Source organism: Bos mutus, chromosome 7 (genome assembly GCF_027580195.1).
Source record: "Bos mutus isolate GX-2022 chromosome 7, NWIPB_WYAK_1.1, whole genome shotgun sequence".
Lineage (NCBI taxonomy): Eukaryota > Metazoa > Chordata > Mammalia > Artiodactyla > Bovidae > Bos > Bos mutus.
The window spans coordinates 60278053-60417896 of NC_091623.1; the positions used below are offsets into that span (position 1 = coordinate 60278053).

Sequence of the window (139844 nt, forward strand, 5' to 3'; positions counted from 1 at the left end):
AAAGCTATGATTTTTCCAGTAGTCATGTATAGATGTGAGAGTTGGATCATAAAGAAAGCTGAGTGCTAAAGAACTGATGCTTTTGAACTGTGGTGTTGGAGAAGACTCTTGAGAGTCCCTTGGACTGCAAGGAGATCCAACCAGTCCATCCTAAAGGAAATCAGTCCTGAATATTCATTGGAAGGACTGATGCTGAAGCTGAAGCTCCAATTCTTTGGCCAGCTGATGCAAAGAACTGATTCATTGGAAAAGATCTTGATGCTGGGAAAGATTGAAGGCAGGAGAAGGGGAGAACAGAGAATGAGATGGTTGATGGCATCACTAAACGGATGGACATGAGTTTTAGCAAGCTCTGGGAGCTGGTGATGGACAGGTAAGCCTGGCATGCTGCAGTCCATGGGATCACAGAGTCCCAAACGACTGAGTGACTGAACTGAAGTGGATGGTTCATGGTGGCTCCATTCACTTTAGGTGTCAAAACCTTGTGCTTATCCTGATCGGAACTCTTCCAAATGCCATATGCAATCCAGCTGCAAATCCTGTTTGTTCCACCTTCAAAATTAACTCAGAATCTGAATACTTCTCTCTGCCTCCACCATCCCTTCTGTCTGTTTTCTTTTTTGGTGGGGAGGAGCGCCATACAGCATGTGGGATCTTAGTTCCCTAACCAGGAAGCAGACCTGTGCCCCCTGCACTGGGAGTGTGTCTTAATCATGGGACCATCAGGGAAGTCCCATAAAGTGTTTGTTAAATGAATAAATAAGTGAATGAATAAATGACTAGGTCAAGTCCTTTTTTTTCATTCCTTCCTATCTTGAGAAACCTATATGCAGGTCAGGAAGCAACAGTTAGAACTGGACATGGAACAACAGACTGGTTCCAAATAGGAAAAGGAGTACGTCAAGGCTGTATATTGTCACCCTGCTTACTTAACTTCTATGCAGAGTACATCATGAGAAACACTGGGCTGGAAGAAGCACAAGCTGGAATCAAGATTCTCGGGAGAAATATCAATAACCTCAGATATGCAGATGACACCACCCTTATGGCAGAAAGTGAAGAGGGACTAAAAAGCCACTTGATGAAAGTGAAAAAGTTGGCTTAAAGCTCAACATTCAGAAAACGAAGATCATGGCATCTAGTCCCATCACTTCATGGGAAATAGATGGGGAAACAGTGGAAACAGTGTCAGACTTTATTTTTTGGGCTCCAAAATCACTGCAGATGGTGACTGCAGCCATGAAATTAAAAGACGCTTACTCCTTGGAAGAAAAGTTATGACCAACCTAGATAGCATATTCAAAAGCAGAGACATTATTTTGCCAACAAAGGTCCGTCTAGTCAAGGCTATGGTTTTTCCAGTGGTCATGTATGGATGTGAGAGTTGGACTGTGAAGAAAGCTGAGCGCCGAAGAATTGATGCTTTTGAACTGTGGTGTTGGAGAAGACTCCTGAGAGTCCCTTGGACTGCAAGGAGATCCAACCAGTCCATTCTAAAGGAGATCAGCTCTGGGTGTTCTTTGGAAGGACTGATGCTAAAGCTGAAACTCCAATACTTTGGCCACCTCATGCGAAGAGTTGACCCATTGGAAAAGACTCTGATGCTGGGAGGGATTGGGGGCAGGAGGAGAAGGGGACGACAGAGGATGAGATGGCTGGATGGCATCACCGACTCGATGGACGTGAGTTTGAGTGAACTCCGGGAGATGGTGATGGACAGGGAGGCCTGGCGTGCTGCAATTCATAGGGTTGCAAAAAGTCGGACACGACTGAGCGACTGAACTGAATTCCCATCTAATTGGCCACGCCCCTGAGACTTGACCACGCCCCAGGAACAAGCTGCGTCGCTTGCCGGCCTCACCTCTCGGCTGAATCGGGACAAACCATTTCCATTCGTCGTATCGGGTGGGGAGGCCGGAGAGAAAATCTCTTACGTGGAAACGATGGAAGCTGCCCTTTTATTTCCCTGAGAAGTGCCCGTAGATTCCTCCTGATGTGTGAGTGAGCTATGGCACCGTTGCTAACTCGCGCTTGCGGGGCCACTCACGCTGCGGAGCCTTAGATTGGATCCTCCCTCAGTGCTGCGTTGGTGCCGTCTGGCCTGGTCACGTGGGCGGCAAGATGGCGGCCCCCAGAGCGCTGTAGCAGTGTCGCGGTTGGTGAAGTGTTGGTGGCAGCGGCCGCGGAGCGGGTGGGTCCTGTAGATCCTCCGATCTGGTAGCTCACTGGGGTGTTCTGGGGGCGAGGGGGACGGGGAGGACGCCTCACTGGGGTCCCGGCGCTGGGATTCTTTCGCTGGGGAGTAGAAAGGCCTCCCTTCTGAGAGGTCCCGGCGAAGTATTTCGCTCCAGTTCTGCAGACCCTGTCTCCGGGGATGCGCGTAGTGAAGAATCAGCGCGCGGGGGAAGGTCCCATGTTGGGTGACCTCTTTCTCGGGGTTCTGGGAGAACCAAACTGTGAAGGATCAGGTACTGGGGGACACCCGTAAACGTGTCTTGTTGTTCAGTCGCTCATTTGTGTCTGACACTTTGCTGCCCCATGGATTGCAGCATGTCAGACTTTCCTTCACCATCTCCCGGAGTTCGCTCAAGCTCATGTCCATTGAGTCAATGATGCCATGAGACATCAGTTCCTGGGAGTCTCTTCCATGGAGCTTTGGGGACCCGGTCGTCGCTGGGGGATCCTGGGAGCAGCCCCGAGGGATGCCGTGTTGGGGCGACTTGCCTCTTAGCGGCAGCGGGGGCGGGGGTTTAGTTTATCGAAGGTCTTTTTGTTGGGAATTCTTGGTTTAGAGGGGGCGGATTTCGGGAATTCCGAACTTCCCTTCTTCCATCCCTTACTCACTCTTCATTGAAGTCTGTCTTAGTTGTGGCGTAAGGGATCTAGCTCCCTGACCAGGGTTCAAAGCCAGGCCCTGCATTGGGTGCTCACAAAGTTAGCCACCGGGCCACCAGGGAAGTCCCTGATGATCCCTGTTTTGAGTGCCACCTCCTTTGATGGTCACCTGTGCTCACACAACTGCACCTCCCTTATTATACCAGGTTGGCCCTAATGACTCCGCTGGGAGCCATACCCTGCTCGTAAGCTTCACGAAGTGTCCTCACTGGTCTGGAGGATGAAGACCAGCCTCAGCTGCATCCTTTCATTTTAATCCTTCCTTTCAACCCGGAGTTTGTGGTTTAGACCTTGACTCTGGAGCCCAGCTGCCGGGATCTCTAACTCTTCACTGGGTTCCTAGGCAAGTGCTTCACCTCTCTGTGCTTGGCGGCCCCTCCTGTAAAACACTGACGACCGCGGTGCTTGTCTCAAAGGGTTATGGAAAGGATGGAGCGAGTTTAGGAATGTAGGGGCTTAGAATAGATGACTGTCAAAGTAGCACATCCTGTGTAAATGTCAGTTGCTATTATTGTTATGGTCATTGTTCTTTAAAAATTTTTTTTGGATGTAGATCATTTTTAAAGTCTTTGTTGAATTTGTTAAAATATTGCTTCTGTTCTGTGTCTTGGCATTTTGGCCACAAGGCATGTGGGATCTCAACTTTCCAACTAGGGATGGAACCTGCACCCCGTGCGTTGGAAGGTGAATTTTTAACCACGGGACAGCCAGGGAAGTCCCTTACGTTTCTTTTTTTTTTTTTAAGTTATTATTTATTTTTTGGCTGTGCTGGGTCTTCGTTGCTGCGTGCAGGCTCTCTCTAGTTGCGGTGTGTGGGCTTCTCATTGCGGCAGCTTCTCTTGTTGTGGAGCGCAGGCTCTAGGGCACTCGTGGGCTTCAGTGTGGCAGCACTCTGGCTCAACAGTTGTGGCTCGCAGGCTTAGTTGCCCCACAGCATATGAAATCTTACCGGGCCATGGATCACATCAGTGTCCCTTGCATTGGCAGGCAGATTCTTAACCACTGGACCGCCAGGGAAGTCCATGGCCATTGTTCTTATTAATGAATTGTGTGCTGGGAGTACAGGGGGGACTAGCACTCAGTCCCTGCCTTCAGAGTTTTAGCAACTGAACAACAATAACATAGGATCTTAGCTCCCCGACCAGGGATGGAACCTGCGTATCCTGCACTGGAAGGCGGATTCTTAACCACTAGACCACCAGGGATGTCCTCAGCAGCTCTATAAACAGTAGTAACACTATTTTTCAGTTTCTGTGGGTCAGGGGTCCGGGCCTGGTTTAGCTGGGTGGCTGTGCCTCTGATCACGCGTGAGGTTGCGTGCAGACCCTGGCTGGGCTCCGCCATCTGAGGGCTGGACTGGGGCTGGGGGAGCTGCTCTCAAGCTGCCGCTCTCACCTGGCTGTTGGTGGAAGGCTTCAGTTTCTCCACCATGTGGGCCCCTGGAGCCACAAGGAGGAAGCCACAGGGTCCCTTATGACGCTCCCAAGTCACAGTGCCATTTCTCCCATATCCCATTATTCACCCGGGTCAGCCCTATACGCTGTGGGGTCGGGGGTAAGGTCCACACGGTCCACAAACACCAGGAGGTGAGAGTCCCTGAAGGCCATGTTGGGAACCAGTCTCCACAGCCCCTCTGGCTGCTGTGTGGCGAACAGACCAGCAGAAGTCATTGGTGAGGTAGATAGAGGCCACAGGCCCAGAGAGGAAAGTGCCTTAGGGAAGGCCACACAGCAGGTAGGCAGGGCCGGACCCAGGCACCCAGGCTGTTCAGCAGTTTGGAAACCACCCCGCTGAGGTCCTAACTCTGAGATGAACAAGTCAGCTAGCAGCAAACGGCACCTTGACCTGGCATCTCGGTTTCCCCTCCCATCAGGTTCTCAAGCTTGAGAGTCCCCTGGTTTAGCCCAAGGAGGAGGAAGGCGGCATCGCCATGGTGACGGAGCAGGAAGTGGAGGCAGTGGGGCAGACACTGGTTGACCCCGGGCAGCCCCTGCAGGCCCGCTTCCGGGCACTGTTCACACTGCGTGGGCTGGGGGGTCCAGTGGCCATCTCCTGGATCAGCCGGGCCTTCGATGATGACTCAGCCCTGCTCAAGCATGAGCTGGCCTACTGCCTGGGCCAAATGCAGGACCGACGGGCCATCCCCGTGCTGCTGGACGTGCTTCGGGACACCCGCCAGGAGCCCATGGTGCGCCATGAGGCAGGTGAGCAGACGGGGTGCGGGCTGTACCTGGCGAGCGCTGGAAGGGGTGGGTGGTGAATGCCTTCGACCATCTCTGCCCCATGTCTCAGCTCTACTGCCGAAGCACGAGAGCCAGGTAAATCCCAGGTAATGGATGGGTGTTGCCTCGAGCCAGTCTGGCTTTATGGGCCCTGAGATGTGAATTTCACGAGTCATAAATTGTGATCCCTTTTTGTTTTAATTTTTTTGGTCGCTCCATATGGCGTGTAGTATCTTAGGTGGTTCACCAGGGATTGAACCCGCACCCCTTGCATTGGAAGCTCAGAGTCTTTACCATTGGACTACCGGAAGTCCCTGATCTCTTTGATTAAAAGAAAATACACAGACAATGCGGGAGACCTGGGTTTGATCCCTGGGTCGGGAAGATCCCCTGGGGAAGGAAATGACAACCCACTCCAGTATTCTTGCCTGGAGAGTCCCATGAACAGGGGAGCCTGGCGGGCTACAGTCCATCGGGTTGCCAAGAGTCGGACATGACTGAGTGACTAAAAAAAAAAAAGTTAAAACTGGAAATACCATTCTTTGCTCATACAAAGACAGGCAGTGGTCATAGCCAGCCAACCCAAGGTTACTCAGTCACTTCACTTACTGGACAATTTTTTATGGCCACTCCAGATGGCCTGTGGGATCTTAGTTCCTCAACCGGGGATCAAACCTGTGCCCTCTGCAGTGAAAGCATGGAGTCCTAACCGCTGGACTGCCAGGGAATTCCCTGGACAAATGTTCATGGACCATCTACTGTAGGCCAGGTGCTATTCTCACAAGAGGCTCAGATAGCCAGTGAGGGGCTATGGTTCCATTTATGATTGTTCTTGGTCCTTTTGAATATTCCCTGAGATAATCTCCAGCTTTGCCAGGCTGCCTTGGACTCCTCTCAGGATCCCAACCATTGACTCCTCTGGGAGCTCTCCGTATAGAGAAACATTTGAGCCCAAATCTCAATTTCGTGTGTGTGATTTTCTGGAACACCCAGTCATGTTATGGTGCAAACGCTTACCTAAGTGTTACGGAAGAAAATAAAGCCTGGGAGAGGGTGCCAGAGGTGTTGCCTTTTTTTTTTTTTTGGCCTTTCCATGGGATGTGTGGGATCCTAGTTCCCTGACCAGGGATTGAACCTGCGCCCCGTGCGTTTGAAACTTGGAGTCTCAACCACTGAACCACCAGGGAAGTCCAGCATTGCTGTTTTTAATTGCTGGAAAGAGATCCAAGTGGAGTAAGGGAGTTGTCTGGGGAAAGGGGTTCTGGGCAGTGCAAAGGCCCTGAGGCAGGATGGTGCCTGTCTGCTGACCCTCCTTGCCCACATCACAGCTTAGAAACCTCCCCCGTGTTTTCAGGGCTCTCCATGATGGACTCAACTCAGCGGACTGTTCTTGGCTCTTGCCACCCATGTCCCCAAGTTGTAAGGGCATGCTAATCTGCATCTCCCCTCTGGGCCATGAGCTCTAGGAGTGTGGGCCAGTGTGGGGTCTGAGCCAGTTTCCAGCAAAGTCTGATATCTGGGGAAGGGACACTCATTGGTGCAGATTCATTCAGGGATGGACTGGTCCCTGCTTCAAAACTCATGGCTGGGTGGCCCACCCATACTACACAGGCAGGGGCGGTGAGGGGGAAGGCATCTGGGGCGTTTCCTAACCAGCCAATGTACGCTCTCTGCCATGTTCTTCTCAGGGGAGGCCCTGGGGGCCATTGGGGACCCAGAGGTGCTGGAGATCCTGAAGCAGTACTCTACTGACCCTGTTGTTGAGGTAACACAGCACCCCCCCGCCCATACCCACCCCCATCTCGGGTCCAGGAACTGGCCTCAGACCCTGTGTCTGGTTGCCAGGGTGACCACCCAGGGATGCCAAGAGAGGGCTGCAGTCAGGATGGACGCCGTCCACTGCCCCTTTGGGCAAAACTGAACTCGATTCACACATGACACCCACCCTGCTCCACTGGCGCCAGCACAGCCCCCACTCGCCTCTCTCCTAGCCTCCCACAGGCAGTCCCTCCATCGTGTAGATCTCCCAACCCACCCACCTCTCCACCTCCACCCAGCCTCATCCAGTGTCTCCCTGCCGCCGTCCCTATTTTTTCTTTAAACAACAGCTTTATTGAGATGTGTCACATACCGTAAAACCCACTCCCTGAAAATGTGCATTTGGGTGGTTTTTAGTACATCCGTGGGCTTCCCTTGTGGCTCAGCTGGTAAAGAATTCACCTGCAATGCGGGAGACTTGGGTTTGAACCCTGGGTTGGGGAGATCCCCTGGAGAAGGGAAAGGCTACCCACTCCAGTATTCTGGCCTGGAGAATTTCACTGGACTGTATAGTCCATGGCGTCTCAGAGAGTCAGACACGACTGAGCGACTTTGACTTCGTACATCCATAGAGTTATAGAACCATCACCACTGTCTGATTCCTAGAACAGTCCATCCCCCCAAAAGGAAGCCCTATCCCCATCAGCAGTCACTCCTCCATTCCTTGCCCCAGCCCCTGACCACCAGGAACCCACTCTCTGTGTCTGTGGATCTGCCTGCTCTGCTCGTTTCCCGTCAGTAGAATCACACCCCTCGTGTCCTGTGTCTGCGTCTCACTGAGCACCGTGTTCTCAGGGTCCATCCGCGTGGTAGCCGGTGTCTGGGCTTCTCTCCTTTTCAGGGCTGAGTGATGCTGCTGTGTGTGGAGCAGTCACATTTATTTATCCATCTATTAACTTATTCTGTGCCTCAAGACTCATGGTTTGTCATCACCTTTGGGACAGTAGTCTTAAGCAGTCTGGCCTGGCCTCCTCAGGCCTGGCCTCAGGTCATGTCTGTTGCTGGCACCCCCCGATGGTCCTGCCTTGGGGCCTTTGCACTGGCTCATCCCACCTGATGCCTTTCTCACCGGTCACCTCCGAGTGACTCCTCCTGACCCACTGTTCCCCTGTCACTCCCTGATCACAGCAGTCCATGCCGGTTGTTTCCAGCCTGGAAGGATCAATTAGTCCAGAGTCTGTGGGCTGTGTCCCTGCTAAACCGGGAGCCCTGGGGGCTGGAGGGGGACCTGGCATGTCCACTCCCTTCCCTTCCGTCCCCAGCGGCCGCCTGTGTGCCCCTCTCCCTGCAGGTGGCTGAGACATGCCAGCTGGCTGTCCGGCGGCTGGAGTGGCTGCAGCAGCATGGTGGAGAGTCAGCGGTCCGGGGGCCCTACCTCTCTGTGGACCCAGCCCCGCCCGCTGAGGAGCGCGACCTGGGGCAGCTGCGGGAGGCGCTACTGGACGAGGCCCGGCCACTCTTCGACCGATACCGAGCCATGTTTGCCCTGCGCGATGCTGGAGGCAAGGAGGCTGCCCTGGCGCTGGCCGAAGGTGAGGAGGGGCCTCGGGGGTCAGGCTCGGGGCCCCTTGGCCCCTGTGGCCATAGTTGTCACACACAGCTGCATAGCATCCTGGGCAGTGCATCCTGGGGCAGGTACTCTTATTACCCCCACTTCTCCGTGGTGGGAGCCTAGGCCCAGAGAGGCAGAGGGACTTGTCCAGGGTCACACAGCAGTCTCAGCTGCAGTTTGGGTTTGACCCCAGGGTCCCCCGTGACCGTTACTGGTGGCATTTTCATCTCAGCTCTGCAGGGAGCCCTGTGCAAGTCTGAGGGGCTGTGGCTCCTCTAGCAGAAAAGGAGAGGAGGGGCCTCCAGGAATCCTGGGGTCCCTTGATCCCCTCCCCCACGCCTGAGGTGGCTGCTTCTGGTCCACAGAGTGCTGAGTCCCTCTGCCTTCCTGGAGCTTCCTGTCTAGCCAGGGAGATGCTGGGACATCACCACCACGTGGACCCCGCGGCGGGAGCGCAGAGGGGGCAGGTGTGGGTTTGTCCTGGGCGGTTAGCTGCACAGTCAGGCGGGCTGGCCTCAAATCCCAGCTCTGCCTCCAGAGGACATCGGATCACAGGCAGGTCACTCCTGGGTCCAAGGCTGGGCCCCTCTCAGGAGAAGTGTGGCCCCTCTGTGTGGCTGTGCTGGTGAAAAGCCTGGGACTCTGCCTGTCAGGGTCACTAAGACTCTATGGAGTGTGGGGATCATGCAGGAAACGACCCAGAAGCACAAATGTATAAGATGCCTGCAAATCGCACTGGCAGTGTGGGCACAACACGGAGTCGGGGTGCGGGGGACAGGACGGGAAGGAGGCGGCCGTGCCCAGTCTGGCCTCCGGGGAGTGGGAAGGGAGGGCCGAGTTTCCAGAGCCCGATGGGCCCACCCTGCTTCCCCAGTCCCTCTGGTGGCTAGGGTCCCACCTCTGAACTCCATGATTGGCGGTGGGGGTGTTGGGGAGTGCTCCTGGATTCGGGAACCTCCTTTCGTCCCCTCTCGGTCCCTCTGTCCCCCGGTGCCCCGCGCCAGGCCCCCTCCTCGCTCTGTGGTGACCCCAGCCGCCTTCTCCTATAGGCCTGCGCTGCGGCAGCGCCCTCTTCCGCCATGAGATCGGCTACGTTCTGGGCCAGATGCAGCACGAGGCGGCAGTGCCCCAACTGGCGGCGGCCCTGGCGCAGCCCACTGAGAACCCCATGGTACGACACGAGTGCGCCGAGGCCCTGGGGGCCATCGCCCGGCCTGCCTGCCTGGCCGCCCTGCGGGCCCACGTGGCCGACCCTGAGCGTGTGGTGCGGGAGAGCTGCGAGGTGGCCCTGGACATGTACGAGTACGAGACGGGGTCGACCTTCCAGTATGCGGACGGGCTGGAGCGGCTGCGCTCACCCCTCTCCTAGGGCCTCCGCGGGGCGGTCTCCCTTTTGGACTTGGCGCATAAACCATTCTGGAGTGAATCGGTTCTTGCTTCCCTGTCTTCCGGCCCCTTTTGCATCTTGATCGCAGGCTCCGGGGGGCTACGCTGAAGTCACTTCTGCCACTGAGCACGAAGGGAGGGGGACCGAGGGGTTGTGGGAACAAAGCTGCGTCTGGGGGGTCGGGGGGCGGTGGCCTCGCTTCTCTAGGAATGAAAGGGCATGGGGAAGGCACTGTGGGGAAACCCAGGCCCCCAGGGTTGGGGGTGTTGGAGCTGTGCTTTGTGGGGTGGGATGGCCTGGAGCTAAGGGCTTAGGGAGGGCACGCAGGTCCCAGGGACACAGCCTAGATGAACTATTAAATTATTTTTGCCAAGCGATGACTCTGAGAGTGTGTTGGGGGGTGGCTGAGGTGAGGGATGGCAGCTCTAAAGTAAAGTGTGGAGGACAAAGGCATGTGGAGAGCTCAGCTCTGACGTCTGCCCTGCCCGAGACTGTGTGACCAACCACAAGCCAGTGCTCCTGTTTCCCCATCAATTTCCTGGGCAGGAATAAAATATGCCCAGCCAGTTCCCTCCAAGCCAGACCTCATCCTCTCCCAGCCTTTATTGGGGACATAGGGGAAGGGGTTTTGTGGTATGGCTAAGAGCTCGGGCTATGCGTTCCAATTTCCTCCACCTGCAGTCTCCAGCAGGCCATTTACCGCTTTGTAAAATGGGTGTTAACAAGAGAACTCATTTCATGTGTGACACATTTTCACACCAAGAAATTCTCAATTTCTACATTGGCATCAGCTGGGTGTCTTACAACTCAGTTCAGTGCTGACACCATCTACCCTAAGTGCAGACCCTTCAGGTTCAGGGGTCAGACCTGCAGAGTTTCCCCACTTCAGACGCTGGTCTCGAGTCTGGACCTCCCATACTTCTGATCGACTGGTTATAATTTGGGGCTCCCACCACCCCCTCAAGTCAGGAAAACAGTTTACTTAACTATTTATCATAAAGGAGGCAAATGAACAGCCAGATGAAGAGGCGCAAAGTCCAGGAGGGTCCCCAGCACAGGAGCATCTGTTGTCTTCGTGGAGTTTGGGGCGGATGCTCTCACCCGCCCGGAAGCTCTCTAAGCCCCTTCCGGTAGGGTTTTCAACATGGGCGTGGTCTGTTAAATCATTCGCCATTGGCAATTAGCTCAGTTCCCAGCCCCTCTCCCCGGGTGTACTCAGTTGTGTCTCAGTCGTACCCGACTCTGCGACCCCGTGGACTGTAGCCTGCCAGGCTCCTCTGTCCATGGAATTCTCCACGTTAAGAATACTGGAGTGGGTTGCCATGCTCTCCTCCGTGGAATCTTGACCCAGGGATCGAACACGGGTCTGTTGCATTGGAGGCAGATTCCTTACCATCTGAGCCACCCCGAAGCCCTCTCCCTGGGGTGGTGGAGCTGAAAGTTACATCCCTCTATCCCAGAGTAGGTTTCCCATGCCACTGGGACCCCCCCCCCCGCCCCCCAACCCAAAGCTGCCCCACCTCGTCTGCATCAGCTGACACCCAGGTGTGGTGGAAAGAGGCTGATTACGAACCTCAGAGGAGGCTTCCTTCATTCCATCACTCGGGAAATTACAGGTTCTTGGGAGCTCTGAGTCAGGTGCCAGGACGAAGAACAAACAGATTTCCTGTTATCCTACAGCGTCACCCTCGGGTGCTAGCTGCGAGCCCTCTCCTCCATTTTTCCCCAGGACCCCAGCCCGTCTCGTCAACTTGGCCCTGTGGCATGTGGGATCTTAGTACCTTGACCAAGGATCAAACCCATGGCCCCCACACTGCAAGGCAAATTCCCAACCTCTGAACCACCAGGGAAGTCCCTGTAATTTAAGAGCAGAAAAACAACCACCATCACACACAGTCCTGACCCCATGCCTTCCAGCTCTGGCCCCCATAAGCCCTAGGAAGTTGTCAGACCCTCGCCAGCCGGTTCTCTCCCAAACCGGCGCCAACTAGGACTGCCCCTCAAGTCCCCAGAACTGTCCTTGCCCACAGATGACCTGTGAGTGTGTGCTAAGTCCCTTCATCGTGTCCGAGTATGTGCGACCCTATGGACTGTAGCCTTCCAGGCTTTGTCCATGAGGATTCTCCAGGCAAGAATGGGTTGCCATGCCCTCCTCCAGGAGATCTTCCTGACCCAGGGATTGAACCCAGGTTTCCTGCAGCTCCTGCTCTGCAGGGGGATTCTTTACTGCTGAGCCACTGGGGAAGCCCACAGGTGGCCTCCCAGTGTCCAAATCTTGTTGTCACATCACAGTCTACACTCTCCCCTCTGCTCCTGGGAATTTCTCAGGGACCCCGCCTCCGGCCCGCCTTCATCTGCCGTTCCTATCCTTCATTGGCCCAGGGCTGGGTCCTCAAGCACCACCCACATCCCAGCCGGGCAGCTTCATCCACTACTGGGGCTTAAATGCCATCTATGCTTCAATGATACCCACCGTTCTGACTCCAGCCGTTGGGTGGGGGTGGGGGAACGTCCTCGGAGCTCTTGACTCAGGGTCCAGTCTGCTGCTGCTGCTAAGTCGCTTCAGTCGTGTCGGACTCCTAGCGACCCCATGGACTGCAGCCCACCAGGCTCCTCCGTCCATGGGATTTGCCAGGAAAGAGTACTGGAGTGGGTTGCCATTGCCTTCTCCGCAGGGTCCAGTCTGGATATCTCCAATTAGCTGATGAGGCTTCCCAAACTTAGCAGTCCTTAGACTTACTACCTCCTATAGTGGCTCCTCCTAGAGGAAATGGAAACTCCTGTCATTCCAGGTGTTCAGCCTGCCAACACCAGGGCTTGATCAGTTTAAAATCTGCCCCAGCTCTGCCTACTCCGCCTCACTTTTCTGCCTGCACCTGGTCCAGCCTCATTATTGGCCATCTGAACCAGCGCAATCCCTCTGGCCCATCCATCCCCTGGCTCCCAATCTCACCTCCGGGATCTGTCCTCCCCACAACAACCACCGGAGGGCGCCTGTGAGCACCTGAGTGAGAGCCCACCCTCACCTCCACAGTCTGTCTTTCCCACAGCAGCCACCGGAGGGCGCCTGTAAGCACCCGAGTCCGGTCATGTCCAACAAGTCCAAGTCGGTCCTGCTCCAGGGCTTTTGCATCCAATAAACTTCTTCCATCTGGGAAGGAGATCAGCCTGGGATTTCTTTGGAAGCAATGATGCTAAAGCTGAAACTCCAATACTTTGGCCACCTCATGCGAAGAGTTGATTCATTGGAAAAGACTCTGTTGCTGGGAGGGATTTGGGGCAGGAGGAGAAGGGGACAACAGAGGATGAGATGGCTGGATGGCATCACTGACTCGATGGACGTGAGTCTGAGTGAACTCCGGGAGTTGGTGATGGACAGGGAGGCCTGGCGTGCTGCGATTCATGGGGTCACAAAAAGTCGGACACGACTGAGCGACCGAAATGAACTGAACTGAACTGAAACTTCTTCCCTCTGGTACTGCCATGGCTGGTCCTTTCCTCCTCTGGGTGGCTGGTCCTTTCCTCCTCTGGGTCTCTGGTCAAATATCAGCTGAACATGACCTTGGCTGCCCTACTGCAAACTTTAACTTCCCTCCTAGCAGCCCTATGCTGCCCTCAAACCACTGAGGGCAGGGTGGTCTTCCCACCCACCCCACCCTCAAACCACTGTTCACTTTCTCTTTTTTTAATTTAATAACATTTATTTTGGCTGCACTGGGTCTTTGTTGCTACACACAGGAGCTTTCTCTAGTTGTGGGGAACAGTGGCTTCCAGCCGCAGAGCACGGGCTTTAGGGCGTATGGGCTTTGGTACCTGTGGCACATGGGTTCATTAGTTGCAGCTTGCAGGCACTACTAGCATGGGCTTACTTGCCCTGTGGCATGTAGAATCTTCCTAGACCAGGGACTGAACCTGTGTCCCCTGCATTTGCTGGAGGATTCAGAACCACTGGACCACCAGGGCCGCTCCACTGTTCACTTTCTAACACAACACAATCATTACTCTACGGTTATGCTTTTCTCAGAGTCTGTCTCACCATGTGCACGCATGCATGCATGCTAAGTCACTTCAGTCACGTCTGACTCTCTGCAACCCTGTGGACTATAGCCTGCCAGGCTCCTCTGTCCATGGGGTTCTCCAGGCAAGAATACTAGAGTGGGTTGCCATGCCCTCCTCCCGGGGGATCTTCCCGACCCAGGATTGAACCCACATCTCCTGGATCTCCTGCAGTGCAGGTGGATTCTTTACCACTGAGTCACTTGGGAAACCCCCTATCTCCCCATCTTGACCATCAGCTCCAGGAGGGCAGGGATTTTCCCAGAAGAGGGAGCAACCTGTGCTAAGGCCCTGTGGGGGGTGATGGATGTGCAGGGTAGCACCTGGCAGTGGCTGTTGCTGAGCGAGGGAGGGGGGCAGTGGGCGGAAGTGATTTGTAATGTGATCACCCAGGCAGATGGTGGCCATAGGGGAGCCCCAATCCTCTTACCCAAAGCTCCTTAATACTTCCGCCAGGCAGGTCACCTCCGGGCCTCTCCTGCTCCGGGTGGCTGTCATGCCGGGGCTGGCAGCTGAGGAGGGAATGGACGACTGGAGCCCAGCCCCGCCACTCTATGAGGAGTACCGCCCGCCACCACTGGACACCATCCGCCTGCCCAGGTACGTGCTGTACCTGCTGCTGGCTGCGTTCCTGGTGGTGGCCGTGGCCTACGCCATTGTGGGCCATCTCATCAAGGACCTTGCCCACGATCTGGCTGGTGAGCCACTATCTACCACACCTGGCGTGGGCTAGTGCAGGATCGTGGGGGGAGGGAGGTCCCAAGGGTCTCCCGTAGCCAGGGAAGAGGGCGGAAGGTGGCCATGTCTGGGGACGCTCCTCATCACCTTCCTGTCACAGACTGGGCTTTTGGCCCGAAGCCGGACCAGGAGGACGCCCCCCGGGAGCTGCCCGAGAGCCCCGAGGGTGAAGACCTGGAAGAATTGGACCTGCAGCTGGCTCTGGCCTGGCGAGGCGAGGAGGACGCGGGTGGGGGTGGCGAGGGGGCCCCCGCAGAAGCCCCCAACCGGGCCCCCCGCCGCCCCTCCATTGCCTTCAAAGATCCACCAGTCCGGAGCTCCTTTTGGAAGCTGGGCTGAGCTGGGCCCTGCCCTGGGGCCCAGGAGGCCAGCTCCAACCCCATTGATGGTTGTATTAATATAAAGTGGACTCATGTCCATCAGAGCCTTTTCTCCACTGATCCGCGCTGTCTTGACAGAAAACATGGTCTTTCTTGGCTCGCAGGCTCCAGTGGTTGGACACTGTTATTTGCATGCTCTGGCTTCCCCCATTCTGCCAGAGCCTAACCCAGCCCAGTTTCCACCAAGCCCTGGGCAACCTGTAAACCAAAAACACTAAGGAGATAAAAAAAAATAAAATCTCACAACAATAGCGGCCAACCCTTAGCTAGAGTTGTGGGATGCTAAGCAAGCCCTTTCTGTATTTTATTTCATTCAATCCTCTGAGGTGGGACTTGCTGCTGCTGCTGCTGCTGCTAAGTCGCTTCAGTCGTGTCTGACTCTGTGCGAGACTTATCCACCCATTTATCAGATGGGAAAACGGAGGCATGCAGCCCAGACGTTACTTGGTTGGAGCAGGGAGAATTTTTTGTGGGATGAGGCCAGCCCAGCCAGCGACCTGCCTGGGGAAGCAGAGGCGTGTCCCCTGGGCTCCTGCATCTCCAGGTCCTCTCAGCTAGATTATGGGGTGGTCTGTCTCTGGGGGTCCTGACTTCCTAACTAGCCTGAGGGCACCCCGAGGACAGGGGCCTCCTTTCCTCCTGAGCTCTGCATGGGGCAGGGTACACAGTACGGACTTCAAGTGTGCCTGATGGGCTGGGCTGACTGGCTTGCCTTGGGCTCCACTAAGTGGCCCTCTTGCACTGCGGCCATGGTCAGACCTCAGGAAGGGAGGAGGCAGTGATGCTGGAGGCCTGGAGAAGGGCCAGGCCTCCCCACCCCAGTCTTCCTGCCACGTGCCTGGGCCGTGGCTGTCCCATGGCGGCTAGGGGGTAGGGTCCCCCTTCTCCCAGACAGGGCCGTCTATCTAATCAACTTAGTGATCAGGGTAGACACACAGGAGAGCTTGGGGACTGAGTCATCGGCTGCTCCGGGCCCCGTTCTCCAGGGCTTGAAGGTGGACGGTGGCCCCTCCCTTCTTGCTCCTTGTCCTCTCCCTGGAGTTGGCTGTCCACAATGAAGCAGCATAAGCTGGTGATGAGAGAGACCCTGTTCACATCCCAGTGCTGGCTGTTTCTGCCCAGCCTGGCACTCCTGGCCTCCCTGTAAAATGCAGGTGGCAAAATCTGTGGTGTGTGCAGAGAAAGAAGTGTAATGAGGTGTAAAAGCACTGAGTCAAGAAGCAAGGTCAGGGCCATCTCAGCTCGGCCCCTGTGGGGCGAGCCTGGGGGCCCCGCAGGCTGGCTGTCAGGGGTGGGACACAGAGCAGAGGGGCTGGACTCCCGAGTTAATCGTTACAATCAGGTCCAGAGTCTGTCCTCCTGGAAGGCGGGGGAGAGGGTGTGGGATGCCAACCAGGTGGGGCAAAGGGAGGGGCCCTCACTCGGGGCCTGCCCCGCCCCCAGACCCGCCTGCCCCCTTATCAGGAGCTGGGCAGGGCCTCCCCTGACCCTGACAGGGGAACGGCACACTCCAGCGCCCTGGCTGCTGGCTCCTCTGCACGATGGGGACCTTAGGGATCCTGCTTCTGCTCATGGGTCTGCTCCTGTCGCCAGTTGAGGCCCAGAAGGGTAAGGCTCTGACCTCTGGTTTGGCGGATGGGAGGAGGGGTTGGGGGATGGGCTTGGACATGGGCTCGCCCCCTCCCCACTTGATGAGAAACCAAGGACCCTGAGAAGAGAGGGGACAGGCAGAAGAGAAGGGAGGCCCCCTCCCCAACTCCCCCACTCCCTTGGGGCTTCCCACCCCATCTCTGAGCACCCCCATCTCTGAGGCACTTCCCTGCTGTCCAGTGTTGAGGACTCTGCTCTCTCACTGCCCGAGGCCTGGGTTCAACCCCTGGTCGGGGGACTAAGAGCCCACAAGCTGCGGTGTTGCAAAAACAAGCAAACAAATTAAAAGGACTTCCCTGGCAGTCCAGTGGTTAGGACTCCACACCTCCACCGCCCTGGGCACGGGTTCCATCCTGGTTGGGGAACTAGATCGCACATGCTAATGTCTGAGCATCTCCTGCACTCTTCTTTCCCTGTCCTTTCGGGGCCCCCCCACCTTTCCCTGGTGCTTCCCTGGTGGCTCAGACGGTAAAGAATCCACCTGCAATGCAGGGAGACCTGGGATTGACCCCTGGGTCGGGAAGACCCCCTGGAGGAGGGCATGGCAACCCACTCCAGTATTCCTGCCTGGAGAATCCCACAGACAGAGAGGAGCCTGGCGGGCTACAGTCAATGAGTCGGACAAAACCGAGGGACTAACACTCCACTTTCCACCCTTCCCATTTCTGAGTCCCCACTCCCCCCACCTCCCCACAGAGCGCCAACTGAAGCCCTGGCTGGTGGGCCTGGCTGCGGTCGTGGGGTTCCTGTTCATTGTCTTCATCCTCATGTTGGCCAGCCGCCTCTGGTGCTCCAAAGCAAGGTGGGAGCCCCTTTCCTCACCCCTTCCCCTCCCTACTCCCAAAGTGCTGGGCACCTCTTCCACTTCATGACCCTCTCTAGTCCCTTTCCTTGTCTCCCCATTTCCCTGCTCCCCTTGCACCCACAGCCCAGTACAATCATGCAGTTCCCCCCGCTGGCTCTTGCTTCCTGGAGTTCCTTCAATCTGGGGGAGACTGAGGCTGCCTCCACTTCCTGCCCTTTATCCATCCCCACCCCTCCGATTCCCATCTCTTCTGCAGAGCTGAGGATGAAGAGAGGCCCACATTGAGGATGAATCCCAACCCGTATGAGGAAGTGGATCTGAGGTACTGCTGTGTGAGCATGTGTGTGTGTATGGTCAGCCCCTCCTGTCCCCCTCTCAGGGACAGGAGGGGTGGGTGTGCACTGATGACCTCTTTCCGTCCTTGAACACCTCAGCCACACTCTGGCCCCAGGGCCTTAGCACCTACTGTTCTGATTTGTACACCTTTGCCCATATCTTCTGGCTGGCTCTGTCTCTCCTCCAGTCCCTGCTCAGTTGGTTCCTCCCCACAGAAGCCCAACCTGACCAACAGCCTTCCTGATACTCTCTCTGACACAGCCCTGCATCTTTCTTTGCACGTATTGCCAAATGAAATTATCTAAGTCATTTACTGGTTTCTGAACAGAACTTAGCTTTGGTCCAGGCTGTGTCCTCAGGGCCCTGCCCAGGGCCTGGCATGCAGTAGGCACTTACTAAATACCTGTTGAACAAGATGGTGGTGTGGGATAGTGCAGGGACTGTGTGCGTGTGATTTGGTGTGGGTGACTCTCCTGGATTCAGCGTCTCCCATGATCCTGTTTCCAGATGTGACTCTGATGAGAGCTCAGGGATTCGGGCAGGGCTGGAGGCTCTTATGGAGCAAGCACCCCAACTTGGGCAAAGGTTTGGGGACAGGAGTTGGAGCTGGGAGCTGGGAGGAGACTATCCTGGCTGGAAGATTCTCAGCTGAGCCTAAAATGCCTGAGGGAGGGGTCTGGGATGGACTATGCTTTGTTTAGACCCAGCTCAGCCCCAGTAAAGTGTGGTTCCTGCTCTCAGGATGTGCTGGAGGCTCCAGGTCCAATAAGTGCTCCTAATTCATAGTTTGCTCCCTGCCAGGTTCATTCCTTCCCCATCCATCCATTTACACTCCCACCCACAAATCCTCCCATCCATTCTCCCATCTATCCATCCATCCATCCACCCATCCATTCTCCCATCCATCCACCTATCCATCTATCCATCCACCCATCCATCTATCCATTCATCCATTCTCCCATCCATCCATCCATTCTCCTATCCATCCATCCATTCTTCCAATGAACAACTGAACCTTAGTTTCTGCCTTTGTGAAATGGAAATCACAAGGGTGCCTTGTAAGGGCTGTTTTGAAGATTCAGCAAAGACTTTTTGTGAAGCATTGGCACAGGTAAAGGCCTGGCACAGGTGAGGGTCTGTTAAATGGGAATGACTCTGTTTTGTTACTCTGTTTTGTGTCCCTACAGAAAAGAAGACAAGAAAGGGAAGGAAGAGAAGGAGGAAAAGGCTGAGGAGAAAAAAGCTGGGAAGGGGGAAAAGGCCAAGAAGAAAGGAAAGAGAAACTTCGGGCTGGAGCTAGAGGAAAATGAGGAGCGCAGGGACTACAAGAAAGTCAAGAACACGGCCATGTAAAGATTCAGTCACCTCCTCCAAGAAACCCGCCAGAGATGCCCCTTCCACACCCTAGAAGCAATGAACTGAACCTGAAGCCACTGTGGTGACTCCATCTGTGGTTGAGAGTACGGGGCCCTGAATGAAGAGGCTTGGAACCCTACCCACCCCCCACCAAGGAGGGCTCTTCGTGTGTTATACAGTCTATATTGTTATGATTTGTTCTATCTGGTGATTCTTCTTGCACTCGGAGACCATTCCTGGTTCGCGAGAAACCCCCAACCCCTACAATCTCACCGCTCTACCTGCTTTTCCCCACTGCCTGACATCTATGGGCCAAAACCTCCTTCCTCCCGTTCAGCTTCAGGACCAGTATAGGCCAGGGACTGGGGGAGAGCCTTTCAGAAGGGCTTCCGTTGTCCCCTGGGACTCAGTTTCCCCAGGAGGAGACAGCTTTGGGGGCTGGGAGCAAGGCCTGGGCAGCTGTGGAAAACTCCACTGTGCCCAGGTGCTGGGCAGATCAGACGCTCCCCTTGCAATCTTGATCCTGCCGTCCTGAACCCTGAACTTTGAGCCCCGAGGTCTGTCTCCTGGGAAAGCCTTGCTCCCTCCACCCCCAGGTTTTTGGCTCACGTGACTCCATTTCCAGAAACTGGGTCTTGATGGGTGGGGTGCCCCTGGGTGCACCATCTTGGGAGGGGACAAGCCTCCCCTGCTCTCTTCACTTTCTTCAGGCCCTGGACCTTGCCCTGGATGTTAACCATTTCCTAATGAGAACTTTGATAAAGGCTGGTGTTTATCATTTTATTTATTTATTGGCTGTGCTGGGTCTCCGTTGCTGCGCAGGTTTTTCTCTAGTTGTGGCCAGCGGGGGCTACTGTCTTGTTGTGCAGGCTTCTCGTTGTGTTGGCTTCTCTTGTTGCGGAGCAGGCTTCAGTAGTTGCATTAGGGCTCTCTTGTGAAGCCAGTAGCTGGGGTGGTAGCCCAGAAGGCGGGGAGCTTCTGAGACTATCCCAGGATCGGCCACCAGGGGGCAGAAAAGCCGTAAATAAAAATATATAATCTCCCTAAAAGATGCTTCCACTGAACGCCTAGCATCCTTATGGTCTCAGTCTCTGTCGGTTTGCAATTCGTCCCTTTTTCCAGCTGAAAATACTGAGACTTAGAAAGAAGGACGCCACCAGCCCAGGTCTCCCTGGCGGTTGTTGGCAGCGCTGGGATGGAAGCCTAGGCTGCCCAAGGGACGGGCACATGCAGGGGCTGGCTCAGGTCAGATTTGGAGGTTCATGTCCTAGGACGGGAGAGGGTTGGGGTAGGGGGTGTTCCTAGCTGGGAGAACTGTGTTCCTCTGGGATGCTATGTGGTCCCAGGGAAGTGGCCTAACTTCTCTGAGCCTCGAGTTGGCTCCTCTTTTGCAATGTGAGGACCAGAGTTCTGACCACCAGAGTCTGAGACTTGATGGAGGTGCTGGGACTTCAGAGCCAGTGCAATGCCTGGTGGTCAGGAAATGAGTTCCCCACCCTTCTCGAGCCGCCCCTGCTGTGGCTCTGACCGTGGAGAGTGAGAGTCAGGATGGGCCTCAGGGAGACAGGTACAAGGAAGCTCAGGACCCTGAGCCCCTCCCCATGGTGCCCGGAACTCAGGGAGGGGACCCCACCTCCTACTTCCTGGGGCACCGGCCACACCCTGCCCTGGGGTGCGCTGGGCAGGCCACTTCCTTCTCCCGCCGGGGCTGCAACCCCAGAATCTGCTGGATAGGGGCGAGGACAAGAGGGCGCAGGATGGGTAAATTCTGTACGACCCCCGGTCAACTCTCTCTTCTCGCAGCTCTGGCCCCAAGGCTGGTGCAGGCCCAACCCCGTAAGGCCTTGGGAGGGAGTGGGGGTGGAGTAGGGAAAACAGTCCTAACCTGGCGGCCCCGACGCTGACCCAACCCTGCTCCCGCCCGCAGTGGCCCAGCGGAAGTCGTGGCTGGTGGGGCTGGGGGCTGCGCTGGCCTTCCTCTTCCTCATCTTTGTCCTCACCTTGGTCTATGCCGTCTGGTGCCGGGAGTCCCAGGACAGGTGGGTTCTCATCCTTCTGAGCCCCTCCCCATCGCTTACTCTTTAGCATCTCAGCTCCGCCCCTCTCTGAGTCCCACCCCTCTAAGCTCCTCCTCGTGCCAAGCCTCTCCCTTACTAGCCCCTCTTCTCTATGAGTCCCGCCCTTCTGAGCCCCGCCCCTCGCCGGCCCCTCCCCTATAAGCCCCTCCCCTCTAGGAGCCCCTTCCCTTTCCGAGCATCCTCCAAGACTGGGCAGGACCAGCGGGGTAATACTCTGATTCTGAGAGGTCCCCAGGGGGGCCTCACAGGACCTCACTGGCTTTGCTCCTGACTACCTACCCGCAAAACGAGGGTGGCTTCCTCACAGAGATCCCCCATCCCTAGGATGTGTTTCAATAGGGGGGTCTATAAAGTATCACCCCAATGCCAACACCACCCATTTATCCATCCACCTGTCCATCATCCATCCATCATCCCCCCGACCTGTCTCCCACCTTTTCTCTCTCCTTCCCTCCTTCCATCATCTATCCCTCTTATCTGTTCATCCATCCATCCACCCACCTTCCCACCATTCATCCATGCGTCTACTCGTTCATCTATCCACACACTCATTAATCCATCCACCCATCCGTCGGTCAAGCCCTTCATCTCTCTGCCCGTCCACTCACCCACAGTTCTGAAACCCAGGAAGCCAAAGAGGCCAGAAATTAAGAGCTCAGTTTTGGCTCATACAGTTCGAGCTCCTGAACTTCCTTCGTGTTCTAAGGGGGCCAGTGTCCTAAGCTGCCTGAGTCTCGTCCCCTTCTGTGTCATGGAAACAGTGAGGGTGCCTGCAGGACTCAGAGCTTCTGGGAGAATTGTCAGAGGCCTGGAGCACTGTCTGTCCTTATTAACTCGGATTATCTGGGCTCTTCTGGTCTCCACAGCAGTGAAGAGAAGGAAGAGGAGACTGTGAGAAAGGAGAAGGGAGAGGACGACTGGGGGCTGGAACTGGAGGAGACAGAGGGGCCTCTGAACCATGAAGCAATGGCAAGTTCCTCCACATGAAGTCTTCCCACTCATCTCCTCCAGGCAGTCCTCCAGGGATGCCCCAATGCCTTCTCCACACCCTATCAGCAAAGGACCTGGTCCTGGGGCCAGTAAGATGACTCTCTGGGACTCTGAGGTCTCAGAACCCGCCCCAAATCCCTCTCAGAGGGCTCTCTGTGTGTTACCTGGTAGTCCCGTACCCCTTCTCAAGCTTGGTCTCCACCTGATGATTCTTCTTGAGCTTGGAGGGCGCCCTTGGAGAAGGAGCCGCCCACATCCCTCCAAGAACCCCCCCGCCCCACTGTCTCCTGTCTCTTTACCCAGTCCACCGCAGGCATCTTTTTACGCAGCGCCTGATTTCTTTTCCCACCTCCAATTTCTGTCAGGTTTGGATTTCATCAGAGAAGGCAGGTCCTCCTGTTGCCCAGGTGTAAGCTCTTCCAAGAGCTTTCTTTGAGTCCCAGTCCCTCTCCTTGCTGCTGTTCGCTGTCCCTGAACATGAACTTTGAGCTGGCTCAGCGTGCAGGGCCGTTTCCTGGGAGATGAAGGCTTCTCCTACCCTGTGCTGAGTCTCAGCATTCTGTCCTGCACGCTAGCACTCCCAGGGGGTGGGTTGGGGGTGCAGGGGTGGGAGTAGGGGGGCGACACAGGATCATTATCCCCTCTTCCTGTCCTGCACTCCTGGTGGGGAGGCCCCATAGAGAAGGAGCTGGAGTCCTCACTTCTTTGCTGTGTATCCCGGAGCAAGTAACTTAACCGCTCTGTGCCCAAGAGTCTAGTTCTGTAAAAGGAAAGAATAAATCCTTCTTAAGTTGTCACGAGGAACTGAATGAAATACTGCCTACAAAACTCCGGAGCGCAGGACCCAGCACCCTAAAGGCATCTAACAAGCATCAGCTTTCTGTATGCTGAAATGGTGAGGATGGGGGTAGGGGCAAAGGAGCCTGCCGCCTCAGACTTGGGGGATCCGGAAGGTCAGAGGGTGTGTTTTCAGACGACAGTTCTGGGAGCGTAGTTCTCAGTCCTCCAGTTTCCTCCAGGCGAGGCCCGGGGCTTCCGCGTGGGTGGCCGTGCGGAGGGTGGGGCGGGAAGGGAGAAGGGAGGTGCTGTCTGGGCTCCTCCCTTTCCGCAGGGGCGGGACTTCCCTACTAGGAGGCTTCTGGGGGCATTTCGGGGGCGTTTTTAGGTTGTCGCAAGCCTTCCCCTTTTATGGCATTCAGTGGGGAGTCAGTGCTGGGACAGCCCTTTCAAGGCCCCCAAATTGTTTTACCCCAGGGGCCAATGGATGAAAAAGACTCGGCTTTCCTTGAAATTAAAGGCTAGATTGAGTTCCCCGACCCCGGCTGAGCCTCGACCCTGGGATGAACCTCCAGCCTCCGGCTGAACCCTCCATTCCAGCTGAACCCCCACCAAGTTGAGCCTCACCCGAGATGAGAGCCCCATCCCGCAAAAGAAGCTCCTTCTAGATCCCCTCTTCCCTTCTTCCCGCCCCTTCCTCCCAAGCGGGACTGTGGGGTTGGGGGTCAGCTGACTCCACGCGGGACCTGGTTTCTGGAGCCAGGTCCTAGGTCTGACCACAAGGGGGCGCCAGAACCTCTTCGCTGAGAGCAGAAGCGACCATCCCTTCTGGGAATGCAGCAGGGGCATGGGAAGGGTGCGCGTCCACCCGGGGGTCCTGGGATCCCTCATCCCTGCCTCCCGAATGTTTCTTCTGCCCCTGTTACCGGGCGGCGGGGTGGGTTGCGTTCCTGGGTGTCCGCGTCGGCGCACCCTACCTGAGTCCCTCTCGGCTCACCTTGCCGTCTTTTTGTGCCTCAGTTTCCCCATCAGTGAACAGAGACAGAACCGTCCCTCCCCGGTGTGCGGGGTGGCGTGTGGTAAGATGCAAGGAGCCTGGGCAGCTGGGGAGCTTTGATTACATGTCTTGGGGTCTCTGGGGGACTGCTAGGGGGTAGGATGGAAGACCTCCCCCCCAAGAAGGGGTAGTGACTGCCCCTCACAGGCATAGCGAGGTTCCCTGATGGCTCAGATGGTAAAGAATCCACCCGCAATGCGGGAGACCAGGTTCAGTCCCTGGTCGGGAAGATCCCCTGGAGAAGGGAATGGCTTACCCACTCCCTTATTATTCTTGCCTGGAGAATCCCACGGACAGGGGAACCTGGTACGCTACAGTCCATGGGGTGGCAGAGTCCGACACAACTGAGCGACTTTGATAGGCATGGTACTTCCTTACCGCCACGCCCCTGTGGCTCTGGGGAGAGCTGAACATGAACGGTTCTGAGTGGTCAGCGGTGGGGTTGGAGAGACAGGGATGCTGGGGTGCTGGGAGGGCAAGCATGGCAGGCCTAGGCAGGTGGGTAGGGCCTCCTGGAGGTGAGGGTAGAGGAACCATGCCAAGCCCCGTCCCCTCCTTTGCCCACAGCCCTCCAGGGCTCCCACCTCCTTGGGGTTAAAAGTCCCAAGTCCTCCTGTGACCCACAAACCCCTGAATGATCTGCCTTGTCTCCTCCTTGCCCTCCTCTCCCTCTCGCCCCCTCCCTCTCTCCGCTCAAGCCACACAGGCCACCTCACTGTTCCCCCAACACACCAAGCACAGTCCTGCCCCAGGGCCTTTGCATGGTGTGTGCCCTCTGCCTGGAAAACTCTTCTGTCAGATTTTCAGGGGGCTGTTTCTTCTCTCCATTCAAACTTCTGTTGAAAGGTTACTTCCTCACATGTGGCCAACTCTCCTATCCCGTACTCTGCTCTATTTGTCTCCCTGGCATTTATCTCCTCTGACATACATTTATTTTTATTGTTTATTTTCTGTTTTCCCAACTTTGAACTGTGCCACGAAGGCAGATCATTTAGGGCATTTTGTTCTCCATTGTGTCCCAAGGGCTAGGTACCCAGAAGATACTCAGGGAATCTTTGCTGAATGAATGGGGTTTTGCTAGGTGGGGAAAAACAAGGAAGGAAGGCAGTCTGTACATTTATGGAACACTGACTATGTGCCAGGCTTTGTCCCTGGAGCCAGGCAGGAGGTGGAATTACCTGAGCTGGCACAGAGCAGGTGCTCCATAGATGCCCATGGAACTTGTTGATCAAAGGTGCTGACGAATTCCAAGACTGGTTTTCTGAGGCTACCTCCCCTTCCAGCCTCTTCCCTGCACTTTGACAAGAACCTGGAACAGCCTGAACGCAACACAGAAAGTAGGACCCAAGACAGCTAGAAAGAGTCGAAGCATAGCTTGTTTAATTTTTATACATTTTTTCTTTTTTCTTTTTTTTTTTTGCATTTTATTGAATCTTTTATGGAACCCCCCCTTTTTCATTTTTTTTTTTTTTTTTTTTTTTTTTGCATAGGGAAACAAACAAACAAAATAATAACAGCCAGAGTCACTTTCTGTAAATGGTACTTAGGTAGGCGCGTCCGCGCAAACTGAAACGACTGCGTAATATACAAGGTTATGAACGGAGTATGATGTGGGGGCACGGGGCAGAGGAGCAGGCAAGGAGAAGGCTGGGCCTGGGTCAGCCCGGATGTCCGGCTCCTTGTCCCCCATCCCTGCCTTGGGGAGGAGGAGAGGGGAAAGGAGATGGGCAGTGGGCTGGCCTGGCACCAACCTTCTCCTGACATAGGTTCATGAGCATGGTGTGTGTGTGTGTGTGTGTGTGTGTGTGTGAGAGAGAGAGAGAGAGAGAGAGAGAGAGATCCGGTATGTGTGGCAAGCAGAAAGCGAGAGACAGAGTAAACTATCCTGGTAATATTGGTAAAATACAAAATGGGGGGAAAAACTCAAAAAATATATCTCCGAGGCGACAGGAAATGAAACAGCAACACCACCAAAAAATGTGAGAGAAAAAAAGACAGAAAGAAAGAAAATTCAGAGAGAAAACGAGTTTCCCTCCTTTCTCCCTGTTGCCTCCCCCCGACCACGTGGTTCTGTCCCTCAGACACCCTGCTGTCTCGCCCTCCCACCACCGCCCCCCGCCATGTGTGGCCCTGGCAAGGGGGAGAGGGTGAGAATGGGGGTAGGGGCCAGGACCCCTGGACTGGAAGGGGCTTTGGTTTCAGGGGGCCTGGCTGGGATCCAAGATGGGAGGCTGGGGTGCTGATGCACTTAGGGAGTGAGCTTTGGGGGCTCACAACCGGAGGGGGGCTGGGTAGCTCCTGGCCCCTTTCCAGCGGGTCTTCTTCTAGCCAGGTGGTGTGAAGGGCGGGAATTTGCGGGGGGAGTGGGTCTTCCTCTCCTGGAGCCCATGTTCCTGTTGGATCCCGCCTCCTCTTTCCTGAGGCCTGAAGACCCCCTGGGAGTCGGGAAGGAGGACCTCAAAGCTACACCAGCAGACGTGTGAGGCACTGCTTGGGAAGTCTGTTTTGGTATCGCTGGCAACAAGTCCTGCTGGGATTGCTTTGGGTCTCCTTGCTTCACCTGGGGAGCGGGGTGGGGTGGGGGTGGGCCTCCGGGGCCAGCTCGGACCCCACACACTCTGAAATGCTTAGGGATAGATCGATGGGTGGCAGGGGGAGAGGTGGCGTCAGTTTGGAGATGCGGCTCTCAGGGAGTGTCCGAAGGGGCAGAAAGACGGAAGGATGCAGGAGATGTAGGACCTGAGGGCGTGTCTCTGGAACCTCTCTCCCATCACTCTCCCTAACCCACCCCCCTACACACAAAAAGTAAAAATCAGGGGTCTCAAAGAGAGAGAGACTCCAGGCCAAAATAAAAAGTAGCCACTGTATAATCTGTATTATGAGAAAAAAATTCCAAAATTATACATATATATATAATGTATAGTATAGCCCTACACTGGAGGTCAAAGTACCATCAGAGAAGCCAGAGGGAGTGGGTGGCTGGGGTCCCGTCTCTCCCAGAGGGCTGGATGGCTGCTCCTGGCCCCGGGATCCTGCCTCACTGGTAGCTGTCCAGCCAAATGTGTCTGCTCCTGGAATGCTGCTGTCTCCGGGGACAGAGGGAAAGTTCCGGAGCTGGGGGTGTGGGGGGGTGCTGAGGCTGAAACTGCTGCTTGGGGAGCGGCAGCAGGGCCCCCTCCCTGCAGCCTCCCTTGGGGTTCCCTTCCAGTCTGATTGTCTAGCTCAGGGTGGGAATCGGGGCTCATAATCCAGCCAGAATGTGGGTTCCAGACCTGGGCACTGGGGACCCTGGACCCATCCTCCCTCCCCAGGTCAGATAGGGTGGGGCTGGCTTGCCACTCCACACCTCCCTCTCCACACTGGTCAGGGTCTGCTACCTCCATCCAAAGAGAGCGATGGAGGTGATCTGCATATATTGGGGAGGTCTCCCTTAGTCTTTTCCACAGCAAGGACTGGACCCCAAAGTCAGGCTAGGGGACTCTGCATGGGATGGGCTATGAGTGAGGGGGTGATGGTGGGCTTGGGAGGGGATGGGGTTTGAGATGTCAGTTTCATTAAGTGTCAAAAAAACCAAAAACACCCAACACCCTGCCCACCTCCCTCCCAGGGCATGAGCCCCAACTGCATTGGCAGGTGGGAGCCTGATTCCTAGTGTTTCTGCCTATTCTGATGCACAGCAGGCAAGGAAGGGAGGGGCTCTGAGGCCCAGGGTGCTGTAGGGTGCAGTCATGAAGAACACCATGGTCCAAGGCAAGCCTATGGAGGAGGGGTCCCACAGGGACGTGCCACCCACTCCCCTGTGCCACTGACTGTCCCCACTTCCCTGGTTGCGGGGGTGGGGGGGTATGAAAGCCGGAAATGGGCCCTGTGGAAACTGACAAGCAGGGCCTTGGGCTCTTGGGCCAAAGGGCCGTTCTCAAGGGCAGGGTCAAGGCCGGGGCCTGGTCTCTCCCCCTGGCCCTGGGGCTGGCTGAGGTGTCTTTTTGGAAGAAAACATGGCGTGAGCAAAGAGTGGCAGACGAAAGCCAGGGTCTGGCTGCAAGGCCCCACCCAGCTCTGGAGACAATTCTAACATCCAAGGTGGTGGCCAGGGAGCGAATGGGGACTGCCCGCCAAGCGTACGCCAACAGGAGATGTTCAAGGGGCCCAGGGACCGGGAGGGCCGGAGATGGCGAGGAGGGATGGGCCCAAGGTTGGTGGACCCAGCCTCGGGGTCTCTTGCCTGGACACTTCACTGACTGCTACTGTCTCGGCTTTGGTAGAGTTAAAGGCAGAGAAAATTGGAGGAAAAAAAAGGAAGAGAGAAAGAAAAAGAAGGCAGAAAGGAAAACAAGAGAAAATAAAACCGAAGAAAAGACAACAGCAATGGCCGGCCCCTTGGACAGGGCCTGTGACGCGGTGCCCCCCGGCCATCCCTGCCCCCTGGCGTCAACCCCCCGGCCGGGCCTCCGTGGCTGAGCTAGACCTTACAGGTACAGACAGACAAATATTGCATATATCGGGTTTGGTTTTGTCTTTTTGTTTGTTTCACACCAGACCCCCTCTGCAGTCATAGCTGGAAGACATAGTAGAACCGGGGGGGTGGGGGTGGCAGGAGGGTCCTTCCTGCCACCCCAAGGCCAGTCTATGGGGATAGGTCCTTTGGCAAGAAGGAGGGGGCTGCAGAGGGGTAGTGACACAGCGATGCGACCCTGAGCCAGGGGGATGCCAGCCTGTGGGAGAGGTGGCGGGGGGAGTCTGGCTGTCGGCAGGGTGGCCACCCCAGGATGGGGGGGGTGAGAATGCGCAGGTGCATGCGTGGCGTCTGCGGGGGGCTGGCCTGCGGCCCAGTGAGGGGAGAAACCCTTGCCTGGGGCCAGGGCACACCCCTGAGGTCTGTCCGCTGCTGTGGGCAGGGGATGCGAAATGACCCCTCTGGAGCCCGAGGATGGGGCCGGGGGGGTTGCAGAGCACCAGGGGGCACCCCCAATGCAGCAGGAGATGGGGAGACAAGAGCCCAGGGAAGGCTGGGGGCAGGGCAAACTGTGGGGTGATTGTTGCGTGCATTGCTTTGTTTTTTTTAAGCAATGTGATTTTTAAGCGTGTGATTTTTTTTTAATTCTTAATTTTTTTTTTACAAATAGAAATACATCCCTTTTCAATTTTTACTTTTTATTTCATGTCATTGTTTTGTCATTTTTTCTTTTAAACTACACGAGCAGTGCATGCAGCTATCTGTGTGCGCTGATATTGTTTAAAGGTAATACTTATTCTTGGAAGGCAAGGCACATCATGTGATAGAAAATTTCGTGCAAATTAGGAAACATGGAACTTTTTTAAGGGTTTTTTTTTTTTCTGTATCTTTTTTTTGTTTTCTTTTAAAGAGAAGGAGGGTGGTGGTGGAGGGCTGGAGTGGGGGGTGGCGTAGGGAGGGAGATAGAGCCAGTATCAATTGCCATGCAGTTTCAGCCGCCGTGAGCTGAAGTCAGGAGCCAGGTCACAGAAATCCTCGACTAAGCACCATGCAAAGTTAGGAAGCTGGGGGCTGCCGGGTGCCCCTTCCCCTTCCCTGCCTACCCGCACCCTCAGGTTCCCGGCTGACAAGCTTCCGGATACCCCAACTGCACGACCCACCCCTCCTGCCCTCCCCCAGAGCGGCCCATGCTTTGGTCCCCAACGGCCACCTGCTGGAGGGGCCCTGGGGACAGACGGACGGACCAAGGGTTCTCGAACCCCTCCGGACAGTGGGAGTGCGGCTGGTGGGGAAGGGTCTTGTGTGTGGGGGTGTCTTTCTCTTTATAATCGAGTGGGTTCGCCAAGCCCCTTGGGCTGGTTTGGGGGGGAAAGTCCGGTGTCTGGGGAGGTGGGAGGAGGCTGGCCAGGCCCGGGGCACCAGGGGTTTACCAGGAGAGGGAGGGGTGGGTCAGGCTAGGAGCAGTGGGCAGAGGCCCTCCCAGGGCCATGGCTTTGGCCTAGGCCGGGGATGGGGGTCAGCATTCCCCAGCGCCAGGCATGGAGACCAGTTGGGATTCAGACAGATGGCTGGAAGGGGTCTTTGTGTTTGGGCCTGGTGACCCCAGAACACCTAACACCCTTTCCCAGGCCCCCCTTCCCAAGATGGCCATCCCGGGGAGGAGGCATGGATGGGGCCGGGGAGCTGGGGTAAAGGGGCACCCCATGTCCCCAGGTTTAGTGTTTTTGGAGCGGCTCAACGGAAAATGTTTAGCAGATGGGAGGCCCCCCTACATGGCAGCAGGGAGCCCCAAGGCGCCGACCTGCCCGCCCCCAGCCGGAGCCCCCGGCCCTGTTCTGGACCACAGGTGGCCTGGCCCCTCTCCTTCTGGCCACCCAGCGGGCGACGCCTCCTGGCTGTGCCCCACTTCGGCAGGGGGTGGGGGATGAAAGTGCAAACCGTGGTCCCCCTTTGGGCCGGGAGGCACCAGGGAGGGGCTGTCGCTCCAGGATGTAAGGCACTGGCAGAGGAGGCGTGGGGACAGAGAGGGCACACCAGCTTCTCGAGACCCCAGGCCCCATACCCCAGCGGGGCAGGACACTGGGAGGAGGCCCAGCTCTGCCCCTTGGGCCTGCTGGGGGCGGGGTTCCATCTCTCTAGCTCTGATGGGGGCATAGCAATGAGGGGTCAGCGACTGGAAGGGGCCAGGTTGCGGGAGAGGAGGGAGGGGGGAGGCCCACGGCCACTCTCGTCCCAGCTGGACACAGGGGAGGGGGGCGGGCGGTGGAAATCAGGCACTTAAACCACTCGCTCTCACCTCCCACCTCCACGGGCTAAGTGGGGGGGGTCCTCCCCAGTTCAAGGGTTGGGTGGATAGAGAGACCAGAGCAGCCCCCAGGCCTCTCTGCTCCACCGCCCCCAGCCCCTTCCTTGGAAAAGTGCATTTCTTACAGTGTGTGCAACGTGGGGCCCTCCCAGGGTGGGTGGGGGGGTGTGGAGCCGGTGGGAGGGGGGCTGGGGTGCGCTGGGGTGGCCTCCTATGCCTGGGGTGGGGCTGGGGGTCATTTGCATAGAGACGGCTCCCAAACCCGGCAGGTGCGGAGGGGCTTCACGTGAAAGAGCAGGTAGAGGTCCACGCCTGCCGGGCGCGCCTTCGCCGAGCATCCGCCACGTGCTAGTGCCCTGGCCTTGCCGGGGTCTCCCTGCCACCCTCTTCTGGCCCCGTCGCCCCCTGCCCACCCAGCCGCCTCCGCTGCCTGCTGCTGGGGTCCCTGCCGGCCCCCCAGGGCCAGCCTCCCCAGCCTGGCAAACACTGTCCCGGAGGTGGCGGTGGGCGCGCGGGTGGAGCGGAGGCCTCACTGGGTGCCCTGCCCCGTGGGCCTGGCGCGGGCTCCAGGCTGCGCTCACCTGGTCCTGGGAGGAGGCGGGCGTGGCTGGGCCTCCCTGACCGGCAGCAGCAGCAGCGAGAGGAGATGAATAACTTAGGACGATCCCGAGCGTCCGGTCCGTCCGGCCGTGGTGTCCCGAGAGTCCGAAGCGTTGTCATCTTTACGGTCTATCTTCTTGGTTGGGTGGGTTTATCTTTATGTATTGTAATTTTTTCCCCCGGTTTGTCTTTTTTTTTTTCCGTTTTTTTTTTTTTTCTTTTTTTTTCCTCCTGTGTTTATGTGTCTGTGTGATTTTGTCTTTCGGCCGGGCTGAGAGTCGGCGGCGGGGCGTTCTTGCTTGCTGTAGCTTTCCACCGAAAATGTGGGCCGGGGGCCGTCCATGCGGCCCCCTGGGATTCCTGGGACAAAGGAGCAGGGCGTGGGAAGAAATCTTTCTTATCCCAGATACCAGGACTGGGCGGCCGGAGGGGGACACACAGAGAGAGAGAGAGAGAAAGAAAAGAGAGATGGGGGTCAGGCTCTGTGGGCCACAGCCTATACCCACTGCGGCCCCCTCGACCCCTGGAACCTATGACCTCTGTCCCAGACTTGTGTAACCTGCTAGGTGACCCTGGGCGAGTGATTGGGCCCCTAAGCAGGGCTGCTGGATAAAACTCAGGAAGTTCAGTTACACCTGAATCCTAGATAAGCCTTTTAGTGTAAGTATATCCCATGCAACTTTTGGGATATACTTGTGCTTAAAAAAAAATTTTCTTTTCTTTTTTTTTAATTCTTTATCTGGAACTGCAATCTACCTGAACTCTGTAGTTTTGTTTGCTAAATCTGGCAACCCCACCTCCAACCCTGAGTATAAAACACGGGAGGGGATACTCCCCCTCGTGGGAGGAGGGCCACTGGTGAATCTCTACAGACAGGCACCATGTTCAGGCCCTGTGACCTGGGTTGTTTGTTTCTTTTTTACTTTTAACATTTTCGCATTTAATGGTTCCCCTAGAACCCTCATGAAAGAGGGACTACTGCCCCCCGACCCCGTTTTACAGTGAAGAAGACAGGGGCTCAGAGAGGTAAAGTAACTTGCCTAAGTCCACCAGCGTTTGAGGGAAGAAGACAGAATTTGAACTAGGGCCTGAGAAGCTACTTGCTTGTCCCCCTGCCTGGGGCTGACCCCTTAGCCTGGCCACTGAGGGGGTCATGACTTCCACTTTACAGAGGAGGAGACCGAGGCTTGGGGTCAGGCAGCCAGGTCTATAGGGACAGCTCTGGCCTGGGTCCCCACAGGGAAGCTGCTGTACAGACCCTTCCCCTGGAAATACATTCAATCCACCTGGGGAGTGGGACTGGGGTAGGGACCCCCCTGCCCCATCCCACTGAGGTCACAGCAGCGCTGTGCCCCCACCCCTGCTGTAAACCAGTCACACTCCCTCCAACCGGGCGATCAATCCCACCAGGCCGCCTGCAGCCGCTGGGCCATCCCATCGAACTGGCGCCGTGGCTCCCAGCCCCCCACCTCCAGCCAAGTTCAAGTTCATCTTGGCCATTACCTCATGTCTGGTTTCCGTTGGCAACCAGACAGATTCTGGGCGTGACCCTCCCCTGTGGTGGCCGGCCTCCCCAGGCCCTTCCTCCCTGCCTCCTCCCTTCCTAAGCTCTCTGCCCGCCCGACTCTGGCCCCCGTAATGGTGGGAGCAGGGAAGGCACCCTCAACTCAACATCCTCTCCCATCAGCTGAGGGGGAGACTGAGGCCGCATGGTGCCAACAGTGAGGTCTGGGCTCTGTCACCCCCTGGCCTGGCTGGAGCCCCCAGTGTGGCTCTGGGCACACGGCTTAACCACTCAGGCCCTCTGCTCATCTGCTGACCAGGTGTGATGGGCAGAGAAGGATTGGGGAAAAATGCTAGGCCAGGCGGACCCACCCCTTCACACAGGGAAGCGGGGGAGGCGTCAGACCCCACAGAACCGTACTCTGGAGGCCAAAGTGATGGCTGGCTCAGGGCTGCGGGGGAGGGGTGGGATGGTGAGAGATGGGGGTGGGGAGATGAAGAGGCAGGCAATTGATCAGGGAGAGATCAATTGCCATTGATTAGAGGAGGGGCGCTGATTGGGGTCAGAGAATATTGATCAGGGGGCCAGGCGCTGATGAGGGTGAGGGCAGGAGATGGAAGTGGGGAGGGGAGAAGCCAATGCAGGCTGGGAGGTGGGGCGGAGGTGGGGGGCCGCGTGCAGAGGAGAGCCAACCCGCCAGGAACAAGGAAGGTGGAGGAAGTGCTGACTGCGCCAAAGAGGAGGCCTCTCCGCTCTGAGCCCTTAGCACAGGGGCTCCGAGAGGGGGGAATGGGTCTCACGGTTCCTTCCTCCCCTTCCCTCCCTTTGGGGTCTGCCGGGGTCGGGGGACCCCTTAGTCCAGGGACCCACGGTCCTGCCTACACAATTCTGGCAGGGTCCTCCATCCAACACCTTTGCTGCCCCCTGACACCAGCCCCACAAAGTTCTTTCTGGCTGCCAGCCCTGGCTGTGCAGACCCCGCCCTCCCTCTAACCTTTTCCATTGCTCCCCTGGGCCCCCAGGCCAAGCCCACGTTCCAGGTCTGCCAGCTATGCTCAGGCTGCTTCCCCATTATTTCCAGCCCTTGGCAGCGCCGAGCCCCCTGCCTGGACATACTTATCCTCTGTCAGACGCCAGGCTCCAACCTCTCCCCTCCCAGGCAGGGGCCCAGATGCCCCCTCCCCCAGGGTCCTCCACAGTCCCGGTCCCACCCTCTCTGGTCCCCCGGCAGGGCCTGTTCACCAAGCAGGGGGTGACCATAGGCACAGAGAAACAAAGGTTCCCCCTACCTGCCTGCCTTGATTTCCCTCCCCTTCCAGGCCGTCCACTTGGGGTGGTCCCCTCTCCCCCCATGCAGAGGCTGATGATAGGGGAGGTGACACCATGGATGGGGGAGACCGGGGCAGGGTGAAGAGGGCAGCCCACACCCGTCCGTTGCTTTTATTAGCTTTGGTTTCGGAAGCAATTAGGACATGCCCAGCCTCCAGTGGGGAGGGCTGTCAGGTGAGAGTGGAAGAGGAAGATCCTGGCTCCCTGAGCACTCTGGGGGCAGGGGTGTCCACACTGGGATAGAACTCAAAACCCAATTGAAAGAGGGGTGGCCTGGGGCTGCGCCAGCTCAGTGGGTGACCCTGACCAAGCAATCCCTCTGTCTGGATCCTGGCCAGGGCTCAGTGAGGCGGGACACTTAATGTTTTGGGTATGCGAGGGGCGGCCCTGGCCTTTCCATGCCCTTTTTGGATCAAACTGGTCCCCTGATGCTCCAGACACTTCAAGGACTCCCCAGGAAGTACCCAAGGCTGGAAGAAGAGACTGAGGTTCAGAGTGGGTGAAGGAGAGCTGGGCACAAGCCCTCATCTCCTGACCCCAGGACCCCCAGCTAAAGTCTGTGAAGGGAGGGAGGGGGACTGCCAGGTTCCCCCCAACTCTGGACCCCCTGAGCTGCCAGCAGCAGCCGGGGGCCAGGCTGTGGCGGGAGGTTCCTTGGGCCTCCCCAGAGTGGCTGATTCTGATCTCAGCGGAGAAGGGGGACGTGGCTACCCGTCCACCTCGCCCTCACCCCTGCCCCCTGCCCATGGACTCTGTTGCAAGAGATCACTCTCTCACGGTGGCTTGAGGATCCGAATGTGACCCCTGGGGACCCTGCAAATCCCCATGCTCTATGGTTACTGGGGAGCCCCAGGATGTTTCTCTGTGCATCTGGGACTCAGAGGGGCTGCAGCAGCCGTTTTACATCCCGTGATCCCCTCCTCAACACACACCAACCAGGGAGCAGGGCTTGGGGGTACAGCCACCACCATCGAACACCACCTGCCAGCACCTTCCTGGCCTGCACACGACACTGATACAGATGCCAGATCAAAGGTGGGAGTTGGGGACACACAGGGAGGGGCTGAGGCCACCTCCTGCTTCGAGAGATGCTGGGAGCCACGGGTCTCAGTTCCAGACACATTGAGGCTTGGCCCCGCAGTGCTGTGCAGCCTCAGGCAACTCACTCCTCCTCTCTGAGCCTCCTTGTCTTGTCCTCAGCCAGCCTTGGTCCCCCCAACCTGGTGCACACTCAGTGGCAGTGATGCCAACCCCACCTCTGCTGTCTCCCTCCCACCTCGCGGGCTGGAGCCTGGGGTGGGGGCCTGCATGCTCTACCAGGAGGCCCCACCCCTGCCATGGGCTGCCTTGGTTTCCCCAGCTTCCTCTGGCATCCTGGGATCCCTTGCCACCCCTTGCCTCCCTCTGGCCGGCGTGGGAGAGGATGAAGGTTGGGGGTCTGAAAGCTTGGGCTGATGCAGTATGTGATCCTGGGCAAAGCCCCTCTCCTCTGTGAGCCTCAGTCTTCCCATCTGTACAAATAGGACCGGGGCAGTGACAAGCCCAGCCCCACATCCCCTGGCGGGATTTGGGGCTTTACCACATCCCCCGGTATGGGCTCAAGGCCCTGGAAGGACCTGGCAGGTGGGTCCTCCAGCCACGCTCAACAGCTGCCATGCCAGGGGTACAGCTGGGGGAAGGCTCCCTGCACGCCCGGCCGGCCCCTCTGCCCTGCCCCTCCCACCCCGCCGCCAGCCGGCCTCTTGGCCCCTACCTGTGCCTGATAAATGCCCGCTGGATCCCTTGGTCCTAATCCCACAAAGGAACGGTTTGCAGGGGACGTGCCGGGCGTAGAGTAGGCTGCGAGGAGGAGAGAGACCGAGAGCCCGTTAGCGCGGGGGTGGCGCGGGAGCACCAGAGAGGGTGGCCGCTGCTCAGGGTCAGACAGCCAGGCCTGCGCGCCCAGCACCTGGCACCTCTGAGCTGGCCGCCCTCCCCCGGACGGTCCGGGCACCCCGAAAAGCCCACAGGCTCAGGCCCCAGGGGTCGCGCAGGCAGGTGTCTGCCGGGAGGGAAGGCGCGGGATGAAAGATTCATAATCCAGAAACCGCCTGTGAATTATTCAGAGAGTTCCAGTGCCTGGTCCATCCTGCTCCCGTGGCCTGCCTCCCGCCGTGCGGGGTGCCATGAATTATTGAGGGCGTTTTATTTATTAATTTCCCTCCTGGAGAGGGCTCGGGGAAGGCTGGGTGCACACACGCAGCATCTTTATATTTTAATCTCACTGATCACGCTTTGTGGGTGAGGCAATGATTCGAAATCCAGGCTGGGGTGTGGGGAAGGGGGTGGCAGGAGTGTCCCCATGTGGTCTCCACTCAAGCAAGGGTAAGTGGAAGGCAGTGAGGCTTGGGGAGCTTGCGGGGGGAAAGCAGGCTGGACCTGCAGTAGAGAAGTTGGTACAAGGCAAAAGAGAAGAAATCCACGTTCACTCCCCGTCTATTAAGTGTCTACTGTATACCACGCAGTGGGCAGCATTCCAGGGTTAACTCAGTGGCCTCAACACAGCAGACAAGACTCTTCTGCCCATTTCACAGATGAGGAAGTAGGGCGAGAAGGTGATGACCAGCCCCCCATGCCAACTCTGTGCCCTGCACCTGCCTCCTGCTAAGTGTTCTCCCTGATCTGTTTCACTGATTCGCTCCGCACCGCCCCTGGTGACTGTCCCATTTTGCGGCTGAGAAAACTGAGGCTCAGAGAGGGGAGGACAGTTGCCCAAGGTCACACAGGGAAGGAGCTTCAGGGGTGGGATTGGAGCCCAGCATTCCAGTGCTGCGTACTGGTGTTTGGAGAAAGATGTCTACATGTGAGGCCGCCCCGGGTCTTGGCAGGCAGTGGATACTGGGGAAGAAACACTAGGGGTGGGGGTGCTGTGTGTGGGGAGCGGGGCCGACAGGGCCCAGAGGGAGGGCTGGCCCCTCCTGCTGGGGGTGAGGAAGCTCCTTTGGGGAGTGAGGGAGAGAGACATTAAAAAAGATGGGGTTCAGGGAGAGACTGGGGGCAGAGCCATGGCTGATGGGGATACCTGGACCAGGGTAGGGGCGTCCACTGGGGGCTGGTGAGCTGTAATCTCTCCAGCCACATCCCGAAAGTGGAAAGCTCGGGAAGGTTAGGAGACCCGGCCAGGGCCTCCCACTAGGCTACCACCCAGACCTACATCTACAGGGCAGAAAGTTCTAGAAGGCAGGGCAGCCACCCCAGGCCTCCTGGGGACAGATGGGCAAGCGGGGACTGTCCAGCCTGAAGGTGTGGCCCAGTCTGGCAGCTAGGAACATAGCCCGCTGTGGCCAGTTTTCCCTGAGAATCCAGGGGAAATCTGGAAATTTTACGTGAAATGTCCTGACTTTAAAACAGCAACCATCATAACAGAGTCCCCTTTTTCACAGACAGAAGGCACCTGGGGGCCGGGTCTGGCCCTCCCGCCTCCAGTTTGAGATCTTCCCTTACTGCTTGTTGTACAGAGGAGGGTTTGGAGCCTGGGTATGGGAGTGGGGGTGGGGTGGCACACAGGGGGCCCCAGGCCACTCAGCCAGCGGAGGCAGACCCCAGACTCGCCCCCAGCCATCTCCTCAGGCTGCCTTGGCCCTGCGTGGACCAGGCCTCCGTCTGGGGACCCACCAAACTCGCCGGCACACACCGGGTGGGCCTAAGCCCCCAACCCCAGCAGCGGGGCCGGGGAGGGGAGGGGCCCCTGGGGGACGCCTTCCTGGGTGCTTACAGGGCGAGGTCGGCGACGAGCTTCCTCCCTCGGAGGTGGGTTTGGTGGCAGGGGGGAGCGCCAGCCGCGGCAGCCCGGGGGGCGGGGGTGCCAGCATCTGAGCAGAAAGGCAGTGACTGGACATTTTGAGCTGGCCACTTCCATTTAACTGGGGGGAACAGAGAGACAGGTGGTTAAGGCGGCGGGTGCCCCCTCCGCCTCGGGCTGCTGTCCACCCTGGGGCTGTGGATGGGCCTGGCCGGGACGAGTTTGGTGGGTGCCCGGGGCTCGCCTGGCCCCGCAGGCCTCCAGCATCCTGGGATGGCTGTATCATCGCCGCCTCCTCAAGCCACTTCATGCCCACTTTCTCCTAAACAGGATCAGCACCACCAGACTGCATGGGCGGCCTGGACACATCTCCCCGCGTTTGCCACGAGTACCCCTTCATCCATCACCTCTCCCACAGTCCCCAGGTCCAAAAGCCTCCGAACATCAAAGCTTTGGTGGACGTTTGGCCAAAGCCGGCCTGAGCTCAGCAGTAATCATGTCTGATTTCGGGGTCGTCCACTCAGACATTTGAAACAGACTTAAGTTCCCACTGGTCTGACTCCAGGAGCTGCGGACCCAGGTGTTTGCAAACAGAAGCTGCCCAGTTGGAGGAAGGGCCGCCTGACACTCATAAACGATGCCCAGGGGTCCCTGGGGTGGTCGCACCGCCCCACACTCACCGGTCCAGGCTGCTGACTGGCCGGGTCACAGGCCAGCGAGACGAGATCTTTGAGCGGGTCCTGGGGGTTGAGGTGAGGCGGGTAGCGGATGGCCGTGTGCGGGAAGTAGGTAGAGGCCGTCTGGGGCAGGATGGAGGTGGTGGGGAAGTGCAGGGCTGAGGACGGGTGAGGGCTTCGGGCGATCCCTGTAGAGATTGGGGCGTGGGCAGTGGTCATCAGGGGCTCCCACTGGGCTGCCCTGTCTCAGAGTCACCGTGTTTATGCAAGTGGGTTACGCCTACATCTCCACCATGAGCCCATGGGGGCCTGGAACCACCCCTTTTACAATTTTTATTCATTTTTAAAATTTACTATTGTTATTTTGCCATGCCGCGTAGCTAATGGGATCTTAGTTCCCTGACCAGGGATTGAGCCCAGGCCTCGGCAGTGAAAATGTGGAGTCCGAACCACTGGACCACCAGGAAATTCCACCGGCCCTTTTGTTAAACAGAGGACAACTGTGACTCTCAGAGGGACCATCCCCTGTTCTAGCCACACAGCAGGCAGGTGGCAGACCTGGGGGTCTGAGCCCACACTGACTGGCCCCACAGCCCGCACCTTGACCCAGGGCTCAGCTAGCTCTTTCCATAAATGGAAGGTGGGCCCATTTTTTTAAAAATTGAGATATCATTTGCACACTATAAAATACACCCTCTTAAAGTGTACATTCACTTTCTTTTTTAGCGCATTCACGGAGCTGTGCAACCATCACTATAATCTCTCTTAGAATATTCTCATATCCACCAAAAGAAGCCCTGTTCCCATTAGCAACACTCCTATTCCCTCCCCAGCCCCTGGCCACCAGGAACCCACTCTCTGTGTCTGTGGATCTGCCTGCTCTGCACATTTCCCGTCAGTGGAGTCACACCCTGTATGTCCCTCTGTGCCTGCCTCTCTCACTGAGCATCGTGTCCTCAGGGGCCATCCACGTGGTAGCAAGTGTCAGGGCTTCACCCCTTTTTATTGCTCAGTAACAGTCCAGTGTGGCATTTGCTTTTTTTTTTCTTATTCTAAATAATTCAGTGACACTTTTAATTCCAGAACATCTTCTTTCCCCACAAAAGAAGCCCTGTATCTATTAGTGGTCACTCCCCTTTATTCTCTCTCTCTGGCCAGACAGTAAATATTTTTGGCTTTCCAGGCCATAGGGCTTCTGATAGGGCTACTCAACTCTGCCCTTGTCACCTGAAAGCTGCCACAGATGATGTGTACACGGATGGGTGTGGCCCTGTGCCAATAAAACTTTATTTACAAGAACAGGTGGCAGTTGGGGGCCCTGCTTTGCTGGGTCCCAGTCTAAATTGCTGTACTATCTTGACTTTTGCCTCTGTCCTGTATACATACCTGCCTTTGTATGGCACTAAATCATTATTATCACAACCAAGGGACAACAGATGACATTCAGGTTCCTGTTTAACTCATTCTGATTTAACTCATTTGGTTCTACGGACGGCCTTGGGTGGGGGACATTTAGGAGCCCTGATGGACAGGTGACTGGCTTAGCTCAAGCCCTGTGGTGGCTAGAGTCCTGTCTCTGCTGCTGTGAGTGTGATGCTGCCCATGTGGGTGGCCAGGAGTGCCCATATTCCTGTGTGGCCTGTGTGCGGCCTTCTTTTTTTTAAACTTAAAAAAAATTTTTTTTAATCTTTTTGCCACACCAAGCATGTGGGATTTTAGTTCCCCAACCAGGGATCAACACATGCCCCCTGCAGTGGAAGCACAGAGTCGTAACCGCTGGACCGCCAGCGAAGTCTGTGTGTGACACATCGTGTGTCCTGTGTGTGACACACCATGTGTGCTGTGTGTCTGCCTCTTTTTGTGGCGGTCCAACCCTGGGATCTGTCCATGGGTCACTTGGACAGATGTGACCCATGACAGGTCATATGTCATACTGTATGGGGAGCAGATTGGGAGGTGAGCCCCTGGCTGCACCTCTTGGTACAAAAGGGGAAACTGAGGCCTCCAAAGAGTCAGGCCTGGGTGCTCTCTGCCACAGCACCTGCAGGCTTTCTTGCCTGGATGGGAGGCTACAGCAATAGGACTTGTGGTCAGACAACTGGTGGGACTTCCCTGGCTTCGAGGGCCCTGTTGAGATGGCCCAGCCACCCCTCCACTCCCGGGGCCCGCAGTGCTCACCACTGTGCACGGCGATGACAGGCCGGTGGTGCTGGGTGAAGCTGGAGAGGCGAGGTGAGTCCTGGGGAGATGGGCTGTTGAAAGGAGACTTGTCCATCTCTGTTTTCTTCACTGGGGATGAGATGCCTGCGAGGAGAGCCAGACAGTCAAGGGCCTGCAGGCAGGGTCTCTCCACTCCTAGGACCCTTGGGCCTCCCCGTGGAGCCTCTGCCCATCATTCCACCAGCCACTTGTGGGCGAGAGGCTGGGAACCCATTGCAGAGAGGGCAAACTGAGGTTCAGAGCGGGGCAGGGGGCCACCCAGGGTCATGTGGCCCACAGGGATGAGGGGCCTAATGCCCCATGGGCCCCTGGGTGACAGAGCCTGGCTCACATCTTCTCTTCTTCTAGACGTGGGTGAGCTCAGGGCTGCCCTCACCCCCTGGGGGACGCCAGAGCCCTGGAGAAGGCAGCAGGGTGGGCAGAGGGGAAGGTCTGGTCCAAAATCCGAGTGGCTCTGTGCTTGTGCCCCTGGCATCCTTCCTGGGGGTGCAGAACCTTCCCTGTGGGGTCATCGTGACTATTAAATGAGATATGACAGGTAAAGTCGTCAGACCAGGATCCAGCACAAACCCATGCGCTGGAATCACCTGCTTCCATTCCTCTGCAGATAGTGGTCTCACTACCTACCCTGAATGCCCTGGGGGAACCCAGAAGGTCTCCAGCTCAGCCTCAGTGAATGAAACAATGGTATAAAGTAAGTGGGCCCTGTTTCTGCGGTCTCCTGCCCATCGTTCTGTGAGCTGACACCTGCATGTGTCCCTAGCGCTGTCCCATCTGGGACACCTGGGGCACCCTCTTCCCTGAGGCATTTCACCATAGGGCGCTTCTGGTTGCTGCACTAGCACCGCTGGGGGTGGGGGTGGGGGTAGGGGTGTGAGCCCGATCCAAGTGTCAGGCCCATTAAGGGCATTCAGGCCACCAACTGCTTTTGCCATTACAAAGACCACTGCTCTTGATGGCTCTGGGTGTGCACCTGCTGTTGTGTGTGTGTCGGGGTCGGGGGGGGTTGGTGGCATGTCCTGGGATGGGGCTGGCGGTCCAGAGGGACCAGGCAGCCAAGCAGGGGCTTGGGAGCAGGTCTGGGCTTTCCCAGGGATAGGAAGAGTTGGCAGGACCCAGGGCAGGGTGTGTGTGTGTCCCTGCAGCCATGGAGGGGGTGTGTGTGCACACACGCATGTTTGCATGCACAGTGGGCACCTGGCTGGGGCATGGCTGTGGCAAGAATGAGGTTAGGGCTGTGAGACGCTCACTTAGGATCTCCTAGAACAGCCTGTCCCTGCATGGAAATAGCCCAGCCCAGACCCACCCCCAGCCGCACCTCTGCAAGGCCTTTCTAGAGCTTCCAGGGCTTGAGGGAGCCAGGGCGTGGGGTGGGGGCAAGGAGGCACCCGCATTGCAAGAAAGAGTCACCCTCATGTTCCGCACACCCCATCTGATGCTCCTGCATCTGAACATCTCTAGCTCGTCCAACAAACACACCGGGAACAGCCCCACATGTGCAACCGTGGCAGTCAACACGGTGCCTGGCCTGGGTGAGGACCCTAGGCGCCCCATCAAAGTAAGCATCTCTCCACTTAGCAGGTGTGCCCTTGACCCCTCCATCCTGATGCAACCAGCCAGCTTTCTGTTCAATACACATACGTATATGTCCTCTTTGAGCATCCCTATGCCGCCGGTGGAAGATACACACCTAACTGGAGACAGGTGCCAGTAGGTGCCCCGCTCCCCTCAGCATCTTTCCACATGCTTGTCACACATGCCTGTCTGTCCCCCATTTAAGCACACACTCTTCATCTAACAGGTAGGCCTGTACCTCCCCCATCTGAGACCCACAAACTAGCCCATACCCCTGCAGCCCACCGTGGTGGAGCCTTCTAGTTTCCAGGGCCCACAACACAGCATGGGCAGAGGGTGTGCAGAGTGGATAGGTGGGCAGGTGGAGCACAGTTCTGGTAGGAACCACCACCACTCAGTGGGCACTTACTATGTGGGATGCTCTCCCCAGCACTGCTGATCTCAGCCAGTCACCCTCTGTAGAACCATCCTGGGCTCTGTGGGGTGTGGAGCAGCCTCCTTGGTCCCACCCACTCAAAGCCAGGAGCACTTCCAGTCATGATGACCAGACATGTCCCAGAGATCACCCAGTGTCCCTTGGGGGCACAGATGACCTGGGTGAGGACCCTCTGTGAGACCCTGGGGAGCCACAAAGTGGTGGAGCTGGGACTCAAACCCAATCCATAACCACAGGCAATGCTCTGCCACCCCCCACTGCCCCCCTCCGCTGCAAAGTTAAAAAAGGGATGAGGTAAGCCAACCCCCCATTCCCACAATGGAATAACTGCCTGTGAAGGGCCTATATCCCCTGGCGAAGGGCCACAGAAGCAGCGAGAGCAGAGCACTCTGGGATCCCCTCTTTGCCAGGCTTGGCTGAGTAAGCAGGGAAGGCCTTGGGGAGGAGGTGGCCACGTGAATAGGCACTCTTGGCATTCCTGGCCTGGGCATGGAATGTGCAAAGGCCTGGAAGCTGGTATAGAGGGCCTGAGAGATGTGGCTGCAGGGGTCTTGCCTGGGTGGAGAGGGGGGTCTTGCCTAGGCAGGGGGTCTTGCCTGGACTGGGCGGGGTGGTCTTGTCCTGGAGGGGCTGGATCCCCCTGCCACCCGCTGCAATAGGCCTTTGCTCTTTTAAGGCCCTGGAGTGTGGAGGCTGGGGTTGGGGAGTTAGATGAGCGCTGCCTGCTGCCCATGGAGGCCACAGTGGAGGAAGGGAGAGACTGCTCTAATCAGCTTAACCCCCTTAATGAACAGCTAATTGGGGGCTGTCTAGACAGGAAGCTGGAGGAAGTCAGGAGGAGGAGAAAGAGGAGGAGGCATTGTAAGAAGGGAAGGAGAGGAAGGGGGAGGAGGAGGAGGGAGGAAAAGACAGAATCCATCTCGCCAATAGACTGTGAGCACCAGGAAAGCAGGGACAGGCACACACTAGAGATTTGTGTGTTTGTGTTTGTGTGTGATGCCCACTGAGATGCCCACAGAAGGAAGCGAGTTTGTCATTATCTGAGGCAACCAATGGGAGCTCCAGGGGGACTGACCCCCTCTGGCATCCCCTTCTGGCTCTGTGATTCCCTATCACACACCAGAAGCTGCTACAGGCTTCCTTCTTGTCCTCCCCTGTCACGGCCATGTCATTCTCAGGGCAGGAAGGTCAGATCCAGCCCTAGGGACTCTCTCCAGTACTCCCTTCCTTTTAAAATGCTGTTTTTCTTTTTTGAGCATCCTGTATTGAAAGCTGGGCTCTTTATTTCCAGCCTTTCTCTTTTTTTAATCAATAGACTGAAGGCTATAATTTTTCCTCTCAGGACTGCTATGGCTACCCCAGCACAGGCTGTCTTTCAGCTCTAAATAGTATACACTTTATATGTAGACAATCTCTTCAATTACAGAGTTAATGAGAAGTGCTTTTGAGTTTCCAATCAGGAAATGACAGGGCAGAAGTTCACTGTCTCCCAATATCTACTTTATCCTTCTTTCTTAGTAACAGAACCATTAATTTGAGATGGCACACGACTGCCCCAAGTAAAACTACATTTCCCGGCATCCATCACACAGCCAACTATGGCCTTAGGACTAACTCAGGGGCTCAAAGACAAGCAGAAGAGCTAAGTGAGTCTTCTGAGAATTATGTTTAAAGGGGGAGGACATGCCCATACTTGACCTTTCTTTCCTGATGGCTGGATATGATACATGATGGTTGGAGCTCCAGCAGTTACTCTGGACCACAATGTAGGAATAAAAACCATATTCAGTGCTGCATAATGCAGGAGACTAAAAGCCTCACATCACACTTGCCCAGGGCTGCTGATGGCTGGACATCTATTTGAGAGAAATGTACTTCCTTTTGAGTTTTCTATAATCTGCAATCAGACCTAAAGCTTATTGAATGCAGGTCTTTATAGAGACAAACTTGAGAGAGAGAGGGAACTCAAAGCGACAGAACCATAGAGACACTCTGATTCATAAATTAGAGCCTAATAGAGAGAGGTCCCCCCAGCATTTGGTACTGCTCTGGGAGCACACAGTGAGGAAGAGGGAGGACCCCTGGGACCTCAGATGTCACAACCAGCTGTGTTACAGACTGATTCAAAGAGATGGAATTTTATAAGGACGTGAACACCGAGAAACCCTCCTGTTTCCTGGTCACTTATCACATGCCAGATGGTTGCTTTATTCACATTCCACCATGTCCTCTTTCCAACTCTCCAAAAGAATGATCGTTCTCATCTTCCCACTTTGGAGATGAGGCAACTGAGGCTCAGAGAAGTTAAGTCACCTGTCCAAGGGTACACAGCCTACACAGTGAGCAAAAGGCAGGGCTGGGATTTGTACCCTTGTTTCTCTGATGCCTGAACCTGCCTTTTTTCTTCCTTCCTTCCTTCCTTTTTACTGAAGAATAGTTTATTTATGATGATTCAGGTATACAATAAAATGATTCAATTTCATATATATATATCAGATTCTTTTCCATTTTAGTGAATCTGCCCTTTTAATTGTAATCTTAGGTTACTTATCAAGGATCCTATAGGTATGGCACTTTGTATAGACAGATCTCTATAAGACATCAGGCTCTATGCAAGTAGGGAAGAGGGAAACAGGAAGAGGAGGAGGGAAGAAAATAAATTGTAAAGGTATACTGGGTACTTATTATGTGTCAGGCATGTTTTAGGAACATTAGATGTCATAAATTTACTTAATCCCCACAACAACCCTATGGAGTGGGTAATGTAGGCATTAACACCCCCATTTTACAGATGAAGAAACTGAGGCACAGACAGGTGGGGGCACCAGGAAGCTGCTAAGGGTTGGGGGACTCGAGTCCACCATTCATAACCACTAGGCTATATGATGGGGTGAACCCTTGATAAGGGAAAAGACATCGAGTAAAGCCAAGCTTCTAAAACTGGGGGACAAGAGAATCTGAGGAATGCCAGGGACGTCCTCTCCACAGGCCACTCTGCAAACCACTTCCTTTATGGCTAGCGCTAGCTCACTAGAGAGCGGAATCTTAAGGTGAAAGAAACTGCCTCTCTTTTTTTCCCCCTGGCTGCGCCCCGCGGTTTGTGGGATCCAACCAGGGCCCTCTGCAGTGAAAGCGCCAAGTTCTAACCACTGAATCGCTAGGGAATTCCCATAAAGGGATTCTTTAGACGACAACGACGGTGGAGATGGAAACGCCAAAGAAGGGAAGCCTTTGGAGAATGCCCTTGGGGAGACGGTTAGTAAACAAAGAATCCGGAGGAGCCAGCGCTCGACAGAAAAGAGCCTCTATGAAACAGCTGACCCTACAAAACAGGGGCCTCATGAGAGACACATTCTAGAGAGGACCCTAGGAAGACAAAGGAGCAACAAGAAAACCTGCCAGGAAAAGGATGCTATAAGAGAAGAGGGGCTCCTATGGAACTGGAATCACCCATACCAAGCTCCCGTGGAGATGCGAATCTTGGTTGAGGGGAAGGAACTCCAGAAAGGACCCCCGTGAGTAGGCAACCTATATATCAGGACCCTCTAGCGGCGACCCTATATTGGAGGGTCTATGGGGAACCCCAAGAAGAAGCACCCTGCTGATCGAATCTATACTGAGTCAATTCTGTAAAGCAAGAAACTCACAGAGATAGCCTGTTTACAGGCAGAGGGCAAGAAAGCCGGCCAGAGTGGAACCAAAGAGCTCCGGGAATGCAAACCCGGAGTTTACGTCCAGCCGAACGCAACCCGCGCGACTACAATCCCCAGGAGGCCCCATGGCTCCAGGCCGACTCCCGACTCTCTGGCGCCCGCGCAGTGCCTGTCGGAATACGTAGTCCCAGCCGCGGTAACCCCGACCGGAAAGCCGGCCAGCTCCCGCCACCAGGCCCACCTCCTTCCATGTCCTCCGTCCAGTTGCGGCTGCTACTCGTGGGAGAACTGGGCGAGGTGTAGTAATCGCCGCCGGGGCTCGTGTCCACGTCTTCCTCCATCGAGCCGGATTTGTGCCGCTTGCTCCTAAAGGGCGAAGGAGGAAGCCAGCAGGGCGGTTACCACGGAGACGCAGGGGGCCCAGCGGACGTCGTTACTTCCGGCCCTTGGGGTGGGGCGGGGCGAGGAGGGTGCTATCGCGAGACTGCATGCGAGCCGCGGACTTGCCCCTGGCCCTCAGACAACACCTGTTACAATCTGCCCGTTACTTGGATGGGACACCTGGGACCAGAGACAGGGAGGGACTCGGCTGAGGTCCAAGCTAGAAAATTAGCAGAGTGGAGACTAAAGCCCAGAAGACCTGGCTCATCTCTTGAGCTGCTGTAATCCCCAGAACAACCTGGTAGGATCATGATCCCGTTTTACACATGAGGAAACCGAGGCAAACATAATGTGTGACTGGCTCACAATCACATAGCATATCTCAGCAAGAATCACTGGCTGTGTTCTCATCTCAAGGGCTGGGCCTGTAGGGCTCTAGGCTGCAGGAGTCTAGTGTGGGGTGTCAGGACTGGGGAAAAGAGTCACTTGGGTCCTGGATTTTTAAGGATAAATAAGAGTTTTCCAGGTGGAATGTGGAAACAGGGAAACGAATGAACCAGCTGGGGCTGGATGGAGGTGGGTGGGTGGGATTATGGAATGCCCAGAGGTGGGGCCCGGGGGACATACCCGCTGGAGGATGTGCTGGGTAGCGTTCTTCTCATGCCGGTGCTGGCTGGATTTAGGTCATATGCCAGGTGTCCCTGCAGCTCCCCCAGGGAGAAGTTGGGTCCTGTTCCAGTCACCACAGGTGCTGCAGAAGGCGACAGAGAGGAGGGTGAGGGAGGGGACAAGGTCCAAGGCTGTGATTTGCCCTGAAGGGGTGGGGAGAGCCCTTTGGGGGCTGGCACTAGTTTGGCTGAAACTGCCCTAAATTCTATGTATCAGAAGAACAAGGCCATTGAGAGAGGCCAAGGTCACACTGTGAGGCAGAGACATAGCCTGAGCCAGAGGCCAAGCTTCCCAGCATTCTGAGGCCAGGCTCTGCTGATCTGGATGGGGAGGGAGATGGTTAGGGTTAAGGTAGGGTGCTGTGCTGTGCTTAGTCACTCAGTTGTGTCTGACTCTTTGCAACCCCATGGACTATAGCCCATGAGGCTCCTCTGTCCGTGGGATTCTCCAGGCCAGAATACTGGAGTGAGTTGCTGTTTCCTTTTCCAGGGGATGTTCCCAACCCAGGGATTGAACCCAGGTCTCCCACATTGCAGGTGGACTCCTTACCATCTGAGCCACCAGGGCTCCCTGAGGTGTGGATTTGAAATGGAGGTATCTGGGGGGTGGGTCCCGAAGCAGGTCCATAGGTAAGGCAAAAGGACAAGAGGCAAAGCGGATTGGGAAACCCTCTGGGGTCTCCTCCTTATGGAGTGAGGGAGGCCCCCAGGGGGGATGTTGGAGCGGAAGTTCGTTTGGCCCCTCCACCCAGCATCTAGAGTCCTTCCTGGGGAAGCGCATGTCAGCCTGACCTTGGACTCTGGAAAGGGCCTGGATACTGCCCTTCCTAGGAACCTTAGTTTAGTGATAGGGGTGGCTGGAGAGGACGAGGGGGAGTGGGGCAGGGATATGGGTTCCTTCTTCCTCCCTCCCTGAGTCCCTTTCCCCCTGGGAGCCCCCATCCCAAAGCTACGTCTTCTTCCTGACAGCTGCTCCCCTTCCCTGGCAAGTCCCAGAAGAGGGTGGGTGGGGACACTTACTCCGGGACACTTGGATGAGCTCAGTGACACTGAACACACCGGAGGTGACGAAGCTCTCCTGGAAGTCGGTGGTGTCTGGAAAAGAGACAGAGGACGGGGCTCAGCAGGCGTCTGGTTGAACCGTGTCTGTTACCTGACTTTGACACCTCTGGGCTGCCCAGACTCTGGGGTGCCTGACCAGGCACCCCCGTCTCCCCCATTCTCCTTGACCGCAGGGAGAGGATGGCTGTTTCAACCCCTCCAGGCTGAGGAGGAGTCCTCTGCCCTAACGCAGCTGGAGCAGATCTTCTTTCCTGAGTCTCTGCTCCATCCTTCTCAGCGCAGCTGCAGCCAGCCTCCTGTCCTCCAGCCTCCCAGCCTTCCTCCAGGGTCTTTGTGGCATGGTAGGCTGCACACATGAGTGGAGGCCAGACCTGGGTTCACATCCCAGCTAGGGTTCCCACTTTGGTGTGTGATTCTGGACAAGTCACTTTACCTCTTTGGTCTCAAAAGTGGGGACCATACACCCCATCAGCTTGGGTGATTGTGAGATATGAATGCTACAACCCAAGAGGGACCACCTCGGTCCTTTTGCCTCACTTATCGCCCCATGCAACACTGCAGTCTTTTAGCTTTCTGCTGCCAGGCTGAGAGCTCTGTGGCATTCCCAGTTCCTGGACCAGAACCTAGAAGACAGCAGGGGCTCAGAACCATGGGCTGAATGGAGGGTCCACAGGCAGCAGTTAAAATCTCCAGTGTGCCTAGACCCACTCCTGCCTAATTTAAAGGCAGTTTCACTGTTGCAGGGGCTGTCTGGACACTTGGACAGCCTCCTCTCCAGGAGGGGGTGGTTTAGACCCATTTCATGGATTTGGAAACTGAGGCTGGCCCCAAGAGGGCAGGAGCCCTGACCCACATGGAGAGCTGGGAGGGAACAGGCCTGTCCTGCCCAGAGACCCTCACAGGCAGGACCCACTCTCTCAGCAAGTGTTTCCCAGGCACTTCCTGTGTCTGCCTCCGAGCTGGACACTGGGGAAACCATGGGGAACAAGACTAACAGGGGCCACTGCTCTCCAGGACTCACAGTCTGGAGTGGGCAAAGGAAGCCACATAAGAGCAGGAAGTCAAAAACCCTTCTACATGAATGTTCACAGCAGCATGATTTACAGTAGCTGAAATCAGAGAACACCCAAATGTCCATCAGTGATAATGGATAGACAGAATGTGGTCCCTCCACACATGGGAGCATCACTCAGCCATGAAAAGGAGACAAGCCCTGACACTTGCCACCACATGGACGGACCCTGAGAGGACCCTGAGAACACGATGCTCAGTAAAAGAAGCAGACACAGAAGGACACACAAGGTGTGATTCCACTGATGGGAGAAGATCCAGAACAGGCCGATCCACAGACACTGAGAGTGGATGAGTGGTCACCTAAGGAAGGGGAGTAGCTAATGGAGGTGGGGTTGCTTTGGGAGTAATGAAAATGTTCTGGAACTAGACAGGTAATGTGTGCACAGTTTGGTGAATGTACTTAATACCACCGAACAGTGCATTTTAATATGGTTAAAATGATACATTTTATGTGTGTTGTACCACAATTTAAAAAAACTTTTAAAGATCATTAAGTCAAACATGAGCTGTGTCAGGGGGTAGCGAGGCAGGCAAGGTGGGGGAGCCTGATGGGGAAGAGACCTATTTTGCACAAAGGGCTCAGAGAAGGCTTCCCTGGGAGGGTAACATTCAACCAAGACATCAGGGTAGGGGTGGAAAAGAGAAATGTGAGTTTAAATTTGAGAAGTGCCCAGACAGCCCCTGGCACAGTGAAACTGCCTTGTGAGAAGTTGGCTGCCTTGATTAGGATGATCTTAAACTCAATGTTTTGCCACCTGCCTGTGGGCTACAATGTTCCCGGCAGTGGAGATGGCTTATGTAAAGGCCCTAGGGTTGGAACATAGGGCTTTTTTTTTTGGATGCACCACACAGCGTGTGGGGATTCCCTGGTAGCTCAGCTGGTAAATAATCCACCTGCAATGCAGGAGATCTGGTTCAATTCCTGGGTTGGGAAGATCTGCTGGAGAAGTGATAGGCTACCCACTCCAGTATTCTTGGGCTTCCCTAGTGGCTCAGCTGGTAAAGAATCGTCCTGCAATGCGGGAGACCTAGGTTTTATCCCTGGGTTGGAAAGATGCCCTGGAGGAGAGACTGGATACCCATTCCAGTATTCTGGCCTGTATAGTTCATGAGGTCGTAAACAGTTGGACATGACTGAGTGACTTTCACTTTCACACAGCATACGGAAAATATCTGACCAGGAATCGAACCCGCGTGCCCTGCAGTGGGAGCGTGGAACACTGGACCATCAGGGAAGTCCAAGTCCTTGGGGTGGGGATACACTTGGTGAATTGGAGGCTGACAGGGCTGGAGTTGAAGGAGCCGGGAGAGCGGTCAGAGTAGAGGTGGCAGCTCTCGGTTTCGAGGCGGTGGTGGGAGCAGTTCTTATCCAGGCCTCTAGGGGGCAGCACTAGCCGCAGGGAGCGCAGAGCCTTGGCGGGCTCCCCCGCTGTCCATCACTTAAGCCCCCTCCTTGCTTGCGAGCTTTGTGTCCACCATTTATTGAGCAATTACTGCCTGCCCAGGCCCATGATGGAAGGCTAGGACCACAACATTCCCGAGGAGGACAGGGCGGTGGCTCCCAGCGTCCAGGGGAAGTGGCCATGGCCATTTCCTGCTGACCCAGCTGGCCAGCTGCTGTCAGCACGCCCCTCCCCCCTCCCCCCACAGGGGTTTCCTGTTTGTGCAGCGCTCGCCCAGCTCCATCTCCAGGGGACTCCCTGGCGGGCGGGGAGGAAGTGACTTCCTCCACCAGACGCTGGAGCTCCCCGTGGGACCCGGCCAAACGCCGCAGCCCCCGCCGCCTGCCTCGAACATCTGGCTTGGAAGGAGGCACGTGGGGATCACAGGAGGCCAAGGAGGACTCAGGTCACAGATGGCCAGTGAGATGTGGCCCCGGGGCCTGTGAACCTCCTGGAACCATCCAGCCTCCCTGTGCATGCCTGTGACGGATGTTCCATGGGGGATGCCCTCATCCACCGGGTGTTTCTTCCCCTCTCCCTTTTCATCTCCCCTCTGTCCTGTCTCCTGGTGTACTATCTCTCTAGCTTCCCTTTTCCTTTCTGCTTTATCCCTCCTCTCCTTTTTTTTTTTTTTCTATCAATGTTTTTTGAGCATGTGCTGTGTACTGTGTCCTATTCTAGGTACTGAGGACAGGGCAGTGATCAAGACAAACACCTCTGCCCTTTAGGAGGGGATGTTCCACCAGGTGAGATAAGCAAACACATATGCAATCACTAAGCAGCTAAGCAAATACATACGCAATCACTAACTTCCTCTAAAGGAACTAAAACAGAGGGCTGGGATTGAGAGTGGCCAGGCGGCTTGAGCTAAGGAGCTCAGAGAAGATCTCTCTGAGAGGGAGGCATTTGAGCTAAGACTTGGGTGATCTGAGAGAGACAGAGCAGTTACCTGTCCAGACAGAGGGTACAGCCTGTGCAAAGGGCCTGGGACAGGCTGGTGCCTCGCATATTGGAGGAGAAGTGAGGAGGCCCCCTGTGGCTGGACCAGAGTGACAAGGGGCAGAGAAGGAGGAGGTGGGAGACGGAGGGCATGGGGCAGGTTGTACAGGGCCTCCTAGTCTGCAGGAAGGACTTGAGCTTTTACCCTGAGGGCTGTGGGTGGGGGAGGGGCAACACATGACTCAAGTGCTCACAGGAGCCCTCTGACCACTTCAGGGAAGACAACACTGTGACAGACAGGAGCCAGGGGATAGAGTAGAAGCAGGGCCTCTGCAGCTTCCAGAACCTTTCTGTCCTTCAGGTGTCTGCTCCCAGCCCTGAAGCAGGCAAATTCTCCTGCTTCCTATCCCCCCACCCCAACATGGAACTGACTTGTCCTACTTATTCATTGAACATCCTGTGAGACTGTTGGGGGAGCACCTCTGAGTCCAGATGCTGGAGTTCAGGGTCATGAGTTCCAACCCCAGCTCCCTGGATGCCCCTGGAAGGTTCATATGCCTCTTTGGGCCTCAGTCTCCTCCTCTGCAAAATAGAACAACAGCAGCACCTATTCCAGGAATGACTCAGGTACTCACACAGGACCACACAGAACCCACAAAGGGTGTTCCCAAAATTACTCCTAAATAAAAGATGGGAATGCAACCATGCCCTCCACCCCGCCACCTCCAGACTCACCCAGTGTGATGGGCTTGCTGTCCTCCTGGTCGGAGCCCATCCCTGCCCGGGGACTGCCACTCTGCTCTGCATCTGCAAAGAGAGGGAGGGGGAATTGGTGACGTTGCCACAGGGGTCCCCATCCCGAAGGAAGGAGGCGTCAGCCCAGCACTAACTGGGACCAGCACCATGGAGACAATGGTCTGGAGCATGGTGTTCCCTGGCTGCTGCCACAGAGGGTCATGGATGTCTTTCGTCACTCGGGTCACAGGTGAGAACCCAAGTGCAGGAGCTGGCTCAGTCATAGGAAGTGCTCTCTGAGCCTCAGTTTCCTCTTCTGTCAAGTAAGGATAACTCATTTAATCCTGCCTCCACTGTATGAGGTGGGAATCCTCATGCCCATTTTACAGATGGGAAAACTGAGGGCCAGACAGGTGAGTCCTTGACCCCTCAGGCCCACTCCCATCTTCCTCTGCCTTCAGAGTCCCAGGAGCCCAGCCCATGGTCTTAGGTTGCTATTCAGGGTCCCCAGAGAGGGGGCTGAGGGGCACATTTCCGCAGCTGTGATGTCCCCCTCCCCTGCCCAACTTGGGGGCTCCCTCCCACTCCGGCGCCTGCCCCCCCATCTTATCTAAAAATAATCAGGCTCCTTGGCAGCCGGGTGAAGCAGACAGACGCTGAGCTCAGCGTTATTGGCTCCGGAGAACTAGATGGAGGGCGAGTCACGCCAGCCCCCTCTGCAGTCCCCACCCCCACCCTCCACCCTGGGTTGGGGGCAGGGGAGCACTTGACCAAGCCCAGATGGACAGAACCCCTAGAGCCCTATTCATTTATGTCTCAGGTCAAGGACAAAGGTGGCCGGAAGCACCATCAAATGACGGAGAAAGAATCAGGCCCCTGCCACCTGCCATACTCCAAGCCCAGGGCTGTTCTCTGTGTGACCTCAGGCAAGTTGCTTACCTGCCCTGAGCCTCAGAGTTTTCTCTTTCAAATGTGTGAAAGCATTTCACAGGCCCGACTGGGTTGGCAGGAGGTGGCAAGGGGATATTAACAGTATATATTAAGCACTTAGGGCATATTGAGCTCTATATACATGGTAACATCTATCCCATTATTATTATTGTTATTTTTAAGTCCCTAAGATGACTGTAGATATGGTGCTTCGTTGTTCTCATTTCATACCTTCCCTTAAACCATTAAGAGCTACTTCTCTGGCATTATTAGTGTACCCATTTTATAGACAAGGAAATAGATGGTTAGAATGACGAAAAAGTGCCTGCACTATGCCCCTTGTTTTTTTGTTTTTTTTTTTTTACGGTAGTGTATCATTTTATTTTACTTACTTTTTAATCCCCCCCCCCACCCGCCAACCAGGGGAGCAACTTGTGGGGATCTTAGTTCCCTGGTCAGGGATCAAACCCATGGTCCTGGCAATGGAAGCACAGAATCCTAACTACTAGCCCACCAGGGAAGCCTCCCCTTGTTAATTTAATTCATACTCTGCACATGTATCCAGACGTGCAGCGCGACCAACATAAACTGCTTGGCATCTGCAGTTCGGTGCCTGAGTTCCCATCCCAGCTCTGGGAGCATCCGAGGCCACATGGTCCTGGGGAGGTCACTTCCCCTCCTGGGGCCTCAGTTCACCCAGGGTTGCTGGGGATAATAGTAATGATGACACTGCTCACAAGAGTTACTGAGCCCGCGCCATCTGCCTGGCGTGGAACCTGCAGCTTTGTACACACTGTGTGCTGAGCACCTGCTGGCAGCCAAGACCGTGGATGCTGTAAAAAGCCCAGGAGTGCCCCACCACCACCCCGCCTCCACGTCCCATCCACGACAGAAGCGCGTGCAGGCAGCCCTCCTTGGCTTGGCTGAGCAGCCCCCTGTGTGGCCAGCTCGGCTGGGCAAAGCTGGGCAGCAGCAAGGGGATTGTGCCCGGCTGGGCCCCACGCCCCATGGCAGCTCCCGGGCTGGGCAGCCAGCGGCCCCTTGGAGCCAGCCTATCCTGCTTGAATGGCCGCGTGGCTGGGCATGGGTGGCCACTGTTGGGAAGGGCCCAGCCTGGGCAGCCAGCCGTCGGGCTCCAGGCCTCGGGCACAGACCCTCTTCGAGAACCAATGCCCATACGGACTCAGCGGGCAGCGGTGCCCGACTGGCACTCAGGCGCCTACCGAAGGAGGTGGGGGTATTTCCCAAGTGCTGTCTGTGTGTTCCTGCTTTGGAACCAGGCAGCCGGGCACTGCGGGCCTCTCCCTGTGCCTCACTCCCCACATCTGTGAAATGGGCACCATTACAGCGTCTCCCTCAGAGCTGTGAGCCCTTCACCCACCAGAGGAGAGTTTCATTACTGTTGTTACTCTCTGGTTGTTTCTGCCTTGGGTGCCTTTACTTCCTATGGATTGAAAGCCATGGCGCTAGGCTATGGCTGGCTCTAGTCTGGCGCCCTTATCCTTTGCTCTTGACCTCAGGCCAGCCATATCATGTGTCTGAGCCTCACCTTCCTCATCTGTAAAATGAGGATTTAACACAACCCACTTCCCAGTGTTTGTCAGGTCTCCATGTCAGCTAATAACAATTGTAAAATGTTGGTGCCAAACCGACATTCAATACATGGTAGGTTTGGGGGACCTAAATGAGAGTGTGTTTTTAAGTTTCTTTCCTTTTTTTTTTCTTATGGAAGAAAAATTGGTTAAGGCCTTTCTTTCTTTTGACTGCACAGCATGCAGAATCTTAGTTCCCTGACCATGGACCAAAACCACACTTCCTGTAGGGGAAGCATGGAGTCTTAACCACGGGACCACCAGGGAAGTCCTTTTAATTTAGGTTTCTAATTGATCATTGCTAAAATTTAGAAATGGAATTGGTTTGGGGGTGTTAAGCTTGTTGGAGAAGGAAATGATAACTCATTCCAGTAGTCTTGCCTGAGAAATCCCATGGACAGAGGAGCCTGGCGGGCTATAGTCCACGGGGTTGCAAAAGAATCCAACATGATTTAGTGACTAAACAACAACAACATTTTGTATCCTGCAACCTTGCTGAATTCACGTATTAGTCCTAAGACTCCACGCCCTTTTTTTTTTTTAATAGATTGCTAGGGATTATCTGTGTAGACAATTGTATCACTTGCAAGCAGAGCTAATTTTATTTTTTCCTTCCCAATCAGTATGCCTTGATTTTTTTTCTTGCCTTATTGCGCTGGCTAGGCCTTCCAAACAGAGAAGGAAATGGCACCCCACTCCAGTACTCTTGCCTGGAAACTCCCATGGACGGAGGAGCCTGGTAGGCTGCAGTCCATGGGGTCACTAAGGGTCAGACACGACTGAGTGACTTCACTTTCACTTTTCACTTTCATGCATTGGAGAAGGAAATGGCAACTCACTCCAGTGTTCTTGCCTGGAGAATCCCAGGGATGGGGGATCCTGGTGGACTGAGGTCGATGGGCTCGCACAGAATAGGACACGACTGAAGTGACTTGGCAGCAGTAGCAGCAACAGGCCTTCCAAAACCCTGTCGACTACAAGTAGTGGGAGCAGGTGTCCTCGTCTTGCTTTTAACCTTAGAGGAAACCCATTCAGTCTCTCACCGCTAAGAACTATGTTAGCTGTGGGTTTCTGCAAATTCCTTTACTGGGTTGAAAAAGCTCATTCCCCCGCCCCCCGCCCCCCCTGCCACCCCCTCCCCTGCCTCTCTTTCTCTCTGTTTCCTATACTCCTGGGAGTTTTTTTTAATTTAAATAAGTATAGTTTCTAAATTATATGATGCTATACTTATATGACATCTCATTAAAAAAATTTTAATTGACTTTTAGATTGTTTTGAAATATACATTACATGTACTCTTCCATTTAACTGTTTCTCAGTGTACAGCTTAGTGGCACTAAGTAAATTCAGACTGTCTTGTGACCATTCCACCATCTATCTCCAGAACTTCCTTATCTTCTCAAACTGAAACTCTGTTCCCATGAAACACTGACTCTCTGTCCCCTACCCCAACCCCTGGCCCCCACCATCTACTTGTTATCTCCATAGATTTGACTCCTTCTGTGTCTGGCTTCTCTCACTGAGCATCACGTCCTCTGAGGTTCATCTACATTGTAGCAGGTGTCAGAACCTCCTTCATTTCTATTATGCCATCTTATTTTTAACCATCCCTAAAAACCTCAAACTATTTCTCACCCACCTGCTGACCACTTGCCAGTCATTTGGCTTCTGGAAACTCCAAATCTTCTGGAGCTGTCCAGTGTGGGAGCCCTGAGCAACGTGTGACTTGAAATTTAAATCGGCTAAACTGAAATTAAATGCAATTTTCAGGACTTCAGCCATGCCAGTTACCTTTCAATACTGGACAAACACACTTGGTCAGTGTGTTGAATTGGCCAGCACTGAACATGCCATCATCACAGAAAGTTCTATCAGGCTGAGCTGCTCTGGATATTTCCATGAAAAATCAGAAAAAGAGCACAGATAATTCTTCCACCTCCTTTCTACTTAGAGACCCAGAGTGGATAATGCCTAAAGGCTGGCTAATGTCTGACATCCCAGTCCCCAAGTGGGCAGCTTTCATTTGTTGAGCTTTTACTGTGTTATGAGCTTCATGGCACTATCTGACTAAATCTACCCAGTTGATGAGGTTTGTAAACTGAGTCCCAGCTCAGAGAGTCTATATTTCGAAGTTGATGTCTATGGAAAGAAATTGCCTAGCACAGAGGGACTTGACTAGGACATTCCTGCTCCCCAAGACGATGTCTGGGGACATCTGTAGTTGTCATGACAGGGGAAGGAGCTCCTGGTATTGAGGGGTTGGGCCAGGGATGCTGGCCTGGGAGAATCCCACCGAGAGTTGCCCAGTCTCTGATGTCTGGATTGGGGAGGGAGTCCAGTCCAGATCCAACCATTCTCAGTAGAAGCAAAAACTGGCTCTTGGGGCAGGGAGGGGGCTAAAAATTTATCTTTTTTTAAATAAAACACAGATATATAGACATAGATACAATATATAAATAAATATATAATATACCTGTGCTATTAAAATTTCATGAGGTTCACTGATTAGGGAAAAATCTGTCTAAAAAGGCTTTTTGTGTGTGTGCTAAATCGCTTCAGTCTTTTCCAACTCTTTGTGACCCCGTGGACTGTTGCCCACCAGGCTCCCCTGTCTATGGGATTCTCCTGGCAAGAATACTGGAGTGGGCTGCCATGCCCTCCTCCAGGGGATCTTCCCGACCCAGGGATCAAACCTACAGGTTCTTTACCACTAGTGCCACCTGGGAAGCCCAAAAAGACTCTTTAGGGGGAGGTAATAATGAAAGAAAAGTGTCCCGTACAATTTTAAAGGGCTGTCAAAAGAGAAAGAATATGCAGCAGAAACCGTAAGTGACCTACGTGGTCTGAAGCATTTACTTTATTCCAAGTCTGCCAACTTCTGCTGTGAGTCCTCGCACAAGTGCCTGACATCTCTGAGCCTCCATCTCCTCATCTGTGAATCAGGGCTGAACTGCACTACTGTTAACCTCTCTCCTTTGAGCACTTGGCAAATTGACTGCCAAGCACCTCTGGGTGCCGCCTGTCTGGGGGAACACAGCAACAAACAAGAGGAGCAAAATTCTCTGCCCTCATGGTACTGATGTCCTAATGGTGGAGTGCCAGGCAATCAACAAGGAAGCAGATTAACCAGGAGTATATAATTTCAGCTGGGTCAGGTGCAAGGGAGGTCATTCAACCCAGAGATGAGAGTGGCAGCCCCTGGTGGGTGAAGGGCTATGACTGGAGCTCCTGGGAGGGTCATCAAGCCCACATCATGTGAAACGGTACATTCCAGTAATTAATACTTAGTGAGTCACCCCTTTAGCTGTGTTGGGAATGCATATTTCACCTCCACTGACTCGTCTAATCTTTGAAACTCTCCCAGGAGGGATGTGTGGTAATCACCCCCATTTTCCAGATGGGGAAACTGAGGCACAAAGCGAGGTGGCGACATACGCAAACTCACACAACACCAGGTGGCAGCAATGGGACCTGGGGTCAACGCCCAGACACCCTGAGGCCTCACGTTTGGGTCCGTGGAGGGACTAGGAGGGATCCAGTGGGGGCCCTTGGAGGGGGGCTCAGAACAGACAGAACCCCTTCTTTGTTAGTAGTTTGGGGTCGATTCCCCCGTGTTTGAACCCTGTTGTCTGACCAGATAAAGCCCCTAGCTGGGGGTCCCTTGATGCTCAGCTTTTTCCAAAGTTCTTTCTGTTACTAAATGTGGTGTTGGGACAGCTGGGGGCAGTGAGGAACAGCCATTTCACTTATGCCAACAAGCCCCTCATGGGAGAAGAGCCCCCAGACCCTAATGTCCATGGGAGCAGATGCCCCAGACCCTGCTGCATGGGTCAAGGAAATTTCAGAGCACCCTCACCTCACTGAGCAGAGAGCTAAGGTGTAGAGTGAGAAGATAGGAGATGATGATGCTAAATAATAATAATAATAATAAAATATTGGCAACAACCAAGCACAGACAGCCTACCAAAGGCCAGGTGGCAGGCTGTGCATTTGACAGTCCTGTCTAACACCCTGCAGCAATCCTTGACTGAGGCTGACAACCACACGTGACCCAGAGAGGGTAAGTAAGTTACCCAAGGTCACATAGCAAGGAAAGCCGATGGGCCAACCCGGATTTATGTGCTCCTCTCTTAAAGAACCTATCCGTAGAAAGCCATCATTTAAAGAGATACATGCACCTCAGTGTTCACAGCAGCACTATTTACAACAGCCAGTACAGGGAAACCACCGAAGTGTCCACAGACAGATGAGTGGGTAAAGACCATGTCGGGTATATACACAAGGCAATACCATCTGGCCATGAAAAGAATGAAGCAAATGCCACGTGCAGCAGCCTGGATGGACCTAGAGATCATCACACCAAGTGAAGTCAGACACAGAAAGACAAATATCGAATGATGTCACTCACATGCGGAATCTAATATAAAAGATGATATAAATGAACTTAATTTACAAAACAGAAACAGATTTCAAAAATAAAATTATGGTTACCAAAGGAGAAACGTGATGGGGAGGAATAAATTAGGAGTCTGGGATTAACATACACCGTGAGTGCAAGAGTGCTAAGTCACTTCAGCCCTGTCTGACTCTTGGCGACCCTGTGGACCGTAGCCCGCCAGGCTCCTCTGTCTATGTGATTCTCCAGGCAAGGATTCTGGAGTGGGTTGCCATGCCCTCCTCCAGGGGATCTTCCTGACCCAGGGATCAAACCAGCATCTCTTAGGTCTCCTGAATTGGCAGGTGGGTTCTTTACCACTAGCACCACCTGAAAAGCCTTAACTTATGCACGAGTATATATAAAATAGATACACAACAAGGACCTACTGAATAACACAGGAAACTGTACTCAATATTCTATAATAACCTATATGGGCAACAAATCTGAAAATAACAGATACATGCAAATGTATAACTGAATTGCTTTGCTGTACCTTTGAAACTAATACAACACTGTAAATCAACTATTCTCCAGTAACATTTATTTTTAGAAAGAGGGGGCCAGGGGAAACATCCTTGAATGTCTCATTGAATTTTATATCATGTCGATTGCTGGCTTTAAGACATTTGCCTGTTGACAAGCTTTCTCCTGACCTGCTGCTGTCCCTGGAGTCCCCCACTGCCCATCCCCGAAGACGTGATTTTCTGCAGCCCCACTCAGATCAGACGTTCGATCTGGCACTTGGTGCTGCTCAGATTACATTCCAGACTGTGTGAGAAAAACGTGGACACTCCAGAGAAGTACCACAGAACCAAAATGCACATTCTTGACCTGGGGAGTGGGGCACCTACAGGGGTCCCTTGGGTGTCCACAGACTCCACCTGACCCTGGGGTTTGTAGTCAAAAAGCCTGAGCCTTGCTGTGGGCCTCTTGGGCAGCTGTGGGACTCCTCAGAGTCTTTCAGGCACCCTGGGGTCATGAAAAACAGGCTGTGGGGCCCAAACTTGTATGATCCTGGAGCATGTTTTAGAAGCTGGAGTCCTGGAGCCCTCCTGTGTTGGAGACTCAGCCCTGACACAAGTTGGCCTGTGACCTCGGATGAATCAGGCCTCTCTCCCTCTGAGCCTCAGTTTTCCCCATCTATAAAGTGGGCTTTCTCTGTTGCTGCCTTACTTTATATGGGTGTGAGGCTCAAATCAGAGGAGACTCAGGAGGGGAGGGGTCCATCACAGTCTAAAGGATAAATACTGTTTGTGTGACAGCATATTTCCAAGCTCAGAAGTTACATGAACTTTGTCCCTCCTCTGCCCACAGCCCTCCAGGGCTCTCACCTCCCTCGGGGTAAAAGCCCGAGTCCTCCTTGTGGCTCATAGGCCCTGCACGACCTGCCCCATCCCCTCTCTCCCCTCCCCTTCTACTGTTCTCCTCATCGCTCACTCTGTTCCGGCCACACAGGCCTCCTGGCTGTTCCTCCAACATTGTCCTGCCCCAGGGCCTTTGCACCGGCTGTGTCCACTGCCTAGAACACTGTTCCATCTGTATCTACGTGGCTCACATTCTCTCCTCTCTCTGGGACCTTCCTGAAAGGTTTCTTCTCTGAGAGACACTCAAAGCTCTCCAGCACCATTCCCAAAGCGCAGCTAACCATGCTCATGCTAGTATAAGTGAGACTGGCCCTGGACAGACAGCGGATGTGTCTCAAGCGACACCCTGGCTTGGCCTGGCACCAGTTCTCTCGACTTCCCAGGTTCGCGGGGTGTTTGTCGGCAGCCGGAACGTCATCACCTCCCGTGGCCTTTCCTTCAAACAAACACATGATCACAGCGGCAACAGAAATGTAAACTGGATCCCATTGACAGCGTGTACAAACTGTTCTTTCCTGTCCGTGGCCACGAGCCCAAATTTGGTCTGTCCTAGCCCGTGACAAAGGCGCCGCCATGGCCTCCGGTCCAGCCCTTCCCGCCCTGGAGCACCCACCCCCCTCTGCACCAAACAACTCTTGCTACTATCCTGGTGGCTGAGACTCCAGCAGTTCCTAACTGGGAGGTCCAGACACCGCCCCGGCATTCATCTCCCAGATGTTTACTGACCACCTATGCTTGCTGGGCACTGGGGAAGTGGCAGGGAGCCAAGGGAGGGGAGACAGACAGGAAGTGACCCAACAGAAGGAGACCAAGATAATTTCGCTGGTTCTAAGTTCCACCGAGGCAATAAAGCTGGGTCAGGGAACAGAGAATGGCTGGTGGGGGCGGAGGTGACTTTTAACCAAAAAGTCAGGCAAAAACTCTTTATAAAGACATAGGGAAGGGAAGGAGCCAGCTGTGTGGAGAGCTGAGGGCAGATGGCACGGCAAGTGCAAAGGCCCTGGGGCAGGAACAAATACAGGATGTTTGAGGAACAGAGCATCTGGCCCAAACGCAGTACACAAAGCCAGGAGACCTCAGGCCACTCAGGGCACCACCCCCCATCCTGGGCCCTGTGGGAAGCTTTGATTTTGGTTGCAAGGGTGATGACTGGATCTACGTTACATTTTATTTTATTTTATTTTTTTTTTTTTAATTTTAAAAAAATTTCAAAATTATACATGTGTTCCCCATCCTGAACCCTCCTCCCTCCTCCCTCCCCATACCATCCCTCTGGGTCGTCCCAGTGCACCAGCCCCAAGCATCCAGCATCGTGCATTGAACCTGGACTGGCATCTTGTTTCATACATGACATTTCACATGTTTCAATGCCATTCTCCCAAATCTTCCCACCCTCTCCCTCTCCCACAGAGTCCATAAGTCCATTTAGAAAGATGGTAACGATAACCCTGTATACGAGACAGCAAAAGAGACACTGATGTATAGAACAGGCTTACGTTACATTTTAAAACGTCTCTGGCTATGAGGATGTGGAGAAATTGGAACCCTCGTGCATTGCTGGTGGGAACATAAGATGGTGCGGCCGTGGTGGAAAACAGCTTGGTGCAGGTCCCTCCAAAAGTTAAACATAGAATCACCATGTGACCCATGCCTATGTCTATACCCCAAAGAACTGAAAACAGGGCTCAAGCAGATACTTGCCCACCCATGTTCACAGCAGCTAGACTCAGAGAAGTCAAAAGACAGAAACACACCAAGAGTCCATCAAAGCACAAAGGATAAACAAATTGTGGTCCAGCCACGAAATGGAATATTACTCAGCCTTAAAAAAGGAAGGAGGTTCTGGCACCTGCTACAATGTGGAAGGACCTTGAAGACGTGATGCTTATAAGAGAAGCCAGACACAAAAGGACAAATACTGTCTGGTTCCACTCATACGAGGTCCTAGAGGAGTCAGATTCACATAGAGAGGAAGTAGATGGTGGGGCCAGGGGCTGGGGGAGGGGAAAGGAGTGAATGTTCAATGGGGACAGAGTTTCAGTTTCGGAAGATGAGAAAGTTCCGGAGATGATGGTGGGGATGATTGCAGGACAGTGTGAACAGGCTTAATACCGCTGAGCTACGCACTCATAAATGGTTAAGACAGTGAACTTTATATTATATATATATTTACCATAATAAAGCAAACACGCATTAAATCTGGCTGCTCAGTGATTTCTGCACTCTCAGAGGCTGGAAGTCCAGGGAGGAGGGGCGGACAAGGATCCCAGTGGGCATAACAGCTTGGCCTAGGGTAACAGCCAGGGGTGGACAGAGTGGGTCACACTTAATTCATCTTTTGGATGTAGAAAGGACAGGACTTGCTGAAACTATGATTACACCCACTTAAACCTGGCAGGATACGGAAGAGCCTACGGTTCCCGTTCAGGCCCCACAGTGCATCCACTGGACTAGCCTCGGCTGCCACAGTGAGCTCGCACACGGGATTTCTTGTCCAACCTCAGCGGGCTTCCAAATGGAGCTGGCTCTGCCGGGCTGCCACGTCCGCCTCCCAGCACCGGCCAGCTAGAGAGAGAACCAAAGCCAGGTCCTGGAATTCCCAGCTCCTGGGTGTCACCGGTCATTTTTAAACATCGCCGGCCAAGGTTCAACTTTGTCCTGGAAGGCCACACTGGTCAGGCGACCCTGGTCTTCATCCTCCTCGTTCTTGCCATGGAACCTTCCCTGCCCCTCTTGCTCTCATGCCAACTCCAACCATCTTTCCAAGCCCGGATCTAAAATCTCTTTTGGAACACCCTCCTTTCGTACTTTGTCCCACTTTTGTCTGAGTTCTCATCACACTGGACTGAGCCTGGGTCTTTTTTTAATTAAAAAAATAAAAAAATATATTTATTTGGCTGCACTGGGTCTTAGCTGTGGCATTCAAACTCTTAGTTGCAGCATGCAGGACCTAGTTCCCCGATCAGGGCTCAAACCCAGGCCCCTAGCGTTGGGAATGTGGCGTCTTAGACACTGGACCACCAGGGAATTCCCAAGTGTGGGTCTTTAAACGTATGAAAGTCCCAAGCCCTTCTTGTGGCCCACAAGGTTCTGCATGACCTGCCCCATCCCCTCCCTGCTCTCCTCTCCTCTCTCTCCCCCTTGTTCACTCTGCTCTAGCCAAATGGGGTCCTTCCTAGTTCTCCAACATCCCAGGCATTGGTCCTGCCTCAGGGCCTTTGCACTGCCTGGAATGCCTTTCTTGCAAATGCCTGCTTGGCTCAAAAGCTCTTTATTCAGGTTTCTGTTCAAGTGGGGTTTCATGTCCACAGGACCTGGCCTTGATGCTCTGTAAGTTTGGGGGTTCACACCCTCGTGTCCCTCCTAAGAAATGTGACCATGGATTCCCGGATATGTCCCATAATCTTACAACCTGCTTTGTGTCCCAAGCCTCCACCTGCCTCCCGCATGAGTCTCTGTGCAAACCCAAGCATAAGGGGAAAGGTTGATTCTTTCACTCATGTATTGACCACCTACAGTATACCAGGCTGTGTCCTAGAGTCCAGGGACACAGCAATGTACCAAAGAGACACAAAGTTCTGCCCCATGAAGTTTGAGGTCAAGGTTTCTTCTAGGCCATCTCGAGGAAGGCCAGATCAGTCACAGCAGGAAGGCTTCAAGCTAAACTGAACCTGGACGTCCCTGGTGGCTCCCACGGTTAAGAATCCATCTGCAATGCAGGGGACCTGCATTGACCCCTAGGTGGGGAAGATCCCCCGGAGAAGGAAATGGTAACCCACTTGAGTATCCTTGTCTGGGAAATCCCCTGGACAGAGAAGACTGGTGGGCTACAGTCCATGGGGTTGCAAACAGTTGGACCCACTGAGCGACTAACAGACTGAACTTGGACTTCCCTGGCAGAATAGCAGGAGGAAGGCCCAGAACCGAAATTACTCTGGGCTTCAAGGAATTCTAGTACAAATCCTGAGTCTCCCTGGGGACACCCTGTCTTGCACCTGCAGGCTCAGGACTGCAGAACTCCCAAGGCCAACAATCAGGAGAACTGGATGTCAGTCTCACCAATGCTCTGTGATCTCAGCAAAAGTATTTTCCCTCTCTGAGCCTCCACATCCTGATACAGAGGTTCTAAACCACCCCCTGGTGGCCCTCCTACAGGGATATTTGGATAAATCAAAGGGGAAAAAGGCAAGATGCTAGACATCCTCGGCCCTCAGGGGGAAATCTGGACAAGGCGTCCAGGCGGAGAAGCAGAAGGCCACGGCCGGGGTGACCTCCTGGGCGCCGCATCCCGCCCCGCCCCCCCCCCAAGGCCTCCCCCCGCCTTGTCCTTCCTGACCCGCCACGTTCCTCGAGTCTGGACCACACTTTCCATCTCCCTCTGCCCTGCTGCCGGCCGCCTGGGCCCCAGCCAACCTGCTTCGGAATCACTTTCAAAGAAAAGTTTCTTTTTTCTTCCCACCCAGCCCGGCTCTCACCCCCGCCTGCTCCGCGGCCTGGCTATGGGCCCCGCCGGGCACTCGTGGACACCTTGCCAGCGGGTCAGGACAGCGGCCGTCCACCACCCCCCGGCCGCCACAGCGCCAGGCCTGGGAGGTGCTAACGCGTGGCTTTGGGCTGAACTTGGGGCATCCGGTGGGCTCTGGGGGGCTTTGGCACAAGCGGTTTGGGGGTGTCTGGCCCGAGAAGCTGGCAGGGAGGCCCCCGTAGGCCGCAGGGCCCACTCTGAGGCCTGCAGGCCAGGGCTCGTCCCACCCCGGCCGCTCTTGGCGGCCACGCCACCTATGACATCAGCGCTCTGGCGGCCATTTTGTCAACGCTTCCTCCCGGCTTCCAGATGCTTCTCCGACCTAGGCGGCCATTTTGTGGGCGCGGGAGGAGCTGGCTGGCTGGGCCTGGAGTCCGGGATCCCCTGGGGTAGGGGTCGGCGGCGGCATTGGTGGGGGGTGTTGAGCCTCCTCTGCGGCCTCCGCGGGGTTAAAGGCTCTTATGCCAGGAGGGCGGCGTCTGTGCCAGGCAGGGGTAGGAACCCGCCTGCTGCCACCCGGGGCCCGGTGCCCCCCGCCACTCGCTCGGCACAAACCAGACTCCGGGTGGCACCAAGGATGTGAAAAACAAGGTTAAAAATACCCACACGCGCAACACCCGCCGCCCCCCCCCACCCCGCCCCGTCCCCTCCAATGTCAAATGTGTCAGCGCCACCCGGGGAGGGGGGCAGACTTAAAATAACTCGCTGTTTACATTTGGAGTGAATTCCTGGCTTCGCCCGCAGCCAAGCCAAGGCCTCGGCCTGCCTCCCTGGCAGCCCCGCCAGGGGTTGGGAGCTGTGGAGCCGCATGTGCCCAAGGGCTGAGCGCGCACGTGTGGCCGCGGGAGGGGACGCGGCCCCGGAAGCCGTCTGAGGCCACGCGGTGGATGGAGGCGGCGGAAGCCCAGAGCATCCCCCATGCCAAGGACGGGGTGGGGGCGCCCGGCGCCTCCCAGTTTCCCTTCTTTCTGAAGTTTCTCGGGCTTCGCGTCACCAACTCAGTAGCCCCAGGGAGGGGTGGGGGAGGTGTTCGGGGGAGGCCGGAGGCTGGCAGCCTGGGCCAGGGAGGCAGGCACCAAGGGGAGGCCTCCGGAACAGGGCAGAGGCCCGCCCTGAGCTGTGTGCCCTTGGGCCAGCACTCCCCCTCTCTGAACTAAGACTAGGTGCTCTCCCCAGTGTTGTCTGGGGGGAATCACACCCGCAGCAAATGGGGAGCCTGCTGACTACCTCAGTTTCCTTCTATGCAGAAAGTAGATTTTGAGATGCAAACCTTTCAGACTGCTGGGAGCCCCATCTTCCAGAGGGGTCAGAGATGGGAAGGGACTTGTCCCAGGTCTCATGTCGGTAAGTGGACAATCGGATGGGAACTCAGTTACTCTGGTTCTGGTGCCCACATTTGTAACCTGCTGCCTGAAATGCAGGAGGAGGTCATAGTTGGCGTCATAGTTGGTGGGGAGACTTTTCTTCCCTGCCTCTTCTGTGGCCTCTCTTCATGAAGCCTGGCATGCAATTGGTGCTCAAACAGTGCTTACACATAGCTGGCAGTCAACAGATGTTTGTAGACAAGTAAGTGTGAATATTCCTGCAGAGCCTGGCACATGGTAGGCACTCAATATGTGCCTATAGCATGAATAATTGGGATGATCCTGCTAGGGCCTGGTATACAACAGGCACAAAATAAATGCTTGTAGGACATGGGAATCCCCTGTTGGGAAAACGGGGATATTCACAGGGAAAGACCAGGTTTAGGAGTGTAGATTCCAACCAGTGGTGATACAGTGGATTTCCACAACAGGCCAGGGCAGGGTATGAAATGTCATCCAAGCATTGCCCATCTCAGGCCCCCTTGGTCTTTTGAGGATCAGCAGAAATCCTCTTTTGCAAAGCCCACCCAACTGCTCCAGGCCTAGCTATCAAAGGCAGGACCTCAGGGCAGGAGGAACCCCCCAAAATAATAGAAACTTGGCTTGGGGACCCAGGAAGGCTTTCTGTTAGAGGGCACATTGGAGCTGGGGCCTTGATGTCTGAGTAGGAGTTTGCCAGGTACAGAAGGGGCTTGTAATGACAGAGTATGAAATACATTGTCATACATTGTAGAGACAGTGTATGAAAATAATGATAATCATAACTGCCATTTATTGAGTCCTTATATGCCAGGAGCTGCATGCAATCACCGGAGAAGGCAATGGCACCCCACTCCAGTACTCTTGCTTGGAAAATCCCATGGACAGAGGAGCCTGGTAGGCTGCAGTCCATGGGGTTGCTAAGAGTCAGACACAACAGAGTGACTTCACTTTCACTTTTCACTTTCAAGCGTTGGAGAAGGAAATGGCAACCCGCTCCAGTGTTCTTGCCTGGAGAATCCCAGGGACGGGGGAAACTGATGGGCTGCCATCTATGGGGTCGAACAGAGTCGGACACAACTGAAGCGATTTAGCAGCAGCAGCAGCAGCATACAATCACAAGAGCTATGTACAGATTTACAGAGGGGCAAAAGAGGTCTCAGGGAGGTCAAGCAATTGGGTCCAGTGCATGCAGCCAGGACTTGAACCCACGCAGAGATTTGGCCTCACTACCTGCTGCCTCACTGAATGTGTCTGGGTCTGGCAGAGACTGGGCAGGCAGCACATGGTGGGTGTGTAGCAAAGACAGACAGCCCTGTCTGTATGGGGTGGGCCAGACTGTCCAGCTTTAGACACTCTGCAGGGCAGAGGAGGACCCTAGAGGCCTGCTTTCCCCAGAGAGAGAGGGCTGCAGTTTCTGGGAAGAGGGGCATGGCTCCTACTGCCTCTCCTTGGCCAGAATGGCCCCAGTGAACCCAGGAGCCTCCAAGAATCTCCTCAGTCAGCACCTAAGGGAAACTAGGGGGGTGGAGGCCAAAGACCCTCCATATGTCACCTCAGTACCCCAGGAGGAAGGTGTCCAGGCAGAATCTCAGGCTGGCCACATAAACCCTGCAGCCTCTACTTGGGTGTCCAGTTATTCCCACTGACCCTCACAGTGTACCCATTTCATGGATCCAGAAACTGAGGCACTGGAGTGGCTTGGAGCCAGGCTATTTGTTTCAGGGACAACTCCTTGCCCAACTGACTGTGTGACTCCAGGTTAAGCCCCTGGTTCTCTCTGGGTCTGTTTTCCCACGTGGCACATGGGGCTGGGACAGCATAGTAACAGTCTAAACAGCTTTCTGTGCTGGCCTTTGACCAGGTGTCACAGGGCTTCTGTACTTTCCAGATAGTGTAGAGGTAAAGAATCCACCTGCCAATGCAGGAGATGCAGGTTCAATTCCTGGGTCTGGAAGATCCCCTGGAGAAGGAAATGGCAACCCACTCTAGTATTCTTGCCTGGGAAATCCCATGGACAGAAGAGCCTGAAGGGCTACAGTCTGTGGGGTCACAGAGTTGAATATGACTGAGCGACTGAACATGCAACATGCCACAGGGGTTCCATAGCTGTGGTCTCATTTTACAGGGACAAAATGGGCTCAGATGGGGGAGTCACTTAGTTGCCCAGTGGCCCATCTCAATGAGCATCATGGGTTTCCTCATACCTGTCTCTCATGTCAGGCATGGGGGAGTGGCACTTTCTGCCTCCCAAGCCTCCTACATTATTGCTACTGATTCCTGAATTGGTGCCTACTGTGTGCCAGTGCTCCTGGAACCCACGGAGCAGTTACAGACGATCATTCCCGTTTCACAGCCAAGGAAACTGAGGTGCCAGCCCAAGCCTACCAGGTGAGATCAGGAATAAAAAAACGGGAACAATGCAGCCATGCAAACAGAACACCCAGCTTGAGGCTGGGGGCCCCACAGTTGCCTGCCCAACCCACCCAGAGCCCTGCGGGCCACCTGGGGAACCACTGACCTATCCCAGCTTGCCCACAAACAATATCCTGACTCCAGGAGAGGGCCCTGGGCATGTCTGGGGGCCGACCTGCTCCCCCTTTTCCCTGCCTGAGTCCAGGCAGGAGGCAAGGGGACAGGAGGGCCAGCACCAGCCTTGGAAGGGGCCTCATGATCCAAGTGACCGTCCAAGTGAAGTGCACGGTCTTGCTCTGCCCAGACTGACCAATGCCACTGAATTCTCATGCTTCTGGAGTCCGCCTCTGCCTGGCTGGCCCCTGGCCATCCCTGGCCTGGGCCGGAACCAGCCCTGTCTTCTCAACTCCCACCCTTGCCCCCCAAAGCCTGTTCTCCCCACAGTGGCCAGAGGGCGCCAGTGAGCACTGAGTCAGGCCCTCCGCCTCCTCTGCCCACAGCCCTCCAGGGCTCCCACCTCCCTGGTGGTAAAAGACCAGTTCCCCTCCCTGTCCTCCCTTCCTCCCTGTCTCCCCCTCGCTCAGTCTGCTCTGTCCACCCGGGCCTCCCGGCTGTTCCTCCAACCTGCCAGGTCCAGTCTTGCCCCAGGGCCTTTGCACTGGCTGTGCCCTCTGCTTCGGGTGCCCTTCCCCCAGTTCTTTGCACAACTGGTTCCTCCTCACCGCTCAGGTCTCAGCTCAAATATCAGGTCCTCAGACAGTCCCTCCCCAAATAGTCCATCACTCTGTATTCCTTAACTTTATTTTTCTCGACAGCCCTCATCATGAACTTGTTCTTTGTCCATCTCCCCCACATGACTGGGAACCTCACCAGGGCTGGATTTCTGTCTGTCTTGTTCATGGTGGTGTCCCCAGGACCTGGAAAAGGGCTTGGCACACAGTAAGTACTTAATAAATATTTATCAGCTACCAAGAAGTTGTACTGACTGAGTGCATGCAGGCCCCATGCTATCTTAACCCTTCACACGTCTGAACTCATTTCCCCTGGGCAACCCTGAAAGGCAGCGTGTTTTACAGATGGTGATATGGAGGCCCAGAGAGGGTTGCCATTTTCCTGAGGTCATACAGCAAGCAGGTGGCAGGGCCAGCACCCCGGTTAAGACCCACTGCCTTACTTTGCTGATACCCCCTTGCCCAGATAGGGAAACTGAGGCTCAGGGACAGAAGGGACTAGCTGAGGGTCAGAAGCAGAGTGGGCTCTGTGCTTCCTGGGAAAGAACAGAGCGATGATGAGCAACATCAACAACAATAATAATGATGGTGCATTCTAATGATTGAGTTGATGAGAGTTGATAAAGGGTTCCCTCCATGGGTTGGTGCAGAGTCCTGGAGGGGAGACTTGGGGGACGCCAGCCCCTTTAAGAGCCTCCCCCTCCCCAGATGGGGCTGGCCCGGCCTCCCCTTATGTAAGCAGGCCAGCTGCCCTTGCATAACCCGGTTACATAAGGAAGCAGGGAACAGGCTTGTCCATCCGGCAGCAACCTGTCCCAGGCTGTCTGAGGGGCCGGCCTGGGGCATAGGAGCGCCGAGGCCGCCCAGAGCAGCCAGCGGGTACAGCCCAATTCAAGGCCTTCTAGGTCGGCCCCTGTGTGGAGGATGTCCCAGACTCCCCCAGCCACAGCATCCCCTGGGCAGGAGAAGTGAACGATTTCCAGCCTGAAAGTGGACAGGGGATATTCCCATTGCTCTGAAGGGGAACTGAGGCCCAGAGAAGGCAAGCGAGCAGCCTGCAGCTTCACAGCCCCGGTAGAGAGGGTGGAGGTGGCAGGGCTGACTGACACCTGGGCCACATAACGTCTCAGCGCCTTTGTAAAATGGGGCTGCAGACAGGACCTTTCTCAACAGGGCCTGGTGTGCAGCTGGCACTCAATAAATGCAGCCTGAAACTCAGCTGCAATTAAAACCCTTTTAACACTGTTAACCAGCCTAACCCTTGCCTCATTTGACATTTGAGAAGCAGAGGTAACGAAGAAAGGTGAAGAGGTAACTGCCCAATCCCAAGGGTGGGGGAACACCACGAGGCTCAAGCAATGCCATGAGCACAGAGGAGCACCAACTGTGTACCAAACCCTGACCCAGATACCATTCCATCTGCCCAGTGGCCGAGAGAAGAGAAGACATTTTTCCCAGATGAAACCCACACGCCACCAGGCACATGCAGCCACCATCTGACCATGTGGGGCTGGGATGTCTGGATGCGATGCTGCCCACCCCCACCCCCACGCAGGCACTTCAGTTCCTCCATCTTTGGGAGGCTGGGGGGTGGGGCTTGGGAGCAAAGCGGTGGCCCCCTCCTTTCCCCTTTCTCTGGGCACTGGCCCTTTAAGCCAGCAGGCTGCCAGGGCTTGTCCTGGAGTGACCCCAAGGGGCGGGTGTGGTCAGGAACAAGGGGCCCATTCAATTGCTGTTGCCGCCTCCGGGCAGCCCACAGGCTGGCCTGGGGTGGTGAGGGGAGGAGACTGGCCAAGACTGGGGGAGAGAGACCGGGGGTTGAGACAGACAAAGAGACAGAGACCCAGACAGGGAGACTTTGGGCCTCGGCTGCATCTCTTGCCTCCCTGGTTCCACCACATCAAGGGTTTGAGGCCGGCCTACTCCCAGCCAGGCTGCAGCCCCAACTTGATCTAGCTGAGCCTGGCACCTGCTCACCAGCACCCAAACTCTCTAGGCCCAAAGGAGGGATCCTAGGACATTCTAAGAGAGGTCCCTGACATACCCCAAACAGCCCCTTCCTAGGGGACTCCTGTATTCCCTCAGATCTGCCAGTGAAAATGAAAAGTGAAAGTGTTAGTCACTTAGTCATAACCAACTCTTTTCGACCACCTGTGGACTGTAGCCTGCCAGGCTCCTCTGTCCATGGGATTCTCCAGGCAAGAATACTGGGTTGCCATGCCCTTTTCCAGGGGATCTTCCCGATCCAGAGAGTGAACCCAGGTCTCCTGCACTGCAGGCAGATTCTTTACCACCTGCGTTCGAATCCTGACTCTACCATTTAGCTGTGTGGCCTCAGGTTGTTGTCTTAACCTCCCTGGGCCTCAATTTTCCCATGTGCCAAATGTGGTTCATGATAATCCCTACCTTTGTGGGATTAAGGTGAAACAAAATGGTGTGAATAATCCCTGATATGTACTGAGGATTTACTTCTTAGTAAACCCTCAGTATGCCTGCAGTTCCCCCCCATAATGCACCCCGACATCCCAGACACATACAGACAACCCCTTCCTCCTGCCAGAGGTCACCAGGGTCAATTAGAGCTGCTGCCTTCCATTGAGGACCTACTATGTGCTCTGTTCCCCCACAGCCTCTGGAAACACCCCGGGTTCCGTGTCCCTACATGTGATAAACAACAGACTTTTATTGCGGATTAAACAAAATCCTGACTTATTCCTGGGCCCCTTAGTCCCAGCTTCTCACAGTCCTGCTACCAAACCTTTCCCCACCAAGGGGCCCCCATTCAAGCAGGCAGCCCCTGCCTCAGCAAGTCTGGAAAAAGCCTTAAAAAATCTCCCAAATCTACCTCTGTCTCCCTCTGTAAGGGTTTTTTCTAGAATACTCTGCTCAGTCACTAGACGTCTGAGGACAGGCTTATTCAACTCTGACCTGAACGTTCTGTATCCCTGCCAGAAAGAGAATTCTAGAACTTGCCCTGGATGTTCTAGAACCCAAGTTGAGAAATTTCAGAGCCCGTCCTTGGACATGAGAAAATCCCACAGGTGGAATTCTGGAAATTCTGGAATTCTGACCATGTGGCTCTGGGAGAATTCTAGAATTGTCAAATGAAGATCCCAGCGTTGTTTGTTTGTTTGTTTTAATATTTATTTGGCTGCATCGAGTCTTAGTTTGCAGCATGTGAGATCTAGTTCCCTGACCCGGGATCAAACCTGAGTCCCCTATGTTGGGAGCATGGCGTCTTAGCCACTGGACCACCAGGGAAGTCCTAAGATCCTAGCTGTGAAGGGTCTAAAACAGGCCTTGGGAACTCCAAAACTTGTCCTGTGGAGGATCTAGAACAGACCCCCTGCCTCTCTTGAAACCTCTTTCCCACTTGCAAGCCATTTACCCTGAGGTACCAGTGGTATTTGCTTAGTCATGACCAACTCTTTGCAATCCCAAGGACTCTAGCCCACCAGGCTCCTCTGTCCATGGGGATTCTCCAGGCAAGAATACTGGAGTGGGTAGCCATTCCCTTCTCCAGGGAATCTTCCTAACCCAGGGATCGAGCACAGATCTCCTGCAGAGCCCTCCTTGTCCCCCTATCCTGACGCCCACACAAGACAGCCTGGGACAGAAGGCGGGATAGAATGGACCTGAGGAAGGACCCTCTCTGGGCCTCAGTTTCCTGATGTGGACAAGAAACGCAGTGTTCCCACATGCCCCCTCCCTTGTCCCTCACTGACTCTGACCATCTGTGACTTCCTGCCCACACCCAGCTGGAGAGAGAGGGGCTGGACTGGCAGCTGTCTGCGGAGGTGGGGGGTGCCCGGAGATGTCCCTAGCTGCCCTCAGCGCCCCCTGGCTGGCTGGGCACAGGGCCAGAGTGGCAACTGCAGCCCTGCCACACTGGGGTGGCCGCCACAGGTGCATCGAGATGCTTCCCGCTTTCTGCGGGCTCCACACCTCTCGGGTCCTCGGGAGCCTCAGCAGGTGTGGGCGTGCAAGCTGGGCACCCCAGCAGAGGTGCTCGGTCCATGGGGGAGGGGCGATCTACTCAGGAAAGTGTTACTCGCTCAGTCCTGTCCGACTCTTTGCAACCCAATGGACTGCTGCCCGCCAGGCTCCTTTGTTCATGGGTTTCTCCAGGCAAGAACACTGGAGTGGGTAGCCATTCCCTTCTCCAGGAAAGAACTTAAAATTTCTGAGCACTTATGCTGAGAGGTTCCTTTCTCAGAGACTATAACAACTTCAGTCTCTGAACACTGCCTCCACTCAGCCTGCAGATGAAGAAAGCAGAAGCCCAGAGATGGGCATTAACTTGCCCAAGGTTGCTCAGCTGGCCAGAGGGCAGAAATGGAGCTGGAAACACAGTAATGGTGATGATGATGATAAAGGCGGTGATGCTCAGTCGTGTCCAACACTTTTGTGACCCCGTGGACTGTAGCCTGTCGGGCTCCTCTGTCCGTGAGATTTTTCAGGCAAGAATACAGGAGTGGGTTGCCATTTCCTTCTCCAGGGTATTTTCCCCACCCAGGGATTGAACCTGGGTCTCTTGCATTGCAGGCAGATTTTTTACCAACTGAGCCATGAGGGAAGCCCTAATAGTAACTATGATTATATTACCATCACTGGTTTTGTTTTTATTACTTATCATTGCATAATAATAGAGGATGTATATCTTGCCTGGAAAATCCCATGGGTGGAGGAGCCTGGTAGGCTGCAGTTCATGGGGTCGCTAAGAGTTGGACACAACTGAGTGACTTCACTTTCACTTTTCACTTTCATGCATTGGAGAAGGAAATGGCAACCCACTCCAGTGTTCTTGCCTGGAGAATCCCAGGGACAGAGGAGCCTGGTCGGCTGCTGTCTCTGGGGTCACACAGAGTCGGACACGACTAAAGTGACGCAGCAGCAGCAGCAGCAGCATTATTCATTATTACTATCATTTTTTAAAAATTTTGAAAATGAAGCCTAGTTGAGTTACAAATTATCACTAACAACAAAGAATTTTTTTAAATTGTGGTAGAATATCAATTGGAGAAGGTGATGGCACCCCATTCCAGTACTCTTGCCTGGAAAATCCCATGGGTGGAGGAACCTGGTGGGCTGCAGTCCATGGGGTTGCTAAGAGTCAGACACAACTGAGCGACTTCACTTTCACTTTTCACTTTCATGCATTGGAGAAGGAAATGGCAACTCACTCCAGTGTTCTTGCCTGGAGAATCCCAGGGACGGGGGAGCCTGGTGGGCTGCCATCTCTGGGTTCGCACAGAGTTGGACGACTGAAGTGACTTAGCAGACTATCAATAGCATAAAATTCCCCTGGTGGCTCAGCAGTAAAGAATCTGCCTGCAATTCGAGAGACCCAGGTTTGATCCCAAGTTGAAAAGATCTCCTGGAGAAGGGAATGGCTACCCACTCCAGTATTCTAACCTGGAGAATCCCACGGACAGAGGAGCCTGGCGGGCTATAGTCCATAGGGTTGCAAAGAGTCGGACATGACTGAGCAACTAACACCACCACTTCCATTGTTATTTTATTTATTTTTTGGCATGTGGGATCTTAGTTTCCCAACCAGGGATTGAACTCATGCCCCTGGCATTGGAAGCACAGGGTCCTAACCATTGGAACCACCAGGAGTCCCCAAATTCACCACCTTGGCCATTTCTAAGTGCACAGTTCAGTGGCACTGGATACCTTCACATTGCCTTGTAACCACCCCCACCATCATCTCCAGAACTGCCTCATTTTCCCAAAGGAAAACTGTCCCCATTAACTGACCCCCCCCCAGAGCCCCTGGCCCCACCATCTACTTCCTGTCTCTCTAGATCTGGCTCCTCTAAGACCTCCTGTGAGTGGAACCAGACAGTGTGTCCTTTTGTGTCTGCTTCTCTCATTGAGCATCATGTTCTCAGGGTCCATCCACAGTGTAACGTGGGTCAGGATCTCTTTCCTTTTTAAGGCACCAAATTATGTTTGAGCCTGGAGGAGGGCATGGCAATCCACTCCAGTATTCTTGCGTGGGGAATCCCATGGACAGAGGAGCCTGGTGGGCTACAGTCCACGGGGTTGCAAAGAGTCGGACACAAGTGAAGTGACTTAGCATGTATGTTTGAGCACCTACTGTATGCCAGGCCCTCTCCTAGCACTCTTCATGCATTATCTTACTTAACCCCATATAGCCCAGCGAAGCAGGCACCATCTGTTTCACGCCCTTTTCAGAGGGAAGGCAACTGAGGCCCAGAGCAGTGATGTCACCTGCCCAAGGCCACACGGCACATGAGCAGTGGGATCTCAACCTGGGCTGTCTGGCTACAGATGTCATCCCTACCTCTTCCTGACACGGGGCTCCCACCTGCTGCATTAGCAGCATCCTTGGCACCGCTAACCAGGAGCCCAGAGGCCTCCCACCACCACTATAAATACATCATCAGGTGGTGTCTGGACCTCACCCCTGGGCAGTCACCTCCCCTGCATGGACAGACAGCTGGTCCACCTGGCTTCCCTGCCCTGGGGGAGTCCAGGCTGCGAGGAGCCCCTCACTCCTCCACCACCCAGACACCTGGCTTCCAGTGGGGGCCCATCCTCGGTTACAGGTACCCCGGCTGGTTCTCTAGATGCTCTGAGGTTCTTCCCCACTTTGCCTCCTGGGGCTGGGGAGAGGATCTGGGAAGGAATTGAGCATTTATTGAGCACCTGTTTTATGCTATCTAGGGGTCACTGACTCCAATTGTCAATGCAGTGGACACAGCACAGTTACTTTTTCCACTCTCCAGGTGGGAAAATGAAGGGTCAGAGAGAGGAGTACATCTCACATAGCCTGGAACAAGTGTGGACACAAATTGTGTCCATCATACAAGCAAATGCCCACCCTCACATGCTCTCCTGTCCACATCCATCCTGTCTCCCCCGGCACAGTGTCCTGGGCTGGAATGGAGATTAACAGGGGTTCGAAGAGATGAGGGACCCTCCCTCTGTCAAGGTCCAGCTTGCTTCTCTCTGTGGCCCCACAAGGCCCTACCTTCCTGGCTCAGCTCTCCTCCAACCTCAGAACAGAGAGGGCAGGGCTCTGCCCTAAGTCACATAGCAAACCCAGGCAGGGCTGAAGCCAACCCAGGCTCCTTCGATCCAGACCCTTTCTCCTGCCATCCGAGCCCAGGCTGCACTTTTTGAGGATCCTGGCCCCCAGGCTGGGGCACGGTAGGCACTTCAGGGAGGTTCACCAATATTCATTCATTTGTTCACTATGTATTCTGGGCCAGCTCTCTTCATCATCTGTACAACTGGGAGGGTGTGGTTCCATTCAGTAACCCCAAAAGCAGTTTTCCGTTTTTTCCTTTAGTGGTTTTGAGGACTCAGGATCTGTGGGTTCTAATTCTGCTCTACCTCTTAGGAGCCGTGTGACCCTAGACAAGTGATTGACCATCTCTGGGCCTGTTTTCTTACTGAAACACGGGAGTAGGTAATAGTTGCTGCCTCCCTGGGTGGTGAAAGTGAAAGTGTTAGTCGCTCAGTCGTGTTAACTCTTTGCAACTCCATGGAATGTAGCCCACCAGGCTCCTCTGTCCGTGGAATTCTCCAGGCAAGAATATTGGAATGGGTGGACATGCTCTCCTCCAGGGGATCTTCCCGACCCATGGATCGAACCTGGGTCTCCTGCATTGCAGGCAGATTCTTTACCATCTGAGCCACCAGGATGGTCTCCCTGGGTGGTGGAGAGAATTAAACCAGATGTGGGGCAGGCTCAGCATCGGGTATGCAATACATGTCCGCTGTTACTATCATCTGTTGCTATGATTGCTTCCCAGGTTTATCCAAGAGGGGTGGGGACCCCTCCCCCCTCGATCCTTCTGCCTCCTTCCTGGGCACCCTGGGCAGCCCCTTGAGCAGCTGTGATCTTCCCAAGCAGGCCCCTGCCCACAGTGCCGTTCCAGGAGGTTGGCACCGAACAAGGCGGGAACAGGAGGCGGGAACGGGAGGCCAGCCCACAGCGGCGTCAGCAGATGGGCACCATCTGGGCTGGCGGCTCAGGGCGGGCTGGCAGCTGCTGGAGCGGGCGGGCCTGGCAGCCCCTCCCCCGCCTGCCCTGGCACGGTGCCCGCCCGCCTCAGGTTTCTTAGGCTGCCAGAGGGGGCGGGGAGGCCTGGCTGGGCTCTGGGGCTGGGCAGACAGCTTCTCTCTCTGGGCCCTGCTTCCTCCGGGCTCCTTCCCAAACGAGAGGCTGGGGAGGAGGCCCGGCCTTCCCACTGCCAGGCAGCGGTCCTCAGCCCCACCCTCCAGCCCTTGTGCTTGGGACCATTCCAGCCCCAGGGCCTTTGCACTGGCTCTGCTCCCCCAATGGCCTGACACACTCTCACTCAAATCTCCCTGTGGCCCAGCCAGAATACCTGCCATGCCTCTCCACGCCCCTCCCTGTCCTTAGCTTTTTATTAATTTAACTGAGAATTGTCAGCTTCCCCATCTCCTGCTCAATGGCACATCCACCCACAAAGGGCAAGCAAGCAACAAGCAGCCCCACTGTCCCAAGGCAGAGCTCATGTCACTCCCCTCATCAGGGTCCCCCAGCTGTCCCCTAGGCCACCCTCAGGGCACACACGGAGTCCACTCCTGGAATCAGGGCCCCGTGTCTGCAACGATGCCAGATGGATGCCCAAGGCAGCCAAGTTTGGCCCAAGGTGGTGCCCTGGGCTCTGAGGAGCCTGGCAGCCCCAGCGCCAAAGGGATCTTCTCCCAGCTCATCCCCACTCTTCGATCCTCCAAAATAAACCTGGGGAGGGAGGCCTGGGATTCCTCCTTGGGGTGGGGCCCCAGCAATCCATCTGACAGCCCCAGGGAGAAACAGAGGCTGTGGGGGTGGGGGGAGCCGAGCCTCATCCCCGGGTCTGGGGATAGGGGATGGCCGAGTGTGTGGGTCTCCGTGTGTCTCTTCCTGTCTCTGGGTCCCCCTGTGTCTCTGGGTCTCTCTCACTGTCATTCTGTTGGCCCCAAGGCCCCACATCTGACACCCGAGGTGGTACCTCCTTCCAGACGAATGGCAGGTACCCATCTCAACATCCTGCCTGTGACCTGTCCCAGAAGTCAAGCAAGGCCTGCTTTCCCCACTCCCCATCAACCCCATGGCCTCCCTGCAGGGCTGGTTTGAGTGGCCACTGCGCTCTGACCTTGGCCCAAAAGCCCTGCAGCCCTGAGACCCACAAGGGGAGAGGAGAGAAGAGATGGCCAGTTCTCTCTGCCATCAGATGACTGCTTGGCTAAGAACAGAGATGTAACTCTGGTCCAGATGGGGATGGGGGTCCTGCGATGGAAGTCGGGGAGCTGGGGCTCAGCAGGGGGTTCTGGGTGGCAGCCTCAGCTTGGGAATCCTGGAGGAAGCTCTGGTTAGTAGAAGCCTAGAACACAGACCCAGCCCAGAGGTGGCCAAGCCACATAGACTGGACACCCACATCCTACACTGCAACTTGCTTCTATCCCCTTCTGCCACTGAGCATGGAGGGCTAGCAGGGGTACCAGCAACAGAAGCTGTGCTGTGCTTAGTCGCTCAGTCGTGTCCGACTCTTTGTGACCCCATGAACTGTACCCCACCAGGCTCCTCTGTCCATGGGAATTCTCCAGGCAAGAATACTGGAGTGGATTGCCATGCCCTCCTCCAGGGGATCTTCCTAGCCCAGGGATCGAATTCAGGTCTCCCGCATTTCAGGTGGATTTTTACCGTCTGAGCCACCAGGGAAGCCCAAGATTACTGGAGTGGGTAGCCTAACCCTTCTCCAGGGGATCTTCCCAACCCAGGAATCGAACCTGGGTCCCTTGCATTGCTTGCGAATTCTTTACCAGCTGAGCTACCAGGGAAGCTCTGGCAACAGAAGTTGCCCATGTCCAAACCCTAATTCTGCCCTTTTCTAACTGTGACCTTGGGCAGCGCAGGTAACATCTGTCAGGGTACTTTTTAGTTTCCTTCTTTTGAGGCTTCCGTTTCCTCATCTGTACAATGGGTATGATTCCTGCCTCACAGGCTTGCCATGAGAATGGAAAATAATTGCTAAGTCCTCAGAAAAACTGCTTGACAGAAAGAAAGTGGCACTGGGAGTTGGGGTTTAGAAGCATAAGTAGGAGTCTTCCAGATGGGAATGACATCCACAGCAGAGGGAACCATATGGGCAAAGGCATGGAGGTGGGAAATTATAACCCTAGTAAGGATGATAATAATAATGGTCCAAGAAAAAAAATAAATAACCGTCCACAAAGTCTTATTCCTGTGTTGGGTACTTCTCTCCATGACCCCACAGGGGTTATTTGTCGAACACTTTTATCATAAGAATCAAACATTCCTACAGCTATTTTTGATTGTCTCATTTTAAAGACAAGGAAAGCAGGCACAGAGAGATTCAGTGACTTGTTTTGGGTAACCCAGCCTCCAGGCAGTCAGGCAGGAGGCTGAGCTGGGGTTGGGCTCCCTGCCCAGCCCTCGAACCCGACCCTCACTCCGGGTCAGCTGGGGCGTGTTTGAGTGACGGTCCCCTGGGATGATGGAGCTGGCTGGAAGCAGGAGAGGGTTCAGCCTTGACCTTCCCCAGCCCTCATGCGAGGAGGTTGACCAGATCGGCTAGCAAAAGCATGGCCGACAGACATGAAGGTGTCTGTGGAGGCCTGGAGGCCCCGCCTGCCTGCTGAGCTGAGTGGGGGAGGGGGTCGATGGGGGAGGGGAGGCGCCCGGAGATTGTGCTGACGCCGGCAGAAAACTTGCTTCAAAATTTTATCAGCTCAGCGCGGAGGAGGTGGGGGTGGGGCTGGGCGCGGAGGATGGATGTGGTGGGAGAGACCGGGACCTGCATGGTAATGAACGCTGCAGCCCCCAGGCTGCAGCCCCCAGGCTTCCCCCATCACAACGACCTCAACAGTCACCTTGTCTACCCCTCTGCTTCTGGCCCCATCGAATTCTGGAGAGGGGTGAGGGATGGGGCAGATGGGGTCAAGGTCAAGGAATCAAGGTCAAGACTGGGAACTCTGGCCTGGCTTTACCCCCTACACACCATGGTGACCAGGAGACCTCATGGAAGGCTCACAGCACCGCTGGGAGTTGGCCTGGTTGTTCCTCCCACTGTACAGAGGAGGAAACTGAGTTACAGTCCAGAGTCACACAGCCGGCACAGGACACAGGGCAGGGCCGTGATCAGAAGCTCGGTGGTCCTGCCTGGAGTCCCCACTTCTTCTCTTTGCCCCACCCCCGCTCCTCCCAAGCCCTCCCCAATCATTTCTGGTTGTCTGATCAAGTGGGTGCCTGTGGGGCTACCGGTGGTGGGACTGGGTCTCCAAACCGAATGCACCCACCTGACACGCTCAGGCAGCCCGGGTGTGTGCAGGTTCACACCCACAAGGGTACCAGGCTCAGCTTGGGTGGGAATAGCAGGGCACGGGACTTGTGCTAGTTAGGTTCTCCAGGGCACACCTGATTCCATCCGCATGAAGACAGTCACAGCTGCCACCCGCCACACAGTAGACCAGAGCTCAACACGCGACACACACCATCTCCAAGAATCTCCCCAGGCCCAATCCAGGTAGGAACTTGGATAACCTCCATGTGACAGCTCCACTGGGCACACCACCAGGAAGCAGTGGGTCAGTGAAGCCCACTGCCTGCACAACCAGGCCCTGCCCACGACCACCAGGACCTGTTGACGTTCAGGACTGGGCCACCCGTCCAGCCTCTGCACCTCTGCCCAGGCTGCTGACCCCCTGGGAGAGCCCCATGCTCATCACTGCCCAGTCATCCTGCAGAGCTCAGCTCAGGGGAGCCTCTTTCTCCAGGAAGCTGTCTTGGATTTCTCCATCCTCACAAACCCCACTGGTCTCCATGTGGACCATTTGACCACAGAGCCAGCAAACACCAGAAACACCCAGCTAGAAGGGCGGGAGTAGGGAACCCCAACAACCAGAGAGATTGATGACACAGCTCAAGTCACACAGTGCCCCAGCTTTCCACTTGGCATCAACATGACACCTGTCAGGACTCTGGGGAAGGTCTGAGTCAATCAACCAGCATTCAGTGGGCCACCCAGCACCCTTCCAGCTTTCCCAGGAAGGATAAGGCTGCCCCTCTCCCACCTGTCAGTGGCCCATCCTCACCCCTGTTGCCAACAGACCTTCTGGGACAGCATCTCATTTCCTGTGGCCTGCCACCCCACTTGGACCCCCAGGACACACCTGCCCCCTACCTCACTCTCCCCATGAACCGGATCTCTTTCCCTTACACTTCACATGGCACGTGCCTACTCCATCTGACTTTCCCAGCACCTGCCTCCTCCCTTTGACTTGAAGAAGGCCCGCCTCCTTGCTCAAACCTTGCGAGACACGCCTCCCTCCTTGGACATCTCACAGGTCAGCCTCCTCCACCCCCACCAACCCCCGCGCAGGCCACTGGACCTGCCTCCTCGCTCAGACCTGCGAGCCTGGTTCATGCCCCTGAGACAGGCGCATCCCCAGCTCTCTCCACCTCCAGCCCCGTGCATGCGCACGCCCTTACTCACCTCGCTCCCGCACGAAGTAGGCCAGGTAGAGGTCGAGCTCCTTGACCGCCACGCCGATGTGGTGCGGCTGCACGCAAAGCACCGGGTGGCCGCACTGCGCGGCCTTGACCAGGCGCTCGCCGTCGGTGCTCTCCAGGGGGATGCCCTTGAAGAGGATGACCATGACCAGGTCCAGCCGCCACACCTTGTCGGCCTGACGCAGGCAGTCGATGCGGCGCATCTTGCCCTTCTGGTCAGGGTTGGAGAGCACACAGCCCGGCGCCTTCTTGCCGGTGATGGCCAGCACGAAGTCCTCGCGGCACTCGGGCCGGATGTCCTTGCGCAGCTTGGCCAGCAGCCGCGATGCCCACTTCTGCTTGACTTCGGCCTTCTCACCCAGCAGCTCGTCCTTCACCGCCCGCTCCTCATCCTTCGACATCCGCTTCTCATGCTTCTTGAAGTACTTGCGCTTCCGCGCCTGCAGGTTGAACCAGGTGTAGGCGAAGGCTCGGACGTGAGGCAGCAGCGCCTCGATGAAAGGGTGGAACTCATCCTGCGGGGCGGGAGAGGCCAGAGATCAGGAGGCGCTGGGGCCCGTGGACCCACTGCCCGGCCCAGAAGACTGAGGCTGCAGAGGCCCCAGGCAGACACATTGGAGGGATGGTGGAGCAGAGGTGTGCAGAGGTCCTCTGCACATACCTCCAAACTCCCAGGGAAAAAACAGGGCCAGAGGGGTCCAGCAGAAGTTCACTGGATCATCTGAGAACCCATTGCCCTGATGGGGAAACTGAGGCTCTGATCATGGCGGAAGGCACAGGCCAAGGAAGCCAGTCATGGAGGGCTGTCTTGAACTCCAATGCTCAAGGCAGGACAAGCTGAGGGTCCAAGGTGGAAATTGATGGGGACCCACTGAACAGATGGGGAAAACTGAGGTTGATAGAATAGTAGTGGCATGGATCCATTCTCTGCCTTCTAGAACTGGGGTCAGCAAACTTTAAAAGTACCATAAAGAACTGGTAGTGAGTATTTTAGTCTCTGTTGCAAGACGCCACAGAGATGTGACCACATGGCAGTGTTTCTGTAAAACTTTATTTATGAACACAGAGAGTGGGCCTTGGGCCCTGGGACTGTACTTTGCAAAGCACTGAACTAGAGCGTGAGCTCAAATGTCCAAAGCAGGGCTGAGCACACACCGGACACTGACAATTCAGGAACAGACAGGCTCATAGCGTCACTTGTCTGCCAGACCCACTGCTCGGCAGAGGAAGCTGACATGAGACGGAGGTTCAGTGGCTGCCTCTACTGGCTCTTGGCAGTGATGAAAAAATGAGGACAAGATATCTTTTCTATAGCCCAGAGATACAGACAGAACCAGCTGAGGTCCACAGGCCAAGAGGTCCACAGGTCCACTGGGGCCTACTGTATGTCAGGGGCTAATGAAAGGGTGGGGTGGGGTGGGGGGGTTCCTATATAGACCCATTGCAGGGGCAGGGAGAGCTGAGGCCCAAGGAGGCAAGATCAGAATGCAGCAGAGAAAGGGGAGCTCAGGCATGGAGATTCAGAGCTGGAGAGAGGGGTTCCCGGGGGCCAGTTCACCCTAGCCTGCCCCCCACAGACCCATTCCACAGATGGAAAAACTGAGGCCCGAGGAGGGCCAGAAACCTGCCCAGAGCTGTGATTTCAACACCCCCGCCCCCACTGCCTGAGTGGGGCTACTGAGCAGTCACGACACCCATTTTACGGATGAAGAAACTGAGACCCCAAGAAGAGACTCAGTCACAAGGAGCAGAGCTGGGACAGGAAGCCACACCTAACCAACTTCTCCATGGAAACAACAGCAGCCCTCCCCACTGTTGGGCCCCTAGGAGAATAATGGGGCCATGGGAGGCCCCTTTCCTCTTCTCTGGGGGTGGGAGGAGGCTGTCTCATTCTTGCCATTTTCAACAAGGGAAACTGAGTCTGCAGAACATCCCTGGGATGTTCTCAAGGGGTGAGAATTTCTCAAGGGGTGAGAAATTCAAGGAGAAAGGAAGACAGAGAAGAGAAATTTCAATCCCTACTCTTGCCTGGGGGCTGCACTGGGCTTCTTGAATGGAGGTTACGTCTCTCCCTGGCATGTGAATCTCATTATCTGCCCAGCTCTCCAAAGCCTGCATTATGCTATTATTATTATTGTTATTATTGTTGTCGCCGTAACGATTAGTTGCTTACAATCTTCTAGCGGCAGGAAAAGGCCCGAGGCTCCACTATGCCTTGCATGACGGGGAGGCTAAGCTCAGAGACAGGCAGAGACCTGACTGAGGTCCCGGAGGCAATCAGGGTCTGTGTGAGGACACGAACCAAGACCCAGTCTGTCCCTTTCTCGGAACAGCCTGCTCTCCATGAGGCAGGGGTCTCTTGGGAAGATGGTGACACAATTGCTCTGGGCTACCAGCTGGTTTCCAGGTGGACGTGGCCAGGCTCGGTCCCACCTCCAAGCCTGGATGCACATGGTACTCCCCGCCCCAGGTGCCCCCTCTCTGTCCTGTACCCCAACTCCCCTGGGCCACCTGTACCATGGGTGCTGGGGGTGGGAAACGACCTCAGATCTCCTCTATTACTGAGGGTCTGAAAATAGCCTTCTGTCCTCATGGGGTGGGGCAGGATGGGGTACTGTTTGTGCCAGCCCAGCCCCCTCTATGCCAATGTCCCCCGACATGTGAGTCACCGTAACAGCTGTGGCAGAGACTGGACCTTACAGCCCCTTTCCCCCACCCTACCCTGCCCCGGCTGACCTGCTGAGGGGCTGTCTCCTGCCAGGTCCCCTCCAACCTCAGAGGCGCTTTTCCTGTGTCACCATGTCACCCAACATGCCAGCCCCAGGGGTGGGGAGCGGCTCGCCCAGGGTCACACAGCTGATCTGCAGACCTGGGTCCAGAGCCTGGGAGTCTGGCCAGAGAATCGGGGCAGAGAATACATGGAGGCATGGGGCACTGTCCCCCATGGAGGGAACACCATGGTAGAAGGAGGCCTGTCATCTGAGGCCTGGAGCTTATTGGGGGAGTGATCAGAGGGAGCTGGGAAGGGGCAGTTGGGGTGTCAGCCAGCTGAATGGGGGTGCTATCTCCTTCTAGCATAGGAACCCCCTTATCTGCCCGGCTCTCAAAAGCCTGAATTATGCTATTATTATTGTTGTTGTTGCTAGGATTATTTTGGGCCCAGACCCTACCTCTCCCTGAACCCCTGTGCCTCTGAGCCCCCTCCCGTTTGATGAGTTCTCTCCTTTTCCTTCTCCTCCCCTCTCCAAGCCCCCTCACCCCTGCCGATGCCTACCCCCTCCTCCCTGGGCCCTCTCTGGGGAAAGATGCCAGGGAGGTGGGCAGGGGCGGGAGCCCACGTCACTGGTGACCCCAGCTGGTTCTGGAGGAAGGAAGACAAACAGCCTGTAACTGGGTCATGGACCTGCTGCCTGAGCCTCCACGTCCTCCCAGGGAGGTCAACCCAGGCGAGAGGCAGGCCTGTCGCTCTCTTTGTCCCACAAGACCTGTGACAACCAAGGCCTCTTCCCCAGACACTTCCCAATGCCCCCACTGGTTGACAGGGCAAGGGAGACAGCCAAGGAAAGCTAGAAGCCAAGAATCCTCCTGAACTCCTACACATCCCTCAAACCCCATCTCCAATGTTCCTTCCTTCAGGCAGCCTTTCCTGCTTTCCTCAGGGTTCTCCCAGACCTAGCCTGGACCACACAGCTGGGCATTTTCAAGTCCAGCTCAGTCGGTCTCCCCTAACCCTGAGGCCCAGGGTTGAGGCACCTGCTGCCAGGCAGACTGGAGGGAACAAGCTTGGGTGACAATAGCCTCCATTTTCACCTTCTGTATGATCCAGGAACAGATCGCTGCCATACCTTGGGCATCAGTTTCTCATCCTGTACAATGGGCAAAAAGGGACCTGGCACCCTGCTGGGGATCAGTGGGGAGCTTATTCACTGCTCTGGTAATCACAGATGCAAGGTTAAGGAAGACAGCAAGAAACCCCAGAAACCTTACTTGGCCCACTGGGACTTCACAAGCTAAAAAGTGTAATAAAATGTCAAGCTGGACTTCCTTGGTGGTCCAGTGGTTAAGACTCTGTGCTTTGACTGCAGGGGACATGGGTTTGATTCCTGGTTGGGGGACTAAGAATTCCAAAAACCTTACTTGGCCAAAGAAGACAGCAGCAGCTGGCAGGCAGACACTTGGGTCCAAGCCCTCGCTGGGCACTATGGACTGGCCAACTGTGCTCTGGGCTGTGTCCCTTACTGGGCCTCCCCGTGGCTCACCCACTCTGAGACTCCAGGACAGCAAACCAGGATGTCAAGCTCCAATTTCCAAACCAAAAGTTTTCCACAAAGCATTTCTCTCCTCAGTGACTCAACGAATGTTACTGAGAATCTCTTGTCCACCTCCTGAGTGCTCATCTCAAACTCCTGTGCATCCTTCAAAACTCAGGTTCCAATGTCCCTTCCTCCAGGTAAGCCCACTGTTAAGTGTCGAACAGCAGAACTCATATTTGAATGCAGGCCCATTTGGTGCCAGACTAAGTGTTCTTGCTAGTGATTCCTCCTTCCAAGTTCAGAGCATCATAGCTTATGAACAGCTCTTATCCAATGAGGGAAAAATACATTTGATGTTCCAACAAGTATCTCTTGAGTGCCAGCTCCATGCATGATGCTGGGGCCCAGCAGAGCCCTGGGCTCAGCCCTCACCTGGATCCTGATTTGGACAGGGATGGATATTAAACAAGCTAGGAAATGTAATAAAATGTCAGGTTGGACTTCCCTGGTTGTCCAGTGGTTAAGACTTTGCACTTCAACTGCAGGGGGCATGGGTTCAATCCCTGGTTGGGGGACTAAGATCCCACAAGCTGCAGCCAATAAATAAATAAAACAGGGAATTCCCTGGTGATCCAGGGGTTAGGACTCCACCTCCACACTCTCAATGCTGAGGGTCTGGGTTTCACCCCTGGTTGGGGGACTAAGATCCCACAAGCTTGGAGGTGTGGCTAAAAAAATAAATAAATGAAAGACAGAAAGCAAAAGAAAGGAAGGATGGAACAAAAAAGAAAATGTCAGGTTGAACAATGTGCTCTAAAGAAATTTAAAGGAGTTTGTGGGGGGGCGGTCCAAGGAGTCCCCTGGGGATGGTTCTTTTTAGTTGGAGGTGGTCAGGGAGGGTCTCTCATAGGAGAGGACACTTGAACAAAGACCTAAAAGATGAGCATCCATGGTAGGAGCTTTCCAAGTGGAGAACACAGCACATGCAAAGGTCCTGAGGCAGGATCATGCCTTATGTTTGGAGAGAACAGGCGGGGAGGACAGTGAGGCTGGAGCAGAGTGAGTGAGAGGGAGAGGAAAAGAGGGCAGGCAGGGAGGGGATGGGCAGGTCAGGCAGGGCCTTTGAGGACCTCCCAGGAAGACTTTGGGTAAACCAAGTCCAGGGAGTAGAAAACCTGGCAAAGTGACCAGTGAGTCTGAGCCCTGAATCTTCTGACTTTACTCTCTGTGCCCTGGGGTCCTGGGTGGATGCTGAGCCAGAAGGTTCGGGTGTGAGGGAGAGAGACGGGGAGCAAGGCTGAACATTTACTGAGCTCTCAACTCTACAAAATGGGAAAAATTGTTGTACCCACTGTCCAGAGGGAAAGACTGAGGCACAGAGCCTTGAAGCCACTGGCCCACAGCCACAGAGCCAGGAAGGAGCTGAGCTGGGACTTGAACCTGGGTCCCATGACCTTGAACTTCCTGATCCTTGGCCCCACTGCCAGCTCCCCCAACCCCCCGAGCTCAGGGTCTGGTCATTCCTCAGGGCTTCCTGTTCTGTACCCCACCTGCTTTCTCTGAATCCCATGTGGCCCCCTTCTGCTGCTCAGCCCTGGATCACATGCCACCTCCTCCTCGGGACACCAAAGCAGCAGCCAGGTCCTGCCATCCCCTCACTACACTGCAGCCCCTCGAGGGCGTGGCTTTGATCTGTTTCTTCACTGCTGCTTCAATGGCATCCAGATTAGAAAGCACCAACTTCATCTTCTGCTTGTTCCCAAGGCACACACCCCAGTCGACGAAGGAAGTCGGTTCCCATGTGGGTCTGGTCAAACTCAGGGAGACCCTGTACAGGGCTAGGCAGGTAGGGGAGGAAAGACCAAGAGAAAAACCCTGGTGGTGGTGGTGGTGGTTAGGGCTCAAGGTTCTGGGGAGTCACTGTTGCCCCTGGCTCCCAGCTCACCCTGAGCAGATAGTGACAGAAGGCAAGGAGGACGAGCCGGAAAATGCCTATGGGGTGTTTAATCCAGTTATCAGTTTCTGTGCTAAGTCACTTCAGTCGTGTCTGACTCTTTGCCACCCCATGGACTATAGCCCACCAGGCTCCTCTGTTCATGGGATTCTCTAGGCAAGGATACTGGAGTGGGTTGCTATGCCCTCTGCCAGAGGATCTTCCTGATCTAGAGATCGAACCTGTGTCTCTTGCATCTCCTGCCTTGGCAAGCAGGTTCTTTACCACTAGTGCCACCTGGGAAGCTGCAGTTCTTAGTTTAGTGACAACCATCATCACAGCCAAGCTTATTTGGCACCGACTGTATACCAGGCCCCAAGCTAAGGTTGAAGCATGCAAGGAAGGACTAGGTCACCTGCCTAGAGATACACAGCCACTTAGGCAGGATCTACATGCATATCCAAGGTCAACCTGGGTTCCTGCCTCTTGATCCCAGGCAGGGCACATACGTGTGCACATCTGTGTGCCTACACGTGTGGGAGTGTGAGCTTTGGGGACGGCACACCCAGGGTTCACTCGCACCCAGGCCACGAGCCAGTACACGTGTGTGCGGTCACTGCGAACCCGCCTGCTCATGGGACAGGAAGCCCCAGGACATTTGGTGGGTCCCATCCGTTAGGTGGGAGACAGGAAGGTAGGTCAGCTCAGGCAGAGAGCGAGCGAGGAGGGGAGGAAGGGAGAGAACGCTGACTCGGCCAGAAGCCCAGTGTCGTGATTTACAAGGCACCCGACCCTGACGCGTTGAAGCACCTCCGCTGCAGAGGAGGGAGGGGAAGAGGCACAGACGTAGACTCAGAGAGAGACAGAGAGAGGGAGAGAAACATGGGGCGAGGTCGTGCCTTGGACAGGAGCCAATCGGAGACCACCAGACCACAGGTCGTGGGGGGTAACCTCAGGGAGTACCCACCTGCCCAGGCCTGACCAGTCAGGTGGGCAGTGGCTCCAGTTCCAGACTCACCAGCCATGCTGTGCCACCCGGGGGCAGGCCCTAGCCCTCTCTGGTCTTGGCCCCTCTCCCAGTCCTGAAATGCTGGGAGACCCAGCCCCCAAATTCCAGCAGAGCCTCCATGAACTCATACTAGGCTGGCACTTCATGCCTTCTGTGCCCTGCCACAAGCCGCCGCCACATACATCTGGCCCATAGGAGGCGCTTAATGAAGATCTATCATATTCAATCAAGACAGAGTCCGGGACCCTCTCCTAGCCTCAGTCTCCCCACTGGAGAAACAGTGATTTTTTAAAAAAGAGTGTTGCCCCACCAGGCAATGGGGTGAAGCAATGAAGGGAAGAATGAATGAATGAGGGGGGCCCTGGCAGCCGGCGCTGCTGTGGCCACGGCCCAGGCCCAGCCTCAGCCCCGGGGAATCCTGGGCACTGCAGCCAAGAGGGATTTGGCCCCAAACCCGGAATAACTAACGTGGCGGTAGAGGCGGGCGGGAGGGAGGCAGGGAGGGAGGCCCAGAGCGGGGCAAGCGTGGGGAGGCCGGCCTTCCCGCCGGCAGGATTTATGGAAGTAACGGCTGCTCCACACAGTTCCTCTTAAGAGTAAAAGTGAAAAGCGTTTGAGTCACCATTGAAACAAGGACGGCGCTCCCAGAATCCTCCAGGGCCGCCTGGGCCGTGGCCGCACTACCCCCACCCCAGGTGGGCAGGACCTTGGGGGCACAGGGCGGGCTGGCACCGGAGCAGCCCGGCTCCCTCCCTTCACACACCCCCATCCAGTCTCGGATCTGAGAAGATCCGGGTCGGATCAGCTAAAAGGGAGCTATTTTCGGATGGGCTCAGGTCGTAAAATTAGTCAGTAGAGGAGGGGAGACAGAGGCCCAGAGATGGAGAGGGAGAGAGACAGGGAGAGATGCAGGCAGTCAGAGAGAGGTGGGTAGGGCGAGATTAAGATGCAGCCAGGAGTGGGGGTCCTCCGTGAACAGTCTTTCCAGATCCCCCAGATGGAAAGCCCAGACCAGACTGAGCCTGCATGCAGCTTTTGAGATTACACCGAGGCTGTGCTGAAGGGGGTCCCAGGCATCCCTCCAGGGTGAGGGGCACCCGTGGGAGAATAAGCAGAGGAGAGGGATCCCCTTGCCTCTGGGTCACCCCATCCCCACCCTGGCCTGGGAGCTCCCAGGTCCTCTCTCCACCGGACTGTCTCCCGGTCGCCCTGTCCTTTGCACACAGAAGCTCAGGTATTTTTCATTACCATGTTTCCACCGAGAGCCTGCCTGGCTGATCCTTGCCCTGTGCCCGGGGAAAGCCAGGCCCAGGGAGCAGAGGAAGGCCAGCTCTGCTTCTCACTGCCATCCCCCACCCCCAGGCAACGTGGACCAAGGCCTGTCTCCCAAGGAGTCCTGATGGGGGAATTCCAGGGCGCAGTGACAATAGGCTGCCGTCCAATCTCCTCGCCTGGAATAGCCTCCCTGGGCTCAGCCCCCCTGGGCGGTTCCCAGAGGGAGGGAGCCAGCAAGCGCGGGAAGGACGGAGGGGGCGGGGGCACCTCGGGGCCACCCAGGCCACCCCTTGAGGCCCAAGGTCACCCAGCAACCCTGACTAGGACCCTTATGGTACTTGGTGAGCTTTAGGGCAACAAGCGGCAGAGGGGAGCCAGCGATGACGGCTTTGGGGAACACCAAAAATTGCTCTGAAGGGGAAGGGAGGTCTGGAGAGGGGCAGGGACATCCCCAAGGTCACTCGGAGGATACGGGGTAAGACAGGCCCTGAGACCCCCTTGGCATGGGCCCTCACATTCCCTGTGGGGAGCCAGAAACTGCGGGGGCTGGAGGGGGCCTGTGAGAAAGAGCTTGCTATGCGGGAGGGGCACCCCAGGATCGTGAATGGTGGCGGGGGACGCCCAGCAGAGACTAGCATCCACGTGCTCCCCACACAGTAGTTGGTCCTCAGGATAGTCGGTGGCCCGCTGGATGCCCAGCTTCTGCGGCTCCGCACTTGACACTGCCTTTGCCTCCAGAAACTGCCTCCGCAGCCACTTGTCACTTTGAGGGAAACTGAGGCCGGACCCCCATGTGTTAAAGACATCCAAGGACGTGGGGTGGGGGCGGAGCTGGAGAGTGGAACCAGCAGATCTGGGAGGGTCCCCCTGGAGGAAGCTGGGGGAGAGAAGGGGTCCCCTGGGGCAACCCCGGGCACAGCCGCCCCCTCCCCACACACCCCCTGGGTCATTGCACAAGGGCCGAGCCCGGGTAGCCTGGGAGCGCGGCCAGGGGTGAGAGGCTACACGAGGGGGCAGGGGCAGGTGCCGGGCTGGCGAGGGCGTCTGCAGCGCCGCAGTGCCCGGGCCAGACCCGGGCTCGCCCGGCCTCCCGGCTCCTCCCGCCGGCGGCGGCGGCTCAATAACCCACAATCGATGCAGTGAAAATATCGGGCCGGGGTTGGGGGCGCGCGGGGAGTGGGAGACCCGACGGGAAGTTGGAGCACCCCCTCCCCCCACCGCTGGTGCCTCCAACTTCGCGTGCCCCCTCCCCCTCCGCGCACACGTGGGCCAATAATGGGGGGAAAGGCGGCCAGGGCCGGGGTGGCGGGGCACCACCTTATGGGGTGGGGGGGCGTTCGTCCCCGTATCAGAGGGGTTCTCCCCTCCAGAGTCTCCTGGCATCCAGGGTCCAACGGGGACCCCCTCGATTCCTCCTATGAGCAGGCCTGGGTCCAGTCCGGGGGTTCGCACAGAACCCCGCCTTTGGCCTTCTCCCGGGCACCCCTCGACCTTCCCGGGTTGGGTGGGGGTGCGCCTCCTGCGTCTGGGGAGGGCGAGACTGCAGGGTGAGCCCCCACTTCCGCCAGGGGGAGAGGTCCCGTGGGGCACGCAGGGCAGGCGTCCCGGGTGAGGGTCCCGGCCCATCCCCCCGCCGCCTACCGGACCCTGGCCTGAGGCGGGGGCGGGAGGGACGCGCGCCTTTTCCGTCCCGCCTCCTCGGGCTTCCAAACTCTGGGGCCCGGTGGCGGGGGGCGCGGGGCCGGGGCACCGGGGGCACGCACCCGGGGCCGGGCGGGGGGCGTACCTGGGTCAGGCAGAGCGGGGACGAATACATCCCGGGCGCGGCGGGAGGCGCAGGGCCGGCCGGAGCGGGCGCGCTGAACTTACTGAGTCATTTTTCCAAACCCCCCGCGGCCGCGGCCGGCGCGCTCCTCGCCGCCTCCTCCCTCGGTCTGCCTCCCTCCCTCCTCCCGCGCTCTCCCTCTCTCCTGCGCCCGACTCCCTCTCTCTCTCCCTCTGTCTGTCTCTCTCTCTTCCTTTCCAGCACCCCCCCCGTCTCTGTCTCTCTCTGTGTCTCTGTCTCTCCTCCCTCCGACAACCACCTCCCTCCCTCCCCCAATTTCTCTCCCCTCCCACCCCGAACCTCCCACTTCTCAATATCCAACTTTCAAAGAAACGAGGGGGGTAAAAAAAGAGCGCGAGCGAGAAAGGAAAGCCGCCCCCCACCTCGCGCTCCCCATGCCTCCTGAACCCCCATCATTGCTTATGATTACGAATTTCGAGCCGCCCTGTGCCGGGGCACCGGACGGGAACCAACGGGCTTGCGCACACCCCAACCGCAGCGGGTCCCCCTGGATCGCCCGCCCGAGTCGAGTGGGTAGGGGTTGGTGGCTCTTGCGGGACATTTGGGGGCCGAAGGTGGATTTTGAAGGCCCCCCCCACAACCCGCCCCAAGCTGGCCGGGAAGTTGGAGAAAGGAGCCAAGGTGGGGGGAGGGAAAGAATGAAGAAGTGACGTGTGCAGAGGCCCGGCGCGAGCGCGCTTTTCCCCTTAAAGATGTACAACCCGGGGTGCATGGCGGGAGAAGGGGGTCTTATGGTATCCTCTCCCCCTGATAGCCCCGGGAAGCCAGACCGGGACTGCAGTTCCCAGGCAGAGGGACTTGGCTACAACTGCCCTTCCATAGCCAGAAGGGCCCCAACCAACAGGGGAGCCTCCAGAACTCTGCTCTTGCTTCCTCAGCCAGCACCAAAGGAGAACTGGGAGCTGGGTGGGTGGGGTTTGGGCCTCCCCTATATGTTTCCCCAGTACCCCAGGAGGAAGGTGTCCAGGAAGAACCTCAGGCTGGCCAGATAAACCCTTGCAGCCTCTTCCTGGGTGTCCAGTGATTCTTACTGACCCCCACCCACAGTGGACCCATTTGACTGGATCCAGAAACTGAGGCACTGGAGTGGCTTGGAGCCCAGTTACCTGGCCCCTGAGCCCACATGGCAGGCTCTGCTGTTCCCCCTCTGGAGAACAGACCTGCCCTCCTCCAGTCTGAGCCCCCAGGGAGCCTGAGGACCTGGCCTCACCCCTCCCTGTGTTCATCCTGCACACCCTCCCAGCCTCTCTCAGGCACTTCTGCCACCTCAAAGAGCAGGATGCTCCCCCCTTGGCATCCTCCCCTGTGAAGTGCATGAACAGTGCCCACCCCCTGGTGTTGGTCAGCAGAAGAACAGCACTTAGAAGTGCCTTGACCTTCTGTTAAATATGCAGTGAGATGCTCTTAGAAAGCTTGGCCATTCTGACCCATCTCCAAGGACAAATGATAACCCCTTGCCAACTTGGGGCAGCTGCCCCATGCCCAGAAAGAATGCTTTTCCCCCATGTTATAGGGGAGGAACCCGAGGCCCGAGGTAAGGATGCTACTGACCTGGGGCCCTGGGGCTAGGCCAGAAGGAAGCAGGATTCACACAGACACGTACGTCCTCCGTCCTGCCGGCTCCCCCTGCTGTGAGTGACAGTCACTCAAATGGCACTTCACTAATGTTTTGTTTTTCTAAATTCCCACTGTGCAACCATGGGGGGCATTTAAACCTCAGGATGAAAGAGAGAGACAGGTGTCTAGGAATCCAAATGCCAACATAACAGAAAGCAATATTTTATTATTTTGAAAACCATTGTGAACACCTGGAGGGCAGAATCCCCAATTCACAGACATTTTCAAGTTCAAGTTGCCTTAGGAGCTTTCTCCCAGGTGGCTGCGACTGCCAGACTGTTCCCAACACCCACTCGGCATGCAGCCTTCACCAGGTAGTTTGGGTTACTCTGGAACGCAGTTTGGAGAGCACAGACTCTCTCTGTCTCTGTCTAAACCTCAGTTTCCACATCTGTAAAATGGTTACAATAGATGCAACTCTCACATTTTGGGAGGTTGGGCAGATCGGAGTCCTTGAGATAAGGTGTGGAAAGACAGTATTAATACATTAGTGGTGGCGGGTGCAAGTTCACAATTGAGAGTGAAGAGTTCTATCTGTCTGTCTATCTATATCTATCTAGGCTTCCCAGGTGGTGCTAGCTGTAAAAAACCCACCTGCCAATGCAGGAGACATAAGAGATTAAGGTTTGATCCCTGGGTTGGGAAGATCTCCTGGAGAAGGAAATGGCAACCCAGTCCAGTATTCTTGCCTGTAGAATCCCATGGACAGAGGAGCCTGGCAGGCTACAGTCCATGGGGTCGCAACGAGTCAGACATGACTGAAGCGACTTAGCAATGCATTTGTCTGTATCTATCCATCTATATCATCGAGTTCAGCAGGAAGGGGTCCCTACACTGTAAACAATAGGTCCACAGCAGGGCAGTTTTAGTGCAGGGTTACAGCCTTGGGTGTACGTCTCCTTTAGCCAGGAGCCCAAAGTGCCTGTGCCTCAGCTTCCCGTTCTGAGAAATGGGGTGATAAAAGTTTCTATCCTTCTGGCCTGTTGTGGGTAAACCTGCCAATGTTTGGAATGCACATAGTGTTTTTGAAACAAAACAATTGCTGGATTGGACCTATGTGTGAAACATCTGGGGAGGGGGGCACTGCATGACTTTAGCTCCTGGCGCTTTGGAACATAAGTTAACTCATCTGTTTAAAAATGCTCTCCCCATCACTCACTCTTAGGCTCCTCTGTAACTGTCCCAGCTATAGATGCAGGAGGGTGTTGACTGTCACCCTATAACACTAATGCCAACAATCTGGAACCAGCTACTGTGTCCGTCCTCGTGGGGACCAGTTCAGCAGTGCCACCCAGAAATACTACACAGCTCCACAAAAGAACAAGGGACTTCTACCTGGAGATGCCTCCAAGAAATACCCTGCAGCCCAGGGCTCCTCCCCACTCAGCACTTCAGACCATCCTCTCTGATTGGGCTGTCCTGAGCACTGTGCGGGGGGCGGGGGGGGGGGGGGCGGGGGGGGGGGGTGGACAACAGGAGCCCTGCCCCCCAGTGTGACAACCACGGGTGTCCCCAGACCTCACTCAGTGTGCCCTGGGGAGAACCTCTGCTGTAGACTCAGCAAACAGACTCAAGATTGCATTTGGGAATTTTTTTTTAAAGAATATACATATATCCTTTATGAGAATGTGTATCTGTTACATGTGTAGCTGCTCAGACAAAGCTGGGTGAAAATAGGGCTTTTCTGGAGTAGGGAGTCCCACAGGGTGGGGGTGACAAGGAAGGTTTGATTTTTACTCTGGGCACTTCTACATCCTCTTAAGATGTTCATGAGTGGCTTGTGTTATTAAAAGGCAAACTTTTAAAATGTGAGTAGAATCCACAGCAAAATTTTAAAAAGCAAGAGCAGCTCAGGGAGGAAAGATAAGAGCTGGAGCCGCCTGGGAACCCCCCAGCTGCCATACGCAGCAAACTGAGCTCCAGCCAGGGGGGCAGGACCATTCCTCCTCCTACCTTGCAGGGCATCCTGTGTCCCCATTTTACAGATGAGAAATTGAACCTCCAGAGGGGGATGTTAAGGTCCTCAGCCTTGAGAAGTGATGGTGGGATGACATTGAGGCTGACACAGACATACAACACAGAGGCACACAAACACACCCAGCATGTCACGAGAGATACACAGATGTACAGAAACACCTCATACGGAGACACATTCTCGCATGTCACACAGACTCTGACAGATACCCAGACCCAAGGGGACACACACACAGACTCACATAGACTCACAGAGAGACACAAAGACCCATACGAGGGCATGCACAACCCCAAATACAACACAAGTGCAACCAGCCAGAATCACAAACTCAGACCACAACACAGCCATACATGCTTAGGAGCACACGCACCCATAGGCAGAATGCCTCCCAGGATTATACACCAGCGCGCACACACACACATTCACTCAGAGGCTTCCCTGGTGGCTCAGACGGTAAAGAATCCACCTGCAATTCGGAATCCCTGAGTTGGGAAGATCTCCTGAAGAAGTAAATGGCAACCCGCTCCAGTATTCTTGCCTGGAGAATCCCACGGACAGAGGGAGCCTGGGAAGCTATAGTCCACGGGGTCGCCAAGAGTTGGACACCTATCACACACGCACACAATACATGCACAGTGACACACAACACACTGCATTCCTGCTCCTCCCTCATGGCTGCCCCCCCCCAAGTTACCCCCACAGATGGAGTCTTTGCTCTCCAGATCTTCAGGGACCCTGGCTTGTACATGGAGCTGGGGGAGGGCGGGATGGGCTTGGCTCCTCCCCCTCCCACAAATGCAGGTGCCTGTTTGTGTGTCTGCTGCCTGCCTGTGTGTGATTGTGTGTGCACCTGTGTAGGGGCAGAATTCTATACATGTGTGGCTGTGAACAGATAGCTGTGAGGGTCACGGGTGTGTGCTACTGACTGCAATTACGAAGGTGTTCCCCTGCACACCCGGTGACAGGTGGGGAGGGAGGCCAGTGTGGTGGAGGGCAGTGCCTGGGGGTGGGGGGTGGGGGAGGGCAGCGTTTCAGCGCTGGCCGTGGGTGTACGGGGTAGGGCGCACAGGCTGTGGAGGGGCCTGAGGGTGGGGGAGCTCACATGAGCTGAGGACCCGAGTACTGGGTGTGGATGATTCCGTGTCACTGTGGGACCTCTTTTTTTCCCCTTCCCAAACAACACCCCCAAAAGGGATGCAGGTTCAAAGTAAGACCCAAAGACTCGCGCCTAGTCTTGGGGCTTTTATATTTAGAAAATTATATAAAGCGCCCTGGGGTGGGGCGTGGGGGCGCGGTGGGGATTCCCCTGGAGGGGAGAAAACAACACTGCGTGCCCATGCGTCTGGCCCGTCCCAGACAAGTGCTGGAGGCAGGGCTCGCAGCGCGGCTCCCTGTCCATCCAGCCCAGAGGGTCTCCTTGGCCACTTCCCTGGTCCAGACCTAACCCACGCGAGCTTGGGTAACCACCCATCCCTCCCGACCTCCTCAGAGGAGGAGTGGGGACCCCCGCTGCCCCGCCCCTCTCTGGGCCAGGTCCCCGCGCACGCGCAGCCCCTGGCGGGAGACGTCGCCGCCGAGTGATCGCGTCCCGGCGCCACCTCGCGCCCAAACCTCAAGCTGGGACCACCTGGGGACGCGCGGATGGGGGACCTCGAGGCAGGGGGAGTTGGAAGGAACTGGGTGGGGAGTGAGAGGAAGGGACAGAGCTTTGGCAAAGTGAAGGAAGCCACTGTCCCCACCTGGTAGCTCGGGTTAGGGGGGAAAAAAGGGACTGGGGGGAGTGGGGGAGAAAGCGTAGACCCATCCTCAGAATAGTCACTCAGCGCCAGTCAAACGCACACAGTGACACCGAAATGTCCCCTGAGACGCAGTCACACGACACAGCTCCCCACTCAGTGGCAACCCCCTAACCCCCCTCCCACTCACACGGGGACACCCCCACGGTCATCCAGGGACATCACATTCCCCGGGGACACACAACCCAGACACGCTGCTTCACAACACCCCACGGGGACGCATGGCACAGTCGCCCAGTTACCCCAACACGTACACACTGTCCCATAGTTGCACAATGCTCTAACAACACGCAACACAACACACACAGCCACGTGGATGCGCAGATACACAGATTCGTAAAGGAGAGGACCCCACGCCTGGGGACCCACGGACAGGGATGGGACCACCTAGCCGCACAGACCCTCGAATGCACCCCCAGGGACCCGTGTTGACCCGTTGCAGAGCACAGGGGCCCCAAACGCAGCCCTCGAGTGCGGATGCCACCGACACCGGCGGACCGGACACCGGAACCTTCAAGTGCAGCTACCGGCGCTTGCGGGCCTGGGGCGCGCCCGGCCTAGACCCTGTGACCCCTCTCGGCTGGGACCCGTCGCGCGACGCGGCAGGGCCGGGGTCGGCCCGGGGGCGGGGCTCAGGCAGCGCTAGGGCCAGCCGGGTGGCTGCCCCTGCGCGGCGCCGAGCGCGGCCGCCCGCCCGGCTCCAAGTTCAAGGCGCCCGGCGGCGGCCGCTGCGCGCTCTCCGCCCCTCTCCGCAGCGGCCATTTTCCGCTAGCTGGCGCGCCGCGCTCGCCCGGGCCGGGGCAGCCCGCTGGGGCCGCCGCGACCCCCGGGCCGCAAGGCCCCGGCGGGCGCCCCCTCCCCGACCCGGGATCCCCAGCGGGCTGCGCGCTCGGGGGTCTCGTGCCCGGAGCCGCGCCCTCCCGCTGGGCCAAGGAGGGGGCGGAGGCCTGGCCTGGGGGGACCCTCTCTCGGGAGCCCCGCCCTCCCCTCTAACTCCGCCGCGCCCGTGAGGGGCCCCCCACTTGGGGTCCCCCGCTGCTCCCCGCGCGCCAGCTCCGCCCCCAGCCGCGGGGGGGTGGATCGGCGGGCGGGGGTCCCGGGGCGGCGGGCGGGAGGGGGGTTCCCCGCATCGAGCCCCTCCCCCGGGCGGCCCCCGCCCCCTGCCCCCCTAGACCTCGCAACTTTCGCCGGGAGCCCACGCACCACCCCAAAAACTCCCCCGGCGAAAACGAAAGTGGGGGCGGCGACGTACCATGGCGCTGCTGCGAGGAGGCGAGGCCGGCGCCGGAGCGAGCGCGCTCGGTCCCCGGCGAGGGGGGGCCGGAGGCGGCGGGAGGAGGCGGCGAGGGAGGGCGCGCGGGGGAGGGAGCGAGCGCGCTAGGGAGGGGGCGCGCCGTGCCCGCCCCCCCGGCTCAGGACCCTCCCCTCGGCCCGCCCTCCCCCCGGTCCCGCGCGCCGCCCGCGCCTCAGGCCGCTCCGCGTCCCGGCCCCGGCTCCGGCGGCTCAGGCTGCGGCTCCATCCCCGGCCCGGCCCGCGCGAGGGGAGGCCGGGAGAACGGTCGCGGCAGCGGGTCGTTGGGCCCGGGTCGGGCTCGCTGCGGCGGGAGCGGATCCACCTTTACGGCGCGCGCGCGCTCACACACACACACACACACACACACACACACACACAGGCAACTGGGGACACTCGCGGCCCGGGCCTCCTCGACTCCGACACCGACACAGAAAGCACAGCGAAGCGCCTGAGACGTGTTACAGACACACACAGCCTGCGGGTGTCACCTAGATACCCCGGGGCCCACGCTCGGTTCGGTTCTCGGACGCACACCTTCTGCAGGATGCCACCAACACAGACACACTCACAACCTGCGGGTGTCACCCAGATACAAGGGGACCCACATGCTCACAGTCTGCAGGGTGTCGCCTAGACACCCACAGCCTCCACGCTGTCACATACACAAATTCACAGCTTGCGGGGTGTCACTCAGACAGCCACACAGACTGACAATCGCAGGAAGACACTTCAGACCTCGGTCTGAGCCCCATGCCGACCCCACGACCCCTCCCTCCCAGCCATCGCCGCAGCCACCCTTGCCCCCAAGTGCAGGTGTCCCGGATACACAGACACAAACACGCACAGCGGGGAGACGGGACAGATGGGGACACAGACAGACTCGGACAGCGAGGGTGACAGACCTGGGGGGCAGGGGTTCCCTGGGGATCCCGCAGGGGCTCCAGGCGGGGCGGGGGCGGGGAGCGCGCGCGGCGGCTCCGTGGGTGTTGGGGGGAGCAGGTGCCCCCTCCCTGGGTCGGGATTAATGGCGAAGCCTCCGCAGCGGGGGAAGGGCCGGACCGGGGAGGGTCAGCGCCCCCGCCCCTGCCGCGCGGGCCGCTGCGGGCTGGGAAGCCGTGCCGCAGCGCCCCCACCCCCACCCCACCCCACTGAGCGCTCTCCCGCAGTCCCCCTCCTCCGGCAGCCGCAGAATAGGCACCGCCCCCTTCTCCCCGCCTCTTCCCTGGCTCTGCGTCTGGCGCAACCCCGGGACGATGCGAGGGGGGCTTGCTGAGACCTGGTGGGGTGGAGGCGATTCTGTGGCCGTCCTTCCGTCTGGGTTCCCCCCTCCCGCCTGCGACCTCACTTCCCCCAGCTGGGGCTCGGGGATTCAGGGATCCCTTTGGGGAAATGATTCCCAGCTCCCACAGGGAGAGCGCCAGGGCTTCGAGTCGGCGCAGGCAGCACTCCGGGAGCAGAATCAGGCCCTGACTGCCCTTCTAGAGCCCTAGCTGACTCTGGGGGCTTCTGGAAGTTCATTCTGTGTCTTGCTGGGCAAACCGGGGGCCGGCCAAAAAATCTCAGGCAAGAGGTGGTAACAACAGCCCTGCCAACATAGTATATGTTCAGTGGTACGGAAGTAGCCTATATCTCAGGCGTCCAGGGAGCGTTCGCTCTGGGACGCTGAAGTTTTCTTCTCTCTTCTGCGCATTCCTCTCCCCACTTGAAAAAAAAATGTTTGGCCGCACCCAGCGGCATGTGGGATCCTTGTTCCCAGACCAGGGATCGAACCCCTGCGTCCAGCATTGGAAGGCAGAGTCTTAACCACTGGATTGCTGGGGAAGTCCCCCTTGCCGGATTTTTAAGAAGAGAGGGAAACTCAACAACCAGCATATCAGAAACCCAAGGGTCCTGATCCTGACGTTTCTAACCGGGTGCTTCGCAGGTCGGAATGGGGAGGTTCTGGAGGGGGCCTTCCGTCTTACACACGTGGAGCCAAAGAAAGTAGGGCGCATACCCCAGCTCTGGCTCTGGAGAGGAAAGGGTGAGGAGGACAGAGACCCACTGCTCCCAGCTCCTCTCTAATCGGCCTCTGTTAATCCCCAGCTTCAACACTCCACTCCTTCCTTGCCTCAGGGAATTAGGTACCTGGGAGGAGAATAGGGGAAAGGAGACGAGGGAAGGGGTGGGTTAATGTCAGCCAGACAGAGATTCGGGTCTTGAGGGCTATCATAGAGGCCCGAAAGCTGCCCCCGTACCCGTCATTTTGCCCACAAGGCCATCCTTGGGTCTGCGGGCATAGAGTTAAATGCTTTACACAGGACTACCTACTCATTTACTCTTACAGCAGTCCTAGGAGGTGGGTGCTATTACCTCTATATCCCCATTTCACAGATGAGGAAACTGAGGCTCAGACCAGGTTTTAAACTCTTGCCCAGTTTCATCCAACCTGTAAGTGATAATGGTCCAGAGGACGCTTTCCTGACAATGTATCTCCTAATTTTGGCTTCTTTGGCGATCTGCATAAACTGAGATTCTCCCAAATCATCAAGTCTTAGTTCCTCTTTGCTTAACAGTGCTTCTCTCCATCTATCTCTTTCCTCTCACATTTTGCTGTAAGCAGCAAGGAGAAACTGATCTGCACCTTCGACAATTGGAAATTCCCCTCTGCTAAATATCCAAGTTCATCACTTACAAGTTCTGCTTTCTGGATAACTGTAGGACACTACTCTGTTAAGTTACCACCACTGTATATAAAAGATCTCCTTTCTCCCAGATGTGTTGACTTATGTTTCTTCCACCCTAGAACATTCCCAAAAGACAGACTGATTAGCAAACATATTTAAAATGTCCAGCCTTATAGAGACCAAAGAAAGTATAACAATAAGAACTTCCCATGTTTTGGCACTCATCAAGATCAGTAAAGATTTCTGAATTGATAAAACCCAGTGCTGGTGAGGATGTGGTAAAACAGGCATTTTCATAAATTACTTGGAGGTAAAAGTATATATGAACTGGGAAAGCAGTTTGGCACACATGGTAGAGGACTAAGACAAGTTCAGACCTTATGGTTCAATTTCTGGGGGTCTATCCTGAACTTGGGCAAAGGTATGCCCAATGATGTTTATTGGCACAGACTTGGGCAAATTGCTATAAATCAATGTTTCTCAGCCTTTTTTTCATTATCCCTCCCTGGTTGTTTTAGACAGTTTTTCCTAATCACCTCTTATGAAATTTTAATACCACAAATATACCGAATATTTGTTTATATAGTATATGTATAGCTATGTTTTCTACCTGAAAAGCGTAAGATTTTTTTCACTCCCCAAGAACTGATTTTTGCCTGTGCTGAGAATGCATGCTATAAAGAATGGTATAGCCTTCTGATGGAGTGGTACAGTTCTTTAAAAAAGAAGTTTCAATATGAAAAAGGCAGCCATCCCCAAAAGACAAGGAGGAAAGCAAGCAAATGATGACACATGGGTGGCCAGAAAGTGCATGAAGTTTGAGGAGATGTCTGACCTCTTTAGGGATCAAGAAAATGCATGACAAAGCCACATCAAGGTCCAATTTCATCCCTGTATCATCGTTCCAAATTTAAAATGTCCAACAATATCAAATGTTGGAGAGGCTGTGGGTACACAGGACTCCTCCACACTGCAACCATTTTGGAAAGCAGACTGATATTAATCACAACACTGAACATTCATGTGCCACATAACCTAGCCATTCCTCACCCAGATAAATACCGCAAGAAACCCTGACTTTTTGCCCCAGGAAATATGCCCCCAAATGTTCAGTACTGCACTGTGAAGAAGGCAGACACCCAGAAACAACCCAAATTCTCATCTCTAAAAAAACAGAGAAATGCATCCTGGGAAATTCACCCAATGGCATAGTAATCAGCTAGAGTGGTGTTCTCAGCCACAGGCAAACAGTAGGGATGGACTTAGCAATATTACATGGAGTGTAACAAAAACTCCCCAATATTAGGCACAGCATGAGTCCCTCTATGAATTTCAGTTCGGTTGTTCAGTTATGTCTGACTCTGCAACTCCATAGACTGCAGCACACCAGGCTTCCCTGTCTATCACCAACTCCCAGAGTTTGCCCAAACTCATATCCATTGCGGAGAAGGCAATAGCAACCCACTCCAGTACTCTTGCCTGGCAAATCCCATGGACGGAGGAGCCTGGTAGGCTGCAGTCCATGGGGTTACTAGGAGTTGGACACGACTAAGCGACTTCACTTTCACTTTCCACTTTCATGCATTGGAGAAGGCAATGGCAACCCACTCCAGTGTTCTTGCCTGGAGAATCCCAGGGATGGGGGAGCCTGGTGGGCTGCCGTCTGGGGTCGGACACGACTGAAGCGACTTAGCAGCAGCAGCAGCATGTCCATTGAGTTGGTGATGCCATCCAACCATCTCATCCTCTATTGTCTGGTTCTCCTCCTGCCTTCAATCTTTCCCAGCCTCAGGGTCTTTATGAATTTAAGATAACTAAAATGAGACAACATTTTTGGGGAATACATATTTGAGGTACAGTTATTTTCAAGCAAAGAAAGGAAACATTCCAGATTAAGAAGCGTAATTAACTCTGGGGAGAGGAGCCCAAAAAGTAGGATGGGGGAGAAACATTTCTGAGGTGGGAGTTGTTGTGAAAGTTCTGTTTATCCTAGTGGTATTTATTTTGAGGATTTAGGATATTTATTCTATTAACAAACATTTAAATTTACTAATAAATGGAACAATGATAAGTGCAAGTCGTGAGTCAGGCTGGGATTAAACTCATGCCAGCATCTAAAGCCCAAATAAACAGCAAAATCACGAACCCAAAATTAGGATGTGCTGAGAAGAGACTGTCAGCTCCATGTTGGGAGAGGGGAGGGTGTCTGCTTGGTTCACAGCTGTGTTCCTGATGCTGAGAACAGTGCCTGGCACACAGTGGGGGCTCAGTACATATTTGCTGAATAAGTGAAAGTCTCAGGGGGTAATGCCTGTTTAAAATCCCATTTTTAAAAATAATCACATGTGTGTATCTTAAGTCTTATATATTAAAAAAATGTATCATATAAAATGTATATGTACTAAACATATAAACACATGCATAGGAGCCAAAAGACCCTGATGCTGGGAAAGACCGAGGGCAGGAGGAGAAGGGGGTGACAGAGAATGAGATGGTTGGATGGCATCACTGACTCAATGGACATGAGTTTGAGCAAGCTCCAGAAGATAGTGAAGAACAGGAAAGCCTGGTGTACTGCAGTCTATGGGGTCTCAAAGAGCCGGAGATGACTGAAAAACTGAACAACAACAACATGTATAATTATTATTAATTATATAATTTATATTTATACATTATAGAATATGTGTATGTATTAAATGTATATTTAAAAGATTCATACACACACACACTAGGGTTCCTCAACCACAGCACTGATAATGAACTTATCTCCAAGATTTTTTGTTAGGCAGAGGGAGAATAAAAAGAAAACCCAAATTGCTGAATGTTAAAAACATGTGTTCAACACTTACATAAGAACATGAAGAAAGCCACACAGTCCCAAAGCTGCAGATACCCATCCCTGTGTGCAGGTGATAGACTTAGCCCCATTTTACAGATGGGGGAACAGAGGCCCAGAGAGTTACTTCCTAACTACTCTAAATCACTGATCACTCAGCTCTGCCTCTGGCACAAAAGCAGACCCAGACAGTAAGTAAACGAATGGGTGTGGCCAAGTGTCAATAACATTCTTTGTGTCTGGCTTCTTTCACTGGGCATAATTATTTTGAGGCTTATCCTCATTGTCCCTTGTACCAACAGCTCATGCCTTTCTATCCTGGGCTAGTGTTCCGCTGTCTGGATATGTTACACAGTGTCTATCCGTTCACCTGCTGATGGACATCTGAGTTGTTTCCAGTTCTGGACTCTTACAAATGAAGCTGCTATGAACCTCTGGGCACAAGCCTTCCTATGAACATTTGCTTTCACTCCTTGTGGTGGTAAAGGTCTGGGAGTAGAATGGTCATAGCCAAGTGCATTTATATCAAAGTCTTCCATGGCCATAAGCTTTCATTCCTCTTGGGCAAAGATCTCACAGCCAAAGATTGGATGCCACGGTGGTAGGTGTGTTTTTGACTTTATAAGAACCTGCCAAACTATTTGCCAAAGTGGTTGCACCATGGGACACGCCCTCCAGAGGGAATTTCAGTTGCTCTACACCCAGTGGCCAAGACTGAACAAACATAGGAGCAGATGCATCATTGCAGACCTGGTGAATGATGGGGAGAGTGCCAGTCAGGTGGCAGCAGGGGTGGGGGAGCAGGCAAGGTGAGCCATAAATCCAAGGCTTGCTGGATTCTGCAGAGCCCTGCTGCCCCCAGCCCCATCAGGTCCAGGTGCAAAGCAGCTACTGATTTGGGCCCCTAAATCCATTGGAAGGACTGATGCTGAAGCTGAAGCTCCAATACTTTGGCCACCTGACATGAAGAGCTCATTGGAAAAGACCCTGATGCTGGGAAAGATTGAGGGCGGGAGGAGAAGGGGGTGACAGGGGATCAGATGGTTGGATGGCATCACTGACTCAATGGGCCTGAGTTTGAGCAAGCTCTGGGTGATAGTGAAGGACAGGGTAGCTGGTGTGCTGCAGCCCATGGGGCCACAAAGAGTCGGATATGACTGAATGACTGAACAACAACCTAAATCCATAACAGGATTGTACCCAGTGGTTGTCACTTTCCTGTCTTGGCAGTGATGACCAGTTCTCCTGGAGAATCTCAGAGTTCAGGGCCTGCCTTTGGGAGGCCATAGGTGGGAGTGAAACATCAAAGAGTTGGCCCTAAGTGATCTTCAGATGTACCTGGTGGGGACAGTTTGCCAGTGAACCAGAGAGGCTTTGAATCCTTGCTTCTTTTGCTACAAGGACTACAGCTTCTGGATCTCTACCTCAAGGCACAGACAGGAGCTGCCTAGCCTGGGTTCAGATCGCTGTAGCGTGACCCTGGGCAAGTCAACTCAACTTGCTGAGCCTCAGTTTGCCCATCTGTAAAATGGGGGAGGGGAACACAGTAGTCATTGTTGTTCAGTCGCTCAGTCGTGTCCAACTCTTTGCAACTCCATGGACTGCAGCAAGCCAGACTTCTCTATCCTTCACCATCTCCATGAGTTTGCTCAAACTCACGTCCATTGAGTCAGTGATGCCATTTAACCATCTCATCCTCTGTCATCTGCTTCTCCTCCTGCCTTCAATCTTTCCTAGCATCAGGGTCATGCTGAGGATTAAATAATTTGATATTTGCCAAGTGCTTAGAATGGGAGAAAGCAATGGCAACCCACTCCAGTGCTCTTGCCTGGAAAATCCCATGGGCGGAGGAGCCTGGTGGGCTGCAGTCCAGGGGGGTCACTAAGAGTCAGAGACGACTGAGCGACTTCACTTTCACTTTTCACTTTCATGCATTGGAGAAGGAAACGGCAACCCACTCCAGTGTTCTTGCCTGGAGAATCCCAGGGACGGGGGAGCCTGGTAGGCTGCCGTCTATGGGGTCGCACAGAGTCGGACACGACTGAAGCGACTTAGCAGCAGCAGAATGGGACCTAACACCCAATGAATGATGGAAGGTGTTTGTTTGTAGCAACAAACCAGCTGAGACACAAGTCTGTCCTCTGCAGATTTGCCTTAGCAACTGGGAACAAACTAAGTGTCAAGCCATTGGCAATTGTGGAGGAGATGGCATAGGATGAGGCAGTAAGGCAGGCTCTCAAGAATCCTCAGTGGTGTGAGGGAAATGCTGGCTGTTTGAAGTTAACAGAGGTGGGGTTGGGCCAGATTTAATAACAGTAGCAAACACACCTGGGTCAGGCTCATTTTGTGCCTACCACAGTTCAAAGGAACCCAGGGCTTGCAAACTTTTCCAGCCAAGAGCCAGAGAATGACTATGTTCAGCCTTTCAGGCCAGAGGATCTCTGTTGCACCCACTCGCTCTGTGCTTGTAGTTTAAAAGCTGCTGTGGACAACCTGTCAATCCATGGGTGTGGCTGGGTGCCAACAAAACTTTATTGACAAACACCAAAACGTGAATTTCACATCATTTTCATGTGCTATGAAATAGTATTCTTATGATTTCCTTCAACAATTTAAACATGCTTAGGGACTTCTCTGGTAGTCCAGTGGCTAAGACTTCAACCTCCTAATGCAGGGGGCCCGGGTTCGATTTAGTTGGGGAACTAAATCCCATACTGCAACGAAGATTCTGCATACCACAAATAAAACCCAGTGCAGCCAAATAATTAATTTTAAAAATAATTATTACAAAAAAGCTTTAGGTCAACGGCTGAACAGAAAAATCTAGCCCTTGAGACGTAGTTTGCTGATCTCTGCCTTAACTCGTTGTCATGGCTCCGAGTGGAAGGTACTGTTATCATTCCCGTAGTACAGATAAGGAAACTGAAGCACAGAGAAGTTGAGGGAGTTGTCCAAGGTCACACAGCCAGTAAGCTTTTCAATGTTTCTGCAGGAGGTGTTACTTTGATGGTGGGGCGGGGGGTCCAGTCTTCCAAACAGAAACCACCATCCCTACTTTCCCAGCCTTTACACAGTTCCCCCACAAAGCACCATCCTTCCCCTTTGAATCCTCTGGGTCCCTGGGAGGTTAACTGTAGCAGGTATCATTACCCCCATTTTATAGATGAGTAAATTGAGGCCCACGGGTGGCCTTGAAGCCCTAATAACAGCTTTACATTGTGTAAGCAGCCATTTCCGGCTATTAAGCCATTTCATCCACAAAGAGCCCTCAAGGAGGGGGAGGGAAACCCTTATTAGCTTGTGTGAAAGAAGAAACATCACTAAGGCCCAAGGAAGGAAATGATTTGCCCAGGGTCACACAGCGGCTGAGCTATATGTGCAATGTTGGGGCTCCTCCATCACTGCTGGTGCCTGAGGCTCTCACTGGTTCAGCATCTGCCTCCAGTGATAGGAACTAGATGCCTGACCCTTGCATTCATTCATTCATTTGGCTGCACCAAGTCTTAGTTGAAACGTGTGGGGTCTTTAGTTGTGGCATTTGGTCTCTTATTTGAAACATGTGGGATCTTAGTTCCCTGATCAGGGATCACATGGGGGGACCCTACATTGGGAGCATGACGTCTGAGCCACTGAACCACCAGGGAAGCCCCATGACCTTTGTATTCTTTGTCTTGTCTCCATCCTCAGGCCTTGATTTCAGCCTGGCACAAACTAGATCCCCAGGGCTGCAATGTGGGTGAGGCCAATGTGGCACTTATCGAGGGGTGTGATATCTAAGATGGCACCAAAAGCTCAGTCGTCAAGATAAATAATCTTTTAAAGTATCTTCAGAAAATCTAGGAGCAACAAAATGTCGCAATTAAATAAAGTCAGGATTGGTATTACTGAATTTTTTTTTTGACCTCAGGCTCCAACCTCAGGCCTGTAGGTAGGCAGGGATGGAAGATCAGATTCGAGGAAGACCAGATTCGAGGCGGCTTGGGGAGACCCTGAGATGGATGCAAAGGGTACCCCAGGCCAAAGGAACGGCCTAAGCAAAAATGGGGGGAGACAGGGCAGCAGCCAGGCATGGACCTTAAAGGCCAGGTCTGCTGTCCTTTGAGGCGGCTACCCCCGATTCTGAAAAGGGGGTGCAGGCAGAGGATGAAGAGCACAATCCTCCCCACTACCTGCCCCGCCTTTCCAGCTGCCGAGAGTGCAAGGCCAGGAGTATGATTCAGAGTGGCCCGGCCTAGGCTTAGCTCCAATCCCTTCCTCCTGCCAACAGCTCCCTCTCCTCCTTTGGATTCTGTTGGAAAAAAAACAAAAAACAAAAAACCTCTCCCTCCCCACCCCACCCCCCACCGCTGCCGGGAGGAATTTGACATGGCAGCAGGCCCAGGCCTCCGCCCTCCCCCAGGCAGTCCTCTGCCAAGCACGACGTGGCCACACCGGGGAGGACCCTATGAGGATGGCACTCTCCCCACCTTGGACACAGAGGAACTCCTGACTCTGGTGAGCCCTCTAGAGGGCCCACCCTGCCCCTCCAGGGCTCAGCCTGGCACTTCGCTCCTGCCAGGCTGGAGACCATCTGTTCATCATTGAAATCTCAGCACTGGGTTTGGTTGGCAGAGATTTCTGGAGTTCCAGGGCAGGGACCCTGGGCCCTGAAGGAGCAGAGGGCTTGCCCAGGTCTTGGCCCCCTAAGATGGGCCATGCTGGGCTTCTGTGCTGGGTGGGGTTTGAGACCCCTCCATACATCTGCACACACACACACACACACACACACACACACACACGGTTCCGTTTCCTCGGTCCCCCCAATTCCGGGAATAGGGCCAGAACTGAGTCCCAGCCAGTCACCTAGCAAGACCTCACCAGGCTGCCAGGCCATGAAGCCTTCCCACAAACACAAATACACCCACCCCGATTACTCCCCCTCCTCTAATTCAGAAAGCAAATCCCAGGTGAGAGCCAAAGTGGCTGATGGCTGCTGGAGGTTGTTGCCCAATTGCCAAAGTATGGGGGGGCTCTGTCCAGACTCTGGAGCCCTGGGTTCTTCTTACCACATCTGCTTTTCCCTCTCTCAGCCCAGGGAACCCTGGGGGCTCCCCCAGAGCTGGGGGGTGGGGTGGGGCAGGGGTGGGGCAGAGGGGATACTGGAAGGGGCTGGGGGCTGAACTGGAACATATGCAAAGGGGTTAAAGATAGTCTTCTTTCATTAATTCATCTATCAACATTGATCCAGCACCTTCTGTGTGCCAGGCACTGTTCTGGGCACTGAGGATGCGGTAGGGGACCAAAAAAAGGGCAAAATTCTTGCCCTCATGGAGCTGATGGTGCAAAAGGGGAGATAGGTGGGGAGCAAGATGTGGAAGGGGAATGTACAGTGTTGGGTGGTGATGAGTAAGTTGGAGAAAAAACAATGAGAGAGATGGGGACGGGAAATGGGCAGGTCAGGCTTGGGGGTGCAATTTAATAAGCTAAAGGAGGTGGAGAAGAAGCCATGTGGGTGTCTAGAGGGAGAGGGGTTCAGAAGGCATAGCACCTGCAAAGGCCCTGGGGCAGGTCCACAACTGGTGTATTGGAGGAACAGAAAGGAGGTCCCTGTGGATGGAGCAGAGTGAGCGAGGGAGGAAGGGAGGGCAGGAAGAGGGTGCGACAGGTCGAGCTGGGCCTCCCGGCCTCAGAGAGGACTTGTACTGTTATTCCAGGTACATGGGAGCCCTGGAGCACGCTGAGCAGAGGAGGGGGCGGGGCCTGACTCAGGTTCTCTCGGGCGCCCTCTAGCTGCTGCGGGGAGCACAGACCGAGGGCACAGGTGGCAGTCGGGGCCTAGGATGAGCGATGAGCTGGGTCCAGGTGGGTGGTAATGGGGGCTGGGCTGGATCAGGTGAAGGTTGTATACCTACTATGTAAAACTAGCTATTTGCTGGGATGTTCATTAGCTCCACAGGTACGTATTGTGTGTGTGCGTGCTAAGTGGCTTCAGTTGTGTCAGACTCTGCGACCCAATGGACAGTAGCTTGCCAGGCTCCTCTGTCCATGGGATTCTCCAGGCAAGAATATTGGGGTGGGTTGCCATTTTCTCCTCCAAGGGATTTCCCCAATTCAAGGATTGAACTCCGAAGTCTCTTACGTCTCCTGCTTTGACAGGCAGGTTCTTTACCACTAGCGCCACTGGGAGGCCCAGAGAAAGGCAGAACTGCACCCCAAATCCCAGTGTTTAAGTGGCACAGCATATCTTATCAGTGTCTAAAGCCCTCCAGGGCTCCCTGTTGCCCTCAAGATGAATAAGTCTTCCCCGCGGCCCATGAGGCCCTGCATGACCTGCCCCTTCTCCCTCTCTCCCCTTCACTCACTCTGTTCCAGACACACAGGCCTCCGGGCTATTCCTCCAACACACCCGGTCAGGTCCCGCTCCCGGGCCTTTGCACGTGCCATGACTGCTGCCCTGACTCCTCTCCTTCCAATGTGGCTTTTCCTCTGCATCTTCACTTCCTTAGTGCCTGGCACATGGCAATTGCTCAACAAGTATTTAGTGAATGACTTACTGAACGTTTAAGTATAATTCCGGCTTTGTTAAGGCGATAACAGCCCAAGAGCACACATCTGAGCAAAGATCTCCCTCAAACCAACTCTGAGGCCCACAGCTTAGGAAGCACCAGCAGAAGGATGTCTCTAAGGGACCAAGAGGGGTAGATTTGGCGGCCTAAAGGGACCCACTCCGAAACCCTTTGCTGGGCCAATGGGCTTCACCTGGAGATGGGGCGTGACTTGTTGGAGCATTGTCATTGGCCAGCATGTACCCAGGCATGTTCTGATAGGCCTCGCGGTCAGGCGCAGGCTGATTGGCTACTTCCTCTCCACCCACCATACCCAGGCCCGGGATTCCACTGTTTGTGCTGGTGCCCAGTTCTGAGTTGCATTTTCTATCCTGATGGTGCCCTCAGGGCCAAGGCAGTGGCACTGCCCAGGCATGCCGCCCTCAGATTTTGCAACTGCAGCATGCCTTGGGCTCCTTCTACCAGTTCCTGGAACCCTGGCATGGCCGATCGCATTGACTGCCCAACCCTCCCCAGGTGGGACTAGTGTCCTGAGCAATGGGTTGCCCGGGGAGACTGTAGAGCCTGGTTGCACCCTGATGTGCTGTGCACTCTCTCTGAGCCTGAATTCTCTCCTCTGCTAAAGGACCTCTCTGAACGTGAGGGTGCTAACAAGGCTGTAGGGTTCTCAGCGGGGCGGTTCTGTCCTCCAGAGGACACTGGGCTGTGTCTGGGGACATCTGTGGTTGTCATGATGGGGGTGGGGGGTGGAAAGGATGCTGCTCCTTACTCACAGTGCCCAAGACAGCCCCACAGAGAATGACCCCCCTCCCCAAATATCCTCAGTGTCCACGGGGGAGAAACTCTGCAAAAGAGGGCTAGGTGTTTTGGAAACTGGAAAACATTGTGCGCAAGAAAGTCTGCCTGATGGTCACGATTTACTCAACAAGCATATATCCTCCTGCCGCGGGCCAGACCTTTACAGAATGGGCTTCACTTATCTTCCTGACAGCTAAGGGATGTGAGGACAATGAAAGCAGGACAGTTTTGTTGTGCACCTACTGCGTGCCAGGTACCTCCCATGCCTCTTCTACACGTGACCATCTCACATTCTACCCCTGCCACCGATGCTTCCATTACTCAGCCCATTTCACCGATGCACAAATCGAGGCACCTGCCCACAGTCACCACAGGTAGCATCTTCGCCTCTGGTGCCTGTGATGTAGACAGACTCACTCACTTGTATCATAATAAGAACATCAATAGCCAATGGGGCCCGACTTTGTGCTAACTCTTTTACAGACTCAATGCAGTAATTCTCAAAGCTGCCCTCTCAGGGGTGTAGGACTGTTGCCTCCATTTTATAGATGGGGAAATTCAGGCCCAGAGACAAGAGGTCTGTTCCAGGGTTCTGTGCAACATACAGCTAGCTTCCCAGGTCATTTGTACTCATACCCCCGTTTCTGCTAAGCTAGGTCTGCTCCCCGGCCTTTCACCCTAATCTTCCCGGAAGGTGGGAGGCACTGCTGTTGACCCACTCAGGGTGCAGTTCCTCCAGCCCCCCAGCTTCTCTGGGCTCATCCCTGCAGCCATCCAAACAGGAGGCAAGGGAAGCAAAGCAGCAAGAGAGACTGGGGTTAGACACCTAGTGGCACTTCCTGGGTTTGGAGACTGGTAGAGCAGGAAATGTACCTGAAATATTCCCCCTACTGGAAACATTTCATACCCTTGGAGCAGAGCAAAGAGCAAGTGAGTGACGACCCTTCTGGACAAGACAGGGAGACTGCAGTTCCAGGAGGCATGACCATTTCCCCATGGGCAGGGGATGCCCAGCAGCTGGGAAACTGTATCCCTGAGGGCTTTGATATTGTCCAGATGCCTTGGCTCTAGAGTCAGGCTGAACTGGGTTGGAATCCTGGTTTGGTCATTAGTTTGCCTGGTGACTTTGTGGGGGAGCTTGCCATTGCTGGGGACATTGAGAATGCCATGGAGGGTGGTAGCCGGAGTCAAGCCCAGACTTCCACAGAGGCCATTGGAGAAGGCCTCCACCCAGCACCTTTGCCAGAGGGCCTGGCACAGGCACCTGGGTGTGGACTCGGGCACCGCCTGGCACTCTGGAGCCTGCCCACACATGCCGACCTGGGCACAGCCTCCAGAGTCCCACTCTTGTGTCTCTGGCATCTCTCCTTCGAATGGAGAAACTGAGGCTGGGACCTCGTGAGGTGGGAGCTACTGACCAATTCAGGATGGCCGTGGGGACACAGCCTACCTGGCCCCCATGACCGCCCAGCTCAGGGCTCCCCAGGCTGCTTGTCTCCCGCTGTCGCATAGGAACTCAGACAAGTTGCTGTTTTCTGGTCCTCGGTTTCCCCATTGGTCTGAGAGGAACTCACTGACGTGCCTGGGGGCGCTGCTGCAAGTAACAGATATCATGCACTTCCGTGCAGCAACAGGGGCAGGAGTGACACTGTGATTTCCGGTCCCACAGGGCCCAGGAGGCCTCTTCCCCTGAATCCCACCTGCCAGGCCCCAGCAGTCAGGCCACGGAAGGCTCAGACCCCAGCTCTGCTGCTCGAAGATGGTGAGGCCTCGAGCAGGAGGCATCCTCGTCTCAGTTTCCCCATCTGTAAAATGGGCACATCCACATGATGATCACAGTTGCCACTCTTTGCAGGCTGCCTTGCTGGCTAGAGGAGGGCCCCAGAGACAGACCTCCCACATCCCCTGAGTAGGGTTGGGGGTCTCCTCTTCCCACCATGGGGGCTCTCTCCCACCTCCTGCCAGCTGCTCGTAAAAGTCCTGCCAAATGGGAGGTTTCTTTGCCTTCTAAAAATTAGGGGGCAACTCCTGCTCCTCTCAGTCTTAAAAGGGAGCTCCTTGGCCTTCACCCTTTGCCCTCCGACCTCCAGCAGCCAGGTAGGGGGAACCCAACAAGTAGGGAGAGCAAGTCAGAAAGGTAGTAGGAGCCTGGTAATTGGGCCCCAGGTCACACCCAGGTAGATGTGCCACTTAGGGGGGCGTTTCTTGGGAGTGGGAGCCTCAGGTGAGGACTGAAGTCCTAGCACTGCAGCCTAGGCTGGGGGGCGGGGAGCGGGTGGCTGGCACCCAAGGTGGGTCATAACGGCAGGAAGTCGGTTACAGAGGGAGAGAGTCGTTGGCACTGTGATTTCCGGCTGTGCTGCTGGGTTATGTAAAGGGCAGAGCCGCGGGGTGGGGAGGGCGGGCACCTCAACATTGTTGCCCACCTGGCCTGGCTGACAATGGAGGGACAGAGTTTCAGAGCAGGGGTTGGCACTAATTTGAATCGGACCATGGGGACTGATGCCCTCAGCTCATTTCTCCACCTCCTCAGCCTCCCATCCACTGGGCACCATCAGGTGGAGGGGTGGGAGGCAGCCCTCTGGGTTTCTCAACTCTCCCGGCCCTGCCCCAGAGGCAGGGGACCCCAGTCTTGGTTTGCCGGTCTGTGCAATAGGCCTGGCTTGCATATTTATTTACTTTTGTTGTTGTTCTTTCTTCTTCTTTTTTTTTTTCTCAAGGATAAGAGACTTTTTAATTTATTTTAATTTTTTTTTTTTTGATGACTACTATATGTTTGGGCTTCCCAGGTAGCTCAGTTGTAAAGAATCCTCCAGCAATGCAGGAGATGTGGGTTCAATCCCTGGGTTAGGAAGATGCCCTGGAGAAAGAAATGGCAACCCACTCCAGTATTCTTGCCTGGAGAATCCCATGGAAAGAGGAGCCTGGCGGGCTACAGTCCATGGGGTGGCAAAGAGTCAGACAAGACTTAGTGACTAAACCACCACCATCGTAACCACCATCACCACCACCGTACATTTATCCATCATATCATGTAGATACAAAGTTAAAGAAATAGAAAAAAAATTTTTTTCCTTGTGTTGAGAACTCTCTGAACAGACTGGGCTGAGGGGAGGTGGCCTCTCCACTTCACAAAGGAACACAGTGAGTCTTGGTGAGGACCACCACAGTCATGAGGCCTCACGTCCAGTCCCAAGCTGTCCTGGCCCCAGTGTGGATCCCACCTCTTGGTTCATCAGCCCGCATTAACTGAGCACCTGCTATGCATTCACTCCTTCTGGGGCTTTCTTCACAACCTGGAGGTCAGGACCCCCACTTTCTGGAAGAGGAAACTGAGGGGACAAATCTGGGGTCAGAGAGGGGCCAGAGCCTGACTTGGGTGTCCTCACTTTAGGCCCTATGATTCCATCCTTGGTAGCTCAGTTGGTAAAGAATCTGCCTGCAGTGCAGGAGACCCGGGTTCCATCCCTGGGTTGGGAAGATTCCCTGGAGGAGGAAATGACAACCCACTCCAATATTCTTGCCAGGAAAATCCCATGGACAGAGGAGCCTGGCGGGCTTTACAGTCCATGGGATCACAAAGAGTCGGACACGACTTAGCAACCACCATCACTACTCCCATCCCTCAGACACGCGCTGCACCCACCACGCCCAGCCCACCACCCCTGTGCCCCTTCCACCACCTAGACCTGGACTTGGGGGTGGGCAGAGGCCACTGAACCTTCACGGAGTGGGGGTGGGGCGGTGGCTAAGGTCAGGCTACAGACCCCGCCCCCTTCTGGGAGGGGCCTGGCCAAGAGCTCCGTTAACAGGGCGATTAAAGAATGACAGATGCGGGGGAAAGCCTGAAAGAATTAAGCCAGCGCTTGGAGAGGTTGGTTTATATAATCTCGGGTACGACGTGTCCTCTGGATCCAGGATTAGGTGCTGCCGTTTCCCAGGCAGCCTTGGGGGAGGTAGCATTCCGCTCCTGCTCTGCCCTGCTCCACTGGGGCTACCCCCTCCCCAACCCAGCCCTCCTGGACACCTGCTGGGGGAAGCTTGGGGGCTGCAGGGGCCGGTTCCCCTGGGAGGGCGCCAGCTCTGCCCGAGGAGGGGGAGACGGGTCTAGGAAGTGTGCCACCTGGCAGATCCACTCCTAGGTTCTGCCTTGCACAACCGGCTCCTGACCCTGGACAAACCCGAGGCCTCACGTTCTCTTCTGGAGAATGGGTTTTGCAGGTTTAAACATTTGGAGCATGGTGTACAGTTGGTGCTGAATAATCCTAGACCTTGGGAGGCCTTGGAAGCTGAAACGTGGGCTAGCCACATTGTCCATTGGCTATCAACATTGCTGATGGACTTCCCTGGTGGCCCAGTGGTTAAGAATTCACCTGCCAATGCAGGGGACATGGGTTTGATCCCTGGTCTAGGAGGATTCCACATGCTGCTTGGTAACTAAGGCTGAGGGCCACAACTACTGAGCCTGTGCTCTAGAGCCTGCCAGCCACTGCAGTGAGAAGCCCTCACACCACAACTAGAGAGCAGCCCCACACCCACGGCGGCTAGAGAAAGCCCGCACACAGCAGTGAAGACCCAGTGCAGCCAAAAATAAAAAATATTTTAAAAACGAATGCTGACTGCAATAATAATAAAGTCTAACAATCATTTCAGTTTTCCTTATGCCATTCAGTGTCCCTTGATAGTATGTGTTGTTTTTCCTCTGTAGTCTGTCTCTCTCCCTGGAATGCCAGCTCCACAGGCACCCAGGAAGCACCCTGCATACAACTGCGGCGCTGTTCATGTGTACTGCACAGCCACTCGGGAACATGCTCTGTGCTGGGACGCTCACATGGGAACCCCTTGGCAACCTCACAAAACCAGGAAGGGGTGTTTTATGGCTCCTATTTCCCAGAGGCAGAAACTGATGCTCAGAAGGGGAGGCTCACCTGCTCAAGGTCATCCTGCAAAGAAGTGACGGAGCTGAGGTTCTCATCCAGCTCCCTTTGCCATCCGAGGCTCCCGGCCAAGTTGCTGCCTGGCTCCTCCTGGACTCATACGCTTGCAGGACTAAAGCGCAAGGAAACATGGGGCAACCAGAGATGCCTGGACCTTTGCGTCCACCCATCAGGCCTTGTGGGGAGCTACAAGGGGGGTCAGCAGTGTCACTTTTTTGGAGGGCCTGTGTTGGGGGACTGTGGGCGCAATAGGGGATAGACAGTGCAGGAGGAGGGGAAGAGGAAACTTGTTCCCATCACACATCACAGCCATGGTACCCTGGCCTCCAACAACCAGGCCGGGGATCCAGAGTGACTCCCACCCCCAAGGAGGATGCGCTGCAACCACTCAGCGGGCTGACTTCTTTTTCCGGTAACTATTACTCAGCTCCGGCATCTGGGAGAAAGGTCAGGGATGTGGCCAGCAGCAGTAACTGGACTGGATGAGGGAGAGGGTGGAATTCCCACTCCTCCCAACTCCCAGGCTGGCTTCCTGCTGCCTCCTTGCAGGTGTTGGATGTCCCCAGAGGCAGGGAGGGGGCAGGAGAGACTCCCTGATCTCTATATGGCCCAGACAGTCATACAGGGCAGACTCCATGCTGGTCCAGCCCATGATCCACTTCCTCCCATGCTGGCCACCTGTCGCCAGCCTTCGGGACACACACTCACCACTGTAACTGAATCTACCAGGCAGCTCTGTGGATCCCCCCACCCTGTGACTGGCGCAGACTCAGGGAGAGTGAGATGGGAGGGGGCAGGAGGGGCAGAGCAGGAGTTGGCAAGCAGGGCCAGGCTTCAGTCCTTCACCCTCTGCTCTTTCCCTCCTCCTGCTCTTCCATCTTCCAGATGGGCAGTTACCTAATTTCCTCCACTGCTCATAGCCTGTAACACCCCCGTGGGTCCACTGTGCGTGGGGCACTGACCGGGCACACATGGTTTCTAACTGCTCAGGATAGACCCCGATCTGCCTCTGACTTTACAACCTGTGGGTATGAACATTCCACGCGCTCTTGCTTTGCTGTGGGGTTAAGTGGATTTCATGGGTCCCATTTTACAGATGGGGAAACTGAGAATCTGAGAGGTGAAGAAATTTGCCCAGTGGGGGCTGATTCAGATCCTCTCTGGTTTCCTGGATTTCAGTCCTGCCTCCACCCAATCCCATCTGAAAAATGTCCCCCAATTTCTCCATGGCTCCTCATCGCCCTAAGAATAAAATCCACGGTCATCTTCACGGCCCAAGGCCCTGCATGACCTGCCCCGTCCCCTGCCTCCCCTCCCCTCCTCCCTCTCTCCCCTTCACTCACTCTGCTTGTGCCTCATGGGCTTCCTTCCTGTTCCTCCAATACACCAGGACCAGTCCTTTGCCCAGACCTTTGCACAGACTGTGCTTTCTGCCAGGGACACATTCCCCCAATGTCTTAAAGCTGGCTTCTCATCTTTCAGGACACTTTCTCTATAAGGCCTTCCCTCCCTTCACCCCTTCCACTTGCCACCCACCTATCGTCCTAGTTTTTTTTTGTTTGTTTGTTTCATAGCCTCAGCATTGTTAGATGCTGTGTCTGTGTACACCTGTCTTGGTCACTGCTGTATCTCCAGTGCCTGGAACAGGGCTCAACACCCAGTAGGAGTCTGATAAACATTTAGGCCAGTGATCAGCAGACTATGGCCCAGGGACCACACCCAGCCCACTGCTTGTTTTTATAAATAAAGTTTTATTGGCACAGACCAATCCCATTTAGGTACATGTCATATATGCTGCTTTTATGGTACAACTGCAGGATTGAGTAACTGTGACAGAGGCTGAATGGTCCACAAAGCTAAAAATATCGACTATCTACCTTTTAATAGAAAAACTTGTGACCCCGTCCCCCTCCCCCTGCTTTACAACTAACAGATGTAACAGAACCAAAGAAAACAACCTGCCCAGCTTCCGGTCCTGACTCTCCCCTTGGCCTCTGACAGTATGACTTTAGGAACTGTCTTCCCTCCCCCTGAGTCTCAGTTTCCCCCACTGTCAAATAGAGTAAGCTTTCACATCTCACCAATTGCAGCCAGTGGGTCAAGATGTTTAAAACAATCAAATGATGGGACGTCCCTGGTGGTCCAGGGCTTCAGAATCTGCCTTCCGATGCAGGGGATGTGGGATCGATCCCTGTTCTGAGAAGACTCCACTGCCCTGCAGGGCAACTAAGCCTATGTGCCACAACTACTGAAGCCCGTGTGCCCTAGAGCTCCTGTTCTGCGACAAGAGAAAGGCCATCGCAACGAGAAGCCTGCGCCCCACAACTAGGGAGTAGACCCCACTCATCACAACTGGAGAAAGCCCGGCCACAGCAACAAAAACCCAGGACAGCCAAAAAATTAACAGTAATTATACTAAAATACTCAAACAGACTCATCAGAGACATTTGAGAGCCTAGAGGTGTGTCCTCGGACATCTGCAGACGTGACATCACAAGCCAACAAGGAAAAGACTAGGGCGGCTGGACAAATGGTCTTGGGGAAAACTGACTTGCTCCATGAGAAAACTCAAACTGTCCCCCTGGCTGATGTCACCTACAGATGGATGCCTCCCTGGATTAAAGACCTAAATGTGAAAAAAAAGAATGGGACCATTGGCAGAAGAAGATGTAGGAGAAGAACTTTAGGACCTGGGGGTGGGAAACGACTTTGTAAACAGAACCTCTGAAGCACAAGCTAGAAGGCAAAGAAAGAAAGATAGCGCTAAGCTGTGTGCAACTCTTGCGATCCCGTGAACTGTAGCCTGCCAGGCTCCTCTGTCCATGGTTTGCTCCAGGCAAGAATATTGGAGTGGGTTGCCATTTCCTTCTCCAGGGGATCTTCCTGACCTAGGAATTGAACCCAGGTCTCCCACATTGCAGGCATATGCTTTACCAACTGAGTTACATGAGACAGCAAAGGATGTGTAAGTTCTAGGACATTAAAATGAAAGATTTCTGTTCCTAGGACACTAGGAACAGAGAGAATAGAGAGATGATGGGACAGGAGGAGAAATGGCAGGACCAACAGCTGGAGTGTACAGGAACTCCTAATCAGGGCTGCTGTATCGCATGTGGCAGGTGGAGTCATTCTCACTCTAGTCTAATTGAGTTCCAAGAAAATGTTTGCCCTGGAGGTGTACAATATGGTGGCCCTGCTCCTCAAAACCATTTCAAAAAGATGGTACCCCTAGAGCAGAGTGGACAATGTGTATGAACCAGCAGCTTTCAGAGGAGAGGAGAAATGGTCCGCCATAAGCAGGGCAGAGTAGCACAGTTGTATCACTTTACACCTGTTAGGGAGGCAAAAATGAGAAAGAGGGGTGATGCTGAGGGTTGCTGAGAGCCTGTGTGTGTGTGAGGGTGTGTGTGTGTGTGGACTATGGCAGCCCCTCTGGAAAGCAGCCACTTACTACCAGTTGACATAGGTAGATATATACAGCAGTGCAGCATCCCGCAAGAAGACATGCATAGGAATAGCCATAGCAGCTTCGCTCATTAAAAACCCCAAACTGGAAACAACCAAACGTCTAATCAGTCGAAGGATCCAATTGCAAATGCTGAGGTTTCCTGGTGAAAGGAGGAATTCTGCCACAAAACTGTCACACAGAAGTCCTGCCTGTCTTCAGCCTGCCCAGCTTGCAGATTTCAGACTCAAGGATGCAACATCACTTCTTAACTGAATTTCCAGCATGCTGGCCTGCCCTACAGATTCCAGACTGGCCAGATCCCACAGTACATGAGGCAATTTCTTAAAATAAATGTATTTATCTACTTATACCTATGTCTGTTTATGTCTACACACCCACACACCCCCTGTTGGTTCTACTTTTCTGGAGAACCTTGACGAATATGTAGCCCAGCCCTGCCTTTTATAAATAAAGTTTTATTGGCACACAGCCACACCATTCACTTTTGCATGATTTTCCCAGGCTTGTTAGCTCCCCTGGTGGCTCAGACAGTAAAGAATCCACCTGTAATGCAGGAAACCCAGGTTCGATCCCTGCATTGGGAATATTCCCTGAAGGGAATGGCAACCCACTCCAGTATCTTTCCTGGAAAATCCCATCGACCTAGGAGCCTGGGGGGTTACAGTCCATGGGGTTGCAAAGTCAGGCATGAGTGAGCCACTAACACTTTCACTATTCACTTTCACTTCCAGGCCTATTACCTATATGTGCAGCCTAACAAAATACATTTTCAAGGACACACAGACGTAAAGAAGATACACATTGACACTTAAGACATTTGCCTATGGAGGGACGGGGTTAGGAAAAAAGGACAGAAATCCAGAGATAAATAAAACAAAGATAGGAAACAGAAAGGAAACCTTCGATAACGTGGGAATACGGATCAAAGGGTTAGGGCAGGTCTCCCGGTCACGTGCTGCCCTCTTGTGGGATCCATAAGCATTGCGGCCTCTATCACTTGGTTTGTCCTAACAGACGGATTCTACCAGGGCTCAAGCAGTAAAAATCTGTCTGCAATGCAGGAGATGCAAGAAACGCAGGTTCGATCTCTGGGTCGGGAAGATGCCCTGGAGGGGGAAATGGCAACCCACTCCAGTACTCTTGCCTGGAAAATCCCATGGGCAGAAGAGCCTGGTGGGTTACAGTCCACGGGGTCGCAGAGAGTTGGACACACCTGACGTGCAAGCAAGAGATGGTTACCGATCAATAACCAAAGCAACTTGTTAAGCATGAATTCCACTGCATGCTGCTGCTGCTAAGTCGCTTCAGTCGTGTCCGACTCTGTGCGACCGCATAGACGGCAGCCCACCAGGTTCCCCCATCCATGGGATTCTCCAGGCAAGAACACTGGAGTGGGTTGCCATTTCCTTCTCCAATGCATGAAAGTGAAAAGCGAAAGTGAAGTCGCTCAGTCGTGTCCGACTCTTCGCGACCCCATGGACTGCAGCCCACCAGGCTCCTCCGTCCATGGGGTTTTCCAGGCCAGAGTACTAGAGTGGGGTGCCATCGCTTTCTCCGACTGCATGGACGCACCTTAAAAAATTGTGGTAAAATACATAGAACATAAAATTTACCATATTAATAATTTTTAAGCACACAGCTCAGTGGCATTAAGCACATTCATATTGTCATGCAAACCATCCCTGCCATCATCTCCAGAACTTTCTCATCTTCCCAAACTGAAACTCTATCCTCATTAAAAACTGACTCCCCGTCTCCTCCCCCAGCCTCTGGCCCCACCGCCTACTTTCACACCTGGAGAGGGTGTGAAGAAAAAGAAACTCTTCTACACTGTCGGTGGGAATGTAAATTCATACAACCACTATGAAGAGGAGCATGGAGGTTCCTTAAAAAACTAAATAAGAGTTACCATATGATCCAGCAATCCCACTCCTGGATATATATCCAGAGAAAACCCTAATTCAAAAGATACATGACAAACTTCTCTGGGGGTCCAGTGATTAAGAATCCACCTTGCAATGCTCGGTATGAGCATTTGATTCCTGGTCGGGGAACTAATGCAACTAAGTGTTTCAGAGCAACTAAGCCCATGTTCCTACTGTACATGTACCTACTGTAACTACTGAAGCCCACGTGCTCTGGAGTCCACACGCAACAACTAAAGACTGTGTGCCACACTGAAAGATGCCTCAGGACACAAGGAAGATCCTGCGTGCCACAATTAAGACCTTTGTCATTGTTCAGTCGCTCAGTTGTGTCCGACTCTTTGCAACCCCATGGACTGCTGCACGCCAGGCTCCCCAGTCCTTCGTTATTTCCCATAGCTTGCTCAAACTCATGTCCATCGAGTTGGTGATGCCATCCAGCCATCTCATCCTCTGTTGTCCCCTTCTCCTCCTGCCTTCGATCTTTCCCAGCATCAGGGTCTTTTCCAAAGAGTCAGCTCTTTGCGTCAGGTGGCCAAAGGATTGAAGCTTCTGCTGCAGCATCAGTCCTTCCAATGAATATTCAGGGTTGATTTCCTTTAGGATTGACTGGTTTGATCTCTTTGCAGTCCAAGGGATTCTCAAGAGTCTTCTCCAGCACGCCAGTCTGAAAGCTTCAATTCTCCGGTGCTCAGCGTTCCTTATGGTCCAAATTTCACATCTGTACATGACTACTGGAAAAACCACAGCTTTGACTATATGGACCTTTATCAGCAAAGTGATGTCAGCCAGCAGAGGGGGAATAAAGATGCTTGAGCTTGGAGAGACGGGAGTGCGTGACCACTTTGTCAGCCACATTATTTACATGATATTTATTAATATTCCTTTATTCATTTTTCAATACATAATTTCAGCGCCTCCTGTGTGTCATGCCTTATTCAGAACACTGGGAACCCAGAGAAGGCCAGGGCAGAAATCCCCGCTCCCACTTGTGGCACAGTAGGGATTACAGAATTACACAGAATATAATTGCAATGTGTGCTTGCTGCATTCAGGAGAATGGGGGAGGAGTAAGGACAGGACAAAAGTTGGGAAGTGGGGCGTTCTGAGGGCCATTTGAGCTGAAAACAGAGGAATGAAACTAAGCCAGCTTGGCAAAGGGGATATGAAACAGCATCTAGGGCGGAGGGCACGGTCCGTGCAAAGGCCCTGGGGCAGGGCTGTGACAGGTTCATTGGTGGAAGAGAGAGGGGCACTGTGTGGCTGGAGCAGAGTGAGCGAGGGGGAGAGGGAGGAAGGAAGGGCAGGCAGGCGGTGGGGCAGGTTATGCAGGACCTTGCGGTCCACAGGGAGGACTTGGGTTTTCCCCCCAGGGAGTTAGAAGCCCTGGAAGTCTGTCGGGAACAGGGAGGGGCCGTGGTGGAGGTGTAATCTGACTCGGATGCTCACTGCCTCCCTCTGGTGGCCACTATGGGGATAACAGACTGTGGAGACCAGGATGGGAGCTGGGGAATCAGGACTGAATGACACAATGATGGTATCAGGTCAGTTTATCCAACTGTCAGTGACCCCCCACCCCCGACCACCGCCCCAAATGGCACTGCCCAGCATTTAGTACGTGTTCAGTAATTACCAGTTTGCCCTGAATAGCTCACTGAATCCTCCCAATAGCTCTATGAGGAAGGAGTTATTCTCATCCCTGTTTTACAGATGAGGAAAAGGAGGCTCCGAGAGGGAAAGTGACTTACTCAAGGACACACAGCTGACGAGTGGCAAAGTGAAGTGCTTGCTCTTAACTCCCTTGCATAAGAACCAGGGGGCTAAGATTATACACACGGGTGGGCAGGGCAGATGTTTCTAAGAGTGAATGACGGGAGTAGTTGATCTGGTCTGGGAGGACTGTCTGGAGGTGGTGGACCTGAGACTTAAAAGATGAGCTGAAACTACCAGGCACCTTTGCAGGAGGCACTGCAGGGCAGAGGTCCCAAGGGAAGCCCCACCAGGATGCGCAGCCCAGGTGGGTCCATACCTAGCATCCAGCGCCATCTTTTCCATGATATGGCCCTTCCCCTCTCCCCGACAGCGCTGCTTCCAGGGACCACCCCCTCCCTCTCCCTTTCAGATTGGGTGGCTTGGTGCTGACGCCCCCCCCCCGCCCCCGCCACCAGCCACCTCCAGCTGGTAACAATCCCCAGAAAGGGGTCATTAAGTGGCCCAGCTGAGGCCTCCGATAACCAGCACACAGGCACTAGTTTAATTTTCCACTGATTTGTGTGCGGTGGGCCCCCCAGAGCTGAGCCATGTGTGTGTGTGGAGAGGAGCATCCAGCCCCACAGCCATCTACAAGGAGGGACGGCAGAGGAGAGGGCCTGGGGGGCCTCACTGAGAGACAGTTAGGGGGCAACTAACATGATTTATGCCCCAAACCTCACCAGCCTGGCCCTGCAGTGGGGATTTCCCGGGTTGTACTGGGTCCTCTGTCCTTCACACTCTGACAGCCACTTCTGTCTTCAACCTCCACCCACCCATCCGTCCATTCAGCCATCCAGTTGTCCATATGTCCATCCATCCATCCATCCATCATCCACAATCTATCCATCCACTTATTTCCATCCATCATCCATCCATCCACCCACAGTCTATCCATCCATCCACTCATTCATCCATCCACTCATTCATCCATCCACCCACCCACTCAATCATTCATCCACCCACTGTCTATCCATCCACCCACTCACTCATCCATCCATCCACCCACTTGTCCACCCCTCCATCCCTCTATCGCTCCCTCCCTGACCCCTTGTCCCTCCCTGCCATGGATAAGCAGTTACTGATCACATAACATGAACCAGGCACTACTTTGGGCCCCAGTGGTTTTCTCCACACCTTACCTAGGATCCCTCCCAGACCATCCCTTAGGGTCGCTAGACTCAACATCTCCCTCCACGGTCCTGCCTGCCCACTATGCTCCCATCTCAGGAACAATTCCACCCTTGCTTTCCGTCCCTGCAGCTGGGATCCCAGCATTAGCCTCACATCCTCCCCCATCTCCCACTCCACAGCTTGTGGGCCCCCCCCCACATTCTTCCCATTCACCCCCTTGGGGCTCTCTCCCACCCATGCCCAGTTTTCATTTTCTGCCATGTGTATCACCACGTCCATCTCCCCCTGGCCTCATTCCAAATCTCACACCTGCCTGAAATCTGGTCACACCCCTCCATGTTCAAACACCCTCTATGGCTCCCTGCTACCCCAGACGGAAGGCTTTGCTCTGCATCCCGGCAGGCTAGGCCCACCAGGGTCTGGCTTCACACTTCCCTCTCGCCTCCCTCTGCCACCTCATTTCCTCCCCACCTTAGCTCGGTCACACCCAGCACATCCCCACCGCCACACCTGCTTCTGCATGGCTCCTTCTGCCAGGAATGCCCTCCTTATCATCTCTCTGAGCTGAAAGCCTTGGCATCCCCCCGCCCAGGCTTGGCTCACATGCCACTTTCTCCAGGGAGCCCTCCTGAACAGAGCCTGTTCCCTGGGTTTCCATCTAAGGACCAGCCTCTTCCACCCTGCCTTCGGCTCTGCCCCTCAGGTTTTCAGAGCCTCACAAGGCCACCAGGTGTAGAGGTGGACCAGAGCACCGTGTCAGCAGCTGGTGTGGGGCCAGGGTGTGACACTCACCACCTGGGTGACTTGACCTCCCGTAATAGCAGCCACTCATGGATGACAGAGACAGAGGCTGCTTCAGAAGCCAAGCCCTGCTCCACTATGTCGCCCTGGCACATCTCTGCATCCTCATACAGCTACCGCCCCTCTCTGAGCCTGTATCCCCATCTGCAATGTGGGGAACAAGCCTCCTTCGTGGGCTTGTTGGGAAGACTCCAGTTGGTTATTATCTTGAGCTGTCGGCTCAGTATTGTGAAGTTATGGCAATTTGCTGTGTGACCTTGGGAAAAGTGCTGTCCCTTTCTGGGCCACTCTGTCCCTTCTCTTGACTTCTAGAATGAGCAGCAGCCAGCTCTACCCTGCTCCTGGAGGGGGAGCCTCAGGAGCCCCCAGGGGATGGTCTTCACACCCCACATTTGCCAGCCCAGGAGAAGAAAGGATGGAAGAGAGGAAGGAGTCCTAGAAGGTAGGAAAGCGCTGGAATTTGGAGCCAGGGTGGAGGTGGGGGAGTTCATGCATGTGGTCAGGGACTAGTTGTCTCGGGCTGAAGTGAGAGGCGGGGCTGGCAGTGTCAGCTGCCTTCATTCACTCACTTATGAGACCATTCATTCATTCATTCTTTCTTTCATTCATTCACAAAATATCACACTGACTTCTTTAGCGGTTAAGCCCCCAGGCTCTGCAGCCGGGTGGTCTGGGTTCGAATCCTTATGCTGCTTCAACCCTAGCTCTATGGACAAATCCATTTACCATCCCGTGCCTCAGTTTCCCCCTCTGTAAAGTGGAGGGTGGCATACTGTGACCCCTTCTGCCCTCTGTGCTGTCCAGGTCTGCACTGCCCAACCCCCCGCCCCGGCCCTGCTCTCTGTGTCTCCCCAACTCTCTTCTCCGGGGCTCCCCGCCCTTCCCCTCCTCACCGCCGACATTCCCGGCCCGGGCGCTCCGGGAAACATTCCGTGGTTTGCAGCAGACTGTCCGGCTCCTCAGTCCCTCAGATGTGGGCAGAGTGGGCGGCGGCCGGGCGGGCGCGGGCCGGGGGCTGGGGAGACTGCGTGCCCCCCGAATCCCACCCCAGCGCCGGGCACACGGCGGGGGAGGCAGCGGGCGGCACTCGCAGACTGGCAGAGAGACCTCCTCGGCAGACGGGGAGGCCCTCCGCTACTCACAGCCCTCCCAGGGCTCGCTGGTGTCCCTTGCATAAAACCCCAAGTCCTCCCCACAAGCCCACAAGGCCCTGCACGACCTGCCCCGTCCCCTCCTCCCTCTCTCCCCCTTGCTCGCTCTGCTCCAGCCAAAGGGGCCTCCTCGCTGTTCCTCCAACACACCAGGCACAGTCCTGCCCCAGGGCTTTTGCATGCATTGTGCTCACTACCTCCAGATCTTTAGTCCCTGAGATCACTCAGGTTGCAACTCAAAGAGACCTTCCTTGCGCACCCGGCTTCCTGGTCAGGTCCGATGCTCTCTTTGCTTAGGTCTTTACAGCTTCCCTGTCAATTTGAAATTATCTCCTGTGCTTATTCATTTTCTCTCTTACTCCCCACCCCCACCCCAAGCTGGACCATGAGCCTAGAAAGGGCAGGGCTGGGTCAGCCTGGTTCACTGCTCACACGTAGTAGGCACCCACTGAATAGATGGAGTGAGCAGCCATGGAAGTCCTCCTAGACTCTAACCACAATCTCTCCTGCTTTAGCTGTGTGAGTATCACACAGTTCCTGACTTGGGCACAGCCCTTAACAGCTTGCCAGACACCTCCACCGTCATAAGCTCATTGGATTTCCCACAAAGACCCTGTAGGAGAGAGGCCTTATCATTCATGCTCCCCTCCCCCATTTTACAGGTGAGGAAATTGAGGCTCAGAAATGTTAGCTAATTTGCTCTCTGAATGAATGAACAGAGAGTGAACAAACAGAGCTGCATTATGACTTTTGAGGGCCCAGTGCATTTTGCCTTCCTCCCTAAAAATAAAATTATTAACAATTATGCTTCCTGGCTGCGTTGGTAAACACATAAACATAATCTGGGCTAGATTCATTGCTATATGTTCATTATTATCATATTCAGTGTTCTTCTGATTACTAAAAGAAAAAAAAAGTTAAAATATTTCTGAGGACACTGGCAGTCCCACGGACCCCGGTCACTGTAGGAGACGTAGAGTCTGCCTGGGCCTGGGGACTGAGACTGAAATCTCGGACACCTCCCCACACTCCCCTGTCCAGACCCACATTTTGAATGCTGCCTGGTTCCTTCACCCACCTTGCGATCTTTGAAGCTCTGAGCGTAAAGGGACGTTTTTAGACTCGCTTGGTCCTCTCCACTTAAGAGGATGCAGTTCCCACCAGGTGGGGCTTGGATGCCTCCTGTGATGGACGCCTTATTACCTTTCAGCCTCCTTCCTAAGGATGAGCTGACCCTTGCAGAGGCTGAACCCTGCCCTCTGGCGTTACGCAGACCTCAACCCCCTCCCCCACAACCTCCTCGGCTCCCAGTGCCCAAGGGCAGCCTCACCTGGGGAGATTTAAGACCTATCTTGGGTCTCACTGTTTCAGCTCTTGTGTTGGGAGCTCCATGTGGGTGGGGCTGGGGCAGATCTTCTGTGTGGGGCCCAGGTAACCAAGCTTGAGACTTGAGTCCAGAACAAGATGGTGAATTTGACCAAATTTGCCCAGGCTTTTTAGGGCTGAGGTCCCAAGTCTCAGTCTTTGCCTGCAGGCTGTTGAACCCCATTCTCTTTCCTCTTCCGGATATATCCTGGTTTGATACCTGTCCTTAGCTGATCCGTGAAAGTCAAAGTTGTTCAGTTGTGTCCCATAGACTATACAGTCCATGGAATTCTCAAGGCCAGAATGAGTGGATAGCCTTTCCCTTTTCCAGGGGATCTTCCCAATCCAGGGATCGAACCCAGGTCTCTCGCATTGCAGGCAGATTCTTTACAAGCTGAGCCACAAGGGAAGCCCAATAGCTGATCCATAACCTCCCCTGTATTGGGGCTTCTACCTCTATTGATAAGACCTCAAGTTTGCACAGAACCATTTTTCTTGTCACAAACTGCCAGTTGTGCTTGACTTTCCCAAGTTCCTGGCGGTAGGTGATGGGGAATTGCCCCCTCACTTCTGACTTTCAGCCCCAGCTCTCTCCTCCAGTTTCCAGCTCTGCCTGCCACTTCCTGGGTGACTTTAAGCAAATTACGCCATTATCTGAGCTTCCAATCTAATCACCAGGTTCTCGCTTTTCTTCATCTGCAACCCACCCACTTCCCTCCACCCTCCAGGCGCCCATCATATCTTCCCGGCCTCCCCTTGGTACCAGCTGCCACGTCAGTCTCAGACAATCCCTTCTCCCCACAGAAGTCCAAGGGAACTTTAAAGAATGTAAAACAGGCCCCATCCCTCCTTTGTCCATAGCCCTTCAGGGCTCCGACCTCCCTCGGGGTAAAAGCCCGAGTCCTCCCCATGGCTCCCAAGACCCTGCACGACCGGCCCCACCCCCTCCCTGCCCTCCCTTCCTCCCTCTCTACCCTTTGCTCAGTCTGCTCCACACGGCCTCCTTATGTTCCTCCAGTACACCAGGCGCAGTCCTGCCCCAGGGTCTTTACATGGGCTGTGCCTGCAGCTAGGGCCACTCTTCCCCTTTTCTCGTCTAATGAATTCTGTCATCTGCCTGGTCTCAGATGATATGTCATCTCCTCAGTGAAGCCCTCCTAGACTGGCCAGCCTAACTCAAAGCCTCCAGCTCCTTAGAACCCCTTCCACAATCATAACTAAGTCTGATTTTGCACACTGATTTTGCTTTTTCCCTTATTGCAACATCAGCCCCAAGAGGAAAGGGATCTTTGTCTGGGTCACTGGTGTGTCCTCAGCAGCAGAACAGGGCTAGAGGCACAGTAAGTGTTTAATCAGTGTTGGCTAGATGAGGAATGAAAAGTGAAAGTAGTGCACAACACTTCTCAGGAATGTGGGGACACCTCTGAACTGGTGGACCCCAAAACCTTCATACTCCAAGGTCAACCAGCTCCTCCTGCCCCCAACCAACTTGAGTCATCTCAACTCCAGGGGGCCTGTAATGAGGGATCAAAGGAGATCTCCCATCTAAGGCTCAGTTCTCCTTGGAGAACACTGGCTGCCAAGCCTGAGATGTCCAGGCCCCAAACCGTTTCCCTGATGGACCTGATGAAACCTGAAGACCAGAGAGGGCAAGTCACTGGCCCAAGGTCACACACCACGCCCAGGTTCAGACCTAGAACCGTATAGGTAGGTAGAGGGTTTCACAATTCCACTTCGGGTGGTGGGCCAGCTGCTGGAGGGACAGATGGATAGATGGACAGTGGGGCAGACAATGGTGCACTGGCTTATGGCCTCATGCTGGTCAGAGAACCGCAGCAAATGTCCAGCCCCCAGCCCCCAGGTGCCACAGCCTACCCTAGAATGTCTCCTCTCCCATCGGCTGGAACCTGAATGTGGCCATCTACCTCGAAGCTTCCAGAAGGGTGCCCAGTCCTAGGAGCAGATACTATGGGGTGCCCATACCCTCTCTTAGGTCTGGGAGGACAGAAACGGGCAGAGGTGCGGCTGGGGTCCCACAGTGGCTCAGATCACAAGGCTCCCTCCTTCTGTCTGTTGATCTGGCCCCCAGAGCCCCCAGACCCCATACTTTCCTGCACTCAGAACTTCCCATCGTAGGCCCTGAGGGCAACTGAGTCTCGGCCTCTGCAAGGTTTCAGGTCCAGTCAACTCGCTGAAAACCTTCTCAGAGGATGGCCTCTCTCGGCGCCCTTGGCCACTCTGGACACAGTCAAATCTGGACTCTCAGCTGCCTCTGGGCAACCCGGCCATGCTTCCAAGTGAAATGACTTTCTCTCCATCGTCTGGCCTTGGTTTCCCCGCTTCTGATCACTTTTCCCCATTTTCCAAACACTCAGGGACGGGTCACCGCCAACCATTAACCATGCCTGAATTCCCTTCACCAACGTCCAAGTGTCCCCAAATCCGAGAGGCTGGAAAATGAGGCGAGAAGCGCCTGTCTGCCCGCCGTCCCCTCCTGCCCCCCGAGACGGCGGTCTGAGCCCCTGCCCAAGCCCCTGCCCGAGCCCCTGCCCGGCAATGGCGGGCACCTCCTCACTCACCATCCACCACATCTTGGCTGTCATGTCGTAGCAGAGCTGCCATTTGACCGAGGTCTCGCCCGGCTTGCTGGACACGAGGGGCCCGGGCACCTCCATGCTCGGACGGAGGGGAGGGCGGCCCGAGCCGCCTCACTCAGTCAGAAGCGCAGGCTGGGCCGGCCGCCAGGGGTGCAAGTCCGGGGTCCGGGCTTCCATAGCCCCCGGGGCGAGGGGCTTTCTCTGAGGGACACTCAGAGCTGGAGATCACAGGCTTGAGGGGGAGAGGGAGGGGCGCGGATGCACTGGTCTGAAACACACCAGGCCAGTCTCTTGCAAGTGGCCACCCACACCCCGAGGAGGCCGTCGCAGGCCCTGTGTGTGTGTGAGTGTGTGTGTGTGAGTGTGTGTGTGTGTGTTCATGTGTGTGTGTGAGCAGTCAGCACTGTCATACCAACCAAGGATTTGTGAATGAGCCTCTGATTGGGAATCCCCCTCCCACCCCCGGAAGGAGCGTGGCTTGTCTCCCCCCTCCCCTGCCTACCAGCCACCCATCAGCTCTATCAGGGAAGAAAGGCTGGACTGGGAGGGAGCTGGCGTATGTGCAGTGGGGGGCGTCAACCCCCCTGCCCTCCCACACACCCACCACCCTGTGCTGGATGCTGGCTGGGGTGGTGCTGGGGCCCCAAGCCTCATTAAGTCCAGGTGGGGCCCTGAAGCCAGGGACAGCAGATGGTACCTTTAGAGAGCTGGGGAGAGAGAGGCACTCCCGGTGCACAAACAAGGTGACATCCGAGGCTGGCTGTGTGATCCCAGACCGGTTCCTGGGCCTCTCTGGGCTTCACTCTCCTTGTCTTCAAGATGTCAGATGACGTCACTGAGGACAATGGTGGGGTGGGAGGCGGTGATGGGACAAAACACAGAAGCCCTTAGAAGGGGGTGCGATCGCCACTGGTCGACTTTTTCCCTTTCTTCTCCCAACTTCTGAGCAGAAGTGAGCCACGGGGATCCCTTTGATCTCATCATCTAATCATCGCTGTGCATTTATGGAGCACCGAGTGTGTGCCTAAACTCCATGAGAAGCGGCCAGTCGATTCTCTGTGTGAGTCAATGTCCTAGCCTCACTCTGGCAGCAGGAGAGACTGGCAAGACTTCCCAACCCGGCTAGGGGCTGCCAGGAGCTCTGAAGGGGCAGAGGTGAGGTCCAGCCGGAAAGCACAGGGCCGCTAGGTTTCTGCTGGCCCTTAGGGCTTCCAATTAGGAGTGGATGAGGGAGGGGGAGGCGGCAGTGGGACTGGGTGCAGCCGGCACCGGAGCTGGCCCCCATGACACTGTGAGCAAGCAGAGGGGCACGCTGGGAGTGTGGCTGTCCCAGGCCCGCCTCTTCTGCCCTGTCTCCCACCAGCCTGGAGGATTCTGACTAAAACATGGCTCTCATGGGTTCTCTTTCCTGCCTGCCGCCCTCCACGCTCCCCAGTGTCCCCACGTTAAGTCTCCCCCGCCGGGAATGGGACTGACTTCCCCCTGGCCTCTCTGCCTGACACACTCTTCCTCTTTGCATTACCTGTGGACTCCTATGCATCCTTCAAAACCCAGCCCAATATTTCCCACCTCATCCTGAGGGTGAAAGTTATACAGAGACAAAAAAGAAACAGAGATTCTCAGGGAGAGACAGAGTGAGTGAGAGAGACAGAGAGAGACCCAGCCATGCCCAGTACACTGTCTGGACTACACACTCTTACCACCCACCCTAAGAGGCTTGGACAATCAGCCACTTTTTTCTTGATGGAAAGACACTGTATGACACATACCTGCTGGCCCCAGGTTCCAACCCCCAAGCACACAGGACTGAGTTTCTGGGTCTGGCTTGGGGGCTCCCAGAAGACAGCACCTGGGTCCAAGCCCTCACTGGGACTCCAGTGAGGCACGCAGCAGGAACCGAAGATCGCTGACCAAGTGCAAGGGTGTAGATTAGACCAGATGATTCCAATCACCGCTATTGACACAAACTGCAGGCCAGGAGCCATGCAAGGTCAGTACAGACAGGAAAATGGAGGCTCAGAAAAGTTAAGTCAGGAGCCTCGGGACACACAGCAAGTAGGGCTCACTTCTGCGATTTCAGGGGGATGCTGGACACCTACCCAGCTTCCACCTTCGCTTCCTCAAGTCTCAGCTTAGATGACACCTCTGAGGAGCCCAACCAGCACCCGCCCACACCCGCCATTTAAAAGTACTCCCCACAGGACATCTCTGGTGGTCCAGAGGCTAGACTCTGAGGTCCCAATGCAGGGAACCTGGGTTCAATCCCCAGCCAGGGAACTAGATACCACATGCCACAACTAAGAGTTTGCATGACGCCACTAACACCCAGAGTAGCCAAATAAATAAATAATAAGACAAATATTTTTAAAAATTATTTAAAAAGTGCCCCTACTGTTCATGAGCATCCCCCCTCCCAATTTTAGTTTTCCTTTATCATTTTACTTATTGCTCATCTGTGGCCATCCCCTGGGCATGGGGGGAGGTGGGGAAGTCAGCTTTTGTCTGTCTTCTTCACAGCTTTGGCCTCAGTGCCTGGAACATCGCCTGGCACCGAGTAGGCGCCCGGTAATCTATTTGTTGAATGAATGAATGAATGAAAAACCGGTCAGGGTTTTGCAAACACTGGCATTTCCTGCTGACTCTCCCCAAAGGCATTTTCCTCTTGGCGCAAAAGCTGCAGGTCTGGCAAGGGGGTGGGGGTGGGGAGGGACGAGGGGCTGGGCCTGGCTGCTGCCAGGGCCCGAACAAACCAAAGGAACAAACGGGGCCACGCCTTGGCCAGCTAGCCCAGCTGAGGCCAGCAGGGCCCAGCCCAGCGGACGCGGGTTCGCCCACATGGAGGCCCCCGCCCGTAACTATAATTTGCCTCAGTACCTTGTGGTCGTAGGAGACAATTACCCCACAGATGTGTGGTTGGAGTGAGGCATTCAGACGGCGGGTCAGAGCCCGGGCCTTGGCGGAAGACAGATGTGGGAGGCGGCTTTCAAATGGGAAGGGAGAGAGGGCAACTTCACAGAGAGAGAGAGAGACAGGGAGAGTGAGACAAAGAGAGACAAACTGAGCAAAAGACACACACACACAAACAGAACAAGGAAGACCTAGAGACCCAGCCAGGCTTCCCTGGTGGCTCAGATGGTAAAGAAACCCCCTGCAATGCAAGAGGCCCAGTTTTATCTCTGGGTCAGGAAGATTCCCTGGAGAAGGGAATGGCAAGCCACTCCAGTGTTCTTGCCTGGAGAATCCCGTGGACAGAGGAGCCTGGTCGGCTGCAGTCCATGGGGTCACGAAGAGTCGGCAGGACTGAGTGACTAACTCCTTCGCTTCACTTTTCAGAGACTCATCCACTCCCTGTTCATCAGGGTAGATGGTTGGGCTGCTGGGTCACCTACACACCAATCGAGGGGTCTGGTTTATCAGCTGCACTTCCATCCAGGGAAACTGAGACCCCTGAGGGTCAGGGGATGCCCAAGCCTTCGGCACCAGCTGAGCTGGACTAGAACCCAGTGAGGGCCTCCCAGCACCTCCCCTGATTTCCCATGCCCTGATCCCGAGGGGAGAGGGCCAGGGTCGCTCTGAGCCTGTTTCCCTAGTTGCAAAAGAAGGAGCTTAGGGGGCTTCCCTGGTGGTCCAGTGGCTAAGACTCCAAGCTCCCAATGCAGGGGGCCCAGGTTCTATCCCTGGTCAGGGAACTAGGTCCCACATGCCGCAACTAAGAATTCGCGTGCTGCAACTAAAGATCCCACAAGCCAAAACTAAGACCCTGGCATAGCCAAATAAATAAATAAGTAAATGTGGTGACCCAAGGATGAAAGAGCAGATAAAGCCAAGGAGGGTCTTGGAATGCAGGAATGGAAAAACCAGACCCTTATCATCCTTCCCTCCAGCATATCGTAACTATTAACGGATTTCAGGTCCTCCTGAGCAGTACAACCTGTCTCCCCTCCTACCCTATAGGGAGAAGGTATTTGGCTTACTCTTCCCCACAGCCAGTATACGTGCCTCACCCAATCAGCAAATGACCCACAAGACCCCTATCCCACTCCTTGTACCCTGGCTACGGACTAAGAAAAAAAAAGTGGAGTAAGGACCCCTGTTCAATATTGGTTTTCTCTTGAGCTGGCCCACTGTTCTAGCAGCGCCTCCCACTCTAATAAACTTTATTTCCCTCTCACTCTGTCTCATGTGTGGAAATTCTTTTTCCAACCCCGCGCCTGGACCATGACATTTTTGGTGGCCCGTACGTGGACCTTGCGGTCTCTTTCCCCACCTCCTCACTTCTTTTTCATAGGGACCCTCTGTGAACAGGTAAGTGCTGTGGAAGCAACTGAGGAACTCTGGCCAGGGTTACCCTCTGGTGTGTTCCAAATGCCCCACTGCTCAATGCGCCCCAGTAGCTGCTGCCCGAATGGGAGAGGGTCTCTCCTTTTTCTTCTCTCCAACTGAGGACTAGGCCAACCGATAATGCGTGGGCACGGGTCAGGCACTTAAAAGCCATTAGGGCGCCTGCCACATGAAGACTCCCGTGTAAAGATAACAGGGACACAGAACGGATCAGGCCACAAGGGCATCCGCCCCCAGCAGGACAACTTCCGTGCACCGTGTCAGGCACACAGTGGTTGAAGCAAAACAGAGACAATTGTCTCCTGACCACCACCTCCCCGATAAGCTTGTAAGGTGGATTCCTCAGCCTTCTTCCCTGTCACTTTCATTTCTTTCCCTTTCGGTCCAGATTGATTTACAGGAGCCGAGGTGTTGCCTCTGAGCCATCCCAAGAGTGCCTTCCACGTTTCAGGGAATCGCCAGTGAGTCACCCGGCTGCTCCCAGGGAGCTCTGTCTTTCTCTGCCCGGGTCACATGGTTCGAGTACGTCTCGGGAGCCTCTCTCATTGACTACATTCTCAGAAACTGAGAAATTTGGACCCTTCAAAAGGCCTGGCCCCAATACAAACTGGGGGACCCAAAAAATAGCCTCTGAAAGGTACACTAGCTTTTGTCAAAAGCAGGGAAAGGACTCAGAATTTCCTTTCGTCCAGTCCTTCATGGCCCTCAGTCAGAATCCAGATTTGAGGGACTCATGCCACATGTGTCTTTCTGTTGCCTTCCTATCTCCTGTTCCCTTTGTCTCTCTCCATCAGATTTCCTAGACAACCCGTACTCGACCTTTCATATCCCCATGATCCCTAGGAAAGGATTCTGAGGTTCCCTTTGGTCCAGGTCTTCCTCCTCTATTCAAAAGCCTGAAGGATCAAAAACTCTCCTAACATTCTAAAGAATCCCCTTCTAACTAGCTTATCTCTCAGGTGGGGAGGGAACCAACCTTCCCCCATTCCTGAACATCCTACAGAATTCCCTTCTAACTACTCCTGTTTCTCAGGGTGGGGAAGGACCAAGCCTCCCCAACTCTTGCAGATTTCCTTAACCCTTTAGATTCTTCTGATGGGACGAAGACCTCATTTCCCACCAGAGAGACAATCCAAGACTTTATCAGCTGATCTGCCCCTGATATCAGAGTCAATTTCAGTACTATTTGGTCTATATTTTAGCTATAAAACTAACATGAATTTTTTTCTTGGAAACGGCAAAACTGGTTCTTTTTGGATATGAAATTAAAAACAACTAGGTTGTTAAAAGGCCTGCCTAGAAAAAAACTTGAAGTTAACTCCGTCCATGTCCTTGAAATACACAGCCAACTTTGAGACCTCAACTTGAGGAAAGTAGAACTTCAAGCCAAAAAAGTGGGTGCGGGGTTGCTGTTAAAGAGACATTTTAAATTTCAAGCGGAAAACTATGAGATCTCTGTCTGCCTGTCTGTCTGGATTTATCTATGTCTCAGTGTGTGTCCTTTGTTTTTTTTTTAAAAAGTATTGCTGAAGTTGTAAATGAGTTCTAATTTAATTGGCCTAACGTGCTGCAATTCATGGGGTCGAAAAGAGTCAGACACGACTGAGCAACTGAACTGAACTGAACTGAGAGAAAAGTAAGCGCTTACAAATCAGACAATTCTAAAAACAAGAGAAATTAACCTAAATGAATTTCAGATTCACATGAATGAACTTGGAAATACAATACTAAATATCTAGTATAAATGTTTGCTTGCAAATCTAATATAGACATGTCTAAGAGTCTAGTCCCTTGGACTGCAAGGAGATCCAACCAGTCCATTCTGAAGGAGATCAGCTCTAGGATTTCTTTGGAAGGAATGATGCTAAAGCTGAAACTCCAGTACTTTGGCCACCTCATGCAAAGAGTTGACTCATTGGAAAAGACTCTGATGCTGGGAGGGATTGGGGGCAGGAGGAGAAGGGGACAACAGAAGATGAGATGGCTGGATGGCATCACTGACTCGATGGATGTGAGTATGAGTGAACTCCAGGAGTTGGTGATGGACAGGGAGGCCTGGCATGCTGCGATTCATGGGGTCGCAAAGAGTCGGACACGACTGAGCAACTAAACTGACTGACTGAAGAGTCATTAATCTTAAGTATAATATTTTCATTGTGCCTAGGTTTATTATAAGTTAAATACTGTTATATTGTTAAGTATTATTATATCTGTTACAAGTTTGTCAGCCAAGAAGGTACCTCCAGTGAAGAAACTTCAAAAAAAATGTAAATGAGATATGAGGTTTTAGATAAACTCTATTAAGATTAAAAATGTCTGTCTAAAACAGTCTCTCTAGATTTTGGTAACCTGAATTTCTAGGGTTGTGCTAAACTAAGTGACAGAAGTTTATTGAATAGCTATGCTATGCTATGCTATGCTAAGTCACTTCAGTCGTGTCCGACTCTGTGTGACCCCAGAGACGGCAGCCCACCAGGCTTCCCCGTCCCTGGGATTCTCCAGGCAAGAACACTGGAGTGGGTTGCCATTTCCTTCTCCAATGCATGAAAGTGAAAAGAGAAAGTGAAGTCACTCAGTCGTGTCCAACTCTTAGCGACCCCAAGGACTGCAGCCTACCAGGCTCCTCCATCCATGGGATTTTCCAGGCAAGAGGACTGGAGTGGGGTGCCATTGCCTTCTCCGATTGAATAGCTAGGTCATTTCCAAATAAGGTAAGATTCTGAAACATTCATTACTAAACACTAACTTCCTCTTACAGAGAAACTAAAGATTTTGGGCTATTAATGAATAATGTTTGATGCTATCCTGAGATGTTCTCTATCAGAAAGCAAAAAAAAAAATTTTTTTTAAAGGAATTATCACTGGTTATTTGTGTTCACCAATCTATAGAATGCTAATATAAAAGTCAGTTCTTGGTTGCTTAAGGAAAGCAGGGTGTGTGTTTCCAGTAAAGAAGGTATGAGGAACGAAATTACATTTTATGAAGGGAAAAGGAAGTAGGTCTGACTTACAGGTAGCTGTTTCAGGATGGGAGAACAAAGTAATGGGTACAGAAAGTGATAAGAAGTTTTATGGAAAGTGGACCCCAAAGGAAGAGTTTTGTGCGTAAATACAAGTTTTCTTGAGATGTTGAACTGCCTTTGATAGTGGATTTTAAGTTTCTTTACCTCTGAAGTCATCTGTTCTATGTTTACCTTTGAAACCTTTGTTACTTTGGCTAAATGAATATATTGTTTCACAGTGTCCTATATGATCCTATCTGACTGAGTGTTATAAACCCTTTTGATATTTATTGAAAACACTTCCTAAATCATTTGACTTCTAGCTAACTTTGGGATGCTTCAGAGATCCCCTGAAACATCCCAAAGAGAGATATTAAACTACCTGAGTTCATTTGACATGTTAAATTACATGGGAAGTATTGTTGCAGGAGTGATGACTCTTCTCAGGTTATATTTTATGGTTGATGTTACTAATATAGATATCCTAGAAATTATGTGAAATTCATGAAAATATGATATGTCCTGGTAAAATGTTGTCAGTTATAATTCTAGTTATCATATTAAAGTGTTACATTTCACAGCAATGACCAGGCTACTTTGTCAATTGCAATTTCATCCGGTTTTAAGCATGCCTTCTATGGTTCCACTCTGATGCCTTTGCAAGAATACTGCCACTTCAAGATTTATGGAAAAGACTTCTAAGATTAAGCAAAAAACAAATTTTGATTGTTTGTTATCTGG

General features: G+C 54.7%; 5 protein-coding genes across 11 annotated transcripts; 4 read left to right on the forward strand and 1 right to left on the reverse strand.

Moving 5' to 3' along the window:
- Positions 1–1972: 1972 nt before the first annotated feature.
- DOHH (deoxyhypusine hydroxylase) lies at positions 1973–10033 on the forward strand. The gene is made up of 5 exons (XM_005888320.3): positions 1973–2191; positions 4769–5099; positions 6806–6882; positions 8227–8467; positions 9537–10033. The coding sequence occupies exons 2-5, from the start codon at positions 4826–4828 to the stop codon at positions 9854–9856; spliced, it is 912 nt and encodes a 303-aa protein (XP_005888382.1). The 5' UTR covers positions 1973–2191; positions 4769–4825; the 3' UTR covers positions 9857–10033.
- SMIM44 (small integral membrane protein 44) lies at positions 8331–15067 on the forward strand. Its single transcript, XM_070373940.1, has 3 exons — positions 8331–8467; positions 14387–14628; positions 14769–15067. Exons 2-3 carry the CDS (start codon positions 14427–14429, stop codon positions 15005–15007), a joined length of 441 nt encoding a protein of 146 aa, XP_070230041.1. The 5' UTR covers positions 8331–8467; positions 14387–14426; the 3' UTR covers positions 15008–15067.
- A 1449-nt stretch (positions 15068–16516) lies between these two features.
- Positions 16517–20580, forward strand: LOC102285479 (small integral membrane protein 24-like). Its single transcript, XM_005888321.2, has 4 exons — positions 16517–16656; positions 17395–17500; positions 17760–17825; positions 19027–20580. Exons 1-4 carry the CDS (start codon positions 16590–16592, stop codon positions 19190–19192), a joined length of 405 nt encoding a protein of 134 aa, XP_005888383.1. The 5' UTR covers positions 16517–16589; the 3' UTR covers positions 19193–20580.
- Positions 20581–20630: 50 nt separating this feature from the next.
- Positions 20631–22500, forward strand: LOC102285771 (small integral membrane protein 24-like). Of its 4 annotated transcripts, none has more exons than XM_005888322.3 (3): positions 20631–21031; positions 21123–21234; positions 22140–22500. In XM_005888322.3, exons 1-3 carry the CDS (start codon positions 20797–20799, stop codon positions 22258–22260), a joined length of 468 nt encoding a protein of 155 aa, XP_005888384.2. In that variant the 5' UTR covers positions 20631–20796; the 3' UTR covers positions 22261–22500. The 4 variants fall into 4 exon arrangements, with proteins under 4 accessions (XP_005888384.2, XP_070230038.1, XP_070230039.1 ...); XM_070373937.1 differs by having other exon boundaries at positions 22143–22500; XM_070373938.1 differs by having other exon boundaries at positions 20631–20956.
- A 2955-nt stretch (positions 22501–25455) lies between these two features.
- Positions 25456–100105, reverse strand: NFIC (nuclear factor I C). Of its 4 annotated transcripts, none has more exons than XM_070373946.1 (11): positions 99746–100105; positions 82773–83304; positions 52932–53003; positions 48700–48774; positions 47639–47762; positions 46872–46996; positions 40925–41050; positions 38750–38934; positions 38043–38190; positions 36042–36127; positions 25456–31870 (listed from the first exon to the last, which is right to left on the reverse strand). In XM_070373946.1, the coding sequence occupies exons 1-11, from the start codon at positions 99746–99748 to the stop codon at positions 31853–31855; spliced, it is 1494 nt and encodes a 497-aa protein (XP_070230047.1). In that variant the 5' UTR covers positions 99749–100105; the 3' UTR covers positions 25456–31852. The 4 variants fall into 4 exon arrangements, with proteins under 4 accessions (XP_070230047.1, XP_070230042.1, XP_070230045.1 ...); XM_070373941.1 differs by lacking the exon at positions 99746–100105 and adding an exon at positions 93046–93182; XM_070373944.1 differs by lacking the exons at positions 38043–38190; positions 99746–100105 and adding an exon at positions 93046–93182.
- Between the last annotated feature and the right edge of the window lie 39739 nt (positions 100106–139844).

Coding starts and splice junctions, on each gene's coding strand:
- LOC102285771 (XM_005888322.3), top strand. CDS start 20,797: ATGGTGCCCGGAACTCAGGGAGGGGACCCCACCTCCTACTTCCTGGGG. Junction 21,032..21,122: donor GCTGGTGCAGGCCCAACCCC/GTAAGGCCTTGG, acceptor TCCCGCCCGCAG/TGGCCCAGCGGAAGTCGTGG. Junction 21,235..22,139: donor TGCCGGGAGTCCCAGGACAG/GTGGGTTCTCAT, acceptor TGGTCTCCACAG/CAGTGAAGAGAAGGAAGAGG.
- NFIC (XM_070373941.1), bottom strand. CDS start 93,075: ATGTATTCGTCCCCGCTCTGCCTGACCCAG. Junction 83,305..93,045: donor CCCCGCTCTGCCTGACCCAG/GTACGCCCCCCG, acceptor CCCGCCCCGCAG/GATGAGTTCCACCCTTTCAT. Junction 46,997..47,638: donor CCCAGCACATCCTCCAGCGG/GTATGTCCCCCG, acceptor TTCGCCCTTTAG/GAGCAAGCGGCACAAATCCG.
- SMIM44 (XM_070373940.1), top strand. CDS start 14,427: ATGCCGGGGCTGGCAGCTGAGGAGGGAATGGACGACTGGAGCCCAGCC. Junction 14,629..14,768: donor CCTTGCCCACGATCTGGCTG/GTGAGCCACTAT, acceptor TTCCTGTCACAG/ACTGGGCTTTTGGCCCGAAG.
- LOC102285479 (XM_005888321.2), top strand. CDS start 16,590: ATGGGGACCTTAGGGATCCTGCTTCTGCTCATGGGTCTGCTCCTGTCG. Junction 17,501..17,759: donor CTCTGGTGCTCCAAAGCAAG/GTGGGAGCCCCT, acceptor TCTCTTCTGCAG/AGCTGAGGATGAAGAGAGGC. Junction 17,826..19,026: donor TATGAGGAAGTGGATCTGAG/GTACTGCTGTGT, acceptor GTGTCCCTACAG/AAAAGAAGACAAGAAAGGGA.
- DOHH (XM_005888320.3), top strand. CDS start 4,826: ATGGTGACGGAGCAGGAAGTGGAGGCAGTGGGGCAGACACTGGTTGAC. Junction 6,883..8,226: donor CTACTGACCCTGTTGTTGAG/GTAACACAGCAC, acceptor CTCTCCCTGCAG/GTGGCTGAGACATGCCAGCT. Junction 8,468..9,536: donor TGCCCTGGCGCTGGCCGAAG/GTGAGGAGGGGC, acceptor CTTCTCCTATAG/GCCTGCGCTGCGGCAGCGCC.